We start from the raw sequence: 144,179 nt of genomic DNA on the forward strand, positions 1-144,179 counted from the left end.
TATATTCTACGTTGAGTTGTACCACTGGCATACTTCCCTGTAACTTGGTAACTACTATTTACATGAGGTATTGTAAACGCAAATCCTGTTGATAGATCTATCGGGCCTGACAACCCCAACCGGACTGGACGACCAGTATTCAACGGTTGCACAGTACTTCGTTTCGGTGACTACACTTGGTACGGTGTAGTAAGATTTCATAATAAAGGGAATATGCGACGTGATTAAATGTTAAGTATGGTTATCAAGTGCTCAACAACTTAGAATATTTTTATTAAAACGTTTATATATGAAATCTTGTGGTCTATATTCATAACGCTGCCGGCATTAAACCTATATCTCACCAACTTTATGGTGACGTTTTAAGCAGGTTTATTCTCAGGTGATAACTAAAAGCTTCCGCTGCAACATGTTGAATTTAAGCAAGATCTTGAGTATGCATATTTGTGTCAAAAATAAAACTGCATATCGGAGGATTTGTAATGTAAAATATGTTGGAGGTCATATTGTTATTATCACATGTAAAGTTTGTAAGTCTAAGATTATCGCTAAACGATAATCATTATTAAGTTGTTTAAACCTTGTATTTGTAATAAAAGCTATGGTTTGTATTGTAAAAACGAATGCAATTTTTGAAAAATGTCGCATATAGAGGTCAATACCTCGCGATGAAATGATATGTTATTGTATTCGTCCTTATGGTTAAGGTCGGGTTATGACAATACATTTACGCGCCAATTAAATATGTAAACCATTCCACAAGTTCCATTTAAAACGTACCACAATTTAAATGTTTACAAGGCACGAAGGCCATTAACTTAGTTTAATACAAGTTCGACCCTCTACAAATGATAGTTTATAATCCAAACGACACTTCAAGCATGGTTTGGGACTAAACTACCCAAATCGTTAGGCCAACTTCCACAAGCTCCAACAAAACATCATCAAAGGACAACTAGTGCCAAACAACCCCTTTTTCCCTATCCGCACCTGCATCTAAAAAGATAAACAACGAGAGGGGTAAGCTAATTGCTTAGTGAATGCAATAATTATACATGTTCATATATAATCTACTTACTTGCAATTACTTACACAATACCGCATACAAGCTAGCAATTCGATAACCGTGCAAACATCATGCATAAACTACTAACCACAATTCACAAAAGCTAGTAACAACAATAGCATATAGTTCACAATTTAATATGCTAGATATGAATTCACACAACCATGGTTAACCAATCGTACAAGGGAACGGTACTCGTAAAAGACCTTCGGAGTTCATAACATCCATTAGTGTTACTTAAACACCGCGTAATCACCAATCTCCCGGGTGATGTCTCGAACACCGCGACTAACTCACCCCCATGACAATGTGGCGTCTTGAACACCGCGGCGATTCCACATGTCAATCAAGACCATGAGTGGTGCCTTGAACACCGCGGCATCCACTCCCATGACTATGTGGTGTCTTAAACACCCCGACAATACCACATGTCAATCAAACAATGAGTAGTGTCTTGAACACCGCGACAATACTACTCGTTACTTAGAATGTGGTGTCTTGAGCACCGCGACAATTCCACATTCATACTACACAAATAAATACATTATATACGTACACGCATAATTATTCCACTCACCTTAACACAAGGATGATGATTATGCACTTCCGAACTTCAAAGCAATGTACCTAATACATTAAGTACACTTTCAATACACAAACTAGTGGAACTAGCCACATTACTTACACTTGAGCATTTAATGACCCAATTTGCATTAAATAACTCAACTACACCAAAATCGCCCTTAATTGGCCAAGACACATGTTAAATCACTAAAACTAGTGATTTAAAGTCTACTAACTTAAACCAACACAAATTTAGGGTAATTCATACCCATTTCACCCAAACTAGGTCAACATTACTAATTTGACCCATTTCAACACTTAAACTTACAAACTTGGTCAACTTAACCCATTTACAATCCTTTCAACATTTAACAAGTGTTTTAGTGCTTAGCAACACAATTAACACTTACAAATCTCATTTCATTTGACCAAAACCCTAGGTTGTAGCTATTAGGGTTTCATTACAACAATACAACCCAAATTCACCCATTTTACCCTCAAATGGGTCTTACAAGTTCCAAATGAACCAAACCCTAGCATAAACTAATTAAAACTCAAAACATGGAGTTAAGACTTACCAACACTATCCACTTATAGCAAAGAACAAGGAGAACAACTTTAATTCTTGCTCCAAGGTTTGATTCACAAATCTCCACTCTCAAATCTCACTTGAAATCAAATGGGTTTTTAAGTTTTGAGAGAAATTAGAGGAAGAAAATGAAAAAGAAATAGATAATAGAGGATAAGTGGCTGATGAAATGTCCCGTTCTTATTGATTAAAAACGTTCCATATTAATTGATTTCGTTGCCAGGTTTTGACCTCTATATGAGACGTTTTTCAAAGACTGCATTCATTTTAAAACAAACTATAACCTTTATTTCATCAATAAAGGTTTAAAAAGCTTTACGTAGATTATCAATTAATGATAATCTAAAATATCCTGTTTACACACGACTATTACATAATGGTTTACAATACAAATATGTTACAACGAAATAAGTTTCTTGAATGCAGTTTTTACACAATATCATACAAGCATGGACTCCAAATCTTGTCCTTATATAAGTATGCGACAGCGGAAGCTCTTAATAATCACCTGAGAATAAACATGCTTAAAACGTCAACAAAAATGTTGGTGAGTTATAGGTTTAACCTATATATATATATATATATCAAATCGTAACAATAGACCACAAGATTTCATATTTCAATACACATCCCATACATAGAGATAAAAATCATTCATATGGTGAACACCTAGTAACCGACATTAAAAAGATGCATATATAAGAATATCCCCATCATTCCGGGACACCCTTCGGATATGATATAAATTTTGAAGTACTAAAGCATCTGGTACTTTGGATGGGGTTTGTTAGGCCCAATAGATCTATCTTTAGGATTCGCGTCAATTAGGGTGTCTGTTCCCAAATTCTTAGATTACCAGACTTAATAAAAAGGGGCATATTCGATTTCGATAATTTAACCATAGAATGTAGTTTCACGTACTTGTGTCTATTTTGTAAATCATTTATAAAACCTGCATGTATTCTCATCCCAAAAATATTAGATTTTAAAAGTGGGACTATAACTCACTTTCACAGATTTTTACTTCGTCGGGAAGTAAGACTTGGCCACTGGTCGATTCACGAACCTATAACAAATATGTACATATATATCAAAGTATGTTCAAAATATATTTACAACACTTTTAATACATTTTGATGTTTTAAGTTTATTAAGTCAGCTGTCCTCGTTAGTAACCTACAACTAGTTGTCCACAGTTAGATGTACAGAAATAAATCGATATATATTATCTTGAATCAATCCACGACCCAGTGTATACACGTCTCAGGCTAGATCACAACTCAAAGTATATATATATTTGGAATCAACCTCAACCCTGTATAGCTAACTCCAACATTACTGCATATAGAGTGTCTATGGTTGTTCCAAATAATATATATACATGGGTCGATATGATATGTCAAAACATTTGCATACGTGTCTATGGTATCCCAAGATTACATAATATATTAGAATACATGTATAATACAATATAAGTTAGCTAGGATATGATTTGTATAGAATTGTTAATATTTCCCGTAGCTTCAAAGGATCTTGGATGGCTTGAAAGTTCTTGAAGTAGAATCATGACACGAAAACAAGTTCAAGTAAGATTTCCACTCGAAATAAGATTGTTATAGTTATAGAAATTGAATCAAAGTTTGAATATGAGTATTATCTTATATTAGAAAGATATATTACTGTAAATAAGAAAGATTTCTTGAGGTTGGATCATCACTCTACAAGATTGGAAGTAAGCTAGCAAACTTGGAAGTATTCTTGATTTTATGAAACTAGAACTTGTAGAATTTATGAAGAACACTTAGAACTTGAAGATAGAACTTGAGAGAGATCAACTAGATGAAGAAAATTGAAGAATGAAAGTGTTTGTAGGTGTTTTTGGTCATTGGTGTATGGATTAGATATAAAGGATATGTAATTTTGTTTTCATGTAAATAAGTCATGAATGATTACTCATATTTTTGTAATTTTATGAGATATTTCATGCTAGTTGCCAAATGATGGTTCCCACATGTGTTAGGTGACTCACATGGGCTGCTAAGATCTGATCATTGGAGTATATATACCAATAGTACATATATCTAAACGCTGTGTATTGTACGAGTACGAATACGGGTGCATACTAGTAGAATTGTTGATGAAACTGAACGAGGATGTAATTGTAAGAATTTTTGTTAAGTAGAAGTATTTTGATAAGTGTCTTGAAGTCTTTTAAAAGTGTATGAATACATATTAAAACACTACATGTATATACATTTTAACTGAGTCGTTAAGTCATCGTTAGTCGTTACATGTAAGTGTTGTTTTGAAACCTTTAGGTTAACGATCTTGTTAAATGTTGTTAACCCAATGTTTATAATATCAAATGAGATTTTAAATTATTATATTATCATGATATTATGATGTACGAATATCTCTTAATATGATATATATACATTAAATGTCGTTACAACGATAATCGTTACATATATGTCTCGTTTCAAAATCATTAAGTTAGTAGTCTTGTTTTTACAAATGAAGTTCATTGTTAATATACTTAATGATATGTTTACTTATCATAATATCATGTTAACTATATATATAACCATATATATGTCATCATATATTTTTTACAAGTTTTAACGTTCGTGAATCACCGGTCAACTTGGGTGGTCAATTGTCTATATGAAACCTATTTCAATTAATCAAGTCTTAACAAGTTTGATTGCTTAACATGTTGGAAACACTTAATCATGTAAATAACAATTTCATTTAATATATATATAAACATGGAAAAGTTCGGGTCACTACATTTAACAACCCGTCCTTATCCACCTGGACGAAGTCCTTAACATTTGGTCCCATTGCGATGATCGACTCCAAGTAATGTCCTTTAAATGAGCAAATGCACAGTGGAAGACTTAATTCGTACCTGAGAATAACATGCTTTAAAACGTCAACATAAAGTTGGTGAGATATATAGGTTTGATGCTAGCAGCGTAATAACTATGGAACACAAGATTTCATATATTTAAACATAATACACTCCTCGTGTATAGAAAAGACGTTGAGCACTTGGTAACCATACTTAACTAAAAGTCACAGCAGCATACTCTTAAATAAACCCTACACCGTACCAAGTGTAGTAACGAGAACGAAGTACTGTACAACCGTTAAATGCTGGTGGTCCAGCCCGGTTGGGGATGTCAGCCCGATAGATCTATCAACAGGATTCGCGTTTACGCTCCTCACGTAATTAGCAGTTACCAAGTATAAAGAGATATGCCATGGTACAACTCAACGTAGAATTTATTTTTGATCACTTGTGTCCATAACGTAAATCATTTATAGAAACAGCGCATGTATTCTCAGCCCAAAAATATTTAGAGTTTAAAAGGGAACTATATACTCACCATACTGTATTTTGTAGTAAAAATACATATAACATCATTGATCAAGTATAAGGTTGGCCTCGGATTCACGAACCTATATCATGTATATATATTAACACCTAAAATGGTAATCGAATAAATTCATATATCATATCATAATTTATATGATATATAGTCTTAAGTTGTCTATTTATATTTAATGTAATTAATATTTATATTTATATAGTTTTGTTAATGTATATATATATATGATTAGTGTTGATAAAAATCCATAATCTGTTATATTATATAGATTATATAATTAGTATTTATTTGGTAAAATAATTTTAATATTTATAACTAAAATAAAATTTGTATCTTTTTATGATAATAATAATAATAATATTAAAATTACAAGTAATGTTATTACTAATAATAATAATAATAATAATAATGATAAAAATATTAACAATGATAATTTTAATAAAAATGTTAATTTTAATAATAATGATAATAAATAATATTAATGATAATTAAATTTTAATAGTAATGATAATGATAATGATAGTAATAATAATAATTATAAAACTACCTTTAAAGGCTTAAAAATAATAAACTACCTGAGCTGGGATTCGAACCCATGACCTTCAGTTTAGCACCCCACTCCCTAATCCACTTGTCTATATCTGTTTTTCCGAAATTTATTGCGTCCCATATACATATGACCCGTAAATCAAAACAGCAGTCCAATTCCAAAAGTCCAATAACAATTAAAGGTATCTCGGCCCAAATAAAAAAATAAGATCTCGGCCTAATCACTCAGTAACCCATCAAAGAATCATAGGATTCGGTTTTAACGAAAACAAATAAAACACGGTAAGGGCAAGTTGTATACAACCACTCCCCTCATTCCCTTTTTAAATCCTCATCATTATTATTAAATCATTATCATAATTTGTCAACAGGAGCTTCAATCAGTGGAATACATATGTCGGTTTTCATGTGCCTAAGTAATCGATACAGTAGAGTAATCTTTATCTTCTTCATTCGAAAAAAAAAATTAAATAACAGAAGGTATTCGTTGGGTTTGGTTCTGGGTTTGTGGGTTTCAATCGAATCAAAAACATGCTGTAGCAACCATGGCGATCAAAGGTTGGTTGCAATTAGAAGAATAAATGAGGGTGTCGTGGTGATATTCATGGTTCTTCGGTTAAGAGTGATATGGTGAAGGATATGGGGGATTCGAATTGGGTTGTTTCACAAAGGTGACCGATGATAATGATATGGGTGATTTTCGATAGTATGGTTGATCAAGGGTGATAGTTTGTGGAGTGGAGGTGGTGACTGGAGATCATGGTGATGACAATATAATGAAGGTGGTTGCGAGGGTTTTGAAGTGGGTGACGATGATGGGTTGAAGGTGGTGTGAGGTGATTGAGTGAGGTGGTTTTGTTGAATGAATTTCGGAGTAAAATTATATATAGCAACGTAACAATAACCAAAGTTCGAATGACTGTTCATCGTCTTCAAAAAAAATGGGTTTCGTGTTGAGAGAAAAATACCATAGCAGCTAATCCGATATGTTAATGAGGAATAGCTGAAACATAAAAGGAAATAAACGGAGCAATAAAAATGGCGTTGACTTTGGTTGTGGCGATTGAGGCGGTTTGCGAAATCAGGGAATACAAAGTGGCTCATGGTGATCGAGAGGTGATTTCGAAGGTGGAGATGATAAAGTGGTGGTGATGGGTTTTACGAATTCAAACAGATGATAGGAGCTCACGAAATAAAAAAAATGGTTTCATGGTGGTGAGTGATAAGGTGGTGCTTTCTCGACTAGACAGGAACATGAAAACAGACGCAGCAGTACTTTGGTGATTTGTTGCGGTTTTGGTGATCATAGTGGTTGTTTTGAGTTCCACGATGAAGAAACAACAAGTGGTGATTGATGAGTTGTCGACGGTTGATGGTAGTCTTGTTCATGGTGGTGATATTCATGAAAGAAAAGAGAGGTTTGATGGTCTGGTGTTGTTAATTTGATCCGTCAACAGGAAGTAATTAAAATCAATATAGATAATTGAAAACCAAAGAGTTATTTTCTTCTCCATACAGAAACTGATCGATTGGTATATATGGAGAATTGTTGACACAAAGTCACGGGCAAAACAGATAAAAATATAATAATAGAACTGATGTTGATATTATACTGACTACACTTTTTATCTGCTATTTGATATCATAGTCTTGCGTAATTCTGTATTTATGTTTGTAATCAGTCCTACTATTCGTATATATCATTATTTACCTATATTTATATATTTTTATCTAAAATAACAGAACTTATTAATAAAAATTATGGTAATGTAATAGTAATACTAATAATAAGAATGATAATAATAATAATTTTATTAATGCTAACAATAATGATAAAAATAATAGTGGTCATATTTTTAAATAACATGATATTTAATAATAAGATTTATAATAATAGAAATAATAATAATATTAATGATAATTAAATAATAATAATAGTTTTATTAATGATACTAACAATAATACTAATATTAATAAGAATAATTCTATAATAACTTATATATTAAATTCGTATCTATATACTTAAAATAATATTAATAATGTTTGTAGTGATTGTTAGAACATCTATATTTATATTTAAGTTTAATATAATGGTATTACATATTATTAGTTATGCAATATAACTATATATTATATAATAACTTATACATGCCAAATTTTATATTATATATATATATATATATATATATATATATATATATATATATATATATATATATATATATATATATATATATATATATATATATATATATATATATATATATATATATATATATATATATATATATATACTTATAATTATATTTACACTTTATTTTCAAACAAGCGCTCGTGAATCGTCGGGAATAGTCAAAAGGGTAACTGATATCCGAACATAGATTTCAAACTTTCTAGACTCAATATTAGGGTTTTTGCTTATCGTGTCGGAAACATATAGAGATTAGGGTTTAAATTTGGTCGAAAATTTCCGGGTCGTTACAGTACCCACCCGTTAAAAAAATTTCGTCCCCGAAATTTGATCGAGATCGTCATGACTAACAATAAAATGTTTTTATGACGAATATGAATTGATAACTAGAGTTTTATCACCATTTAGTAATAGTGATAAAACAATTCGATTATGTGAAGCGTACGAGTAAAGCTGTCACAAGAGATTAAGATAGAGATTTAACTTTTGACATAGTCACAGTGAAATTCCGGAATTTAAGGAATTTAAAAGAAAATCTTGGAAATCAAAAAGATTTGATTCTTCGGCGAATAAGGAAATTATGATCTTCTTTGATTTAATGTAATAATCTGTTCCGATTTCTCTGTCGGATATATCGCTATAAATCCACCCCCTTCGTTCCCTTATTCTCCACACCTTCTATTCTTTCTTCCTCTACTCATTCCTTAATATGCTCCATCCAAATCCTGATTCCTATTATACTTCTAACTTTCATATCTTTCATTCTTCTCTTTCATCTGCCGCCAGAAGAATCTATTTATTTCTACTATACCCTTGTGTTCATAATGTTTCTAGTTCTCCCGTGTCTTTGTATTGCTATATGCATTGATATACACGATTTGTAAATTCTGGGAGGTTGTTGGGTTTTATATCCTTCATTATTTTTCGGAACTTCATGCTTTCGTTTTCTCTTCCCGAATTCGAGTCAAACGAGTAATGGTCCGGAATTCGTAGGTATGAAATTCAGAATGAGCATAGCTAGTGCTTTAAGAAAGAAATGGTAATAGCACGATTTTGATTTGTCAAATTACCAGAATATCCTAGAAAAGATAGAACTATCAAGATGATATGTTCCTAATATGTTTGGAGATTGGATAGAATGTAAGAGCCGTGTAACATGGCACATGATGACGGTACTGTGAATCATCACATTCCCTTAGGAACTTAACATGACTTACTGTAATATAATGAAGTTGATCAAGTTTCATTATATTATACTAATTCATGCATCAGTTCCCAAACTACTTCAGAACATTCTTATTTTAAACTCGAAGGTTTTGGAACTTAGAAACTAACACAGTTTCTTTTATTGTTGTAACGCAGATATTACGGAGAGATAAATGAACCCAGCTAAGAATAGTTGTGACAATATTTCCAGAAATATGGAGAATATATATAACAAAAGATATGAAGATATCTTATAATATCTAAGATAAGATGATGATGAAGAACATCATCTGGAAAGATTTAGAATAAAGAGTAGGGTTCTTACTAATGATTTCAGTAGGCACTGAATCTTTTGGATTCTTTGAAGTCAAACTTATTCTTTGTAATTTGTTCACAGTTTCCTTCATAGTTTCGCATAATCCACTTTTCGGTGCTAAATTTTCTATTAAGTGTTCCCATCACTTCCTTCTTTATCATCCACTTTTGACCATTAAGATCATTTACAATATGCTGCTTCGTCAGCATTCTCAAAGTTGACAATTCTGGGTCATCGGTTATCAAACTGAGGTGGTTTCAGAGGAATTGTGTTTTTAGATGATTAAACGCTGATGATAACATGATGGAATATGAAAGGTCCTCCGGTAACGATGGCGAAAGGATAACGTATATGTCGGGGTTATAATAAAAGTAATCTTACTGAGAAGTCGAAGTGGAGCTGTGACAAAATTGACTACTTGAAAAGGAGTCATAAGGTTGTTTTTGCTAATGAATGGTAAAGGATTCAACACGGGTACGTGTTAAACTAAGAATTTAGGTTCGAGAGTTTTTCAGATGTATAACTGTATGCATAAATCTTTCTTCCGCAGACGAGGTGCGGCGGGTTCAACTTCTTGATCGAGGTGTTTTCAAGAATCATGATCGGTTTGAATATGAATTGTAATTGTCGAGGTACAAATGAGATTTTAAGATAGAATCAAGTGGCAAACTTGAAGATTAGTTTAGTTTCATATGTTATAATCAATATTTTAATTCATTTTACTTGTCCATAGTTAGCAGTCTAATAGTCCGATTGTCCAATGGTCCAATTGTTCAACAGTTCAATATATTCATATATAATTTAATATACATAATTAATACGTATCGTGACCCGTGTACCGGTCTCAGTGTCGATCATAACTCAAAGTATATATATATTTTGGAATCAACTCCGACCCTGTATAGCCAACTCCCACCTTCACATATAGAGTGTCTATGGTTGTTCCAAAATATATATATAGATGGGTCAATATGATAAGTCGAAACCTTGCATACGTGTCCCATTATTTAAAGTGCGTAAAATAAATAAATATATATCATGACCCATTATACAACGTATTGTCTCAGAATAAATCCGACGTATTGTTGTACATGTGTCCCGACGGTATGTAAAGTGCAGAAATAAAATTACAAGAATGTAAATTGCAATAAATTAAATGTTAGCCGGGAACAGTTAGCTAGGAACAGTTAGCGTGGGTTCCTAACAATATTTCAATTTTGTTAATTCGTCTGTTTCTAACAAATTTTATTTTGTCTAATGTTTTCTTCTTCATGCCACTTGTTGGATTCTGATAGGTCAAAATCCAAATATGAAATTTGAACAGAAATGGTCATTTTATGGTGATCAGATATGTATATCGGTGGTTGTAAGCAGGATAGCAAACGGCCGTTGAATCAGATTCGAAGAATGTACAGTGTAACTTATTAATGTGAATTCTAAATACTCCTCGGGTACTACCCACCCGTTAAAATATTTTCATCATTAACAGTTTGTATGGAAGAGTTTTTAATTACAATCTTTATGAAAATATACTTGCATATATATTTTCTTCAGATGCAATTATGGATTTAATGAGTCAATAAGATATTACACTCATTTGATTTATCGTTAATACCAGATTACATAATTTCTAACTTTAGAAATTACATAATCGTCATATCGAACAGAGATAATTGATGTGGAATGATATGTAAAGTCAGGATAACCAATGTAGAACGTTATGTAGAACGAAAATAATGTAGATAGAACAATACGTAGAACGGTGATTATGCTTGAGGTATAGTTTGTGACGTGGAGATTTATGACGCGGTTGTGATTTGGGGATAATAAGGATACCGTTGATGTTGATGATGGTGGTGCTGATTATGCTGCTGGTGCTGCTGCTGGTGTTTGCAACATTCGCACCATATTCTCCAAAGCCGTCACACGAGCGCGTAGTTCGTTAACTTCTGCTTGTACACCGGGATGATTGGCGGTTGAAGCGAGTGAATGAACAAGATTCGAAATATGGGATAATATATAATCGTGATGAGATACTCTAGAGATAAGGGAGAAAATGGTTTCTCGAACAGGTTCGCCGGTAAGTGATTCTGGTTCATTGCCAAGAGGGCAATTTGATGAATGAGAAGGATCTTCGATGTGAAATGATTTTCGAATATAGGATGATATTCTAACTTCATAGAATATCTATGTATAATACCAAAGATTTCGTAAACTACAGAGAAATTTACGGCATATGTCAGGCAAGTCTACAGATGCGCTAGGATATGAATTTTGTCTATACACTATCGATGCACTAAATGCAGTAAGACATGTCTAGACTAAAGAATGATAAGCAGGCAATTCCCTAAGGATGATAAGCAGATAATTTCCGACTAAATGTGATAAGCAAAACTTTTGACATGTAGACATGGTCAAAGTCCAGACTAATTAATGTATCCTAACAACTACTAGTCAGACACACTAATGCAAGACCTGGTTCGCTAAGACCAACGCTCTGTTACCAACTTTAACAACCCGTCCTTATCCACCTGGACGAAGTCCTTAACATTTGGTCCCATTGCGATGATCGACTCCAAGTAATGTCCTTTAAATGAGCAAATGTACAGCGGAAGACTTAATTCGTACCTGAGAATAACATGCTTTAAAACGTCAACATAAAGTTGGTGAGATATATAGGTTTGATGCTAGCAGCGTAATAACTATGGAACACAAGATTTCATATATTTAAACATAATACACTCCTCGTGTATAGAAAAGACGTTGAGCACTTGGTAACCATACTTAACTAAAAGTCACAGCAGCATACTCTTAAATAAACCCTACACCGTACCAAGTGTAGTAACGAGAACGAAGTACTGTGCAACCGTTAAATGCTGGTCGTCCAGCCCGGTTGGGGATGTCAGCCCGATAGATCTATCAACAGGATTCGCGTTTACGCTCCTCACGTAATTAGCAGTTACCAAGTATAAAGAGATATGCCATGGTACAACTCAACGTAGAATTTATTTTTGATCACTTGTGTCCATAACGTAAATCATTTATAGAAACAGCGCATGTATTCTCAGCCCAAAAATATTTAGAGTTTAAAAGGGAACTATATACTCACCATACTGTATTTTGTAGTAAAAATACATATAACATCATTGATCAAGTATAAGGTTGGCCTCGGATTCACGAACCTATATCATGTATATATATTAACACCTAAAATGGTAATCGAATAAATTCATATATCATATCATAATTTATATGATATATAGTCTTAAGTTGTCTATTTATATTTAATGTAATTAATATTTATATTTATATAGTTTTGTTAATGTATATATATATATGATTAGTGTTGATAAAAATCCATAATCTGTTATATTATATAGATTATATAATTAGTATTTATTTGGTAAAATAATTTTAATATTTATAACTAAAATAAAATTTGTATCTTTTTATGATAATAATAATAATAATATTAAAATTACAAGTAATGTTATTACTAATAATAATAATAATAATAATAATGATAAAAATATTAACAATGATAATTTTAATAAAAATGTTAATTTTAATAATAATGATAATAAATAATATTAATGATAATTAAATTTTAATAGTAATGATAATGATAATGATAGTAATAATAATAATTATAAAACTACCTTTAAAGGCTTAAAAATAATAAACTACCTGAGCTGGGATTCGAACCCATGACCTTCAGTTTAGCACCCCACTCCCTAATCCACTTGTCTATATCTGTTTTTCCGAAATTTATTGCGTCCCATATACATATGACCCGTAAATCAAAACAGCAGTCCAATTCCAAAAGTCCAATAACAATTAAAGGTATCTCGGCCCAAATAAAAAAATAAGATCTCGGCCTAATCACTCAGTAACCCATCAAAGAATCATAGGATTCGGTTTTAACGAAAACAAATAAAACACGGTAAGGGCAAGTTGTATACAACCACTCCCCTCATTCCCTTTTTAAATCCTCATCATTATTATTAAATCATTATCATAATTTGTCAACAGGAGCTTCAATCAGTGGAATACATATGTCGGTTTTCATGTGCCTAAGTAATCGATACAGTAGAGTAATCTTTATCTTCTTCATTCGAAAAAAAAATTAAATAACAGAAGGTATTCGTTGGGTTTGGTTCTGGGTTTGTGGGTTTCAATCGAATCAAAAACATGCTGTAGCAACCATGGCGATCAAAGGTTGGTTGCAATTAGAAGAATAAATGAGGGTGTCGTGGTGATATTCATGGTTCTTCGGTTAAGAGAGAGATGGTGAAGGATATGGGGGATTCGAATTGGGTTGTTTCACAAAGGTGACCGATGATAATGATATGGGTGATTTTCGATAGTATGGTTGATCAAGGGTGATAGTTTGTGGAGTGGAGGTGGTGACTGGAGATCATGGTGATGACAATATAATGAAGGTGGTTGCGAGGGTTTTGAAGAGGGTGACGATGATGGGTTGAAGGTGGTGTGAGGTGATTGAGTGAGGTGGTTTTGTTGAATGAATTTCGGAGTAAAATTATATATAGCAACGTAACAATAACAAAAGTTCGAATGACTGTTCATCGTCTTCAAAAAAAATGGGTTTCGTGTTGAGAGAAAAATACCATAGCAGCTAATCCGATATGTTAATGAGGAATAGCTGAAACATAAAAGGAAATAAACGGAGCAATAAAAATGGCGTTGACTTTGGTTGTGGCGATTGAGGCGGTTTGCGAAATCAGGGAATACAAAGTGGCTCATGGTGATCGAGAGGTGATTTCGAAGGTGGAGATGATAAAGTGGTGGTGATGGGTTTTACGAATTCAAACAGATGATAGGAGCTCACGAAATAAAAAAAATGGTTTCATGGTGGTGAGTGATAAGGTGGTGCTTTCTCGACTGGACAGGAACATGAAAACAGACGCAGAAGTACTTTGGTGATTTGTTGCGGTTTTGGTGATCATAGTGGTTGTTTTGAGTTCCACGATGAAGAAACAACAAGTGGTAATTGATGAGTTGTCGACGGTTGATGGTAGTCTTGTTCATGGTGGTGATATTCATGAAAGAAAAGAGAGGTTTGATGGTCTGGTGTTGTTAATTTGATCCGTCAACAGGAAGTAATTAAAATCAATATAGATAATTGAAAACCAAAGAGTTATTTTCTTCTCCATACAGAAACTGATCGATTGGTATATATGGAGAATTGTTGACACAAAGTCACGGGCAAAACAGATAAAAATATAATAATAGAACTGATGTTGATATTATACTGACTACACTTTTTATCTGCTATTTGATATCATAGTCTTGCGTAATTCTGTATTTATGTTTGTAATCAGTCCTACTATTCGTATATATCATTATTTACCTATATTTATATATTTTTATCTAAAATAACAGAACTTATTAATAAAAATTATGGTAATGTAATAGTAATACTAATAATAAGAATGATAATAATAATAATTTTATTAATGCTAACAATAATGATAAAAATAATAGTGGTCATATTTTTAAATAACATGATATTTAATAATAAGATTTATAATAATAGAAATAATAATAATATTAATGATAATTAAATAATAATAATAGTTTTATTAATGATACTAACAATAATACTAATATTAATAAGAATAATTCTATAATAACTTATATATTAAATTCGTATCTATATACTTAAAATAATATTAATAATGTTTGTAGTGATTGTTAGAACATCTATATTTATATTTAAGTTTAATATAATGGTATTACATATTATTAGTTATGCAATATAACTATATATTATATAATAACTTATACATGCCAAATTTTATATTATATATATATATATATATATATATATATATATATATATATATATATACTTATAATTATATTTACACTTTATTTTCAAACAAGCGCTCGTGAATCGTCGGGAATAGTCAAAAGGGTAACTGATATCCGAACATAGATTTCAAACTTTCTAGACTCAATATTAGGGTTTTTGCTTATCGTGTCGGAAACATATAGAGATTAGGGTTTAAATTTGGTCGAAAATTTCCGGGTCGTTACACTACAGTACCTACCCGTTAAATAAATTTCGTCCCGAAATTTTAAGCAGTTGGAGGTGTTGACGTATCTTCTGGAAATAAATGCGGGTATTTCTTCTTCATCTGATCTTCTCATTCCCAGGTGAACTCGGGTCCTCTACGAGCATTCCATCGAACCTTAACAATTGGTATATTGTTTTGCTTAAGTCTTTTAACCTCACGATCCATTATTTCGACGGGTTCTTCGATGAATTAAAGTTTTTTGTTGATTTGGATTTCATCTAATGGAATAGTGAGATCTTCTTTAGCAAAACATTTCTTCAAATTCGAGACGTGGAAAGTGTTATGTACAGCCGCGAGTTGTTGAGGTAACTCAAGTCGGTAAGCTACTGGTCCGACACGATCAATAATCTTGAATGGTCCGATATACCTTGGATTTAATTTCCCTCGTTTACCAAATCGAACAACGCCTTTCCAAGGTGCAACTTTAAGCATGACCATCTCTCCAATTTCAAATTCTATATCTTTTCTTTTAATGTCAGCGTAGCTCTTTTGTCGACTTTGGGCGGTTTTCAACCGTTGTTGAATTTGGATGATCTTCTCGGTAGTTTCTTGTATTATCTTCGGACCCATAATCTGTCTATCCCCCACTTCACTCCAACAAATTGGAGACCTGCACTTTCTACAATAAAGTGCTTCAAACGGCGCCATCTCAATGCTTGAATGGTAGCTGTTGTTGTAGGAAAATTCTGCTAACGGTAGATGTCGATCCCAACTGTTTCCTAAATCAATAACACATGCTCATAGCATGTCTTCAAGCGTTTGTATCGTCCTTTCGCTCTGCCCATCAGTTTGTGGATGATAGGTAGTACTCATGTCTAGACGAGTTCCTAATGCTTGCTGTAATGTCTGCCAGAATCTTGAAATAAATCTGCCATCCCTATCAGAGATAATAGAGATTGGTATTCCATGTCTAGAGACGACTTCCTTCAAATACAGTCGTGCTAACTTCTCCATCTTGTCATCTTCTCTTATTGGCAGGAAGTGTTTTGATTTGGTGAGACGATCAACTATTACCCAAATAGTATCAAAACCACTTGCAGTCCTTGGCAATTTAGTGATGAAATCCATGGTAATGTTTTCCCATTTCCATTCCAGGATTTCGGGTTGTTGAAGTAGACCTGATGGTTTCTGATGCTCAGCTTGGACCTTAGAACACGTCAAACATTCTCCTAAGTATTTAGCAACATCGGCTTTCATACCCGGCCACCAAAAATGTTTCTTGAGATCCTTGTACATCTTCCCCATTCCAGGATGTATTGAGTATCTGGTTTTATGAGCTTCTCTAAGTACCATTTCTCTCATATCTCCAAATTTTGGTACCCAAATCCTTTCAGCCCTATACCGGGTTCCGTCTTCCCAAATATTAAGATGCTTCTCCGATCCTTTGGGTATTTCATCCTTTAAATTTCCCTCTTTTAAAACTCCTTGTTGCGCCTCCTTTATTTGAGTAGTAAGGTTATTGTGAATCATTATATTCATAGATTTTAATTGAATGGGTTCTCTGTCCTTCCTGCTCAAGGCGTCGGCTACCACATTTGCCTTCCCCGGGTGGTAACGAATCTCAAAGTCATAATCATTCAACAATTCAATCCACCTACGCTGCCTCATATTCAGTTGTTTCTGATTAAATATGTGTTGAAGACTTTTGTGGTCGGTATATATAATACTTTTGACCCCATATAAGTAGTGCCTCCAAGTCTTTAATGCAAAAACAACCGCGCCTAATTCCAAATCATGCGTCGTATAATTTTATTCGTGAATCTTCAATTGTCTAGACGCATAAGCAATCACCTTCGTTCATTGCGTTAATACACAACCGAGACCTTGCTTTGATGCGTCACAATAAATCACAAAATCATCATTCCCTTCAGGCAATGACAATATAGGTGCCGTAGTTAGCTTTTTCTTCAATAACTGAAACGGTTTCTCTTGTTCATCCTTCCATTCAAATTTCTTCCCTTTATGCGTTAATGCAGTCAAGGGTTTTGCTATTCTGGAAAAGTCTTGGATGAACCTTCTGCAGTAACCAGCTAGTCCTAAAAACTGGCGTATGTGTTTCGGAGTTTTCGAGGTTTTCCACTTTTCAACAGTTTCTATCTTTGATGGATCCACCTTAATACCTTCTTTGTTCACTATGTGACGTAGGAATTGAACTTCTTCCAACCAAAATGCACACTTTGAAAACTTAGCATACAATTCTTCCTTCCTCAATACTTCTAACACCTTTCTCAAATGTTCACCGTGTTCTTGGTCATTCTTTGAGTAAATAAGTATATCATCAATGAAAACAATGATAAACTTGTCAAAGTATGGTCCACACACTCGGTTAATAAGGTCCATGAACACAGCTGGTGCATTAGTTAAACCAAATGGCATGACCATAAACTCTTAATGACCGTAACGTGTTCTGAAAGCAGTGTTTGGAATATCATCTTCTTTCACCCGCATTTGATGATACCCGGAATGTAAGTCAATCTTTGAATAAACAGACGAGCCTTGTAGTTGATCAAATAAGTCGTCGATTCTCGGTAGTGGGTAGCGGTTCTTGATGGTAAGTTTGTTCAACTCTCGGTAGTCGATACACAACCTGAATGTACCATCTTTCTTCTTGACAAACAAAACAGGAGCTCCCCACGGTGATGTGCTTGGTCGAATGAAACCACGCTCTAAAAGTTCTTGTAATTGGCTTTGCAATTCTTTCATCTCGCTGGGTGCGAGTTTGTAAGGAGCACGAGCTATTGGTGCAGCTCCTGGTACAAGATCTATTTGAAATTCAACGGATCGATGTGGGGGTAATCCCGGTAATTCTTTCGGAAATACATCGGGAAATTCTTTTGTGACGGGAACATCATTGATGCTCTTTTCTTCAGTTTATACTTTCTCGACGTGTGCTAGAACAGCATAGCAACCTTTTCTTATTAGTTTTTGTGCCTTCTAATTACTAATAAGATGTAGCTTCGTGTTGCCCTTTTCTCCGTACACCATTAAGGGTTTTCCTTTTTCTCGTATAATGCGAATTGCATTTTTGTAACAAACGATCTCTGCTTTCACTTCTTTCAACCAGTCCATACCGATTATCACATCAAAACTCCCTAACTCTACTGGTATCAAGTCAATCTTAAATGTTTCGCTAACCAGTTTAATTTCTCGATTTCGACATATATTATTTGCTGAAATTAATTTACCATTTGCTAATTCGAGTAAAAATTTACTATCCAAAGGCGTCAATGGACAACTTAATTTAGCACAAAAATCTCTACTCATATAGCTTCTATCCGCACCCGAATCAAATAAAACGTAAGCAGATTTATTGTCAATAAGAAACGTACCCGTAACAAGCTCCGGGTCTTCCTGTGCCTCTGCCGCATTAATATTGAAAACTCTTCCGCGGCCTTGTCCATTCGTATTCTCCTGGTTCGGGCAATTTCTAATAATGTGGCCCTGTTTTCCACATTTATAACAAAATATATTGGCATAACTTGCTCCGACACTACTTGCTCCGCCATTACTCGTTCCGACACCATTTGTTCCTTTCGTTCTGTTAACCCCTGGTCCGTAGACCTCACACTTCGCCGCGCTATGACCATTTCTTTTACACTTGTTGCAAAATTTGGTGCAGAACCCCGAGTGATACTTTTCACACCTTTGGCATAGCTGCTTCTGATTGTTGTTGTTGTTGCGGTTGTTATTGTTGTTGGAATGATTGTTGTAGTTGTTGTTGTTGTTGTTGTTTTGCCATTTGTTGTAGTTGCGATTGATGTTGCGATTGTTGGGATAGTTGTTGTTGTTTTGGTGACTCTTATCACCGTTTTCCTCCCACTTTCTTTTAACTAGCTTCACGTTGGCCTCTTCGGCCGCCTGTTCTTTAATTCTTCCCTCAATCTGGTTCACTAGTTTGTGAGCCATTCTACATGCCTTTTGTATGGAGGCAGGCTCGTGTCAACTTATATCTTCTTGGATTCTCTCCGGTAACCCTTTCACAAATGCGTCGATCTTCTCTTCCTCATCTTCGAACGCTCTCGGACACAATAGGCACAATTCTGTGAATCGTCTTTCATACGAAGTAATATCGAATCCCTGTTTTCGTAATCCTCTAAGTTCTGACTTGAGCTTATTGACCTCGGTTTTAGGACGGTACTTCTCGTTCATCAAGTGCTTGAATGCTGACCACGGTAGCGCGTAAGCAGCATCTTGTCCCACTTGCTCTAGATAGGTATTCCACCATGTTAACGCAATACCTGTGAAGGTATGCGTAGCATACTTCACTTTGTCTCCTTCAGCACACTTACTTATGGCAAAGACCGATTCAACTTTCTCGGTCCACCGTTTCAATCCGATTGGTCCTTCGGTCCCATCAAATTCTGAAGGTTTGCAGGTAGTGAATTCCTTGTAGGAGCATCCTACACGATTTCTTGCGCCGTTAGCTGTATTGCAAGATTCAGAGTTATTGTTGGTATGTAGCGCGGCCTGTACTGCGGCTATGTTTGAAGCAAGAAAGGCACGAAATTCCTCTTCGCTCATATTCAAGGTGTGTCGAGTAGTCGGTGCCATTTCCTTCAAAATAGTCAAATGAAACGAGTTAATCATATATAATATCAAGAATAGTCAATAGTATTTCGTAGTGTAATATGACCTTATTTATAAAAGCTCTTTCTTCATATTAGCGTTTTATACTCTTTAATTCGGGTAGTACCTACCCGTTAAGTTCATACTTAGTAGCTAACATACCATTTCAACTACTACAATTCTATATGAAAAACTAATCACAACAAAAAAAATATATCATATTCAAACCTTTATACAATAACTTGCAAACTTACAATACCGCTATTTTACATATAGCATGAAATATAGCACATACAACTTTGATACAAAGTAGTTGCGAAGATAATTCTAGTTAATAAATAAGGCGTTCAGCAAAGGCAATAAAGACACGTAATTCATACGTCCAGAAACAAGTCATGCATTCTGGTTTTACTAATACCACTTCCCATCCTTGGTTTTGTGGAACGTAACCGTTGTGACCGATAGTAAGACAATGTGTTGTAACGTCGTCAAAAGGATGAAGGTTACGTAATGACCAATAGTCTCGTAATAACCTAAAAACCTCATTTCTTACCCCAATTACCGACTCCGTCACTTGTGGGAACGTTTTGTTTAATAGTTGTAGCCCGATGTTCTTGTTCTCACTTTAGTGAGAAGCGAACATTACTAACCCGTAAGCATAACATGCTTCTTTATGTTGCATGTTAGCCGCTTTTTCTAAATCACGAAGTCCTATATTCGGATATATTGAGTCAAAATAATTTCTTAACCCGTTGCGTAAAATAGCATTTGAGTTCCCTGCAATATATGCGTCAAAGTAAACACATCGTAACTTATGGATTTCCCAATGTGATATCCCCCATCTTTCGAACGAAAGCCTTTTATAAACCAAGGCATTCTTGGAACGTTCTTCGAATGTCTTACAAACTGATCTCGCCTTAAATAGTTGTGCCGAGGAATTCTGACCGACTCTAGAAAAGATTTCATCAATCATGTCTCCGGGTAGGTCTCTTAAAATATTGGGTTGTCTATCCATTTTGTGTTTTTATACTGTAAAATAGACAAGAGTTAGAATCATAAAAAAATACTTATTAATACAAGCAATTTTTACATATATCATAAAGCATAAGCACACTATATTACATATATTACACCACACGAATACAATTATCTTATTCTGACTCGCTCGTTTCTTCTTCTTCGGTTTTGGTTCGTTTTGCCAAGTTTCTAGGGATATATGATGTTCCCTTAATACGAGCCGTCGTTTTACACATTGGTTTAGAAAAACCTGGTGGTTTAGAGGTTCTCGGGTTATTGTCACAACTTAAGAAATACGGGTGTTGACGATACATATAAAGTTCATCGGGTTTGGAATCAAATTTCTCTATTTTTATGCCCTTTCCCTTATTGTTCTCTTTTGCCTTATTAAATTGTGTTGGGGTAATTTCTATAACATCATCGGAATCCTTGTCGGGATCCGATTCATCGGAGAATTGGTAATCCTCCCAATACTTTGCTTCCTTGGTGGATACACCATTGACCATAATTAACTTTGGTCGGTTGGTTGAGGATTTTCTTCTACTTAACCGTTTTATTATTTCCCCCACTGGTTCTATTTCTTCTTCTGGTTCCGATTCTTCTTCCGGTCCCGATTCTTCTTCCGGTTCCGACTCTTCTTCCGGTTCCTCTTCGGGAACTTGTGAATCAGTCTACGAATCATTCCAATTTACATTTGACTCTTCATTATTATTAGGTGAGTCAATGGGACTTGTTCTAGAGGTAGACATCTATCACATAATATCAAACACGTTAAGAGATTAATATATCACATAATATTCACATGTTAAAAATATATAGTTTCCAACAAAATTTGTTAAGCAATCATTTTTCAAGTAAACACGGTCGATGTCCAGACTCACTAATGCATCCTAACAAACTCGATAAGACACAATAATGCAAAATTCTGGTTCTCTAAGACCAACGCTCGGATACCAACTGAAATGTCCCGTTCTTATTGATTAAAAATGTTCCATATTAATTGATTTCGTTGCGAGGTTTTGACCTCTATATGAGACGTTTTTCAAAGACTGCATTCATTTTAAAACAAACTATAACCTTTATTTCATCAATAAAGGTTTAAAAAGCTTTACGTAGATTATCAATTAATGATAATCTAAAATATCCTGTTTACATAAGACTATTACATAATGGTTTACAATACAAATATGTTACAACGAAATAAGTTTCTTGAATGCAGTTTTTACACAATATCATACAAGCATGGACTCCAAATCTTGTCCTTATTTAAGTATGCGATAGCGGAAGCTCTTAATAATCACCTGAGAATAAACATGCTTAAAACGTCAACAAAAATGTTGGTGAGTTATAGGTTTATCCTATATATATCAAATCGTAACAATAGACCACAAGATTTCATATTTCAATGCACATCCCATACATAGAGATAAAAATCATTCATATGGTGAACACCTGGTAACCGACATTAACAAGATGCATATATAAGAATATCCCCATCATTCCAGGACACCCTTCGGATATGATATAAATTTCGAAGTACTAAAGCATCCGGTACTTTAGATGGGGTCTGTTAGGCCCAATAGATCTATGTTTAGGATTCGCGTCAATTAGGGTGTCTGTTCCCTAATTCTTAGATTACCAGACTTAATAAAAAGGGGCATATTCGATTTCGATAATTCAGCCATAGAATGTAGTTTCACGTACTTGTGTCTATTTTGTAAATCATTTATAAAACCTGCATGTATTCTCATCCCAAAAATATTAGATTTTAAAAGTGGGACTATAACTCACTTTCACAGATTTTTACTTCGTCGGGAAGTAAGACTTGGCCACTGGTCGATTCACGAACCCATAACAAATATGTACATATATATCAAAGTATGTTCAAAATATATTTACAACACTTTTAATACATTTTGATATTTTAAGTTTATTAAGTCAGCTGTCCTCGTTAGTAACCTACAATTAGTTGTCCACAGTTAGATGTACAGAAATAAATCGATATATATTATCTTGAATCAATCCACGACCCAGTGTATACACGTCTCAGGCTAGATCACAACTCAAAGTATATATATTTTTGGAATCAACCTCAACCCTGTATAGCTAACTCCAACATTACTGCATATAGAGTGTCTATGGTTGTTCCAAATAATATATACACATGGGTCGATATGATATGTCAAAACATTTGCATACGTGTCTATGGTATCCCAAGATTACATAATATATTAGAATACATGTATAATACAATATAATTTAGCTAGGATATGATTTGTATAGAATTGTTAATATTTCCCGTAGCTACAACAATCAAAAAATATCAAATCTTGTTTTACCCATAACTTCTTCGTTTTAAATCCGTTTTGAGTGAATCAAATTGATATAGTTTTATATTGAACTCTATTTTATGAATCTAAACAGAAAATGTATATGTTTATAGTTGAAAATATAAGTTACAAGTCATTTTTGTAAGAAGTAGCCATTTCAGTCGAAAGAACGACGTCTTGATGACCATTTTGAAAAACATACTTTCACTTTGAGTTTAACCATGATTTTTGGATATAGTTTCATGTTCATAAGAAAAATAATTTTCCCAGAAGAAAAACTTTTAAATCAAAGTTTATCATAGTTTTCAATTATCAAACCCAAAACAGCCCGCGGTGTTACTACGACGGCGTATGTCCGGTTTTACGGTGTTTTTCGTGTTTCCAGGTTTTAAATTATTAAGTTAGCATATCATATAGATATAGAACATGTGTTTAGTTGATTTTAAAAGTCAAGTTAGAAGGATTAACTTTTGTTTGCGAACAAGTTTAGAATTAACTAAACTATGTTTTAGTGATTTCAAGTTTAAACCTTCGAATAAGATAGCTTTATATGTATGAATCAAATGATGTTATGAACATCATTACTACCTCAAGTTTTGTGGATAAACCTACTAGAAAAGTGACAAATGGATCTAGCTTCAAAGAATCTTGGATGGCTTGAAAGTTCTTGAAGTAGAATCATGACACGAAAACAAGTTCAAGTAAGATTTCCACTCGAAATAAGATTGTTATAGTTATAGAAATTGAATCAAAGTTTGAATATGAGTATTACCTTATATTAGAAAGATATCTTACTATAAATAAGAAAGATTTCTTGAGGTTGGATGATCACTCTACAAGATTGGAAGTAAGCTAGCAAACTTGGAAGTATTCTTGATTTTATGAAACTAGAACTTGTAGAATTTATGAAGAACACTTAGAACTTGAAGATAGAACTTGAGAGAGATCAATTAGATGAAGAAAATTGAAGAATGAAAGTATTTGTAGGTGTTTTTGGTCGTTGGTGTATGGATTAGATATAAAGGATATGTAATTTTGTTTTCATGTAAATAAGTCATGAATGATTACTCATATTTTTGTAATTTTATAAGATATTTCATGCTAGTTGCCAAATGATGGTTCCCACATGTGTTAGGTGACTCACATGGGCTGCTAAGAGCTGATCATTGGAGTGTATATACCAATAGTACATACATCTAAAAGCTGTGTATTGTACGAGTACGAATACGGGTACATACGAGTAGAATTGTTGATGAAACTGAACGAGGATGTAATTGTAAGCATTTTTGTTAAGTAGAAGTATTTTGATAAGTGTCTTGAAGTCTTTCAAAAGTGTATGAATACATATTAAAACACTACATGTATATACATTTTAATTGAGTCGTTAAGTCATCGTTAGTCGTTACATGTAAGTGTTGTTTTGAAACCTTTAGGTTAACGATCTTGTTAAATGTTGTTAACCCAATGTTTATAATATCAAATGAGATTTTAAATTATTATATTATCATGATATTATGATGTACAAATATCTCTTAATATGATATATATACATTAAATGTCGTTACAATCGTTACATATATGTCTCGTTTCAAAATCATTAAGTTAGTAGTCTTGTTTTTACAAATGAAGTTCATTGTTAATATACTTAATGATATGTTTACTTATCATAATATCATGTTAACTATATATATAACCATATTTATGTCATCATATAGTTTTTACAAGTTTTAACGTTCGTGAATCACCGGTCAACTTGGGTGGTCAATTGTGTATATGAAACCTATTTCAATTAATCAAGTCTTAACAAGTTTGATTGCTTAACATGTTGGAAACACTTAATCATGTAAATAACAATTTCATTTAATATATATATATATAAACATGGAAAAGTTCGGGTCACTACAGCTGAGACTTAAAGTCTCCATCAGATCCATATGTGAAAAGACAATTATACCCTTGAACCACTTATTTTAAAACAAAAATTTGGAACCAGTTCACCCAGTGGGTCACGACGCGGCGTTTAACGTATTTTACGAGCTGTCTTAAATCATTCCTGACTCAGATTCTAGTTATTGGTCGCGGCGCGGCCTTCTTCTCTGCGGCGTGACATATAAAGGAAAACTCGACCCTTCTTATCATGCCTCCTGACTCTGGTTTGAGTTCAATGTCGCAGCGCGACGAAGGCTTCCGCGGCGCGGCAATGGCCTTCAACTGATCCATTCGACAACTTTACAAAACTTAACGATTTATTCAACTTGTACACCTTGTTTACGCTTCCTATGCACGTCTAAACTTCATCTTTTAGTCTCACATGACTTAATCATCAACAAAGACCCATGCATATACTTATACATGCATATATTCTACACACATATATATACACATACATATTCGTATATATATATATATATATATATATATATATATATATATATATATATATATATATATACACACAATAACTAGCACTTAGGTCTTTTAATCACATAAACGCACAAGTTATAAGCGTACTAATAAATAAGTTTGTACCTTTAAATATGTACGGGAAAAACGGGATGTTACATATCATAATGAAACTCTTTATGATTTACTATGTTTATTTGGTAACTTGGAGACTATCTAGGTTGTATTACACACGTATCAATATTGGGAAACCTAAAAAGACCGTACTTTGATGTAGATACTGGTAATGACTTGACATGGATTTAATGTGATGCCCCATGCAGTAGCTGTAAGAAGGTATGCTTTACATTAAATTTAAATATGCGAACAGATAGTGAGTTTTCATATGGGTGGTAAAGTGGGTGGATTTAGTAACGGGTCAAAGGTTATTTTTCTTATTTCACGGTTAGTAACGAGTCAAAGGTTCTAGATGGTTAGTAATGGATTTACATGTGGTTGATTGGAATTTGTACTTAAACACACTCCGTTGGAAACCTTAACTATTGGGACTCAGTAAGTACATTAGCTAGAGAGGTGGAATTTATACTTAACATTGCTTTCGTAGCATACATTTGTATTGAGCTTCCTCATGACCTATGCTTTTCATTTAGGAAGACTTTTTACGGATGATATAATTGATCAAGGATCGAAGAATTGTATTTTTCAGATTTGTATGTTGATGAATTTAGATTTACTTTTGAATAGTGAATAGTGATTGAAAATACTTAACAAACAACAATAGTTTGATAAACTCAATTAATATATCTATTACATTGATGTGCTCATATATAATATATTATGTTTCTAATTTTATTGACGAAACCCGCAATTCTTGCGGGTCTTAAGCTAGTAATAATAATAATAATAGTAATAACAGTAGTAATAATAATAGTAATAATAGTAATAATAGTAATAAGAATAGTAATAATAATAGTAATAATAATAATAGTAATAAGAATAATAGTAATAATAATAATAATACTAATAATAATAATAATAATAATAATAATAATAACAGTAGTAATAATTGTAATAATAATACTAGTAATAATAACAGTAATAATAATGGTAATAATAATAGTATTATTAATAATAATAATAATAATAATAATAATAATAATAATAATAATAGTATTAATAATAGTAATAATAATAATAATAGTAATAATAGTATTAATAGTAATAATAGTAATAATAGTAGTAATAATAGTAATAATAGTAATAATAATAGTAATAATAATAGTAATAATAGTAATAATAATAGTAATAATAGTAGTAATAATAGTAACAATAATAGTAACAATAATAGTAATAATAGTAGTAATAATAGTAACAATAGTAATAATAATAGTAATAATAATAGTAATAATAATAATAATAGTAATAATAATAATAATAATAATAATAATAATAATAGTAATAGTAATAATAATAATAATAATAATAATAGTAATAATAATAGTAATAATAATAATAATAGTAATAATAATAATAATAATAATAGTAATAATAGTAATAATAGTAGTAATAATAATAATAATAATAATAATAATAATAATAGTAATAATAATAGTAATAATAGTAATAATAATAGTAATAATATTAGTAATAATAGTAATAGTAATAATAGTAGTAATAATAGTAACAATAGTAGTAATAATAGTAATAATAGTAGTAATAATAGTAACAATAATAGTAACAATAATAGTAATAATAGTAGTAATAATAGTAATAATAGTAATAATAATAGTGATAATAATAGTAATAATAGTAATAATAATAATAATAATAATAATAATAATAATAGTAATAGTAATAATAATCATAATACTAATAATAATAATAGTAATAATAGTCGTAATAATAATAATAATAATAATAATAATAATAATAATAATAATAATAATAATCATAATAATAATAATATTAATAATAGTAATAATAATAATAATAATAATAATAATAATAATACTAATATACTAATAATAATAATAATAATAATAATAATAATAATAATAATAATAATAATAATGATAATAATAATAATAATAATAATAATAATAATAATAATAATAATAATAATAATAATAATAATAATAATAATAATAATAATAATAATAATACTTTTTTTTGAGTAAAGGGTTACCCCGTGAATATTATTAAAAAATAATAAAAGAATAGTTACAGTGCACGCACAATGGCAATAGGCACACCCTGAGGCCCTTTAAAAACAACCAACGGCAAAAAGCCACAAAAACCCAACACACTTAACAACCTATATAAAAGCCGCTAGACATGATCATTATCTAACCTCCACACATCTCTAATTTGTGCCACATTTGAAGAGTTCTTAAAATGAATCGTCATTAGTTTTAATCGGACATTGGAAATAATAACATCGAACACCTGTTTTTCAGTCCAAAAATGTGATGACCCGGAAAATTCTGACCAAATTTAAACTTAATCTTGTATGATTAACGTTTCTGACACGATTAACAAAGTCTATGAAGTTAAATCTCAAAATTTTGAACTGTTCAATTAACCTTCGATTGTTCTCAACGAAACGCGAACAATTATATATAGATACATATACTATAACTTGAAAATGTAACAAAGTGTTGAGGATATAATACTGTGCATTAAACTTATTGGTTTGATTATCTGATTGATATATTTAACTACAGAGTTAAAAGATTATGCCAAACGATTCAAGTAAAAGATATTTACTGAGTCTCTTAAGAATTATGATATTATTACGTGTCTCTGTTGAGAGGTCCACGTTGATTTGAGAAATCATTCATTTTAACGGTATTCAGAATAAATGGTGAATTATTTGTTTAAATAACGTAATTTGGACACATACAATAATAAGGAATATTAACTGTTAAGAATTTATTTTATGAATAACTTGCGATACGTATTTTAAAACGTGTTTATAAATATTGAGAATAGATATTAACTTGGTTATGAAACGTTTGATAAATACTATTATATTAATAAATAACGAGACAATGATTTATAGAAGTAAATGACCAAAATACTCGAAAGTTTAAAATATACTTTGGGTGGTATAATTTAGGGATAATTTAAGGCTATATTTTGACAAAGGTACGTGTCCCAGAATGAAAATTACAAGTTTTCTCAGCGTACGAAGGGACACTCGAAAAACCGGAACCGGGACATAAGTCGCGTAACAACGTACGACTTATCGGAACAAAAATTACAAGTTAACTATGCATGTGAATTTAATATAATATATAATTAATTATATAAATTAAATATATTATATATATTATTAATTATTATGTCGACAAACAAAAATACAAAAAAATGTGAGCTGGATTTTGGGGCCATGCGATCGCATGGAAAATAGGCATAAAACCCATGCGATCGCATGGGGTCAGATTTCAGGAAAGGTCTATAAATTGAATTCGTTTTTGCTCAGTTTACACACACTTATTACTCCGTATTTATTATTATTATTATTATTATTATTATTATTATTATTATTATTATTATTATTATTATTATATTATTATTATTATTAAATTATTATTAATCTTAATATTTTTAGTAATATTATACATAAAATATTACGACGAGGTTATGAGCATGTCACTTTTAAAAATGAGTTTTACGAGCGGGATAGAGCTAAGGAAATTATGGGTTATTGCCAAGGAGGTTATGGGTAATGTTCGGGGATATATTTATGAATCAAACCTAGTGTTTATCATCTCCGTTACGTGTACGTACTTTCCTACAATATTGAATCTCGATATTAATACGTTGAGATCTACGATTCTTTGATATACCGAGTTTCGGTCACATTACGATGAACAACTGTATGTGCTGCTAAGGTGAGTTTCATTGATCCCTTTTTAATTGCTTTTGCAATATATATTTTTGGACTGAGAATACATGCAATTTATTTTAAACACAATGGATACAAGTACATACTAAATTCTACACTGAGTTTGAACCAAAAATCCCTTAGCTTTGGTAACTAGTAACTGCCGATTATAAGAACTAGTGGGCGCGAGTAGTAGTATATGGATCCATAGGGCTTGAAATCCCCGCCCGAGCTAGAGCACTAGTGTAGTGACCCGAACTTTTCCATGTTTATATATATTAATTGAGATTGATATTTACATGATTAAATGTTTCCAACATGTTAAGCAATCAAACTTGTTAAGACTTGATTAATTGAAATATGTTTCATATAGACAATTGACCACCCAAGTTGACCGGCGATTCACGAACGTTAAAACTTGTAAAAATGACATGACGATATATATATGGATATACATATGGTTAACATGAGATTATGATAAGTAAGTATCTCCATAAGTATATTAACAATGAGTTATATACATATAAACAAGACTACTAACTTAAGGATTTCGAAACGAGACATATATGTAACGATTATCGTTGTAACGACATTTAAATGTATATATATCATATTAAGATATATTAATATATCATAATATCATGATAATATAATAATTTAACATCTCATTAGATATAATAAACAATGGGTTAACAACATTAATTGAGATCGTTAACTTAAAGGTTTCAAAACAACACTTACATGTAACGACTAACGATGACTTAACGACTCAGTTAAAATGTATATACATGTAGTGTATTTAGATGTATTAAAATACTTTTGGAAGACTTCAAGACATATATCAAAACACTCATACTTAACAAAAATGGTTACAGTTACTTTCCCATTCTTTTCTTTCATCAAGAATTCTAGTCGTATTCTTACCCGTATTATACACAGCTTCAAAACGTACTTACTATGGGTATATACCAATAGGAACTAGCATGGGATTCCACTCTTGATTATGTCATGTATGACTAATCAATTTTAACTTCTACCATGAGCTAGTCAACTAACTAGAACTCCTTTTAACCCCACTCACCACTCACCAATTACCACTCATCATTCACTCCATTTCACTTCCAATTCTCTTTCTAATTCTCTCTCAACACATACACACTATTATGAACGCATTTTTCCAGTAGTTAATCATCATCTTCATCAAAAATCACTTAAAGAATCAAGCTATAATCATCATAGGAAGAACACTTCAAGAACACTTCAAAAATCCCTTCAAGTTTACTAATTTACTTCCAAGCTTTCTAATCCATTCCAAGTAATCATCTAAGATCAAGAAACCTTTGTTATATACAGTAGTTTATCTTTCTTATTCAAGGTAATATTCATATTCAAACTTTGATTCAATTTCTATAACTATAAACTATCTTAATTCGAGTAAAAATCTTACTTGAACTTGTGTTTGTGTCATGATCCTACTTCAAGAACTTTCAAGCCATCCAAGATCCTTTGAAGATAGATCATTTCTTGTCACTTCCAGTAGGTTTACCTACTAAACTTGATGTAGTAATGATGTTCATAACATCATTCGATTCATATATATAAAACTATCTTATTCGAAGGTTTAAACTCGTAATCACTAGAACATAGTTTAGTTAATTCTAAACTTGTTCGCAAACAAAAGTTAATCCTTCTAACTTGAGTTTTAAAATTAACTAAACACATGTTATATATCTATATGATATTCTAACTTAATGATTTAAAACCTGGAAACACGAAAAACACCGTAAAACCGGATTTACGCCGTCGTAGTAACACCGCGGGCTGTTTTGGGTTAGTTAATTAAAAACTATGATAAACTTTGATTTAAAAGTTGTTATTCTGAGAAAATGATTTTTATTATGAACATGAAACTATATCCAAAAATTATGGTTAAACTCAAAGTGGAAGTATGTTTTCTAAAATGGTCATCTAGACGTCGTTCTTTCGACTGAAATGACTACCTTTACAAAAATGACTTGTAACTTATTTTTCCGACTATAAACCTATACTTTTTCTATTTAGATTTATAAAATAGAGTTCAATATGAAACCATAGCAATTTTATTCACTCAAAACGGATTTAAAATGAAGAAGTTATGGGTAAAACAAGATTGGATAATTTTTCTCATTTTAGCTACGTGAAAATTGGTAACAAATCTATTCCAACCATAACTTAATCAACTTGTATTGTATATTATGTAATCTTGAGATACCATAGACACGTATACAATGTTTCGACCTATCATGTCGACACATCTATATATATTTCGGAACAACCATAGACACTCTATATGTGAATGTTGGAGTTAGCTATACAGGGTTGAGGTTGATTCCAAAATATATATAGTTTGAGTTGTGATCAATACTGAGATACGTATACACTGGGTCGTGGATTGATTCAAGATAATATTTATTGATTTATTTCTGTACATCTAACTGTAGACAACTAGTTGTAGGTTATTAACGAGGACAGCTGACTTAATAAACTTAAAACATCAAAATATATTAAAAGTGTTGTAAATATATTTTGAACATACTTTGATATATATGTATATATTGTTATAGGTTCGTGAATCAACCAGTGGCCAAGTCTTACTTCCCGACGAAGTAAAAATATGTGAAAGTGAGTTATAGTCCCACTTTTAAAATCTAATATTTTTGGGATGAGAATACATGCAGGTTTTATAAATGATTTACAAAATAGACACAAGTACGTGAAACTACATTCTATGGTTGAATTATCGAAATCGAATATGCCCCTTTTTATTAAGTCCGGTAATCTAAGAATTAGGGAACAGACACCCTAATTGACGCGAATCCTAAAGATAGATCTATTGGGCCTAACAAACCCCATCCAAAGTACCGGATGCTTTAGTACTTCGAAATTTATATCATATCCGAAGGGTGTCCCGGAATGATGGGGATATTCTTATATATGCATTTTGTTAATGTCGGTTACCAGGTGTTCACCATATGAATGATTTTTATCTCTATGTATGGGATGTGTATTGAAATATGAAATCTTGTGGTCTATTGTTACGATTTGATATATATAGGTTAAACCTATAACTCACCAACATTTTTGTTGACGTTTTAAGAATTTTTATTCTCAGGTGATTATTAAGAGCTTTCGCTGTCGCATACTTAAATAAGGACGAGATTTGGAGTCCATGCTTGTATGATATTGTGTAAAAACTGCATTCAAGAAACTTATTTTGTTGTAACATATTTGTATTATAAACCATTATGTAATGGTCGTGTGTAAACAGGATATTTTAGATTATCATTATTTGATAATCTACGTAAAGCTTTTTAAACCTTTATTGATGAAATAAAGGTTATGGTTTATTTTAAAATGAATGCAGTCTTTGAAAAACGTCTCATATAGAGGTCAAAACCTCGCAACGAAATCAATTAATATGGAACGTTTTTAATCAATAAGAACGGGACATTTCAGTTGGTATCAGAGCGTTGGTCTTAGAGAACCAGAATTTTGCATTAGTATGTCTTATCGAGTTTGTTAGGATGCATTAGTGAGTCTGGACTTCGACCGTTTTTACTTGAAAAATGATTGCTTAACAAATTTTGTTGGAAACTATATATTTTTAACATGTGAATATTATGTGATATATTAATCTCTTAACGCGTTTGATATTATGTGATAGATGTCTACCTCTAGAACAAGTCCCATTGACTCACCTAATAATAATGAAGAGTCAAATGTAAATTGGAATGATTCGTGGACTGATTCACAAGTTCCCGAAGAGGAACCGGAAGAAGAGTCGGAACCAGAAGAAGATTCGGAACCGGAAGAAGAATCGGAACCGGATGAAGAAATAGAACCGGTGGGGGAAATAATAAAACGGTTGAGTAAAAGAAAATCCTCAACCAACCGACCAAGGTTAATTATGGTCAATGGTGTTTCCGCTAAGGAAGCAAAATATTGGGAGGATTACCAATTCTCCGATGAATCGGATTCTGACGAGAATTCCGATGATGTTATAGAAATTACCCCAACTGAATTTAAAAAGGCAAAAGAAAATAATAAGGGAAAGGGCATAAAAATAGAGAAATCTAATTCCAACCCCGATGAACTTTATATGTATCGTCAACCCCCGAAGTCCTTAAGTTGTAACAATGACCCGGGAACCTCTAAACCACCAGGTTTTTCTAAACCAATGTGGAAAACGACGGCTCGTATTAGGGGAACATCATATATCCCTAGAAACTTGGCAAAACGAACCAAAACCGAAGAAGAAGAAACAAGCGAGTCGGAATAAGATAGTTGTATTTGTGTGGTGTAATATATGTAATATAGTGTGCTTATGCTTTATGATATATGTAAAAATTGCTTGTATTAATAAGTATTTTTTTATGAATCTAACTCTTGTCTATTTTACAGTATAAAAACACAAAATGGATAGACAACCCAATATTTTAAGAGACCTACCCGGAGACATGATTGATGAAATCTTGTCTAGAGTCGGTCAGAATTCTTCGGCACAACTATTTAAGGCGAGATCAGTTTGTAAGACATTCGAAGAACGTTCCAAGAATGCCTTGGTTTATAAAAGGTTTTCGTTTAAAAGATGGGGGATATCACATTGGGAAATCCATAAGTTACGATGTGTTTACTTTGACGCATATATTGCGGGGAACCCAAATGCTATTTTACGCAATGGGTTAAGAAATTATTTTGACTCAATATATCCGAATATTGGACTTCGTAATTTAGAAAAAGCGGCTAACATGCAACATAAAGAAGCATGTTATGCTTACGGATTAGTAGTGTTCGCTTCTCACCAAAGTGAGAACAAGAACAACGGGCTACAACTATTTAACAAAACGTTCCCACAAGTGACGGAGTCGGTAATTGGGGTAAGAAATGAGGTTTTTAGATTGTTACGGGACTATTGGACATTACGTAACCCTCGTCCCTTTGACGATGTTACAACACGCTGTCTTATCAACGGCCATAACGGTTATGTTCCACAAGACCAAGGATGGGAAGTAATCCTAGTAAAACCAGAATGCATGACTTGTTTCTGGACGTATGAATTACGTGTCTTTAGTGCCTTTTCTGAACGACTTGTGTACTAGCTAGAATTATCTTCACAACTATCTTGTATCAAATTTATTGTGTGCTATATTTCATGCTATATGTAAAATAAGCGGTATTGTAAGTTTGTAAAATATTGTGTAAAAGTTTGAACGCGAAATATTATTATAATCAGTTTTTCATATAGAATTGTAGTAGTTGAATTGTATATTAGCTACTAAGTATGAACTTAACGGGTAGGTACTACCCGAATTTAAACTTATAAAATGCTAATATGAAGAAAAAGCTTTTATAAACGAGTTCATATTATGCTACGAAATACTATTAACTACTCTTAATATTCTGTATGATTAACTTGTTCCATTTGACTATTTTGAAGGAAATGGCACCGACTACTCGACACACCGTGAATATGAATGAAGAGGAATTCCGTACTTTTCTAGCTTCAAACATAGCCGCAGTACAGGCTGCGCTACATACCAACAATAACCTTGGATCTAGCAGTACAGGAAATCGTGTAGGATGCACCTACAAAGAATTCACTGCCTGCAAACCTTTGGAATTTGATGGAACCGAAGGACCGATCGGATTGAAACGGTGGACCGAGAAGGTCGAATCGGTGTTTGCCATAAGTAAGTGTACTGAAGAGGACAAAGTGAAGTACGCTACGCATACCTTCACAGGTTCTGCGTTAACATGGTGGAATACCTATCTAGAGCAAGTGGGACAAGACGATGCGTACGCACTACCGTGGTCAGCATTCAAGCACTTGATGAACGAGAAGTACCGTCCCAGAACCGAGGTCAATAAGCTCAAGACAGAACTTAGAGGGTTACGAACCCAAGGATTTGATATTACCACGTACGAAAGACGATTCACAGAATTGTGCCTATTGTGTCCGGGAGCATTCGAAGATGAGGAAGAGAAGATCGACGCGTTTGTGAAAGGATTACCGGAAAGAATCCAAGAAGATATAAGTTCACACGAGCCCGCCTCCATACAACAGGCATGTAGAATGGCTCACAAACTAGTGAACCAGATTGAAGAAAGAATTAAAGAACAGACTGCTGAAGAGGCCAATGTGAAGCAAGTCAAAAGAAAGTGGGAGGAAAACGGTGATAAGAATCACCAATACAACAACAACAGCAATTACAACAATAATCGCAACAATTATCCCAACAATCGCAACATCAATCGCAACTACAACAAACGGCCCAACAACAACAACAACAACAACAGTAACTACAACAATTATCCCAACAACAATAATAACCGCAACAACAACAATAATCAGAAGCAGCTATGCCAAAGGTGTGAAAAGTATCACTCGGGGTTCTGCACCAAATTTTGCAACAAGTGTAAAAGAAATGGTCATAGCGCGGCGAAGTGTGAGGTCTACGGACCAGGGGTTAATAGAACGAAAGGAACAAATGGTGTCAGAACGAGTAATGGCGGAGCAAGTAGTGTCGGAGCAAGTTATGCCAATGTAGTTTGTTATAAATGTGGAAAATCGGGCCACATTATTAGAAATTGCCCGAACCAGGAGAACATGAATGGACAAGGCCGCGGAAGAGTTTTCAATATAAATGCGGCAGAGGCACAGGAAGACCCGGAGCTTGTTAAGGGTACGTTTCTTATTGACAATAAATCTGCTTACGTTTTATTTGATTCGGGTGCGGATAGAAGCTATATGAGTAGAGATTTTTGTGCTAAATTAAGTTGTCCATTGACGCCTTTGGATAGTAAATTTTTACTCGAATTAGCAAATGGTAAATTAATTTCAGCAGATAATATATGTCGGAATCGAGAAATTAAACTGGTTAGCGAAACATTTAAGATTGATTTGATACCAGTAGAGTTAGGGAGTTTTGATGTGAAAATCGGTATGGACTGGTTGAAAGAAGTGAAAGCAGAGATCCTTTGTTACAAAAATGCAATTCGCATTATACGAGAAAAAGGAAAACCCTTAATGGTGTACGGAGAAAAGGGCAACACGAAGCTACATCTTATTAGTAATTTGAAGGCACAAAAACTAATAAGAAAAGGTTGCTATGCTGTTCTAGCACACGTCGAGAAAGTACAAACTGAAGAAAAGAGCATCAATGATGTTCCCATTGCAAAAGAATTTCCCGATGTATTTCCGAAAGAATTACCAGGATTACCCCCACATCGATCCGTTGAATTTCAAATAGATCTTGTACCAGGAGCTGCACCAATAGCTCGTGCTCCTTACAGACTCGCACCCAGCGAGATGAAAGAACTACAAAGCCAATTACAAGAACTTTTAGAGCATGGTTTCATTCGAACAAGCACATCACCGTGGGGAGCTCCTGTTTGGTTTGTCAAGAAGAAAGATGGTACATTCAGGTTGTGTATCGACTACCGAGAGTTGAACAAACTTACCATTAAGAACCGCTACCCACAACCGAGAATCGATGACTTATTTGATCAACTACAAGGCTCGTCTATTTATTCAAAGATTGACTTACGTTCCGGGTATCATCAAATGCGGGTGAAAGAAGATGATATTCCAAAGACTGCTATCAGAACACGTTACGGTCATTACGAGTTTATGGTCATGCCGTTTGGTTTAACTAATGCACCAGCTATGTTCATGGACCATATGAACCGAGTGTGTGGACCATACCTTGACAAGTTTGTCATTGTTTTCATTGATGACATACTTATTTACTCAAAGAATGACCAAGAACACGGTGAACATTTGAGAAAGGTGTTAGAAGTATTGAGGAAGGAAGAATTGTACGCTAAGTTTTCAAAGTGTGCATTTTGGTTGGAAGAAGTTCAATTCCTCGGTCACATAGTGAACAAAGAAGGTATTAAGGTGGATCCGGCAAAGATAGAAACTGTTGAAAAGTGGAAAATCCTGAAAACTCCGAAACACATACGCCAGTTTTTAGGACTAGCTGGTTACTACAGAAGGTTCATCCAAGACTTTTCCAGAATAGCAAAACCCTTGACTGCATTAACGCATAAAGGGAAGAAATTTGAATGGAATGATGAACAAGAGAAACCGTTTCAGTTATTGAAGAAAAAGCTAACTACGGCACCTATATTGTCATTGCCTAAAGGGAATGATGATTTTGTGATTTATTGTGACGCATCAAAGCAAGGTCTCGGTTGTGTATTAATGCAACGAACGAAGGTGATTGCTTATGCGTCTAGACAATTGAAGATTCACGAACAAAATTATACGACGCATGATTTGGAATTAGGCGCGGTTGTTTTTGCATTAAAGACTTGGAGGCACTACTTATATGGGGTCAAAAGTATTATATATACCGACCACAAAAGTCTTCAACACATATTTAATCAGAAACAACTGAATATGAGGCAGCGTAGGTGGATTGAATTGTTGAATGATTACGACTTTGAGATTCGTTACCACCCGGGGAAGGCAAATGTGGTAGCCGACGCCTTGAGCAGAAAGGACAGAGAACCCATTCGAGTAAAATCTATGAATATAATGATTCACACTAACCTTACTACTCAAATAAAGGAGGCGCAACAAGGAGTTTTAAAAGAGGGAAATTTAAAGGATGAAATACCCAAAGGATCGGAGAAGCATCTTAATATTTGGGAAGACGGAACCCGGTATAGGGCTGAAAGAATTTGGGTAACAAAATTTGGAGATATGAGAGAAATGGTACTTAGAGAAGCTCATAAAACCAGATACTCAATACATCCTGGAACGGGGAAGATGTACAAAGATCTCAAGAAACATTTTTGGTGGCCGGGTATGAAAGCCGATGTTGCTAAATACGTAGGAGAATGTTTGACGTGTTCTAAGGTCAAAGCTGAGCATCAGAAACCATCAGGTCTACTTCAACAACCCGAAATCCCAGAATGGAAATGGGAAAACATTACCATGGATTTCATCACAAAATTACCAAGGACTGCAAGTGGTTTTGATACTATTTGGGTAATAGTTGATCGTCTCACCAAATCAGCACACTTCCTACCAATAAGAGAAGATGACAAGATGGAGAAGTTAGCACGACTGTATTTGAAGGAAGTCGTCTCCAGACATGGAATACCAATCTCTATTATCTCTGATAGGGATGGCAGATTTATTTCAAGATTCTGACAGACATTACAGCAAGCATTAGGAACTCGTCTAGACATGAGTACTGCCTATCATCCACAAACTGATGGGCAGAGTGAAAGGACGATACAAACGCTTGAAGACATGCTACGAGCATGTGTTATTGATTTCGGAAACAGTTGGGATCGACATCTACCGTTAGCAGAATTTTCCTACAACAACAGCTACCATTCAAGCATTGAGATGGCGCCGTTTGAAGCACTTTACGGTAGAAAGTGCAGGTCTCCGATTTGTTGGAGTGAAGTGGGGGATAGACAGATTACAGGTCCGGAGATTATACAAGAAACTACCGAGAAGATCATCCAAATTCAACAACGGTTGAAAACCGCCCAAAGTCGACAAAAGAGCTACGCTGACATTAAAAGAAAAGATATAGAATTTGAAATTGGAGAGATGGTCATGCTTAAAGTTGCACCTTGGAAAGGCGTTGTTCGATTTGGTAAACGAGGGAAATTAAATCCAAGGTATATTAGACCATTCAAGATTATTGATCGTGTCGGACCAGTAGCTTACCGACTTGAGTTACCTCAACAACTCGCGGCTGTACATAACACTTTCCACGTCTCGAATTTGAAGAAATATTTTGCTAAAGAAGATCTCACTATTCCGTTAGATGAAATCCAAATCAACGAAAAACTTCAATTCATCGAAGAACCCGTCGAAATAATGGATAATGAGGTTAAAAGACTTAAGCAAAACAAGATACCAATTGTTAAGGTTCGATGGAATGCTCGTAGAGGACCCGAGTTCACCTGGGAGCGTGAAGATCAGATGAAGAAGAAATACCCGCATCTATTTCCAGAAGATTCGTCAACACCTTCAACAGCTTAAAATTTCGGGACGAAATTTATTTAACGGGTAGGTACTGTAGTGACCCGAACTTTTCCATGTTTATATATATTAATTGAGATTGATATTTACATGATTAAATGTTTCCAACATGTTAAGCAATCAAACTTGTTAAGACTTGATTAATTGAAATATGTTTCATATAGACAATTGACCACCCAAGTTGACCGGCGATTCACGAACGTTAAAACTTGTAAAAACGACATGACGATATATATATGGATATACATATGGTTAACATGAGATTATGATAAGTAAGTATCTCCATAAGTATATTAACAATGAGTTATATACATATAAACAAGACTACTAACTTAAGGATTTCGAAACGAGACATATATGTAACGATTATCGTTGTAACGACATTTAAATGTATATATATCATATTAAGATATATTAATATATCATAATATCATGATAAAATAATAATTTAACATCTCATTAGATATAATAAACAATGGGTTAACAACATTAATTGAGATCGTTAACTTAAAGGTTTCAAAACAACACTTACATGTAACGACTAACGATGACTTAACGACTCAGTTAAAATGTATATACATGTAGTTTATTTAGATGTATTAAAATACTTTTGGAAGACTTCAAGACATATATCAAAACACTCATACTTAACGAAAATGGTTACAGTTACTTTCCCATTCTTTTCTTTCATCAAGAATTCTAGTCGTATTCTTACCCGTATTATACACAGCTTCAAAACGTACTTACTATGGGTATATACCAATAGGAACTAGCATGGGATTCCACTCTTGATTATGTCATGTATGACTAATCAATTTTAACTTCTACCATGAGCTAGTCAACTAACTAGAACTCCTTTTAACCCCACTCACCACTCACCAATTACCACTCATCATTCACTCCATTTCACTTCCAATTCTCTTTCTAAGTCTCTCTCAACACACACACACACACACACACTATTATGAACGCATTTTTCCAGTAGTTAATCATCATCTTCATCAAAAATCACTTCAAGAATCAAGCTATAATCATCATAGGAAGAACACTTCAAGAACACTTCAAAAATCCCTTCAAGTTTACTAATTTACTTCCAAGCTTTCTAATCCATTCCAAGTAATCATCTAAGATCAAGAAACCTTTGTTATATATAGTAGGTTATCTTTCTTATTCAAGGTAATATTCATTTTCAAACTTTGATTCAATTTCTATAACTATAAACTATCTTAATTCGAGTAAAAATCTTACTTGAACTTGTTTTTGTGTCATGATCCTACTTCAAGAACTTTCAAGCCATCCAAGATCCTTTGAAGATAGATCATTTCTTGTCACTTCCAGTAGGTTTACCTACTAAACTTGAGGTAGTAATGATGTTCATAACATCATTCGATTCATATATATAAAACTATCTTATTCGAAGGTTTAAACTCGTAATCACTAGAACATAGTTTAGTTAATTCTAAACTTGTTCGCAAACAAAAGTTAATCCTTCTAACTTGACTTTTAAAATTAACTAAACACATGTTCTATATCTATATGATATTCTAACTTAATGATTTAAAACCTGGAAACACGAAAAACACCGTAAAACCGGATTTACGCCGTCGTAGTAACACCGCGGGCTGTTTTGGGTTAGTTAATTAAAAACTATGATAAACTTTGATTTAAAAGTTGTTATTCTGAGAAAATGATTTTTATTATGAACATGAAACTATATCCAAAAATTATGGTTAAACTCAAAGTGGAAGTATGTTTTCTAAAATGGTCATCTAGACGTCGTTCTTTCGACTGAAATGACTACCTTTACAAAAACGACTTGTAACTTATTTTTCCGACTATAAACCTATACTTTTTCTGTTTAGATTCATAAAATAGAGTTCAATATGAAACCATAGCAATTTTATTCACTCAAAACGGATTTAAAATGAAGAAGTTATGGGTAAAACAAGATTGTATAATTTTCTCATTTTAGCTACGTGAAAATTGGTAACAAATCTATTCCAACCATAACTTAATCAACTTGTATTGTATATTATGTAATCTTGAGATACCATAGACACGTATACAATGTTTCGACCTATTAAGTCGACACATCTATATATATTTCGGAACAACCATAGACACTCTATATGTGAATGTTGAAGTTAGCTATACAGGGTTGAGGTTGATTCCAAAATATATATAGTTTGAGTTGTGATCAATACTGAGATACGTATACACTGGGTCGTGGATTGATTCAAGATAATATTTATCGATTTATTTCTGTACATCTAACTGTGGACAACTAGTTGTAGGTTATTAACGAGGACAGCTGACTTAATAAACTTAAAACATCAAAATATATTAAAAGTGTTGTAAATATATTTTGAACATACTTTGATATATATGTATATATTGTTATAGGTTCGTGAATCAACCAGTGGCCAAGTCTTACTTCCCGACGAAGTAAAAATCTGTGAAAGTGAGTTATAGTCCCACTTTTAAAATCTAATATTTTTGGGATGAGAATATATGCAGGTTTTATAAATGATTTACAAAATAGACACAAGTACGTGAAACTACATTCTATGGTTGAATTATCGAAATCGAATATGCACCTTTTTATTAAGTCTGGTAATCTAAGAATTACGGAACAGACACCCTAATTGACGCGAATCCTAAAGATAGATCTATTGGGCCTAACAAACCCCATCCAAAGTACCTGATGCTTTAGTACTTCGAAATTTATATCATATCCGAAGGGTGTCCCGGAATGATGGGGATATTCTTATATATGCATCTTGTTAATGTCGGTTACCAGGTGTTCACCATATGAATGATTTTTATCTCTATGTATGGGATGTGTATTGAAATATGAAATCTTGAGGTCTATTGTTACGATTTGATATATATAGGTTAAACCTATAACTCACCAACATTTTTGTTGACGTTTTAAGCATTTTTATTCTCAGGTGATTATTAAGAGCTTCCGCTATCACATACTTAAATAAGGACGAGATTTGGAGTCCATGCTTGTATGATATTGTGTAAAAACTGCATTCAAGAAACTTATTTTGTTGTAACATATTTGTATTGTAAACCATTATGTAATGGTCGTGTGTAAACATGATATTTTAGATTATCATTATTTGATAATCTACGTAAAGCTTTTTAAACCTTTATTGATGAAATAAAGGTCATGGTTTGTTTTAAAATGAATGCAGTCTTTGAAAAACGTCTCATATAGAGGTCAAAACCTCGCAACGAAATCAATTAATATGGAACGTTTTTAATCAATAAGAACGGGACATTTCAACTAGCCTTTTAACGGACGTATGCTATTTGAGAAGCGTACACGTTGGTTTACGTGTATTATTAAGATGATTATACAAAGGGTACAAATTATATATACGTTAAGTTTAGTTACCAGGGTGCTCAATTTCGTAGAATATTTTGATAAACGTTTCTGGATGAAACAACTGAAATCTTGTGATCCATCTTTATATACAGATTATGCGAAACATACAAACTATGAACTCACCAACCTTTGTGTTGACACTTGTTAGCATGTTTATTCTCAGGTTCCCTAGAAGTCTTCCGCTGTTTGCTTATATGATAGACAAGCTATGTGCATGGAGTCTTATATGGCATATTTTTCAAGAAAACGTTGCATTCACCAATTCATCATCATGTACCTTATTTTGACTGCATTGTCAACGGAAGTACTATTGTAAACTATTATATACGGTGATTGTCTATATGTAGAAATCATCAAATGTCAAAAACCTTTGATTTAAATATTCATTTATGGTGTGCCTTTTCAAAAGAATGCAATGTTTACAAAACGTATCATATAGAGGTCAAATACCTCGCAATGAAATTAATGAATGACGTGTTCGTCCATATGGATTTGGAGTGATCGTCACAGTTGGTATCAGAGCGTTGGTCATAGCGAACCAGGTCTTGCATGAGTATGTCTAACTGATAGTTGTTAGGATGCATTAGTAAGTCTGGACTTCGACCGTGTTTGCATGTCAAAAGTTTTGCTTATCATTTTTGTCGGAAATTACCTGCTTATCATTCCTAGTCTAGACACGTTTTACTGCATTGATTGCATGAATAGTGTATAGACAAAATTCATATCTTAGCGTATCTTTTACTGTAAACTTTTCCTGACATCTTCTGAAAATTTCTCCGTGATTTATGGAATTTGGTATTATATATACATATGTAAATTATGTATTGAAGAATACCAAACTAAATTCTATAATCTAATTCATATAATAAAAAAATCATCTCCCTAATTATACAAGATGAATCCCGTATCTAGTTCAAACTCTGACAGCTATTCCGATATGGATATTCACCTGAATTCCGAAGACAATGTAACTGGAATGGATCAACCAATTAGCCATCATCTATTCTGGATGAATTGGGGATGGGTTCGTAGCCTACTTAATTATTGGAGACAAGAAGAAGGCGATCCCTTTCACCCACCACATTGCCCTCTTGGCGAAGAACCTGAAGCACTTACCGGTGAACCTGTTCGAGACACCATTTTCTCTCTCATTTCCAGAGTATCTCGTCACGATAATATACTATCTCAAATTCTGGATCTTATTCATCCACTCGTCCGAACTGCCAATCATCCTGGTGTAGTAGAAGAAGTCAACGAGCTTCGTGCTCGGGTAGTGGCTTTGGAGAATATGGTGCAAAGGTTACAAACACCAGCAGCATCACCGACATCAACAGTACCACCGACAACAACACCAACAGTACCATTACCACCACCAACAACATCCGCATCGCAAACTTCAACTTCACAATCTATTCCACGAGCATCAACGTCATACGCACCGTAGTTACCAAGAAATACCAGCAACAATAATCGATGAAGTATTAACTCATTTCCCCTGAAGAAATTTTATGTATATTTAATATATATGAATTTTGAAATCAAAATAAATATTTTCGTACTAAGCTATTACGTGTGAATCTTAACTGGTAGGTACTACTCGGTTAGTTCATATTACTAATATGCAATGATGTACATCCTTCGTTAACGGCTTAATCATCGATAACTACAATCTCTGTTTCAATTCAATGAATTTCATTTCATAATAAACCAAGTGTATTATTCAATAACATGGTTGATTTTACACTTTCATCTTCGATGCACTCGAAATTTTCTAGAAAACATCATTTGCACCTTGCGAAGTTTGCAAGAATTCCACGAATATCAACACCCTTCACCAAGGAATATCAATAAGAATAAATAATGAAGTATTGATTTCATTAGTGAAATACTCCTCGAAGATTATGTGATCTCTAATGTTTTAGAGATTATTCATTTCTAATTCAAGTTAAAAATCAAATGAGCTTAATATGATATTAACTCATTAAATATGTATTACATCTGAAGAAATATACATACGTATATTTTCATAAAGACTGTAATGAAAATTCTTTTGTACAAAATATTAATTGTGAAATCTTTAACAGGTAGGTAATACTCGGAAATATATAATTTCACAATTAATATGTTACACAGTACATTCTTCAACTTTGATTCAAAAATCATTAACTATACTCACTATCTTCACAATGATACACAATCATTCTCATATAAAATCAATTACATATTATGATATTGACAGATCAGAATCCAAGTCATAACTCTGAATCAGTGACATCATCCATAGATCTCTACATCTTTCAAAGCTATACTTTGACTTCAAAACTGTGCAAGATCCTTTAGCGTTGTTAATATCGAAAATAATCTTGCCATCCTTTTCAAAGTATCCAGTTTTATCACACTTTCAACCAGTTAACTTCGACTTTTCAGATTAACCTTATTGTAACCTTGACATATACGTTTTTGTTACCGGGGAACCTTTTATGTTCCACCACATTAGCAGTAAATTTACCAACAACTTCATTAATCCTTGACCTTCTGAAAAATCATTATACTCATTAAAACCCTATCATGTACTCATCCACATCTTGTAACAATAATTGTCATACCAACTACCGGGAATTAGCAACCAGTATTTTGAATTTTGCAGCAATTCTACGCCAACAGTTATATATATATATATATACATATAATGTCTATCTTCTAGACTTACATACTTCGAATGTGAAGTTTCTGAAAAACACCCCAAACTACGAAACTAGTTCTACTAATTTTGGAAAAATGCTGATGAAGCAGCAAAAACTATAAACGACTTTAACAGTCGAAAGTTTGATGATAAAGAGTTGTGTGTTGGAAAAGCACAGAAAAAGAGAAGGTTTGAAACTGGAAAACGGGTTGAGCAAAGTATAAAGGAAGCTGTAGACAAATCACAAGGATGAAATCTACCTTCAAAGAATCCAAATGATTCAGTGTCTGCTGAAACCATTAGTAAGAATCTCACTTCTTATTTTAAACCTTCACAGACAGATTTTCCGCATCATCCTCTGATATTAGAAATTCTAAGATATCATCATATCTTCCATTATAAATATCCTCCATATTTCTGAAGATATTTTCATAACTATTCTTATCTGAAATCATTTATCTCTTCACGCTATCTGTGTTACATCATAAAAGAAACTATTTTAGTTTCTAATTTTTGAAAATTTCGAAAAATGGATGTTTTTGAAGTAGTGTTGGGAATTGAAGCATGAGTTAGTATAATATAATGACACTTGATCAACGTGATTATATTACAGTAAGTCATGCTGAGTTTCTAATGGAACGTGATAAAGGTTCACATATCATACCCTCATCATGAACCATGTTACGTAACTCTTTCATTCTATATAATCTCTAAAAATATCAAGAAAATATTTTTCTTGATGATTCGGTCTTTTCTAGATATTATGGTAATTTGACAAATCAAATCTTGTTATTACCTTTCCTTTCTACTTTGTATATTATGATCATTCGAAACTCCATACCTACGAATTCTGGACCATTATTTGCTTGACTTGAAGTCGGGAAGAGAAAACGAAAACATGAAGCTCCGAAATATAAAGGAGAATATATGCCCAATAACAACCCCGAAATTTACAAACCGTGTATATCAATACGTAGTGCAACGTAAAGACACGGGAAAATTAATAACACTATAACACCAAGATAAAAGTAAAAGTAAATAAAATCCTCCGGTGGTAAATGAAAGAGAAGAATGACAGATATGAAGGTTAGGAGTATAGCAAGAATCAGAACTGGATGAAGCATTTCACAATCTTTTGGAAGTATGAAATGAGGAAGAAGATGTGGGAGTGGTGAAAATAATGAAACGAAAGTGGGCAATTTATAGCAAAATATCAGACATAACAATCGAGGCAGATTACACAATTAATCAAAGGAAATCTTAATTTCCTTAATTCCCGAAGAATCAAATCTTATTTAGATTATGAAGATTTTCTATTTCTTAAATTCCGAAAATCAATCGTTACTACGTCAAGAGATAAGACGCATCTCTATTCTCCATTTCACTTTATTACGACGACTTCTCTCATACGCTTCAAGTAATTGGATTGTTTTATCCATATTATTCAACGGTGATAAAACTCTATTTATCGACTCATATTCGTCATAAAAACATTTTTATTGTTAGCCATGACAACCTCACTCAAATTTCAGGACGAAATTTCTTTAACGGGTAGGTACTGTGATGACCCGGAAAATTCAGACCAAATTTAAACTTAATCTTGTATGATTAACGTTTCTGACACGATAAACAAAGTCTATGAAGTTAAATCTCAAAATTTTGAACTGTTCAATTAACCTTCGATTGTTCTCAACGAAACGCGAACAATTATATATAGATACATATACCATAACTTGAAAACGTAACAAAGTGTTGAGGATATGATACTGTGCATTAAACTTATTGGTTTGATTATCTGATTGATATATTTAACTACAGAGTTAAAAGATTATGCCAAACGATTCAAGTAAAAGATATTTACTGAGTCTCTTAAGAATTATGATATTATTACGTGTCTCTGTTGAGAGGTCCACGTTGATTTGAGAAATCATTCATTTTAACGGTATTCGGAATAAATGGTGAATTATTTGTTTAAATAACGTAATTTGGACACATACAATAATAAGGAATATTAACTGTTAAGAATTTATTTTATGAATAACTTGCGATACGTATTTTAAAACGTGTTTATAAATATTGAGAATAGATATTAACTTGGTTATGAAACGTTTGATAAATACTATTATATTAATAAATAACGAGACAATGATTTATAGAAGTAAATGACCAAAATACTCGAAAGTTTAAGATATACTTTGGGTGGTATAATTTTGGGATAATTTAAGGCTATATTTTGACAAAGGTACGTGTCCTAGAATGAAAATTACAAGTTTTCTCAGCGTACGAAGGGACACTCGAAAAACCGGAATCGGGACATAAGTCGCGTAACAACGTACGACTTATCGGAACAAAAATTACAAGTTAACTATGCATGTGAATTTAATATAATATATAATTAATTATATAAATTAAATATATTATATATATTATTAATTATTATGTCGACAAACAAAAATACAAAAAAATGTGAGCTGGATTTTGGGGCCATGCGATCGCATGGAAAATAGGCATAAAACCCATGCGATCGCATGGGGTCAGATTTCAGGAAAGGTCTATAAATTGAATTCGTTTTTGCTCAGTTTACACACACTTATTACTCCGTATTTATTTTATTTAAATTATTATTATTATTATTATTATTATTATTATTATTATTATTATTATTATTATTATTATTATTATTATTATTATATTATTAAATTATTATTAATCTTAATATTTTTAGTAATATTATACATAAAATATTACGACGAGGTTATGAGCATGTCACTTTTAAAAATGAGTTTTACGAACGGGATAGAGCTAAGGAAATTATGGGTTATTGCCAAGGAGGTTATGGGTAATGTTCGGGGATATATTTATGAATCAAACCTAGTGTTTATCATTTCCGTTACGTCTATGTACTTTCCTACAATATTGAATCTCGATATTAATACGTTGAGATCTACGATTCTTTGATATACCGAGTTTCGGTCACATTACGATGAACAACTGTATGTGCTGCTAAGGTGAGTTTCATTGATCCCTTATTAATTGCTTTTGCAATATATATTTTTGGACTGAGAATACATGCAATTTATTTTAAACACAATGGATACAAGTACATACTAAATTCTACACTGAGTTTGAACCGAAAATCCCTTAGCTTTGGTAACTAGTAACTGCCGGTTATAAGAACTGGTGGACGCGAGTAGTAGTATATGGATCCATAGGGCTTGATATCCCCGTCCGAGCTAGAGCACTAGCCTTTTAACAGACGTATGCTATTTGAGAAGCGTACACGTTGGTTTGCGTGTATTATTAAGATGATTATACAAAGGGTACAAATTATATATACGTTAAGTTTAGTTACCAGGGTGCTCAATTTCGTAGAATATTTTGATAAAAGTTTCTGGATGAAACAACTGAAATCTTGTGATCCATCTTTATATACAGATTATGCGAAACATACAAACTATGAACTCACCAACCTTTGTGTTGACACTTGTTAGCATGTTTATTCTCAGGTTCCCTAAAAGTCTTCCGCTGTTTGCTTATATGATAGACAAGCTATGTGCATGGAGTCTTATATGGCATATTTTTCAAGAAAACGTTGCATTCACCAATTCATCATCATGTACCTTATTTTGACTGCATTGTCAACGGAAGTACTATTGTAAACTATTATATACGGTGATTGTCTATATGTAGAAATCATCAAATGTCGAAAACCTTTGATTTAAATATTCATTTATGGTGTGCCTTTTCAAAAGAATGCAATGTTTACAAAACGTATCATATAGAGGTCAAATACCTCGTAATGAAATCAATGAATGACGTGTTCGTCCATATGGATTTGGAGCGATCGTCACAAAAAACCTTTTTAAAAATCCTTGAGTTACGCTCCTGCCATAAGCCATAGATCGTAGCCGCGAGACACAACTTAGAAACCACAACATGAGCTAACTTGCGATAGGCCACATGCGTGATCCTCTCCACCACAACACGTCAATCATAGTTATGGAGATCCATAGTCATCATTGATTGCGTCCTCTTCCATACGGACATAGAAAATGGGCATGAAAAAAATAAATGAACCTGAGAATCTGGGTCTCCTTTACAGAATGCACAAACTAGAGTGCTACCATCATTAGAAGAGTCTTTATTGACCAAATCATTAGAAGAGATGAATGAAGTTGAAACTTTTTACTTTGAACCCTTAAAACAACTGGTAGAAGACTCAACGTAATTCGTGTAGCGAAACCTTCAAGGAGATTAGATTTTGATTAAAAAGGAGGTTTATACATGGTCCGGTTCAAAGGAGGAGGTAAATGATACGGAAGAAACAAGGGATGGATGACCACAAGTTTGTCCTAATATCTATGATAATTCTGATAGGCGTTTCAATGATGCTCGGGAATATGTTTTCAAAACTTCCGAGGCATCCGAGGTGATTTCGGATTAATGTTTTTCAGATTATGAAGATTTACCACCACCGGATGTTATAGATCAAGAGGAAGATCTAGGTGAGATTTTGCTAGAGTTAAAATTTGTAAGTGCATCGCCATACGTAATACATGATACTCGATCATATAAGGCATTGGCGAATTCGGGAGCATCACTCCATATCATGCCTTATTCAATGTTTAAAAGAATAGTGGGTAGCGGAGAACTGGTACGTTGCAAAGTACAAAGTAAGAATCACACTTGGGAATCAATCGGTTTGTGAAGCAATAGGTATATTATGCAATATAGTGATTAATGTGAAAGGTATGTTGTTCTGGGTGAATTTTCATGTGTTGGAATGGAAGAAGATGAGGACGTTCCTTTGGTCATGGGAAGAGGTTTTCTCTGGGCAGCATGTGGTGAGTCTAACATGGCATGTGGTGCACTCACAATGGAGCATGGCAACCGAAAGGTTACTTTTGTGAATTTTCCAACTACACAATATCCAAATGCGCATATGGTTGCTCGAACTATTCTAGAAGGTTTTTGTTTAATGATAATTGATGAAGAATCAGAAGGTGTTGTGACCGATACGGGTGATCTTGATGTGGAGTTGGATGAAGATGAGAAGGAAATGTCTTTATGTATGATTCGATGCCCAAAAAGTACAAGGAATTTCGTAGGGTACAACATGATTATAAGTTGACTAACCGGATGCTATTTGGTTTGACACCGGAAGAAAGACAAGTACTCTTGAAAATAATTGAAGAAGAAAATTCGTTTAACTTTAAGCTAAAGATGCAATTAAAGAATCATAGTGATATAAGGGTAAACGAGTTTGAAAAGGGTTGAAGTGACAAAGATTGAAGAAATTCATGATTCCATAGATGAGTTGGTTCCAAAATTAGAAACTCTATTAGAACCAACGAAGGATAGTGAATCACAAGAAGATGAGGATGATAATGAATGAATGATCCTGGAAGTTGAGTGTATGGAGTCATTAACAAAGGCGAACTACAAGCCTAGACAAAGATTAAGAGATCCGGGTGCATTTGAGGTAACATGTGAGTTTGAGAATGAAATAGAATATACCGCGTTACTAGGACTACAAGCCTAGATAAAGATTAAGAGATCCGGGTGCATTTGAGGTAACATGTGAGTTTGAGAACGAAATGGAATATACTGTGTTACTAGACTCTGAGCAAGTGTGAACAACATGCCGGTTAAGGTGTGTAAAGCTTTAGGTATTAAGGAACTCGCACGGACAGGAACGGGAATTTGATATGGTAATAATTGATAAACCAATTGGGATAGCCGAGGATGTGGTTATTATTATTCATGGGTTCAGATTCGAAGAATACTTCTTTATCATCGATGTTGAACCGGATGAAAGGGCACCATTGGTCTTGGGACGAGGATTCTTGGCTATCGCGCGATTCTTAATGGATTTTGTTAAAGGAACGTTGGTAATGAAAATGGAAGAAAGTGACATTAAATCATTGTTTCAAATTGGGGAGTGATTCAGGGAAAATAGGAGTCGATGATTGCAAGGATTGATAGCTAAGGAGGAAGAGTCAAGTGCACGAATCTCAAATAAATACCGCAAACCGTTGTAAAGTTTGTAAGTTGTAGTGTAGTTTATTTTGTTTTTGTACATGCGTGAGGGGCAATGACTTCTTTTCGAGAGAGAAATTCGGATTGGATTAGTAACTATCTCTAATTTTGAGCATTGAGGACAATGCATTGCTCAAACTGGGGGGGGGGGGGGTCAGGTTTTAGTCCTGAAAATGAGTTTGTGCGTAAACGTGGAAAATCAGGAACTTAAAAAATATTTATTTTTCAGAAAACAATATCTATCGCGGCATGAGTCCTTTTGGTCGCAACGCGATGAGCTGTTGATTATAAATGCCGAGCGTTTTGGTAAAATCTGATGTCTAGAATTTGGGATTCTCGCAACGCGAGGCTCTTTTATCACGACGCGACCCGTTTTCTCGCGGCACGATCCACTTCTGTCGCGAACGCGACTGGACGTGTATTTTAAATGCCGAGAGAAATTGAAAAGTTGGAGCATTTGGAGGCCTATTGTCGCGACGCGACCATTTACCCTCGCGACGCGAGGCTCGACTGGGCCAGATGTATTTGACGGGCTGTTTAATTAAGTCAAATGGGTAGACCCGAAAAACACTTGACCCGCGACGTCTTAAACACCTTTTTAGGGTATTATGCAGCCACCAAAACACACACATAACATACATCTACTAAAAAAACTTAAAACCCTAAGTGCAATTCAAGGATTTTTCTTGCTAATTCTCCTAATCAACATCTTTATTCAAGATGAACAAGGTCCGAATTTATCAATCTTTATCTTTTTCATTCCTAATTATATCATTCTATGTGTTAATTTTTGAATTGGGTTTAAAATTGGTGTGGGGTTTCTTAATTGGACATGTTTGCTAGTTTTTGTCATGAATCTTTGTTGAATATGATTAGTATGCTATAAATTCATGAACTTTATGTGTTTAATTGCATATCTTTGATTCTAGGGTTTATGCTCATATGAAATCCGAATTTGGAGTTGTAATTGGGAATAGTTAGTTATGGGTTTATGTTTATGCTAATGAGGTATGCTTGTATGCTAGTGTGGGGTAGTGTCAATTTGGTTGGGTCATTGGTAAGGAGTATGAATTTGATGGCATGATTAGTATAATTTGTTTTTTTAAGCTTGTTCTAATTGCCATGCTTGTGAAGTTAGTGTGATGGGATGATGTTTTGAGGTTTTCATGTACTAATGTGATTGAAACAGGAATTCTAGTTATGTTGAATGTTTGGACTAGTCGATAGCATGTTTTATGATAATCAATTTTTAATTGCTATATGATGATGATGACTATGTTTCAACATGAATTAGATACTTGGTTTGAACATGAATGTGTTATGATGTAATGAGATTGCTTGGTGATTATTAATGTCGGCTTAGATTAATTCTTGTATGCCATGCGATTTTCCTGTTTGATACAACATGATGGTTATATTGCTGTTGACATTAACATGCTTGATTGAGGAGTATGAGTTATGATGTTTTGGGAATTATTTACCCTAACTCTTGTGTTTGCATTGTCCGTGTTTTCTTGTTTGTTTATGTTTACAAAGGCAAATACAACAACAAGAGCAAGCAGAAAGAGAGGCTCGAGAACGTGAAGCACGGGCTAATCCAGCTAATTGGTTAAGTTATGTTCGTGATAGTGATGACTATGTCTGCTTGTACAATTAGGGCTACTTGGTGGTTGGATTGGACCCCGTTGGTTAGAGTGGGGAGGAATCATAAAGAGGATGTGCATCAGTTGCTTTACACTTTGTGGATTGATAACAGGGCGATTAATGCATGGGAGCAAACCTTCGAATACAAGATGTTATTTATGAAGAAATAGTTATTGAGTTTTTGTCAACTCTTGGTTTTAATCTGTGAAGAAAAGCTAAAAGTAAGGCTTTTATGAGTTTCAGATTAGGGGGTGTCGAACGCGACATGAGTAGGTTTGAGCTTGTTCGTGCCCTATATTTGTACCCAAATTTGGATGATGATTAGTTAGAGCGATATTTGAATTGCAATGAATTTTATGGTGCTGATGACTTCGATGACGAGGGTTGTTGGGTTGAGCTTACTGGGAAACAGGGTTTTTCTTCAAACAACTCTAATGGTTCTGACATTAGGCTTAAGGGGGACAGGTTAATACATAAATATCTTTCAACTACGATGTTTGGCAGGGTGAATGGTAACGACAAGGTGACGAAGAGAGAATTGTGGTGTGTAAGGCAAATAAAGTTGAGCAAGTATACGGATGTGGTAGGTTTGATTGGGGAATATTTGTATGATGTTTCGATGGAGAAGCAGAGTGATCATTCGATTGTGGGAGGTCATTATGTTACGTTAATTGGTCGATTTTTGGGTATTGATTTTAGCAGGTTGACACCACTCCGAGACTCGATGAAGTCATTTGGGGTGAACTTTTATTTGTCAACAAACTATTTGGATCGTGATGCAAATAGCTATTCGGAGTACTATGTTGATCGCCCTAATGATTATGAAGCTGGGGGTAGTGGCGTAGGCCGAGATGATGATGAGGATGAGGTTGTTCTGGATGCACCGGATGTTGGTCAGACGAGTGGTGGGCAGACTTCGGCTCCATCACAGGATTCTTGGAACGGGTTGATTTATGGGGTTGGTAACATTTAGCTTGGGTATCAAATAAATTTTGATAATTTTAGGACGGAGCAACAGACTCATAATGATCGAATGTGGGTGTAGTCAGTAGCAGGTTGAGGCTAGTACTTTGCGGCAAGAGGAGATGGCTAGGGAAAATTTGTACGATCAGCAGTGGATGGCGTACGGTATAGATTGGCAGAGACATAACTCTCGTCTCTAATATAATTATCCAGATCAGTACATTGGGACACCGAGTTAGACGCCGGTTTATTATCATGATCCCATTCGTCCGTGAGTTCTCGCCCCGATTTATAATGCGCAAGAAGCCATGGAGGAGGCTCGGAGGAAGTTTGAGCAGGACTACCCAGAAGTCACGTGGCCTTACGGAAGGTCTTTCTGATGAGGGTCTGCGTACCTGATGATCGCATTGTTCTGTTGAATTCAAACTATCTTTAATCGTTGGTTATGTACTTGGATAATTTATTACGTTGAATATGTACTTTTGACTAATGAGGGGCAAGGCGTTTAGGCTACCGTGGTGGTGCCACCTTGTCCCGTTTATGTAGTTTTCTTTTTCTTTTTCTTTTGTTAAGATGGTTTATGAAACTGTTTTCCAAGACTGTCATTAAGTTCAGCACAACTGCATGATTGATGATATTTGCATGTTGATGATCGAGAATGGATGAAGTTCTTATGCTGGCATTCTGTCGAGTGCCATTTATCACTAGCATTCCACGATTTTTGGTTAAAACTCGATAAGTTTTTATATCTTTTTCTCACATTACCCTTTTGATTTTAATATTTCTTTGATTTCATGTAATGATGGCATTACATGATCTCAAGTGTGGGGTGGGGATGTAAAATCTCTCGGGTTAGTTGTTGTTTGAATTATTATCATGAGGGTTTTGAAATCTATAAGTATTGAAGTTTCACAGGTTTTGGTCGAATTTTTTATTTTTTTTGAAAAATTTAGAACAAAAACGAAAAAAATAGAAAAGTTCGTAGAAAAGAAAATAAAAAGTAGAAAAACAACCGAATTAGACCTTAACCTTATGTTATGAATTCTAGCAAGTTGTTACCTGGGAATTGACGAGTACAAAATGTCATTTCCTGTATTCTTTCCGCCCTACTCTGACACCGAGTTTAGTTGGCTCGGAAATTATACTTGTTCCGTGTCGTTTTCCAATACCAGGGAAACTGTGGGTGACACTTACCTTAAGCCCCAAGATAATTGGCCTCCCCTCGCTTTTGAACCGAAAAGTATGTTTACGGGTTGTCAATTGTCTATGTGGTTGTTTCAACAGGGAACCACTTTGAATACACAAGACTAACCGAACACGTTCATTACCATTGAATGTGAAATCCTACGAGTTCTTCGGAATTCATTTGTAGGTCACCTGCACCAAGTCGGGTGTCAACCGTATGAACGGTGATTGGATCGCATAGTCAAAACCGGGCTATGCGCTAGATCAAAAAACTTAAATAGGGTGATCCTTATTGTTTCTACTAACAAGGACAATGTTGCATCCGATCACCTTTTTATAACCCATAGGATGTATCCATTCCATCCTTAAGGAAGTCAAGTCTTCCGAACGACACACTTGCTGATTTATTTTAGAAGATGTAGTCCAGACCAGTTGTAGGGTGACGAAAAATCTTGAAAAGTCATTGCTAAAATCGACTGAAAATCTACCAGGCCTCAACATCAAACAGGAAAACTGGTAGTCAGACTTATCTCAATGAGGGAGATTTGTCTCGTTGTAATGACCCGGAAATTTCAGACCAAATTTAAACCTTAATCTTTATATGTTTCCGACACGATAAGCAAAATCTGTAATATTGAGTCTAGAAAGTTTGAAATCTATATTCGGATAATCAGTTACCCTTTTGACCAAGCCTGACGATTCACGAACATTTATGTGCATATACGATATATACTTATTAACTGATAACGGTTCGTATTTTAATAAAAAAATAAATATTTAAATAAAACGTGCTCATTAAATATATATATATTTTTTTACGAAATGACTAAATATATATTTTTGTATTTTACAAAATGATTAAAGATAATATTTAACTAAATATAAAACGTTTTGAATTTAAATACACTTTGAAAAATAACAAGACTTTGATTTATAAAAGTAAATGACCACAACGCTCAAAAGGTTTACATTTTTAGTGGGATTGTTTTCATAATTTAAATCCATTATTTTGATAAAGGTACGAGTCACTAAACATAAAGGGCTAGTTTTCTCAGCGTACGAGACTTTGTTTGGAAAACCGAAACCGGGACATTAGTCGGGTGACAACGTAAAAGTAATTTTTGTAAAAATTATATTTTTACCACGAACGTAAATATAATATAATATTTAATTAAATATATAAATTAAATAATTAAATATATAAATATAAAAAAATATGTCGGCAAGAAAGATCCAAGAGGTGAGCTGGATTTTTAGAAGCCGCGAGTAGCGGTGTTTGAAGGTAAAGGGCCCGCAAGTCGCGGGGGTCACATTTCAGGTTTAGGCTTTAAATGCTCGACGTTTCTTTCTTTTGATTCATTTCTTTTAAAACATAACACATGCACACACAATCACAATACATAATACTCCGTAAATATTTATATTTAATTTATTATTATTATTAATATTAAAAATTAATTAATCTTATTATTATTAATAAGATTAAAGATTAAGATTAATAATGTTAATCTCACGATTAGGAGTGTCATTAATATTAAATATACGTAAAATACTATGACGGGGTTCTGCCCAAATGTTCCAAAACTGGTTTCATGAGTGGGATAGCATTAAAGAGATTATGGGATATAGCTATGGAGGTTATGGGTAATGTTCGGGGGTTTTTGCTCGTGAGTCAAATTAATGTTTATCATCTCTGTGGTGTTTATATATACCTTTCCTGCAATATTGAATCTCAATATTGATACGTGAGCACTCGAAACTTGACTTTTATTTATTATTAGTGTGTCCCTAACTAGTGCTCGAGAATTTAGGATCATGCATGCTAGTATATTTAATTTTGTCAAAATATATTTTAGAATAGAATCTGAATTAGATACTTATGCGGTTGAGATAAGATATATGATATGTATGTTTTTGGAAAGGTGGCAAAAAACTATAAACTTTTCATTTAGATATCGAATGGATTCAACGGACAGATTAGAAGTTATAATCATTTGAATTTTCGTATTAATTATTAAAAATGATTATTTTAATCATTACGTTATCGTTATTTGATTATTATCATTATTTTTATTATTATTATTATTATTATTACTATAATTATTATGATTTTTATTATAAAAAAAAATGATTAGTATTTTTATTAAAAACTATTAAATCATTATTTTGATCATTATTATCATTAAAACCATCAATTTATTATCATTAACATTAAAATTATCGTTTTTACTAAAAGTATTATTTTTAATGGAAATATTATTATTATAAAATATTAACTTATCATTTTAGTAAAATTTTTATATAAAGTTTTATTTATAAATAAATGAATTATATTATTTACTTTAATGAATTTTGTAAAAATATTTTAAAATATAAAACGATGCTATTTAACTATATTTAATTATGTATAAATTTTTGGAAATCATTTTGAGTCAAATGAATTTATGTTAACTTTTGCATATTAGTCTCGAGCATTAGGATTGTGGTACACTATAAATTAACTTTAATTGTTAGACAGATATTAATCAATATATAAAAATATAATTAATTTAGGTTCGTGAATCCGAGGCCAAACTTATAATTGATCAATGGTGTTATATGTATTTTTACTACAAAATACATTAGGTGAGTTTCATTACTCCCTTTTTATATATATTTTTGGGCTGAGAATACATGCGCTAATTTATAAATGTTTTACGAAATAGGCAAAAGTACTAAAACTAATTCTACATGGGTTTAAACCAGAAATATACCCTTAGCTTGGTAACATTAAACTACTTGTCTATGTACGGTAGGCGCGAATCCTAAAGATAGATCTATTGGGCCTGACAAACCCCATCCTGACTATGGGATGCTTTAGTAATTCGAGGTTATTTTAAACACACCTGATATGGTGTACTTCAGAGGGTAAAACATGAACGTTAAGGCTTGTTACCAGGTGCCTACAATTTATAGAATACTTTTATACACTTGCGAGTGTACATGTATTTATAAATGGAAATCTTGTGGTCTATTAATATACTGAAATGATTGTAATGATAAACCTATGAACTCACCAACCTTTTGGTTGACATTTTTAAGCATGTTTATTCTCAGGTACGAATTAAGTCTTCCGCTGTGCATTTGCTCATTTTAAAGACATTATTTGGAGTCTATCATCGCAATGGGACCAGATGTTGGTGACTTCATCCAGGTAGATTAGGACGGTTCACTACAGGTGGTATCAGAGCGGTGGTCTTAGCGAACCAGGCCTTGCATTAATGTGTCTAACTAGTAGTTGTTAGGATACATTAGTGAGTCTGGACTTTGACCGTGTCTGCATGTCAAAAATTTTTGCTTATCATTTCTAGTTGGAAATTATCTGCTTATCATCTTCAGGAAATTACCTGCTTATCATTCTTAAGTCTAGACACATCTTACTGCATTTAGTGCATCAATAGTGTATAGACAAAATTCATATCTTAGCGTATCTGTTATTGTTACCTTTGGCTGGCATCTTTTCAAAGATTCTCCGTAATTTATGGGATTTTGGTATTATATATACATATGTAAATTATGTATTAAAGAATACCAAATCTAACTCCTATAATCTATTCCATACCAAAAATTCATTTCCCCGACTATACAAGATGAATTCCGCGTCCAGTTCAAATTCCTCAGACTCCGACAGCTACGCCGATATGGATTTCCATTCGGGCTCCGAAAATAGTGTCACCAGAATGGATCAACCAATTTCCCATCATCTATTCTGGATGAATTGGGGATGGGTTCGTAATATACTAAATCACTGGAGACAAGAAGAAGGTGATCCATTCCATTCACCAAATTACCCTCTTGGCGATGAACATGAAGCACTTACCGGCGAACCTGTTCGAGAAACCATTTTCTCTCTCATTTCTAGAGTATCTCGTCACGATTATATACTATCCCATATTTCAGATCTTGTTCATTCGCTCACTCCAACCGCCAATCATCCCGGTGTACTAGCAGAAATTAATGAACTTTGCGCTCGCGTGATGGCTTTGGAGAACATGGTGCGAAGGTTGCAAACACCAGCAGCAGCACCAGTAGCATAATCAGTACCACCACCATCAACGCCAATAGTACCCTTATCACCCCACCCACAACCGCGTCGTAAACCTCAACATCACAATCTGTACCTTAGATATCAACCTCACACGCCTCAATAACCCATATGTACTTCGAGTATGATCTTCGTTCTACATATCGTTCTACATCGATTATCTTCGCTTTACATATCGTTCTACCTCATTTATCTTCGTTCGATATGGCGATTATGTAATCTCTAATGTTTTAGAGATCATGTAATCTAGTACAAGCAATAAATCAAATGAGTTTAATATCCTATTGACTCATTAAATTCATAATTACATCTGAAGAAAATATATATGCAAGTATATTTTCATAAAGATTGTAATTAAAAATTCTTTCGCACAAACTATTAATGATGAAAATATTTTAACGAGTAGGTAGTACCCGAGGAATATTTAGATTTCACATTAATAAGTTACACTGTACATTCTTCGAGTCTGATTCAACGGTCATTTACTATCCTACTTACAACTACCGATGTACGTATCCGTTCACCACAGAACAACCATTTCCATTCATATTACATATTTGGATTTTGACCTATCAGAATCCATCAAGTGGCAAAACGAAGAAAACATTGGACAAAATAAAAAGTGTTAGAAACAAACGGATTAAATAATTGAAATATTGTTAAGATTCCACGCTAACTGTTCCTAGCTAACTATTCCCAGCTAACTGTTAATTTCGTATTACATTTTATCGCAATTTAAATTATTGTCATTTAATTTCTGTTATTTACTTTTATGCACTTTAAATCGGGACACATGTACACAATACGTTGGATTAATTCTGAGACAATATGTTGTACACGGGTCATGATATATATTTATTTATTTTACGCACTATAAATAACGGGACACGTATACAAGGTTTTGACCTATCATATCGACCCATCTATATATATATTTCGGAACAACCATAGACACTCTATATGTGAATGTGGGAGTTGGCTATACAGGGTTGGAGTTGATTCCAAAATATATATATGGTTTGAGTTGTGATCAATACTGAGACCGGTACACGGGTCACGATACGTATTAATTAATTTGAATATTATATATTACACTGTATATGAATCATTGGACTATTGGACCATTGGACAATTGGACTATTGGACTGCTAACTTTGGACAACTAAAATAAATTAAAATATTGATTATAACATATGAAACTAAACAATTCTTCAAGCTTGCCACTTGATTTCATCCTAAACCTCATTTGTATCTCGACGATTACAATCCGTGTACAAACCTATCAGGATTCTTGAAAATACCTCAATCGAGAAGTTGAACCAACCGCACTTCATCTACGGAAGAAAATATTTATGCACCTGACAAACTCTCGAACCCAAATTCATAGTTTAACACGTACCGCGACGAATTCTTTAGCATTTATTAGCAAAAACAACCTTACAATTTCTTTTCAAAGTAGCCAATTTTGTCACAGCTCCAGCAAGCTAACTTCGATTTTTCGTTCGAATCAACCTTATTATAACTTTGATTTATACGATTAGCTTTCCTCATCGTTACCGGAGAACCTTTTATATTCCACCATATTACCATCAACGTATAATCATCTAAAAACACAATTCTCCCGAAACCACCTTGGTTTGATAACCGATGACTCAGATCCGTTAACTTTGAAAATACTGTTGAAGCAGCATATTGTAGATGGTCTTAGTGGCCAAAAGTTGATGACAAAGAAGGAAGTGTTAGAAACACTCAATAGGAAATTTAGCACCGAAAAATGGATTATGCGAAACTATGAAGGAAACCGTGAACAAACCACAAGGAATAAGTTTGACTTCAAAGAATCTAAATGATTCAGTGCCTACTGAAATCCTTAGTACGTACCATGCTCCTTACTCTAAAACCTTTGCGGATAATATTCTTCATCATCCTCTTATCTTAAATATTCTAAGATATCATCATATCTTTCATTATAAATATCCTCAATATTTCTGAAGATATTTTTACAACTATTCTTATATGAGATCATGTATCTCTTCGTAATATCTGTGTTACAACATAAAAGAAACTGTGTTAGTTTCTAGATTCTGAAACCTCCGAATTTAAAATATGAATGTTTTGAAGTAGTGTTGGGAACTGATGCATGAATTAGTATAATATAATGACACTTGATCAACGTCATTATATTACAGTAAGTCATGTTGAGTTTCTAATGGAATGTGATGATTTACAGTACCATCATCATATGCCATGTTACACGGCTCTTACATTCTATTCAATTTCTAAAAATATTAATAAAATATTTCTTGATGATTCGGTCTTTTCCAGAACATTCTGGTAATTTGACAAATCAAAATCGTACCATTACCATTTCTTTCCAAGAACATTAGCTATGTTCATTCCAAATTTCATACCTACGAATTCCTGACTATTGCTCGCTTGACTCGAGGATGGGAAGAAGAAACGAAGGGACAAAGTCCCAAAATAGAAATTGGAGTATAAAACGCGGCAAATGGGAGAGAGCATTAACTGTGGATGACAATGATTATAGAAGACAGAAGTAGGAACATCAAAGTATAAGGGAAGATATAAAACCCAACAACCACCCAGAAATTACAAACCGTGTATATCAATACGTATTGCAACGTAAAGACACGGGAAGATTAAAAGCACTATAACCCCAAGATAATAGTAGAAGTAAATAAAATCCTCCGGTGGCAGATGAAAGAGAAGAATGACGGATGTGAAAATTAGGAGTATATCAAGAATTAGAATTGGATGGAGCATATCGACGAATGTCTTGAAGTAGAAATTAAGGAGAAAGAATAGAAGATGTAAGATATGGAAGTAAGGAAGGGAAGGAGGTGGATTTATAGTGAAATATCCGACAGAGAAATCAAAACAGATTTCCGCATTAAATCAAAGAAGATCCTGATCGTCGAAGAATCAAATCTTATTACGTAAGATTTTTTTTAATTCCTTAAATTTCGGAAGTTAATAGTAACTACGTCATCGGTTGAAACAAATATATTTATCTACTCATTTCGCTCTTTTGTGATAGCTTCACTCGTACGCTTCACATGATCGAATCGTTTTATCTATATCTCTCAATAATGATAAAACTCCATTATTACCTCATATTTGTCATGAAAACATTCCTATTGTTATCTATGACGACCTCTATCAAATTTCAGGGACAAAATTTCTTTAACGGGTAGGTACTGTAATGACCCAGAAATTTCCGACCAAATTTAAACCTTAATCTTTATATGTTTCCGACACGATAAGCAAAATCTGTAATATTGAGTCTAGAAAGTTTGAAATCTATATTCGGATAATCAGTTACCCTTTTGACCAAGCCTGACGATTCACGAACATTTATGTGCATATACGATATATACTTATTAACTGATAACGGTTCGTATTTTAATAAAAAAATAAATATTTAAATAAAACGTGCTCATTAAATATATATATATATATATTTTTTTACGAAATGACTAAATATATATTTTTGTATTTTACAAAATGATTAAAGATAATATTTAACTAAATATAAAACGTTTTGAATTTAAATACACTTTGAAAAATAACAAGACTTTGATTTATAAAAGTAAATGACCACAACGCTTAAAAGGTTAAGTTACATTTTTAGTGGGATTGTTTTCATAATTTAAATCCATTATTTTGATAAAGGTACGAGTCACTAAACATAAAGGGCTAGTTTTCTCAGCGTACGAGACTTTGTTTGGAAAACCGAAACCGGGACATTAGTCGGGTGACAACGTAAAAGTAATTTTTGTAAAAATTATATTTTTACCACGAACGTAAATATAATATAATATTTAATTAAATATATAAATTAAATAATTAAATATATAAATATAAAAAAAAATATGTCGGCATGAAAGATCCAAGAGGTGAGCTGGATTTTTGGAAGCCGCGAGTAGCGGTGTTTGAAGGTAAAGGGCCCGCAAGTCGCGGGGGCCACATTTCAGGTTTAGGCTTTAAATGCTCGACGTTTCTGTCTTTTGATTCATTTCTTTTAAAACATAACACATGCACACACAATCACAATACATAATACTCCGTAAATATTTATATTTAATTTATTATTATTATTAATATTAAAAATTAATTAATCTTATTATTATTAATAAGATTAAAGATTAAGATTAATAATGTTAATCTCACGATTAGGAGTGTCATTAATATTAAATATACGTAAAATACTATGACGGGATTCTGCCCAAATGTTCCAAAACTGGTTTCATGAGTGGGATAGCATTAAGGAGATTATGGGATATAGCTATGGAGGTTATGGGTAATGTTCGGGGGTTTTTGCTCGTGAGTCAAATTAATGTTTATCATCTCCGTGGTGTTTATATATCTTTCCTGCAATATTGAATCTCAATATTGATACGTGAGCACTCGAAACTTGACTTTTATTTATTATTAGTGTGTCCCTAACTAGTGCTCGAGAATTTAGGATCATGCATGCTAGTATATTTAATTTTGTCAAAATATATTTTAGAATAGAATCTGAATCAGATACTTATGCGGTTGAAATAAGATATATGATATGTATGTTTTTGGAAAGGTGGCAAAAAACTATAAACTTTTCATTTAGATATCGAATGGATTCGACGGACGGATTAGAAGTTATAATCATTTGAATTTTCGTATTAATTATTAAAAATGATTATTTTAATTATTACGTTATCGTTATTTGATTATTATCATTATTATTATTATTATTATTATTATTACTATAATTATTATGATTTTTATTATAAAAAAAATGATTAGTATTTTTATTAAAAACTATTAAATCATTATTTTGATCATTATTATCATTAAAACCATCAGTTTATTATCATTAACATTAAAATTATCGTTTTTACTAAAAGTATTATTTTTAATGGAAATATTATTATTATAAAATATTAACTTATCATTTTAGTAAAATTTTTATATAAAGTTTTATTTATAAATAAATGAATTATATTATTTACTTTAATGAATTTTGTAAAAATATTTTAAAATATAAAACGATGCTATTTAACTATATTTAATTATGTATAAATTTTTGGAAATCATTTTAAGTCAAATGAATTTATGTTAACTTTTGCATATTAGTCTCGAGCATTAGGATTGTGGTACACTATAAATTAACTTTAATTGTTAGACAGATATTAATCAATATATAAAAATATAATTAATTTAGGTTCGTGAATCCGAGGCCAACCTTATAATTGATCAATGGTGTTATATGTATTTTTACTACAAAATACATTAGGTGAGTTTCATTATTCCCTTTTTATATATATTTTTGGGCTGAGAATACATGCGCTAATTTATAAATGTTTTACGAAATAGGCACAAGTACTAAAACTAATTCTACGTGGGTTTAAACCAGAAATATACCTTTAGCTTGGTAACATTAAACTACTTGTCTATGTACAGAAGGCGCGAATCCTAAAGATAGATCTATTGGGCCTGACAAACCCCATCCTGACTATGGGATGCTTTAGTAATTCGAGGTTATTTTAAACACACCTGATATGGTGTACTTCAGAGGGTAAAACATGAACGTTAAGGCTTGTTACCGGGTGCCTACAATTTATAGAATACTTTTATACACTTGCGAGTGTACAGGTATTTATAAACGGAAATCTTGTGGTCTATTAATATACTGAAATGATTGTAATGATAAACCTATGAACTCACCAACCTTTTGGTTGACACTTTTAAGCATGTTTATTCTCAGGTATGAATTAAGTCTTCCGCTGTGCCTTTGCTCATTTTAAAGACATTATTTGGAGTCGATCATCGCAATGGGACCAGATGTTGGTGACTTCGTCCAGGTAGATTAGGACGGGTCACTACACTCGTCAAATGGGGAGCACACCATGATACATAAAATATCAGTGATTGATCAGATCCTCAGTTGGATAACCTCCGGAAAGGTAAAATATCAGCTTTTAAGCCTGATGAACGTCAATCTTCATGATTGATTTAACAGATTAGATGGTCACTTCATGATTATCGATGACATCTGGACGTAATGTGTATCCTCCTAAGTACATTATTTTCTAACTGACATCTCACGATGTTAGGTACTTGTGGGAGGCATTGGCTTGACCAATTGCGGGGTAGCCCGTGCGTTCTTTTAGCACACATGTTCGATTGTCATATCCTTGGTGCTCGGTTCCCACTTAATTCTCGGTTCTTTTGAAGACTCGTATTATGGTTCGAGATTCTCTACGTCATCATTATGGTACGTTATCGAGACTTACTTTGGTTACTTTTTGCATTACATTTTGCTTGAGGTTGGGAAGATGTTGATTTGGGAATGCAAGTGGGAACGATGGTTGATATCCACTCTAAAACCGTACCCACGCTAGTTTGCTTGATTGGTCTATGTTCGTTTGGTTCTACACATACTTTTGAAGATGTTATTATATGGTAGAAGATATTTTCGAGTCAGTATTTCTTGAGGACAAGAAAGACTCTAGTGTGGGGTGATTTGATATTGCATAATTCAACTACGTTTTTCATAGAAATATCCGTCATATTGTGGTCCTTTGGATACAGTTTGGAGACTATTTAGTGGTATTTGTGAAGATCCGAGTTCGAGAGTTACAAAGTTGATAAAGTTGGTTATTTAAGCATTTTGAGGTATATTTTCGTTATTCTATCATAAGGTACCAGTCTCATTTGTTCAGGAAGTATTTTCTTATGTTTATAACAAGGATCGAACTCAGTATCTGAATAACAGTAAAGTCACGGTGTGATAAAGTCGGCTCGCGACGCGATGGGAAGTTTAAAACAAAAGTCGAGCGTGTTGAATAATTGAGTAATTTTTCTAAGCATAAGATCGCAGCGCGACAGAATCATCTCGTGACACGAGTACATATATGAAATAAATGTCGAGAGATTTCGGAAGTTGAAGATTCTGTCTAAGAGTAAAGTCGTGGCGCGACAAAGTCGGCTCGCGATGCGAGGTAAAGTGAAAAAGAAATGTCGAGAGTTTGGTGAAATTGGGAACATTTTTACACTAGGTGTCGCGTCGCGACACTTGTCTCTCGCAGTGCGACGGGTTGGCGGTTCCAGTTGTTCCATGCAGCCTATAAAAGGGGTTCATTAAGCCTAAACGAAAAATACACTTCACACAGTAGTTTTTGAGAGCAAGGAAAACCCTAGCGACAACATTTTCATCATCTTTCAAGGATCAAAGGTTAGAGCTTTCAGTTTCATCATCCAATCACTATGATCATCATCACCAACATGCACGGCTAGTCTCCTTTGCATTATTCTTTCCATGAAATTTTAATGCATGGATTGTTCTTCATGTTTTTGTGCAGTTTATAATATTGTAAGACTTAAGTCGTTTGAAATATGATATTATGAAATCGTTGAATGTTGATTGATGCAAGTTTACGATTATTGATTATTATAAGTTGAAGTATTGTGATTTCACATTGTGTACTTGATCCAACAATAAAAACAACAACAATAACAACAAAACCCAATACCACATGAAATATTCCGGTACTTGATCCAACTTAGTGTTAATTTGTCTAGGGAAAGAGACAAAGTGTTTAGATCACATAGTTCAAGCCTAAGATAATTGTGATTAACAAACTCTAGAATTCTTGTCCATGAGATTTGATCAATATTTGACAACACAAGACTTGTTTGAACGGATACATGCTTAATTGAGATTGTGAAGGGATAAAGGATTTAAATCCAACTGTTTAAAACTTCTTGATATAGTTTATTGTTTATGCTTCTTGATGTCACCACCGTGGTACGGTCAAAATGGACGATTTATTTATGCGGTGTCGTTAGGCCGCAATGCTTCAGAATCGACCACAATCAAGGCGGTGATGGTGTTTTAAATTTATATTTAGCGGGGCCTAAATCTTACTACTCCTTATTATAAGTAAGGGAAGTATGACCTAGAGTCGTATTTTTGAGATATCAGTAGAATCGAACCTATATATAAAACTTAAGATAATTCTAAGGTACAGGAGTAGTGGTTGATTACCTAATTTTGGGTGTTCTAGTTTTATAAGATAAAGTAAAGTAAATACGATAAAATTTGTAATTCAGATAAAGCTAAAACAAGCGCATGCTATGATTTCATCAGTTACTTTGCCGATATTATGGAATGCTGGCTCATGGATAGGCAGTGACCTTGTATTTACTACACTAGTCCTAAACGTCCTTGTCATAAGACATGTCACTGGCTAATGCGATAGGCTTGAAGATTCTGAATAGACAGCAACGTCCCTTACCCCCGACGCCCGTGCAGTCTGACTATAGGCATACACATTCAGACGGCTCATCCAATTGAGCGACTCAGTTGGGTGATGTATTAACATTCCAAAATGGTCTAAACTTTCTTAAGTATAATAGAATACATGGTTTTCCATATCCGAGAGACATGATGTGCCTCGATGCTTTCGTTAATGCTTGGTTTAAAAGATAGTTAAGCCTTTAAAAGAGTTCAACCATAAAGAACACCATGGCCAAGTCAAGTTGACTTCCATGAATACGTTCGGTTATCCTAACGGTCCAATGCTTTATGTGTTCGAACAAACAGTTCCTTAATTAACCAAGAATCCCTCAAGCGGGGTGTAATTTGAGACCGCGTTATGGTGAAGTGTACTAGTCAATACTAACCATGTTCCATGGCCTTACTTAGCAGAGGTACAGCTTACAACAACCGTTGTGCTTCAGCGTGCACGTATGAAGTTTATATGCTTAGTGACTACACTAGCATGGTCTAGTTACGACAATGTACTAGGGGTCTAGTTAGATGTTTCACTACAAAAGAGTCCTCAGTCGGAATCCATGGCTCGATGGACTTACTACAATCGGTGTGCCTCAGTCAAACTCACGTTATATCTGATAGACTTCTCTTACCAAGGGGTGACACAGATAGTGTACTCTGAATCGGGGTTCGCGACTTCCCAATAACAGAGCCAATAACTACGTTCTATTAAATGGAAAAGCGATTGAGTTCAAAGCATGATCATAAAGTATTTTGACAACATACACAAGTCATAATATAATTTCGGCATTACAACTAACTACGTCATAACATACTCTAAAGATAACTACTCTGTAACATCCCGCCTTTTTCCGTCTACTTTTCCGTTTAACTATTTTAAACTCTGTTATATGTTTATAACATCTCCCGTTAATACGCGTTTCAAATTATCTCGTTCAGGTAATTTAACGCACCCGACTACAACTTGAGGGACTTGTTTTGCCAAAACCCCAAGATGGTGACTAGCACTTGACTAGTCAACCATCTTCCACCTCCATTTTTCATTTTCTTTTCTCTTTTCATTCTCTACTTTCATATTTTCTTTAAATTCATCAAAAAGCAAATCATCATCCATACTAAATCGATCAAGCTTCGAGCCAACCAAATTACATATTTGAACTCCTCGTGATCTCCTCTTCGATTCCATACCAATCTCATTGCATTTGGGTAACTTTCTAAAATCACTAATTTTTGTGTTCTTGAGATTTTTTGAGTTACAAGGTTGTTAATTAGTGTCTATGGCTCTAGTCTAACAAGATTATGTGTTTGAATTGCTTGATTTATTATTTGGAAGTAACTTGCATGAACTAGCAAAATGGGTGTGTTTAATCTTGAGTTTTAGATGATTAAATGTTGTTAAATGTTATAAATGCATGTATTAAATGTGTTCCTAGTGTTACTAGCTTCATTTTGATGTATAGGTTGCATGAGAAAACTCTAAGAACTTGTTTAGTGATTTTTGGTGGAATTGAGCTATGGTTTAATGAACTTGAAATGATTATTTGATGCATTGATTGCCATGATTTGTTGTTAGTAAGTTGTTAGTTGTATTGTATGCTCAATTGCCTACAAAATGGCATGTCATATGTATGCATTGAATGCCTAAATCATTAAATGTGCATTGGTAAGTTTGAAGCATTAATGTGTGCACTGAATGATCACTTGGTTTGAAAACTCGGTTGTTACAAATGAGGTTTTTAATTGATGAATTGTGTTTAGTTGCATTCTACGTCAAAAGAGCTTTCCAACGATATAAGGTGCGAGTCCTAAGTGTTAGCGGTTTGTGTTTTATGCACAAAAAGGTTTTGGATTGAGACTTGAACATTTGGGACTGGCCAGGCACCAGCACCCGGCCTTTGCCACGGCGCGGCCCTTTCCTGTCGCGGCACGACATATAAGGGGGCCAGGTTCTGACCTCCTTGTCCCAAATGTGAAAAATGTTTGGCCCGTTCTAGACCTCCAATTCACATGCAACTTGTTCTAACATGCTTATATATGAATAATTAGCATAGAAAATTTGTTCGGGACCCGACCCGAACATGTTGACTTTTTCGTTGACTTTGACCGACCAAAGTTTGACTTTTTGTCAAACTTAACCAATTGATTATGCAATCTTTCTAACTTGTTTCTATACATGTATCTTGCATGAAACTTGACTATTTGCTTCACATGCTTCATAATCGAGTCGTGTTGAGCCATAGGACTAATTGAGCAACTTTGACCCTTCGTGACTATCGTTATTGATACAACCTATTTGTTTTGGTCAAGACTAGCGTTGTCCTTTGCGCACATTACTTGTTGAAGTACTTATTTACTCTTGCAATCAAAGGTGAGATCATAGTCCCACTTTTACTCTTTTATACTTATATTTGGGATGAGAAAACATAAACGTTTCATTTTACAAAGTGAACACAAGTACGAAAACAAACATTCTACGTACGAGTTAGAACAAAAAGCCTCAATTCAATTATCATTAGTTACACTTGCAGGGTGTAAGCGAGAACTTATGTTGTGTGGCCATACGGGTTTGACAAACCCTCATTCGGACGGTTCGCTACCGTTAATCGGATGAAATATATTTTCGGGGATAAGTGTATGTTCTGGCACTATATTAATGGGGTTTCGTGATAGTTAAGCCTTGATAATTGAGTGCTCGTGATATCAACTTTTAGAATGGTTTATTATTATTTCAACGTGACAACACTTGTGGTTCAACTTACTTACTTACTAAACCTATGATTTCACCAACGTTTTCGTTGACAGATTCTCTATGTTTTTCTCAGGTCCTTGAACTTAGGTGATACATGATTCCGCTCATACTTTTGATACTTGCATTGGATGTCGAGTATACTTGCATACGTGGAGCGTCTTTTTGGCTACTTTAAACTATGTCGCACGTGTTTCATATGAACTATAACTTTTGATATGTACTTGTCTTGGGAATTACTTTTGTAAACATTGAAACATCCTTTTATGAAATGAATGCGACATATTTTCGGTCAAACTTTGTTATAAATGCTTATGACCATGTAATGGGACCATACGTAGACGACGCCGTCACTTGACGATTTGTCGGGGTCGCTACAAGTGGTATCAGAGCTTTGGTTGTAGGGATTTAGAGTTCATTGGTGTCAACCCCGAGTCATAGGGTACATTAGTGAATCTAGACTACAACCGGCATATAGACTGAAGTAGGAATTACTTGATTATTTGTGCATTATACTCGAACTCTTTTATCATATCTAACTCGTATTCGATCTTGATCTTACGTTGATAAATTTTGTTGACGCGCCACCTTGACTTTATGAAGTAATGTTAAATGCACATGTGAATCAGGGTAATATAATTTCCGGGATTATATTACGGTGATTCACATGAACGTTCCGACATTATGACATAAAGAATTTAAGGCGAGTCAAGGAAAAATTTTCTCTCTATCCTTTTTCCGTATCACGGTTAGTATTGTTGAAAATACTAATCAACGATATTCTTGTGTCATGAAGGAACAATGGCTCACCAAGGTCAACACAATACTCCTCCCGAAACTCTAAAACAAGCTCTTCAACAAATGATAGCCACCGCCGTGGGTGAGGCCGTGGCCGATCACTTTTCCAACAACAATAATCAGGGAGCCGGTAATTCAAACGAGGGGTGCTCCTACAAAAGCTTCATGAAGTACAACCCTCCCACTTTCGATGGAACCGGGGGACCAGTTGCTCTCACTCGATGGTTTGATCAAACGGAATCCGTTTTTAGCATAAGCGGTTGTCGAGACCGAGATAAGGTCAAATTCTCCACCCTCACTTTCACCGGTGTTGCTCTCTCATGGTGGAACACGTATGTACAATCGGTGGGTATCGATGAAGCCCACACACTCCCTTGGACCGAATTAAGAGAAAGAATGATCACCGAATATTTCTCGCGCGATGAGACTCGAAGGCTCGAACAGGGACTAAGAAATTTAAAAACGGTCGGGAATGACCTCGAAGCTTATAATCAACGGTTTGCCGAACTAGCCTTAGGTTGTCCGAATCTCATGACTCCCGAGTCCCTAAGAGTTGAACTTTACATGGATGGCCTCCCTAAGAGCATTCAACACGGGGTAATGACATCCAAACCCACTAACCTACAAGAGGCTTTAATGATGGCCCGCCAATCTATAAAAACGGTGAATGAAATTGAAGCGCCGACACCAACGGCTGAGGACCAACTGGGTAACAACAAAAGAAAATGGGAAGCCTCTCAATCAAGCAACCACAACAATAACAACCTCACCAAAGAGCCTTTTTCCCCCGGCGGCAAGAAGGGGTATGCCGGAAAACTACCTTTTTGTAACAAATGCCACAATCATCACGTTAGTGAATGTGGTAAGCTAATTTGCCGTCGATGCCAAGGAAGGGGTCATATGGCCAAACATTGTGGAAGTACCACCCCCGTAACTCAAAAGGAGCCCAATGTACCGAAAACGGGTGTTTGTTATAAGTGTGGCCAACCGGGTCATTTTAGAAATGCTTGTCCAAAGAATAAAGCTAAAACCAGCGCACGCCGTTGAACCTTCAACATTTACACCTAGGATGCCCGAGATGACAACTAGTCACGGGTACGTTTCTTCTCAAAATTCTCAGGTTTCATGTTTATTCGATTAGGATATCGATAAATGATTTGTATCCAAGGCTTTGGAGCCTACTATTTGCACTCCACCATTTTCCCTAGGTATTACTTACGCCATTTAAGTGACCAACGAATTTTTTTTTTTGTGTATCGATAAATTTTATCGGAGGATATACGTTAAACTTATTGGGTGGATAATTTGAATTGTGACTTGACACCTATAGAACTAAGGAGCTCAAAACCTATTCGTTAAGGAGAAATGTTTCCCTACAATTATGTATAGATCATTGGAACTAAGTAACTTTCGGTTGAAAACCGATACCCTCTTCCTCGTATCCATGACCTCATGATTATTTACATAAATCTCGCGTATATTCCAAACCAACCTCTGTTCCGATTATCATCAATTGAGGGATCATTGAGAAGATGTCTCCTAACCCGCTTTTAAAACTCGCAATAATAGTTGTAAATTTCTTTTAGTACCGTTCGATTATCTAGGCCTCCGCCCGTATTCATAGGCCTCCTGAACCGCGTTTGTAAACTTATCTAGACAAAAATCGTTACCATACTTATAATTGATGTTCTAAACCTATTCAAGTAAAGAAGAAAATGAACAACGTCTCCGTCTTACGCTCGAACTCTTGAGAAAAGAGCAACTCTATACCGAATTCTCCAAGTGAGAATTTTGGATAAACGAAGTCAAATTTCTAGACCAGGTTGATAGTGGTCAAGGCATTACAAAACATCTTGCAATTGGAACCACACGTAATCGGGAAACCCTCACGACTCTGACTTGTACTCGTAAAATCTTAGATCTCGCCGATTATTATCGCAGATTCATTTTCGACTTTTTCTCGTGTTACTCGTCCTTTTACCCCGTTAACTCCCCCAGGAAAGGACTAAACCTCTCCGTGTCCGAACTTTTAACGCGATTATTCACACCAACCTTAATAGCTAAATTCATGTAACACAATGAAATTCAAATATGGAAATATTTCTACTTGAACGCCCGAAGGGCATACTCTCTCGACTCGAAATCAAGGAAACTGAAATTCGTTATTTTTGCACGAACGATTGGAATACTTAATTATGGATCCGATCAATCTTCTCATCACCACGTACCACGTTACATAACACTGTTATTTCACTATGACCGTCTGATATTACTGGGACCCAAGATAACACATAATCTAAGGATACTTCCTTTCTCTTTGACTTATCGTCCTCATGCTCCTGATACGGACAACTACTACTCGACCCCGAACCATACAACTACGTGTTCTATCTCGTTTTCCCACCAGGTCTCAACATCTGACCACTAGATGCGCGATATGGCTACCTCAGGATGTGAGCTCATCCTATTCTAAGTTCTCATTCCACTCCTGTCCTTTCGCTTGTACTTTTGTATAAGGAAACCTTTTATATACTTTCTCAACGGAGAGAGAGACTCATCATATATTACTAGTATTCACCACGAGGGTGAATAGCCCTGGAAAACGTTCTCGGTAGCCGATAAGGAACTTGTTCCAATGAACGCTTTCAAACCTTAACTAGCTTGTTCAAACATATCTTAATTCTATTCCAACACAGTGTACCATTGTCGATTATCTCGGATCACAATACTCGTTTCACTTCTAGTATTACAAGAAGCCTTAGAGACACGTTTAAACATGAGTACCACGTATCATCCACAACCAACGGACCAAACAAACGTACAATTCAAACCTTGGAGGACATGTTACGAGCTTGCGTGGTTGATTTTGGAAAAGCTTGGGACAAGCACTTACCTCTCGCCGAGTTCTCTTACAACAATAGTTATCACGCGAGTATTAAAACTGCACCTTTTGAAGCGCTATACGGCCGAAAATGTCGTTCACCTCTTTGTTGGGCCGAGGTAGGCGACGTGCAAATCACCGGACCCGAACTCATTCATGAAACCACCGAGAAGATCGTACAAATCCGAGATAGGCTCCGGACGGCCCGGAGTCGTCAAAAGTGCTACACCGACAAAAGACGCAACGACCTCGAATTTCAAGTCGGTGACCGAGAAATGTTAAAAGTTGCACCTTGGAAAGGTGTAATCCGTTTTGGGAAATGCGGGAAGCTAAATCCGCGGTATATTGGTCCTTTCGAAATCTTGGAGCGTATTGGAAACGTTACTTATCGTTTAGATCTTCCGCCTCAATTAAACTCCGTTCATCCTACCTTCCATGTATCTAACTTGATAAAGTGTCTTGCCGAACCCGATATCGTCATCCCTCTCGAGGAACTTACTATTGATGACAAGCTTCATTTTGTGGAGGAACCGGTTGAAATTGTGGACACCTCCGTCAAGACATTGAAACAAAGCCGAATCCCTATTGTTAAAGTACGTTGGAATGCCAAAAGAGGACCCGAGTTTACTTGTGAAAGGCAAGATCAAATGCAAAAGAAATACCCTCATTTATTCCCAATTCCGGAAACGCAGGATTCCGAGGAAGGAACAACGACTACTACGCCTACTTAAATTTCGGGACGAAATTTCTTTTAAGGAGTAGGTAATGTAACATCCCGCCTTTTTCCGTCTACTTTTCCGTTTAACTATTTTAAACTCTGTTATATGTTTATAACATCTCCCGTTAATACGCGTTTCAAATTATCTCGTTCAGGTAATTTAACGCACCCGACTACAACTTGAGGGACTTGTTTTGCCAAAACCCCAAGATGGTGACTAGCACTTGACTAGTCAACCATCTTCCACCTCCATTTTTCATTTTCTTTTCTCTTTTCATTCTCTACTTTCATATTTTCTTTAAATTCATCAAAAAGCAAATGATCATCCATACTAAATCGATCAAGCTTCGAGCCAAACAAATTACATATTTGAACTCCTCGTGATCTCCTCTTCGATTCCATACCAATCTCATTGCATTTGGGTAACTTTCTAAAATCACTAATTTTTGTGTTCTTGAGATTTTTTGAGTTACAAGGTTGTTAATTAGTGTCTATGGCTCTAGTCTAACAAGATTATGTGTTTGAATTGCTTGATTTGTTGTTTGGAAGTAACTTGCATGAACTAGCAAAATGGGTGTGTTTAATCTTGAGTTTTAGATGATTAAATGTTGTTAAATGTTATAAATGCATGTATTAAATGTGTTCCTAGTGTTACTAGCTTCATTTTGATGTATAGGTTGCATGAGAAAACTCTAAGAACTTGTTTAGTGATTTTTGGTGGAATTGAGCTAGGGTTTAATGAACTTGAAATGATTATTTGATGCATTGATTGCCATGATTTGTTGTTAGTAAGTTGTTAGTTGTATTGTATGCTCAATTGCCTACAAAATGGCATGTCATATGTATGCATTGAATGCCTAAATCATTAAATGTGCATTGGTAAGTTTGAAGCATTAATGTGTGCACTGAATGATCACTTGGTTTGAAAACTCGGTTGTTACAAATGAGGTTTTTAATTGATGAATTGTGTTTAGTTGCATTCTACGTCAAAAGAGCTTTCCAACGATATAAGGTGCGAGTCCTAAGTGTTAGCGGTTTATGTTTTATGCACAAAAAGGTTTTGGATTGAGACTTGAACATTTGGGACTGGCCAGGCACCAGCACCCGGCCTTTGCCGCGGCGCGGCCCTTTCCTGTCGCGGCGCGACATATAAGGGGGCCATGTTCTGACCTCCTTGTCCCAAATGTGAAAAATGTTTGGCTCGTTCTAGACCTCCAATTCACATGCAACTTGTTCTAACATGCTTATATATGAATAATTAGCATAGAAAATTTGTTCGGGACCCGACCCGAACATGTTGACTTTTTCGTTGACTTTGACCGACCAAAGTTTGACTTTTTGTCAAACTTAACCAATTGATTATGCAATCTTTCTAACTTGTTTCTATACATGTATCTTGCATGAAACTTGACTATTTGCTTCACATGCTTCATAATCGAGTCGTGTTGAGCCATAGGACTAATTGAGCAACTTTGACCCTTCGTGACTATCGTTATTGATACAACCTATTTGTTTAGGTCGAGACTAGCGTTGTCCTTTGCGCACATTACTTGTTGAAGTACTTATTTACTCTTGCAATCAAAGGTGAGATCATAGTCCCACTTTTACTCTTTTATACTTATATTTGGGATGAGAAAACATAAACGTTTCATTTTACAAAGTGAACACAAGTACGAAAACAAACATTCTACGTACGAGTTAGAACAAAAAGCCTCAATTCAATTATCATTAGTTACACTTGCAGGGTGTAAGCGAGAACTTATGTTGTGTGGCCATACGGGTTTGACAAACCCTCATTCGGACGGTTCGCTACCGTTAATCGGATGAAATATATTTTCGGGGATAAGTGTATGTTCTGACACTATATTAATGGGGTTTCGTGATAGTTAAGCCTTGATAATTGAGTGCTCGTGATATCAACTTTTAGAATGGTTTATTATTATTTCAACGTGACAACACTTGTGGTTCAACTTACTTACTCACTTACTTACTTACTAAACCTATGATTTCACCAACGTTTTCGTTGACAGATTCTCTATGTTTTTCTCAGGTCCTTGAACTTAGGTGATACATGCTTCCGCTCATACTTTTGATACTTGCATTGGATGTCGAGTATACTTGCATACGTGGAGCGTCTTTTTGGCTACTTTAAACTATGTCGCACGTGTTTCATATGAACTATAACTTTTGATATGTACTTGTCTTGGGAATTACTTTTGTAAACATTGAAACATCCTTTTATGAAATGAATGCGACATATTTTCGGTCAAACTTTGTTATAAATGCTTATGACCATGTAATGGGACCATACGTAGACGACGCCGTCACTTGACGATTTGTCGGGGTCGCTACATACTCGCTAATCATGACAACAATATCACAAAGTATAATAATGGAAGACATTATATAAAGACAAGGGATAGAAGTACCATTAGATTAAATGAGTTCCGAATACAAAAGTGACAACTTCAAACTCCAGACCGCTCCTAATACAATCTTCGACGTTTTTCTTCGGGTACTAGGTTTCCCGCACAGAGTTGAAAGCCTTGAGAGTATGTCTAATACTGTACAAGAGAGAGAAAGAAGTGAATTGAAGTGTGTGCTTGAAATGAATGACAAAGACCCGGTAAATAAGCTTGATTTTTGCCTGTAAATGGCTGGCAGGCCGTTTGGCAGGCCGTTTGCGGGGGCCGTTTGCCAGACCAACCTGTTTGCTGAGGTTGTTTGATCTGGGCATGTGGCAGGCTATTTGTGAGCCAGGCAGGCCGTTTGGAAGGCCGTTTGGCAAGCCGTTTGGCTTGCTGATTCCCTGGATCGTAACTTAATTTCTTGTCTTTCGCCGTTTTCGCTCTAGAATCTTCATTTTAGCTCCGATTTTCTTGATTCTTTTTGCACCGTCTTCGTAATTACTTGTTCTTCAATTTTAACCTACAAATCGGGTATTTTGGCGATAAAGTTTGGAACTTTATTGTTTTTGGGCCTTAATACCGAGGTAAAAACGTGACTTTTTAGCCGATATCAAACATCCCACACTTAGACTTTGCTTGTCCTCAAGCAAACTTCTCGTTTTTACTTTAAGAAATCTTTTTAGAGTTTCTTTTCTAATAGCCTAAGCGGTTTGCTTTTTATTATAAGAGCGAAAGATAAGGTGAGTTATCTTTGTTAGGGTTGAAACTATCTCTGCAAGCATGCGAGGAGGTTACATGACTTAGACTAGCATTCACGGGTCACTCAAATCACTCAAGTGTTTAGGGTTCCCTATAGATCTAAGAAATGAATTTCACTCATAGCCAGTTATGTTGCACTCATCGTCATAGGCTTGATAAAGACTCAAATCCTTGCTACTAATGTGAAAACGGTAGTAACCATAGCTTCTAGGTCATTTGTCAATGATGGAAAGGAATTTTGAAGTGGTGGTGAAGTTGTTTAAGAGGTGAAAAGGGTAACATAGTCTTAACAGACTTTTATTTTGGAAACTTTAAGATAGATAGGATTGCTGGTATTTTTGATAAGGACATTTGAACTATTTTTCCTTTTGAAGTGATAGGCATTTATGGTCAAGTTCTTCTTCGGCATTTCTCTTTATAAGTTCTGCTCCTGTTCTCAGAACTTTGAAATATATATATATATATATATATATATATATATATATATATATATATATATATATATATATATATATATATATATATATATATATATATATATATATTTTAGAGATTTAATCTCGAAAAATTTTTGCCAGTAAACTTTTTCAAGACCTTTGCCGTGATACTTGAGAAGTTTATAACATCGGGTTTACAGAAGGAATCTCATTTTCTGGGTTTTAGAGTGATGTGGATGAGGTGCTGTGGTAGAAATAGCGGAGGTGTGAGAGGGTTGTTTGACAAATGGCTAGCTCTTCTGATTATAACCGAATCACATTTTGTTACTTGGAAATGTAGATCTAAATCAAGTTCTGATTCCGAGCACAGACATTGGCACTCTCAACGGAAAATAGTGGAGCATTAAAGATGAATGCTGGTCTTATTTGGGTGCCTCACCATAATCAATTTAGGTCGATAATGCCTAGTCATGCAATGCTCTTTTAGAGATTCGGTTTGTCCTAACAAGATTTCCACCTTATTTAAGCCTTATTTTTATTTACAAACGTTTCAGGTTTTCAACAATACTTTTTCGAAAAGGATTTATTTTGTTAAAATGTTTTAAATTTGGCCTAAGAACTTGGAATCTTTGTAATGGGTTATTTTAATACAGCATAAAAAGATTATACCAACATCCCACACTTAGACGAACATTGTCCTCAATGTTCCTAGTGTATTCCACACTTAGGAGTATTAGTTGAATATTTGGGATTATTCGTTTAGTGTTTATTTGGGTTGGAATCCCACACTCAGTGATAAGCTTAGGATGCGACATAATTATAAAATTTGAGCTAGTAGCTGGAAGAAAGGAGTACCTCTAGCAGACGTGGTTATTTGTAGAAGCTGGTTGGCTTGGAAGTCTCGTCCTTTATTTATCGGCTCACTTGCCATCCTTTATTCTTCTACTCTACTTTATTGCATGGGTTGCCTCCCGAGAAGCGCTTTTGTTTAAGGTCATTGGCTCGACCATAATGATGTTTAGAGAGTAGTCATTTCCCTCTGGTAGTTGTGATCTTGGTCTTCTCGAGGGAATGTGAGTCTTGGTGGATAAATTATGAGAAAGTGTCGGACCAAAAGTGGTAACAGATCCGGTACTTCTCTTGAAGATCTTTTAAAAGAAAGATAATGCGCAGTTTCGGCTCGTGACAAATCTTGAAGTTCGATATGAATATGATCCACTACTCTGTTGATTGATCCATGAATGTCAATCATTAAGGCAGTGTTGGTGGTGATTATTTCTCTGATAGGATGTTCATTTCGGAAATCTTCAAATAGTGTCAGAAATTGTATCTTTAGTATCTCAAAATCTTTTGATCGGTGGTCTCCACAATAGGAGTCTGTAGCTTTGCACAGAGTAGTCAAAAGGCGAAGCTGAAAAGAAGTGAAGAGCTGCCTTGATCCAAGAATTAGTGTCACCGTCTTTGAGTATATCTCCCGACATCCGGCTTTGAGTGTGAAAATGGGATCCGTGGATTCTTGGAAGATACGTGCTATCTGTTTCGTAACGTAGGTGGCAATGTTGACTTGGTCTGGTTCAAGATGAGAAAACGGATTGTTGCGTCTTACTTCCTCTGTGACTGCGTCTTGTAACTCTTTGAAAATTAGATCAGACTGGTAATCAATTGTTACGTAAATCACTATCCTCTCTGGTGTGCTTTCAAAATTATCTCTTTCTAAGAGAGCGAAAAAGCTGTGAATATCCTCGATCATTTGCAAATCAGAGTGATAAGTCGGGTGTCCGGTGGAAAGATCCATATGCTTCCGGATGAGAGTTAGCAGTGCTCGTTGATTTGCTGAGAACGGAAGTGCAGATCCGGCTAAGGCGTTGTAGACCTTACAGTAAATGATCTTCTGATCTCGACAGAATCTTGTCTCTAGAATAGTGCGAACTACTGAATCGTGCTCTCGTTGCCTTTCTTCGCGGTAAATATGATCGTGAAGGGTATTGATAAAGTCTTGAATGTGTTCTTCTAGGATTCCAGCATTATTGTCTTCTCTCTGTAGATAAAGGGTATATTCGTCTTTGATAGCCATGATTCTTTCGGTTAAGCGTAGTGTGTAATCAATTGCTGATTTAAGGATGGCTTCGAGAATATCTTCAAATTCATCGGTGTCATTGATGAAGGTTATCATGTTGTCGTGAGTAGATATAATCGGAATCCTATCTGAAGAAGAGTTCGGCTCCTCCTGATCTGGTTCGGATGGAGAATATGAGTTATCCAGAATGTCTTCATGTTGCTCTTCCTCGTTATCATCGGTAGAATAGTCGTCTGAAGATTCGTCTGATGAACGAGTTTCTTCAGTATTCTGGTTCTTCACTTTGACATTTGCGGGATCAATTTCTATGTCCTTAACTTCAACCTTATCAGTCTTCTTCTTGAAGCAAATGATTAAACTGTGATCTTTAGTCTCAAGCCTCATTAATTCTTCGTGACGTTTCGGGCTTGAAGATGGTATTATCGCAGTTTCTTTTACGTCTTCCATTTCCTCTTCCTTCTCAGATTCTTCCTCTTCCTCTATTTCTTCACTGGGATCCTCTTCTTCCATTTCTGGCTCGTCAACAGACTATGACTCGACACCCATCTCGTTATCTTCGGCTGGTGGTGAGGTCTCATTATCGGAAGTGATCTGTCTGGTGGAAATAGCAAACATCTCTGCCTGTCTAGAAAGATCGGTAGGTCGGTCAATTTTGAAGGTAACGCTCTCCCCATGTGATCGTAAGATCAGGGTTTGATTGTACACATCAATGACAGTCCTAGCCGTATTCATGAAAGGTCTTCCTAACACTATTGGTGTTTGTAGGTCTTCCTGAATGTCCACCACTACGAAATCCGTAGGGTACAAGAATTTATCGACTTTCACCAAGACGTTCTCAACTATGCCCTTTGGATATCGAATTGTGTGATCGGAAATTTGGATTGTCATTTTAGTTGGTGACAAGTCTCCTAACTCTAATATCTTGTAGAGAGAGTAGGGGATTAGGTTGATACTTGCTCCTAAATCTGCTAGCGCATGAATGGTTCCAGATTGGTAGATGGAACACGGGAAAATGAATCGGCCCTTATCTCCTAGCTTCTGCGGTAGAGAGTTTCTGAGTACTGCTGAGCAGTCTTCACTCAGCGGAATTTTAGTAGAATCTGGTATCTTTTCCTTTGTAAAGAGAAGCCTTCGAATATATCTCTTTTGATTAGGCACTTTGGACACGGTGTCCAGGAATCTTCCATCAATTTTGAAGGAATCAAGCTTGGATGGATCCTCCTGCAACCTTCCAGGGTAAGGTACATGAACCGGAGTTGCGGTGGACATGAAGCAACCCGTCCCAATCCATAAAGACTAATACAATAGCATATGGTATATTGCGAGGTATTTGACCTCTATAAGATACATTTTACAAACATTGCATTCATTTTTAAAAGACAACTTTCATTACAATGATAGTTGACAATATGCATACCATTTCCCAATATATCCAAACTATAAATGACTTAATAATAATCTTGATGACTTCAACGACTCGAATGCAACGTCTTTTGAAATATGCCATGAATGACTCCAAGTAATATCTTTAAAATGAGCAAACGCACATCGGAAGGTTTCTTTAATACCTAAGAATAAACATGCTTAAAAGTGTCAACCAAAAGGTTGTTGAGTTCATTAGTTTATCGTAATCAATCATTTCCATCATTTTAATAGACCACAAGATTTCATTTTCATAGTTAACTGCAGGAACACTCATCTGCAAAAATCATTCATATGATGAACACCTGGTAACCGACATTAACAAATGCATCTAGAATATCCCCAAATATACAGGTACACTCATCTGTATATAAAATCGAAGTACTAAAGCATCCATAACCTGGATGGGATGTGTCAAAGTCCATAGATCTATCTTCAGGCTTCGCGTCAATTTGGGGGTTTGTTCCCAAATTCTTAGGCTACCAAACTAAAAAGGGTGATATCCGGTATAATAATCCAACCATAGAATGTAGTTTCAAGTACTTGTGTCTATTTCGTAATATAGTTATAAAAGCAGTGCATGTATTCCCAGTCCCAAAATATATATTGCAAAAGCATTTAAAAAGGGAGCAAATGAAACTCACAATACTTTATTTTGTAGCAATAATGCAAATGACGGCACTGAACAAGTGCAGGGTTGGCCTCAGATTCACGAACCTATATTAAGTATATATATTTATATGTTGATCAATATCTGTCTAACAATTTAGGTCAAGTCGTAGTGTATCACAATCCTAATGCTCGAGATTATAATGCAAAAGTCAACAAAAGTCAACTTGACCCAAAATGGCTTCCAAAACCTATACATGTTTATTATATAATTTAAATATAGTTCGTTATATGTATTTACATATATTTATCAGATTTTATTAGAGTAAATAATACAAGTCATATATTAATAAATAAAAATTTATAATAAAATTTATATATGATAAAAATATACTTTTATATATCTCGAGTAATAAAATTTATATAGTTCACTCAAAATCATAAAAATATAATGGTATGTATTATTAATGTAATTATATTACGTGTGGTAAAATATCTTTGTATCACATATTTATTTGATAAAATAATATTGATAATTATAATAATAAGTAAAAGTTGTATTATTTTGTAATAATAATAATAATTATTATTATTCTACTACTAATACAAATAACAATATTTATTTATTAATGATAATTTTAATTATAATAAATGATAATTCTAATCATGACAATTTTAATAATAATGATACTTTTTAATATTAATTTTAATAAAAATAATATGTTATATAAAATAATAATTCTATTCAAAATGATAATTTTTAATAATAATAATACTAAAATGATAATAATAATGATATTTTATAATAACAATAATATTTCTATGATAATTTTGATAAAATGATAGTTTTAATATTAACGATACTTTTAATAACAATAATAATAATAATAATAATAATAATAATAATAATAATAATAATAATAATAATATTAATAATAACCTTAATGATAATAACGATAGTAATAATAATAATAATAAAAATAATTTTAAGGATAATACTTATATTAATAACGATAATGATAATAATAATAATAATAATAATAATAATAATAATAATAATAATAATAATTTTTAGATAATAATAATAATAATAATAACGACTATAATAACGACGATAGTAATAATAATCATTTTAACAATAATAATACTAAAATTAATATTAATTCAATTGACCATATCTTTTAATACGTTCATCGAAATCACACGATTCCTAAATGAAAAGTTATTAATTTTTCGTCAGCTTTCCAATGACATGTAAATCATATACCTTATCTCAGTAGCATATGTATCAAATTTGTGATTCATCCTAAACTATCTAATGAAGAAATTTAGCATACAAGCATGCATGATCATATATACTCGAGCACTAATCAGGGATACACTATTAATATATAAAAGATAAGATATGAATGCTCACGTGTCAATATTGTGATTCAATATTGCAAGAAATTACGTAGAAGCAACGGAGATGATAAACCATGAGCTATACCCCCGAATCATACCCATAACCTCCATAGCTATAACCCATAATTTCCTTAGCTCTATCCCGCTCGAAAAACTAGTTTTGAAATAAATCACTCATGACCTCTTCGTAGTATTTTATGTTTAACACTAATAATAATACTAATACTACCAATAATAAGAATAAGACTAATATTAATAATATTAATCTTTATAATATATATATATATATATATATATATATATATATATATATATATATATATATATATATATATATATATATATATATATATACTTATGCGGAGTGTTTGATGAAAGAAAACTGAATTCACAAACCAATTTTTGTTCGACTTATAAAGACATGGTTGCCACCAACCTCCCTCATGCACTCGCATGAGTTTGTGAGAGGGATCTCATGCAAGTGCATGAGTCCCAATTACAACTCACATGTGTCCTAAAGTCTTGCCGATGGGTTTTTATATAATTATTTAATATATAATATATTTAATTTATATAATTAAATATATATTATATAATATTTACGTGCATAGTTGACTTATAATTTTTGTTCCAATGACTTGTACGTTGACACTCGACTAATGTCTCAGTTTCGGTTTTTCGAACGACGTTTTGTACGCTTAGAAAACTAGCATTTTACGTTTCGCGATGTGTACCTTTATCAAAAATTAGACTTAATCATCGATAAATTATATTATAAGAAATGTAACTTATATATTTGAGTGTTGTGGTCATTTGCTTCTTTAATTCATCGTCTCGTTATATATACATATACATCAAAATGTTTTATAACTAAGTTATTATTTGATGTTATGCGAGGTGTATATGAAATAGCTTATATTTTACTAGGAAAAACTATTAAATACGTTACAATTTTATACAAGATATTTATTATTTATTTACAGATGGGATATACCTAAACCTTGCTACAACACTATAGGCAGTGTACCTAATCGTAGAGTAGTATAGTTTTTAGTAAGTCCGGTTCGTTCCACAGGGAGACGACTTATTTTACACTATATTTTAAACAACTATATTTGTACAAAATATTTATAATTATATATAATAATATATAAAAGGGGGTTTACCGTTTAATGACCGGTTTGTCGATTTTAAAACTTTAGTCGCAGTTAAAACCTAATGTAAAATATTAAAAATAAATACAACTTAATTTAAAGCGTAAAGTAAATAACGATAATGAAATTGCGATAAATAAAAGTGCGATGAAATAAAATACGATAATTAAAAAGTGCGTTGATTAGAAGTGCAATTAAATATGAAAATAAAAGAATTATGCTTATTTAAACTTCCGTAATCATGATGTTTGACGTGTTGATTTTTAATTTTATGCCCATGGGTTAATTGTTCTTTATCCTGGATTATTTAATATGTCCGTCTGGTTTTTGTCCATAACAGTCCATCAGTCATAAATATAAAATGCGAGTGTCCTCGTCAAATTATCCTTATACCCGAAGTCAAATATTCAACTAATTGGGGACTTAAACTGTAACAAGGTCTTAATACTTTGTTTAATAATTACACCAGGATATTGACTGCGTGTAACCCAAGGTTTTAATACTTTGTTAACAATTTTTAATAAGTCCATAGACTATTAATCCATTCCCGTGTCCGGTTAAATGAACTATTATTCGTACATATAAATACCCCGCCCATCGTGTCCGATTTGAGTGTATATGGTTATTTATAGGTACGTCCAATTGTAAATCTTTATATTAAAATTAACAAACTATCATTTAGTTAAACAAATATAAAGCCCATTAATAGCCCATAGTCTAATTTCCACAAGTGTCGTTCTTTTGTCCAAACCCCAATTATGGCACAAAGCCCAATTACCCAATTTTAATTATTTTTAGTCCAACATCATGATTACTTCGTCTTAAATAAGCATAATAATAACTTAGTTACAAGACATTAATTTAAAAAGGAGTACATAACTTACATTGAGTATTTATCGCGTAGCTTTACACGGACAGAATTTCGACTTTAAAACCCGTAAAATAACTTTTACATAACCCAAACTAACTAATATAAAACTACCCTATACTATATATATTTTATATATATATATATATATATATATATATATATATATATATATATATATATTTATTATTATTACAGAGGAGTATGATATATATATATATATTTTTTTACTCGTGAAATTCGTTGGTTATTTATAGATGTGGCCAGGATTTTGGCCCCATGCGATCGCATGGCTTTTTGCCTTCCAGGCCATGCGATCGCATGGCCAGCTGGATCCAGCCACATTTGCTTGTTTTCTTCTTTGTCGACATAATATATAATATATATAATATATATATATAATTTATATAATTATATATATATATTATATTATATTCTTGTGCATAGTAGACTCATAATTTTTGGTCCGTTGAGTCGGGCGTTGATAGTTGGCTCGGGTACCGATTCCGGATTTTCGAACGTCCTTTCGTATAATTTAATATCTTGTACTTTGCATTTCGCGATTTGTAATTTTGCACAAAAATTATTTTCCTTAACTTCCAAAATCCGTGCGAGTCTTTTACTCACTTTTTAGTGGCACTTTTGAGTGCACTATGGCTTTAGTGGCACTTTTCCAGCTTTAGTGGCACTTTTTCTCCAATTCTTTAATCTTCATGCTTTTCGTTTCGTAACTTGTACTCTTGTTAATTTTAGACGTTTCTTATCATTAAATTGAACCGCTTGGATTGTATCTTGTACATTTAGCTTTTTGGACATTTGCGTCTTCAATTCTTCATTTTCGCCTTTTGTCTTCGCACTTATTTAATATAAACGATTACAACTTAAAATAGGACAATTACAACTAAATAATTTACATATTGGGAGGATATTGCTACTAAATATATGTTTATTTGGAGCACTATCATTATTATATCTTATTATATTGAAAAATATATATATATTTTCATTTTGAAATATAAATTTGAAATATCTATTTAATAATATAATATTTAGTTTTTCAAAACTAATTATATTCAAAGCTTATAATATATTTTGAAATCGTTTAAATAATAGAAAGTATTATTTCATAATGTTTGCATTTTAAAGCTTAAAATTGATATAACTCATTTATGCACAAACGTTTTTAAAAACATTTTAATAATCAAATTATATTATTTTATTAAAAAGGTTATAATAGTAGAAGTTTTTATATCATAAAACATTTTAGAAAAGTAAGATTAAATATACTCATAATAGGTTTCAAGTTTTTAAATTACCGTTTGTTGGTAAAGCGTGGGATGAGGTTCAAAAGTTAAATAAACGTATGAAATCATCTTAATGTAAAATGTCGATTTACTTAACTTGTCGATATCCATTTTCTAAGTTATCCATATTCCACAATTTTACTTTCACATTAAATAATATGAAAGTTAAATAGTTATCTTATCAAAAGTCACGAGGCAATTATTGTAAAGCATGTATTGGAAATCAAACAAGAATCTCCACTAACTTTTGTCTAACTCTCGTTAAGTGACACTTTGTTTTAACTTGTAATTTACTTTACCATTTTCCGAATATTGTTAAAAAGGAAAGGTTTCCTAAATCAAAGTGGACCTCTCATCAAAGACTCGTAATCATATCACAATGTATCAGATAAATCAATCGTTTGATATTATCTTCTAATTCCATCGATAATCATATTGAAACAAATATGTTCATGTAAAGTATTATACATTTAATACTTTGTTAACATTTTCAAGTTATAATATATATATATATATATATATATATATATATATATATATATATATATATATATATATATATATATATATATATATATATATATATATATATATATATATATATATATATATATATATATATATATATAATCATATCCTATAATGGTTCGTGAATCGTCGGAATTTGATCAAGGTTAAATGAATGTATGAACACAGTTTAAAATTCTTGAGATTTAACTTAACAAACTTTGCTTATCGTGTCAGAATAATATAAAGATAAAGTTTAAATTTGGTCAAAAATTTCTGGGTTGTCACAGTACCTACCTGTTAAAGAAATTTTGTCCCGAAATTTGATTGGGATGGTCATGGCTAACAATAAGTATGTTTTCATGATGCATATGAGCTGAAAATTAGAGTTTTTATCATCAGTGAGTAATATGGATAAAACAATTTGATTATGTGAAGAGTACGAGTGAAGCTATCACAAAGGAGTGAAATAAGAAAATAAAGTTTCGTCATATCTTTTGACATAGATAGGGTTGATTTCCGGAGTTCAAGGGATTTAGGGAAAATCTCCTTAATAAAATTTGATTCTTCAGAAATTAAGGAAATCATGATCTTCTTTGGTTCAATGCGATGATCTATCTCGATTGCTCTGTTGGATATTTCACTATAAATTCATTCCCTTCGTTTCCTTATTTTCATAGCTTACACCTTCTATTCTTTCTCCTCAATTCATACTTTAAAGCATTCGTCAATATGCTCCATCCAGTTCTGATTCTTGATATACTCATAACTTTCATATCTGTCATTATTCTTTTTCATCTGCAGCTGGAAGAATCTATTCACTTCTACTATACTCTTGGTTTTATAGTGTTTTTAGTTCTCCCGTATCTTTATATTGCTATACGCATCGATATACACGGTTTGTAATTTCTGGGTTGTTATTGGGGTTTATATTTTCCCTTGTATTTCAGAGTCCCTGCTTCTGTCTTTCTATTGATATCCACAGTTAATGCTCTCTCCTATTTGTTGTGATTTATACTCCCATTTCTATTTAGGAGCTTCATTCTTTTGTTTTCTCTTATTGCTATTAAGCACCGCATGTAATGATCCAGAATTCGTAGATATGAATTTCGGAATGAACATGGTTAATGTTCTACGAAGGAAATTGTAATGGCACGATCTTGATTTGTCAAATTACCAGAATACCTTGGAAAAGGCCGAATCATCAAGAAAAATTATTTTCTTGATATGTTTAGAGGTTAAGTAGAATACAAGAGTCGTGTATCATGGCACATGATGACGTTATGATCTGTGAATTATCACGTTCCATTTAGAAACTCAGCATGACTTACTGTAATATAATCACGTTGATCAAGTATCATTATATTATACTAACTCATGCTTCAGTTCCCAACACTACTTCAAAAACATTCATATTTTAAATTTTGAATTTTTCAGATTTTAGAAACTAAAACAGTTTCCTTTATGATGTAACGCAGATAGCATAAAGACATATATAATTTCAGATAAGAATATCTTCAGAAATATCGAGGATATTTATAATAAAGATACGATGATATCTTAGAATTTCTAATATCGAAGGATGATGAAGACGATTTGTTCGTAAAGATTTAAAGTCAGGAGTAAGGTATTCGTTAATGACTTTAGCAGACACTGAATTATTTGGATTCTTTGAAGATAGATTTTGTCTTTGTGATTTGTCCACAGCCTCCTTCATGGTTTACTCAATCCATTTTCCTGTTCCAAACCTTCTCTTTTTCTGAGTTTTGCCAATACACTATTCTTTATCATCAAACTTTTGGCTGTTAAGGTCATTTACATTTTTTTTTTGCTGCTTCATCAGCATTTTTCAAAATTTCGAGAACTAGTTCGCAGTTTAGAGTGTTTTTCAGAAACTTCACATTAGAAGTATGTAAGTCTTGGAAATAGACGTTATATGTTGATATTGCTATAAACATACATATATTTCGACACAATATCATTTATATTTCATATTCTTTTATCATTTACAAGGACATTAGATTCACATTTTACTAGAAAAGCGACGAAAGTAATACACATGTTAAATTTGGAAGAAAAGACGATAAACGACGAATTAAACCAATTATATATCGAGAAAACGTTTATCCGAAATCAAGAATAAAAGACGAAAAATATGCAAGTTCAAGATGATCGAAGAAAAAGAGTTTAAATGAAAGTTCCAAGTCAATATACGTCAACAAACGATCAACCGAGAACAAAAGACGAAAAACTGCAAATTTACACATACGCGGATCGCGTAGGATATCACACGAAAGGTGTAAACTTTAGATCCACGCGGAACTCGTAGGATATATGCGAAACGCGTAATTCTATTACCAAGATTCAGATTCAACTTTTACATGATGGGACGGTGGCTTTTATGTTTAATACTATTTCTTTTTCAGTCTTTACAGCAGAAAGTAGATCACCAGCTAGTCCAAGTCTACCTACTACTTCAAGTGATATAATTTAAATACGGAGTACTATTAAAAAGGCATGTGAAGAAGACTATTGAGCACAAGTTAAAAAGCTAGTTAGTCAACAACACAATATATATATATATATATATATATATATATATATATATATATATATATATATATATATATATATATATATATATATATATATATATATACTCCGTAGGTTAGCAAGTAATAGGAGAGTAGTTAGGATAGAGGCTAACAAGTAGGCAGTAGGCAACAACCATAGAAAAATTATAGATATCTACTGTCTAAATTTATTTCCCATATACTCCGTACCAATTTAATCTTCAGTTTATATTTCGGTACCAATATTAATTTCGAGTTCAAGATTTGATAGTTTCATTTTTAAGGGTATTATTGTTCGTGTGCACGGGTGCTATCATTTTCATTTCTTACCATTTGCAATCAATAAATTGAAGTCTTTTGTAAGTTGTTCTATCCAATTTATTCATTATTGTTATTATCATTTTTATTATCATTGTTATTATTGTTATCATGGTTGTTAATGTATATTTATATTTTTACTTCCGTCCTCTTATTATGATTAGCTAGTTTACTCCCGTGTGTTTGCTTAGATGTAGAACCCCTCGATTATGGATTGTTATCATTTAGAATATTAATATGTAACTTGAGTATTTTTAACATTATGCCTAGCTAAAAGAACCATTGTTATACGATTAGATATTTAATCCTTATCACTTAATTTGTTAGATATAAATAGCGAAGGTTATTTATATTAATATAGATTAAGCTTTAACACTAAAAGTGGTTTAGACGAATTTATGGATAAATTATTAACACTAATTTAAAAATAGGATTCAGTGGTTTGGATAATATTATAGTTCATATAATCGTGAAATTGTAAAAGGGAAACCGTTATGATTTAAGTTTTGGCGAAAGTCAAAACTAGGCTAGGTCTCAATTTAAATAATCGGGGTATAGTTTGACTCGCTAAAATAAGATTTAACGAAAGTTAGATTTAATTTTAGTTAGTTAAGATTTTATATAAATTCGAAAGAAAAATATATAAATTAAACATTTTAAGAATTACAATTGTTATTTTAGTCATTTTAGATATTGTGTTCAATCAAAAGATCCATTATTATATAAATTTAATACTTAATCCCCGTCACATAGTTTATTGAATCGTTTAGCGAAAGTTAAATTGGTGATATATAAACTATGCTTCAACACTATTTGTGATCTAGACAAAACGTAGGATTATATTCCTGACAAAAATATAAGAATACGGATTTGGTGATTTGGTGGTATAAAGATTTATATAGTCATGAAATTATAAGAAGGGGAACCATTTTAGTTTAAGTTTTAATGAAATTTAAAACTAGGTTGAATCACAATTCGAATGATCGGGTATAGTTTGCTTTGTTAAGAAGAGATTAACGAAAGTTAAGTTGAATCTTAGTAAATCAAGACTTTATGAAATTGAGAGGTTATCACGAAGTTATATACTATATAATATTGTAATCGGACTTAACAACAATCCATAGTATATTGATTATGAATTGTCTATGATTCATATCAACGAGGGGGACGAAATTTAAGTAAATACGCTTTCTTGTATTTTTATTTATTGTAATTTTTATTATTATTTTAGTTAATTAAATCCGAAACCAAAAACCAATTAAAACCCACTTAAAAGTATAATTAATTGTCATTATATTCTTGAATACGCTTCTCCCTGTGGAACGAATATGACTTGCCAGTATCTATTGCTGCACGATCGGGACCAGTTGCTCGTAGTGTGATAATATTTATTAGTTAGTTTAGTTGTAAAATTTAAAGGTCGGTTTTATCACATCAACTTTTTGGCGCTGCTGCCGGGGAGAAATTGTTCATTCAGGAATTTAATTACTTTTAGTTATTTGATCCTTTCATCGGGATTTATTTTCCTACGGAAGTTCTGTTTTATTTTTCTCTTTGTTCTTTTTAAATTTCAACTAGGTTCCAGTCATACTGTAATATAGATGATTTTGAGAATATGACCATGGAAAATCTTTTTAATGCCCAACAATTTAATCAATACTCTCAAACAAGTTTTGATGATAATTGGTGTGATTCATCTATGTTTAATAGGGTTGAAACTACATATATTTGTGAAAGTTGTGGAGGTTACCATTTGACTTGGGAATGTGATTATCATATTTCCATGGATCAAATGGAGAGTTATGAACCCATGAACTATATATGGAATGAATATCAAGAGAATAACTCGAATCCAGATTTTTATTATCCAAACCAACCTTATTACGATTCCCCACAAAATTATCAACAATACCAATTTTCTAACCAAATGCCACAAAATTTTCAACAAACTCAAAATGAAGAAAATTACTCGTATGATTTTCAAAATATTATGATGAGTTTTATTGAAAGTCAAACCGAAACTAGGGAATTACTAAATCAACAATGGCAACAAAATCAAACATCTATTCAAAATCTAGAAAGGGGAATGGAGCGTTTGTTTACTATTCTTTCGGAAAGACAATCGGATGATTCGTCGGTTGAGTCTTCATATTGTTATCCTAACCCTATTTTACAGGTTTCAAATGAACAAACAGTTAAACAGGAGGACAAGGTGCAAATTGAAATTGTAAAAATAAATTCACAGGAACCTCTTGAATTAAAAGAATATGAAACCTCTATGAAATATATAAATAGGATAAGTCAAAATGAATATGTAGTTAATGGAAAGAATAATGATGAGGATTCTAATTCCGAGGTCGAAGTGGTAGAACCGGTTATTCATACACCCAAGAACTTTTCAGTTTATAATAATTCACTCGGGTATAATTGTGATAATGAGGAGGTCGAGTTGATGAAATCATCAGGGATCATTGAGGATGAGGAGTTTAATATATTAAAATCACTTGAGGAGTCACCTTCTCATGTTGAATTCGTATATCCTCAAGAGGTTAACACTTGGAATACCTTGAAAGATGATCCATTTGGGCAGGATCCACCTATGAGAATAAAATTTTTATTGCAAGCCACACTTAGAGAAGAGTTGTGCGTTGACTCTCGGGTTAAGTCATCTTTTTTCGATCAACTAAAAAAGGATTTATCTGATATATTATATACCACCCGAGATGTAAATGAATGGCTAACTCTTCTAATTCGTGGAACTTTCTCCACTGATTTTACATGTCGTTCGATAAATATAGAGAAATTTGACCCCGCTAGGCAATAAATTATGGGGTCGAGTCGAGAAAACGACTTGTTAAAAAATCATGTTTAGAGTGCCTTTTTAATCATTATGTGATTTATAAAATTAAAGTCTAAAAATATATATATATATATTAAAGTGTGTTTATTTCTCAAAAATATAAAAACTTTAACTTTTAATAAATTAAATTTTATAAATTTGAATTTTAAAATTTATAAACGGATAAAGACTAGGTTTTACAACCGAACGTTCCGTTATAAGAAATATAAATTTTATAAATGATATTTTAAAATTTTAATTAGTTACTAAGTTGAAAAAAAAATATATAAAAAAATAAAAAAATAAAAAATAATAATTGTGTTTTTAGTTTATTATATTTTTGTTTGTTTATATATGTACCTAAAATTTAAGTGTGGGGTAAAAATTTTGGTACTATTTAAGTATAGCCCCATCTTTTGTGTGATAAATATGTTTGTTGACAGATGCTTACGATGATGCATTCGACTTAACAAAACACCAAACTAATACTAAATTATGATAAAAGGAGTGGATATGTTCATACGATAAGCATTTTACGGTCTCCAATTTTTAACCAAGGAAGTTCTAACAACCTTTACACTTTTTGTCCTCTCAAATTTATATTTTTTTATCTGATTTTTTGTAATGAGGGCATTACAAAATCTTAAGTGTGGGGTGAGGATATAAATTCTCGAGAACTTAGAAATTGGTCATTTTTACGAAAATTTTTGAAAAATTTTAAACAAATATACATAAGTTATTTGATTAAAACATCTAAAAAGAAAATCAAGTATAACAGAATTTATAAACCCATATGTTTAGAACCATTTATCAGGTGTTTCTATGAAGTTTATTGCAAATATCATTGCTTCGGAATGTATAAACCTGATTATCCCATTGATGCGAATAATAAAGGATGATCAAGTCCATCCTTAAAGGAAGTAAAGTCTTTCGAATGTCGTTTCACTTGGTATAGCATAGTTCCTAAACTATATCATTTCATACTAATATCATATCACGATATAAAGTTACCGTGGGAAGAGAAAGTCTTGAACTTTAAAACCCGAAAATAAACTTGGTAGGGTAAATCCAAGTCGCTATCCAGTGCAAGACCGATTACGGTGTATAAGCTGGAGCAGGATCTGTCCCACGCGATAGCTTAGTTTTCGCAGTTTTAACCCTTGAATTGAAATGTACAAATTATCATAAAAGACTGATAGAAATATCGCGTCAGGGGGCGCCCGGTAAAGAGTTCCATGATACTACAATCATGGAGGCGAATAGCTTGCTAATCGCGGACTGAGACTACGGTTTTCAGTTGCCCTCAACAGGAATTTGAGGTTAAAACCGGAAAACGTGTCTAGTGTAAAAACTAGCATGACATTTAAAAAAAAAAAAAAATCATAAAACGTTTTCACAAGGTCCAATTTCCCCTAAGGATCCAAATTTATAATTTTTTGTGAGACTTTAATCACGATATTCAGCTTTGTTTCTGTTGCCAGAATTTCATTTCGTGTGGTGTGTGTGTGATCAAATAAATATCGTGTGGTGTTTTCAGTTCACTTCATAAAGCGTGTGTTTTCATTTCGTGTGATGTGTGTGTGTGTGATGAATGATTGATATGGAAAATTATGTAGTATTCCGAGTCTGTTAAAAATATGTTATTGCTTGAGGACAAGCAACGTTCAAGTGTGAGGTATTTTGATATTGCTATAAACATACATATATTTCGACGCAATATCATTTATATTTCATATTCTTTTATCGTTTACAAGGACATTAGAATCACATTTTACGAGAAAAGCGACGAAAGTAATACACATGTTAAACTTGGAAGAAAAGACGATAAACGACGAATTAAACCAATTATATATCGAGAAAACGTTTATCCGAAATCAAGAATAAAAGACGAAAAATATGCAAGTTCAAGATGATCGAAGAAAAAGAGTTTAAATGAAAGTTCCAAGTCAATATACGTCAACAAACAATCAACCGAGAACAAAAGACGAAAAACTGCAAATTTACACATACGCGGATCGCGTAGGATATCACACGAAAGGTGTAAACTTCAGATCCACGCGGAACTCGTAGGATATACGCGAAACGCGTAATTCTATTACCAAGATTCAGATTCAACTTTTACATGATGGGACGGTGGCTTTTATATTTAATACTATTTCTTTTTCAGTCTTTAAAGCAGAAAGTAGATCACCAGCTAGTCCAAGTCTACCTACTACTTCAAGTGATATAATTTAAATACGGAGTACCATTAAAAAGGCATGCGAAGAAGACTATTGAGCACAAGTTAAAAAGCTAGTTAGTCAACAACACAATATATATATATATATATATATATATATATATATATATATATATATATATATATATATATATATGTATATATATATATATATATGTATATATATATATATATATATGTATATATATACTCCGTAGGTTAGCAAGTAATAGGAGAGTACTTAGGACAGAGGCTAACAAGTAGGCAGTAGGCAACAACCATAGAAAAATTATAGATATCTACTGTCTAAATTTATTTCCCATATACTCCGTACCAATTTAATCTTCAGTTTATATTTCGGTACCAATATTAATTTCGAGTTCAAGATTTGATAGTTTCATTTTTAAGGGTATTATTGTTCGTGTGCACGGGTGCTATCATTTTCATTTCTTACCATTTGCAATCAATAAATTGAAGTCTTTTGTAAGTTGTTCTATCCAATTTATTCATTATTGTTATTATCATTTTTATTATCATTGTTATTATTGTTATCATGGTTGTTAATGTATATTTATATTTTTACTCCCGTCCTCTTGTTATGATTAGCTAGTTTACTCCCGTGTGTTTGCTTAGATGTAGAACCCCTCGATTATGGATTGTTATAATTTAGAATATTAAAATGTAACTTGAGTATTTTTAACATTGTGCCTAGCTAAAAGAACCATTGTTATACGATTAGATATTTAATCCTTATCACTTAATTTGTTAGATATAAATAGCGAAGGTTATTTATATTAATATAGATTAAGCTTTAACACTAAAAGTGGTTTAGACGAACTTATGGATAAATTATTAACACTAATTTAAAAATAGGATTCGGTGGTTTGGATAATATTATAGTTCATATAATCGTGAAATTGTAAAAGGGAAACCGTTATGATTTAAGTTTTGGCGAAAGTGAAAACTAGGCTAGGTCTCAATTTAAATAATCGGGGTATAGTTTGACTCGCTAAAATAAGATTTAACGAAAGTTAGATTAAATTTTAGTTAGTTAAGATTTTATATAAATTCGAAAGAAAAATATATAAAGTAAACATTTTAAGAATTACAATTGTTATTTCAGTCATTTTAGATATTGTGTTCAATCAAAAGATCCATTATTATGTAAATTTAATACTTAATCCCCTCACATAGTTTATTGAATCGTTTAGCGAAAGTTAAATTGGTGATATATAAAATATGCTTCAACACTATTTGTGATCTAGACAAAACGTAGGATTATATTCCTGACAAAAATATAAGAATACGGATTTGGTGATTTGGTGGTATTAAGATTTATATAGTCATGAAATTATAAGAAGGGAAACCATTTTAGTTTAAGTTTTAATGAAATTTAAAACTAGGTTGAATCACAATTCGAATGATCGGGTATAGTTTGCTTTGTTAAGACGAGATTATCGAAAGTTAAGTTGAATCTTAGTAAATCAAGACTTTATGAAATCGAGAGGTTATCACGAAGTTATATACTATATAATATTGTAATCGGACTTAACAACAATCCATAGTATATTGATTATGAATTGTCTATGATTCATATCAACGAGGGGGATGAAATCTAAGTAAATACGCTTTCTTGTATTTTTATTTATTGTAATTTTTATTATTATTTTAGTTAATTAAATCCAAAACCAAAAACCAATTAAAACCCACTTAAAAGTATAATTAATTGTCATTAAATTCTTGAATACGCTTCTCCCTGTAGAACGAACTTGACTTGCCAGTATCTATTGCTGCACGATCGGGACCAGTTGCCCGTAGTGTGATAATATTTATTAGTTAGTTTAGTTGTAAAATTTAAAGTTCGGTTTTATCACATCATATGTATATATATAACTGTTGGCGTAGAATTGCTGCGAAATTTGAGAATAATAATTCAAGCTTTTTGGTATGGCAACTACCATTACAAGATATAGATGAGTACATGATAGGGTTTCAATGAATAAATATAGTGATTTATCGGAGAGGCTTAAAGTTCAATGAAGTTGTTGGTAAGTTTACTGCTACTGTGGCGAGATATAAAGGGTTCCTCGGTAACAATGATGAAGGGGTAATCGTTATATTAAGGCTTATTCGAATGAACCATTTAAGTTGATTTACTGGAGCTGTGACAAAACTGTCTACTTTGAAAAGGGATTGAAAAGTTATTTATGCTAATAAATGCCAAAGGGTCTGACACAGATATGTGTTAAGCTGTTATTTTGGTTTCGAGAGTTTTCAGGTGTATCGCTATACGCGAAAATCCTCCTTTCTGTTGATAACGTGCGATTGGTTGATTCTCTTGATTGTTCTTTAGTTAAGGTATTTTAAAGAATTTGAAGGGTTTAAATGCAGGTTGTCATCGTCAATATCCGTATGATGCAATCGTCGTGATTCTTGAATGATTCGAATATCTTTATATGTTTTATGAATAAAAGAGATGTTCTAGCACAGTTTTGAAGTCAAAGTATAGCTTTGAAAGCTGTAGGGATCTAATAGTGATGATATCGGTTGTATCTCGACTTAGCTTCTGATATGTTAAAATCAGAATATGAAATTTGAATTTGAATGAGTATGGTTGTTTTGATTTCTATAAAAGAATGTATACCGTTGTGAAGGTAGTGAGTATAGTTAATGATTACTGAATCAGAATCGAAGAATGTACAGTGTAACATATTAATGTGAAATTTAAACATTTCTAGGGTATTACCTACCCGTTAAAAAAAATTTCACAAGTAATATTTTTGTACAATGAATTTTATTACAGTCTTTATGAATATATATATATATATATATATATATATATATATATATATATATATATATATATATATATATATATATATATTTTTTTTTTTTTTTTTTTCAGATGTAACACAGACTTAATGAGTTAATATAATATTAAACTTATTAAATTTTTGGCTAAAACTAGAAATGAATAATTCCTAAAACTTTAAAAATTACGTAATCTTCGCGGATTATTTCTTCAATGTAAATGAAATTATGAATCAATACTTCATTATTTGTCGATGAATGATGTTGATGCTTGCGGAATTCTTGTGAACTTCGTAAGGTACGAATGATGTTTTCTAGAAAGTTTCGAGTACATCGAAAATGAAAGTGTGAAATCAAACTTGTATTTGAGTAATACTCTTGAGTTATTATGAAATGGAATCTATTAAGTTGCAGCAGAGATTACAGTTAACGATTGTTAAATTGTTAACGAAGGATGTACATCATAGCACATTAGTAAGATTAATTAACCGAGTAGTATTTTTTAGTTAAGATTCACACGTAATAGCTTAGTACGAAAGGATTTATTATGGTTTCAAAATTTATATATATATAAGATATACATATAAATTCTTCTGAGGGAATGAGTTAATACTTCATAACTCGTTGATACAATATGCTTGTTGTTGATTTGTGATTATGTCTGTGATTATGGAACTGACGGAACTTGTGATGTTGTAGATGTTGCTGGTGCTGTTGATGCTGTTGGTACTGCTGGTGCTGGTGATGCTGTTGATACTGCTAGTGCTGCTTGTATAACAAATCTATAACGCGCGCACCATTCTTGTCAGGGTTTCTATTCTCCCCCTTACCATTTCTATTCATCCACTCATCTTGATTTACGGTTTTTATTAGAATAAATAATTTCTAATTTTTTTTAGAAACTACATATTCTCTGTCTAATATTTCTTCAATGAAGTTATGAATCAATATTTCATCGTTTGTTGTTGTTGGCACTCCTTGGTATCTATGGTGCTTATGACGTTGATGCTCGTGGGACAATTTGTGATGTGGATGTTGTTGTTAGTGGTGGTAATGGTACCATTGATGTTGATGATGGTGATACCGTTGATGCCAGTGATGCTGCTGGTGTTTGTGGTATTGAGGCTTGCGATGTGGATGTTGTTGGTGGTACTGATGTGGTTGATGGTGCTTGTAATCTTTGCACCATATTCTCCAAAGCCAATACTCGAGCGCGAAGCTCGTTGACTTCTTCTATTACACCGGGATAATCGGTGGTTCGGACGAGCGGGTGAATAAGATCTAGAATTTGAGATAGTATATAATCATGACGAGATACTCTGGAAATGAGAGAGAAAATGGTGTCGCGAACAGGTTCGCCGGTAAGTGCTTCAGGTTCTTCGCCAAGGGGAAAATGTGGTAGATGGAAGGGATCGCCTTCTTCTTGTCTCCAATGATTTAGTAAACTACGAACCCATCCCCAATTTATCCAGAATAGATGATGGCTAATTGGTTGATCTATTCCGGTCACACTGCTTTCGGAGCTTGAGTGAAACTCCATATCGGAATCCGAGGAACTTGAACTAGTTAAGGGGTTCATCTCGTACAATCAGGGAAATGAATTAGATTATAGGACTTAGTTTGGTATTCTTCATTACATATTTTACATATGTATATATAATACCAAGATCCCATAATTTACGGAGAAATTTTCGAGAGATATCAGACAGAGTTTACTGTAATAGATATGTAAAGATATGATCTAGCAGATACGCTAAGATATGAATTTTGTCTATATACTATTCATGCAATCAATGCAGTAAGATGTGTCTAGACTAAGATGATAAGCAGGTAATTTTCCGACAAAAATGATAAGCAAAACTTTTGACATGCAGACACGGTCGAAGTCCAGACTCACTAATGTAGTGACCCGAACTTTTCCATGTTTATATATATTAAATGAATTGGTTATTTACATGATTAAGTGTTTCCAACATGTTAAACAATCAAACTTGTTAAGACTTGATTAATTGAAATAGGTTTCATATAGTCAATTGACCACCCAAGTTGACCGGTGATTCACGAACGTTAAAACTTGTAAAAACTATATGATGACATATATATAGATATATATATATATAGTTAACATGATATTATGATAAGTAAGTATCTCATTAGGTATTTTAACAATGAGTTATATACATAAAAATGAGACTATTGAATCAAGAAACTTGAAAGCGATATATATAACGATTATCGTTATAACAACGTTTTACTAATTACATATGAATCATTTTAAGATATTGTTACACTATATATAAACATGATAATGATAAGTAAACATATCATTAAGTATATTAACAATGAACTACATATGTAAAAACAAGATTACTAACTTAATGATTTCGAAACGAGGCATATATGTAACGATTATCGTTGTAACGACATTTAAATGTATATATATATATATATAAATATATCATATTAAGATATATTAATATATCATAATATCATGATAATATAATAATTTAACATCTCATTAGATATAATAAACATTGGGTTAACAACATTTAACAAGATCGTTAACCTAAAGGTTTCAAATCAACATTTACATGTAACGACTAACGATGACTTAACGACTCAGTTAAAATGTATATACATGTAATGTTTTAATATGTATTCATACACTTTTTAAAGACTTCAATACACTTATCAAAATACTTCTAATTAACAAAAATGCTTACAATTACATCCTCGTTCAGTTTCATCAACAATTCTACTTGTATGCACCCGTATTTGTACTCGTACAATACACAGCTTTTAGATGTATGTACTATTGGTATATACACTCCAATGATCAGCTCTTAGCAGCCCATGTGAGTCACCTAACACATGTGGGAACCATCATTTGGCAACTAGCATGAAATATCTCATAAAATTATAAAAATATTAGTAATCATTCATGACTTATTTACATGTAAACAAAATTACACATCCTTTATATCTAATCCATATACCAATGACCAAAAACACCTACAAACACTTTCATTCTTCAATTTTCTTCATCTAATTGATCTCTCTCAAGTTCTATCTTCAAGTTCTAAGTGTTCTTCATAAATTCTATAAGTTCTAGTTTCATAAAATCAAGAATACTTCCAAGTTTGCTAGCTTACTTCCAATCTTGTAAAGTGATCATCCAACCTCAAGAAATCTTTCTTATTTATAGTAAGATATATTTATAATACAAGGTAATACTCATATTCAAACTTTGATTCAATTTCTATAACTATAACAATCTTATTTCGAGTGGAAATCTTACTTGAACTTGTTTTTGTGTCATGATTCTGCTTCAAGAACTTTCAAGCCATCCAAGGATCCTTTGAAGCTAGATCTATTTTTCTCATTTCTAGTAGGTTTATCCATAAAACCTGAGGTAGTAATGATATTCATAACTGATAATGCTAAAAATGAACATATATTTCATAGCATTATTCCTCAAGAAAGACAAGCTTTTAGTTGCAATTGTTCTATTTAAAAGTGATATTCGTTTAAATAATAAAAGGTGAAGACAAAAGACAGATTCGACGAATTGAAGACGCAAACGACCAAAAAGCTCAAAAGTACAAAAGACAATCAAAGAGGTTCCAATTATTGATAAGAAACGTCTCGAAATTACAAGAGTACAAGATTCAAAACGCAAAGTACAAGATATTAAATTGTACGCAAGGACGTTCGAAAAACCGGAACCGGGACCAGAGTCAACTCTCAACGCTCGACGCAACGGACTAAAAATTACAAGTCAACTATGCACATAAATATAATATAATATTTAAATAATTCTTATAATTATTTAATATATTATATTTATTTAAAACCGTCGGTAAACAAGGAGCCAAACTTCTCTGAGCTGTAATTGCAAACTCCGCGACTCGCGGAGTTTGAAGGCAAAAATGCCGCGAGTCGCGGAGCCCCAAAAGTCAAAAATCCCTATAAAAGCAACCGAATTCTGATCGCAAATCATCATCTTTTTTCTTCTTCTCCTCATACGTAAAATATATATATATATTTATAATTTATATTTTAATTTTAATTATAATACTAATAATAAGGGTATGTTAGCGAATGTTGTAAGGGTGTAAGTCGAAATTCTGTCCGTGTAACGCTACGCTATTTTTAATCATTGTAAGTTATGTTCAACCTTTTTATATTAATGTCTCGTAGCTAAGTTATTATTATGCTTATTTAAAACGAAGTAATCATGATGTTGGGCTAATTACTAAAATTGGGTAATTGGGCTTTGTACCATAATTGGGGTTTGGACAAAAGAACGACACTTGTGGAAATTAGACTATGAGCTATTAATGGGCTTTATATTTGTTTAACTAAATGATAGTTTGTTAATGTTAATATAAAGATTTACAATTGGGCGTCCCTATAAATTACCATATACACTCAATCGAACACGATGGGCGGGGTATTTATATGTATGAATAATTGTTCATTTAACCGGACACGGGAATGGATTAATAGCCACTAGAATAATTAAAACAGGGGTGAAATTATGTACAAAGGACACTTGGTATAATTGATAACAAAATATTAAAACCTTGGGTTACACTCAGTCGACAACCTAGTGTAATTATTAAACAAAGTATTAAAATCTTGTTACAGTTTAAATCCCCAATTAGTTGGAATATTTAACTTCGGGTATAAGAATAATTTGACGAGGACACTCGCACTTTATATTTATGACTGATGGACTGTTATGGACAAAAACCAGACGGACATATTAAATAATCCAGGACAAAGGACAATTAACCCATGGGCATAAAACTAAAATCAACACGTCAAACATCATGATTACGGAAGTTTAAATAAGCATAATTCTTTTATTTCATATTTAATTTCCTTTATTTTATATTTAATTGCACTTCTAATTATCGCACTTTTATTTATTGTTATTTAATTGCACTTTTAATTATCGTCCTTTTTAATTATCGCAAGTTTATTTTATCGCACTTTTATTATTCGCAATTTCATTATCGTTATTTACTTTACGCTTAAAATTAAGTCTTGTATTTATTTATTATTTTACATTTGGTTTTAACTGCGACTAAAGTTTTAAAATCGACAAACCGGTCATTAAACGGTAAAAACCCCCCTTTATAATAATAATATTACTTATATATATGTTTGTATTTTTATAAAAGTAAACTAATATAGCGTTGAGCTTTGTTTAAAAAAGATTCCCTGTGGAACGAACCGGACTTACTAAAAACTACACTACTGTACGATTAGGTACACTGCCTATAAGTGTTGTAGCAAGGTTTAAGTATATCCATTCTATAAATAAATAAATATCTTGTGTAAAATTGTATCGTATTTAATAGTATTTCCTGCAAAAATTTAATAGTATTTTATACCCCTTAGCTTTGACATCAAGTATTTTTGGCGCCGCTGCCGGGGAATATCTTAAAAGCCGGAAGCGCAACGCTAATATAAAAAAAAAAAAGATTTTTTGTTTACTTTTATTAAAATTCGCTTTTGTAAAAATACGTTTTGAATATTCGAAAATATAAAAAGAAAAACAAAAATTTATATATTTTTAAGAGTTTGTTAAAAGTTTTATAAGTTTCTTTATTTTTATTTTAGTTTATAAAAATATAAGTTTTATTTAAATATCTTTTATTTATATTAAAACAGAAAATTAGAAAACATAAAAAAAAAACGCGTAAATTTTCTGTTCCAGGGTTGAATTTTGGAACCCCGCGACTCGCGAGGTTTGATGTTTGAAATACCGCGACTCGAGGAGCTTTTTCTGACACGCCTGCCAGAAACCCTAACTGCATTTATTACGGAGTAATAATTATTATTATTAATTAATTAAGATTTAGGTTTTAATTAAATTAATATTTAATTTTAATTATTTAGTTATATTAAGTTTTAATTAGTTTTATTTATATATTTAAATTAATACTTTTATAAAATAATATAAAAATAATATTTTTATAAAAATTGTAATTTTTACAACTTTTTGTATATTTTTATATTTTGTCCCTTTTTAATCGTTTTAGCGTAACTTTTGTATTTCTAGCTCATATTTAGTTTTAAACTTAGTTTTTGCCATAGTTATTTTTACTTCTAGATTTTTAGGCTTTGCCGTAGAATTCCTTAAGTGCTTTTTCTTTAGACTAAGATTTAGGTACTTTAGAATTTTGTGACGCTTTTTTAAGTTTTAGTTTCTTTTTATGTTAATTCCATTTGGGATTTAGTTTTTCTTGTAAGCTTTAATATTTTTAGACGACTTTTACCTATGTATCAATTATCATTCCAATTAGTAATCTCAATTTGCGATTATAATTTTAAGTTAGTTGTAGTAATAAGGTTAGGTTAGTCAAGTATTTTTAAGTTTTTATAAGTTTCTTTTATTTTTCCGTCACCTTTTATTTTTCAACCATTTTTCTTTTTCAACCTTTTTCCGACGAACTCTTTTTCTTTCTTATTTCTCGCTATTCTAGTTTTAGGACATAGATTTTTATTCTACTTCTTATCTAAATTTCTTAAAATTACGAAAAATTTATTTTAAGTGGTTAAATTAATAGACATCAAAATTTTCTGGTTCGTAGTAATAGTTGGATTTGTACGTGGACCGGGTTATTGGAGCCAAACAGTCCTCAATTATATTGAGACCAAACGAATCCTGCCCCTCTGCTGCATCTTTTGGCTATTCGAAACGTGGGCAAAATCAGAAAAGTCTATTGGTTGGATAACTTATTATAATTTTTCTTTCCTTTTAAAAACTAATAGGATATTCAGTGAATGCACCGAGCAAGACGTTCACCACCTTTTGTACATTCACCACCTGTAACTAGATCAAGACATTTAGCAAATATAACCGCCGTTGATTTTTCTTTAGAATCGTCATCCAGTCGACCAAGTACTTCAGTTCAAATTTCCGATAATCCATTTTTTGAACCCGACCTCACAATTGAGAATCCGGATAATATTCAGGAACGATTCGTAGATCCCGAACCACTAAGCTTTCCTCCGGAGCCACCAATCATTCAAACAGAGATTGTTGAGGAACGAACCATTAAATCAGAATCCTCTAGTGATTCCGATTCAACAAATTCAATTATGGAGAATCTGGAACCTTTAAGTATGGAAGACCGAATGAGAGCTAAACGCACTGGCCAAGGTCACGCAATTACTCATCCAGACATTAATGCACCAGATTATGAAATCAAAGGACAAATTCTACACATGGTGACTAATCAATGCCAATTTAGTGGTGCGCCGAAGGAAGATCCAAATGAACATCTACGTACCTTTAATAGGATCTGCACACTATTTAAAATCCGAGAAGTGGAGGATGAACAGATATATCTCATGTTATTTCCCTGGACTTTAAAGGGAGAAGCCAAAGATTGGTTAGAATCGTTACCTGAAGGGGCGATCGATACATGGGACGTTTTAGTTGACAAATTTCTTAAACAATTCTTTCCGGCATCTAAAGCCGTAAGACTTCAAGCAGAAATTGTTACGTTCACACAGAAACCAAATGAAACTCTATATGAGGCATGGACAAGATATGGAAAGTTGTTAAGAGGATGTCCGCAACATGGTTTAGACACCTGTCAAATAGTACAAATATTCTACCAAGGATGCGACATCACTACAAGAAAAGACATAGATATAGCAGCTGGTGGTTCTATTATGAAGAAAACCGAAACTGATGCTTACAAAATTATTGATAACACTGCTTCCCACTCACATGAGTGGCACCAAGAAAAAGATATCGTTAGATCATCTAAAGCAGCTAGAGCCGATTCAAGCCATGACTTAGATTCCATTTCCGCAAAGATAGATGCTGTGGAGAGACGAATGGAAAAGATGACTAAAGATATTCACTCAATACGAATTAGTTGTGAGCAGTGTGGAGGACCACATTTGACAAAAGATTGTCTCAGTATTGAATTAACAATGGAACAAAGAGAGAATATTTCATACATAAACCAAAGGCCTGGAAATAATTATCAAAATAATTATCAACCGCCAAGACCAATTTACAATCAAAACCAGAATTATAACCGAAATATTCCATACAACAACCAACAAGGTCCTAGCAATCAACAAGTATCCAATAATACTTACAATCAGCAAAGACCTAATTTTCAAAACAAGCCACCACAACAAACCGATGATAAAAAGCCGAATTTAGAAGATATGATGACGAAGCTAGTTGAAACTCAAACGTAGTTTTTCACATCTCAGAAACAAACTAATGAACAAAATGCGCAAGCATTTATAAATCAACAAGCTTCTATTCAAAATCTGGAACAAGAAGTGAGTAACCTAGCAAGGTTAATAGGTGAAAGAAAACCAGGAAGTCTACCTAGTGATACAAATGCTAACCCCCGGAATGAAACAGCTAAAGCTATTACCACAAGAAGTGGTACAACACTTAAACCACCTGAAATACCTGTAACTTCTGATGAAGCTATTCCTACTCCACAAGAACCACAACCTGATCAAGATAAGGAAAAAGAACCGGTAGTTGAAAAGGTTAATGAAGATAATACAGTTAAGGATAAACCTTATGTTAAACCATACCAACCACCACTTCCTTACCCGAGTAAAATGAAGAAAGAAAAACTTGAAGCCGAGCAATCCAAATTCTTGGATATGTTTAAACAGATAAATGTAAATCTTCCTTTCATTGATGTGATTTCAGGAATGCCTAGATATGCTAAATTCTTGAAAGATCTAATCTCAAATAGAAAGAAAATGGAAGAACTCTCGGCTGTTACTATGAATGTTAATTGTTCAGCAGTGCTGTTGAATAAGATACCAGAAAAACTATCTGATCCAGGAAGTTTCACAATTCCATGTTTTCTGGGTAGTCTTAGTTCAATAGAAGCATTGGCAGACTTAGGTGCTAGTATAAATCTAATGCCGTATTCACTATACACTAAACTAGACCTTGGAGAATTGAAACCAACCAGAATAAGCATACAACTAGCCGATAGATCAATAAAATATCCTAGAGGGATAATGGAGAACATGCTAGTTAAAGTTGGTACTTTAGTATTTCCAGTAGATTTTGTTGTTCTGGACATGGAAGAAGATTCTCAAGTTCCTCTCATATTAGGAAGACCATTCTTAAACACGGCTAAAGCAATGATAGACGTGTTCGGTAAGAAACTGACCCTAAGTATAGAGGATGAGAGTGTTACCTTTTCAGTTGATAGAGCAATGCAACAACCACAATCTGCAGATGATACATGTTATTATATTCAAACTATAGATGCACATGCAGAATTATTAGAAGAATTTCTAGAATTACAAGGAACATGAGAATGTTCTTTAGGAGAAGGTAATGAACCAATTGATAAAGCTGAAATGTTAGCTACACTTATAGCTAATGGATATGAACCAACAACAGAAGAAATTCAAATGCTAAAAGAAGAAGACAGATATCGATACAAATCATCGATAGAAGAACCTCCGAAATTAGAGTTAAAGCCACTTCCAAACCATTTGGAATACGCTTATTTACATGGTGAATCTGAATTACCTGTAATAATATCGTCTTCTCTTACTAAAAATGAGAAATCACAACTCATTTCTGTGTTGAAAGCTCATAAACCAGCCATTGCATGGAAGATTCATGATATTAAAGGAATAAGTCCTTCGTATTGCACACATAAAATCCTTATGGAAGAAGGCCATAAAACGTATGTGCAACGCTAACGAAGACTAAATCCTAATATGCAAGATGTAGTTAAGAAAGAGATTATTAAACTGCTAGATGCAGGTTTGATATATCCAATTTCTGATAGTCCATGGGTAAGCCCAGTTCAATGCGTGCCTAAGAAGGGTGGCATGACTGTCATTACAAATGAAAAAAATGAGCTTATTCCTACTAGAACTGTAACATGATGGCGTGTGTGTATTGATTATAGAAAATTAAATGACGCCACCAGAAAAGATCACTTTCCCTTACCTTTCATAGATCAAATGTTGGAAAGATTAGCCGGAAATAGTTACTATTGTTTTCTAGATGGATTTTCTGGATATTTTCAAATTCCAATAGTACCTGAGGACCAAGAGAAAACCACATTCACGTGCCCTTATGGTACTTTTGCTTACAAACGCATGCCATTTGGACTTTGTAACGCCCCTGCAACCTTTCAAAGGTGTATGATGGCGATTTTTCACGACATGATAGAAGAATGCATGGAAGTATTCATGGATGACTTTTCAGTCTTCGGTGATACATTTGAATCATGTCTAGTTAATCTGGAACGAATGCTCCTTAGAAGCGAACAATCAAACCTAGTTCTTAATTGGGAGAAATGTCATTTCATGGTTAAAGATGTTGGGATTTAACAAGTTTCATAATACTTAAAACCTTTTAAGAATCATTCAAAGCGGAAGCATGTAAAATTACCAATTGAAACTTGTATATCTTTAACCATATAAAAGTTAAATCCCAAGAAAAGGATCAAGTTGAGAAATAAGCTTACAAACTACAAGCAAGAATAAGATGTTATACCTATTCCAAGCTAGTTGAAAGTGATGAAGATGATGATGTTGAATGGAGCTTCAAATGGATGAAACCTCAAGAGATTATACCCCAAACTTGTAACCAACACCTTGTACTTTGGTTAGGTTTTGTTGACACTTGAATTTGGCTTCCAAAAACCAAATTATGAAACCCTTTTTGTGCACAAAAGGCCACGGCCAGAACAGCTCTTTGAGAGAGCTTTTTTTTGCAGTTTTTTTCTTGCTAGTTTGAATGTTTAGTTGCATGTGAGAGTCAAGGTTACTTGGTAGAAGTGTGTGGTCTTGCACTTGAGGAATTGTGCATATAGAAAGTAACAAAAGGCAAGCATGGGTGGTCTCCTAGGAGTCCCAAAATCTGCACTCTTCTTATATTAATAACAATGTTTTAATATATAAAACATGTTACATATATATAAAACATGTAATTGTTTTTGTTACTTTTATATTTTATAAAACCTTTTATAAAATATAACACAATATAATCATTTAAACCTATAAACAATTATATATAAATTATCCAAATAATTTATCTCAAGTAATAATATTTTAGAAACCCGATTTTCTAAAATTCAAGTGTCGCGTATTTGTTTAATGATCCAATCGTTAAGATCAAATACGTATAAGGTGTTGGTAAGTTTGTTATTGGGTATGACCCGACTTGGATCATAACATATTAGCCACATTACTTTAATATGTCTCTCGGGCACACGAAATACCTTCAATCTCCCACTTGCACGAGAAACATAAGAAATTAATGCAAGTGATGGATACAGCCTAACACACCGTCCATCACCCCTAATATGTTATGACTTTGTGCCATTCAATAACATCATCCCTTTCGAGCTCCCTACTCGAACTGATATATGTAGGTGAATCTTTCATTATATCCTTTCGTCCTAGATGTCATGTTAAATCCAAGAGATACAGAGTGATCACTCTCTTATAGATTTAACTTTTCAGGCCTTAGACATCTTACTCTCAACAAATAAGAGGGACAAATTCCATCTTGACTACATACGTCCTAGATATACACTTTGTAATATACCTGAGTTTTTCCTTATGTACTACCATGTTTCAGAATAGCGAAGAAAAGAATCAAGGCACAGTACTAGGTGAATATCCGAACCCAATATGTATCTCAGGTCAGAGGATACAATGATATTCGCCTTTACTCAAGATTACATGTGATCAACCACAAAGGCTCTATACAGTAATTCTTGAGAGCGGGTCTTCCAATATTTGTTTCCCACAAATATCTATGAACCTTGGTTGCAACCTTGCCCCACATTCAACCTATGAATGTATACCAATCCGAGTTCATAATAGTCTAAACCTCACACTTGTTCCCACAAATGTGATCAACTACGGAATTTAGAATAATAGTTTATTCATGGATGAAATATGCTAAATTGGAACATGACTCATAATTAAATTAATACCATAATTATATTAATGAGTTTGAACTAATTCGTTCCGTTACAATACATAAAGTAGATCAATTCCAATCACTAGAATATCGAAGCCCTAACGCACAAACATGTCCCTCATGTTTTGGCCCATGTAAAAGCTTCGTGAGTGGATCCGCAACATTATGATCTGTGTGAACTTTGTGAATACATATCTTTCCCTTTTCAACCTCATCCCTGATGTAGTTGAATCTCCGCTCAATGTGACGAGTCTTTTGATGAGCACGAGGTTCCTTGATTTGAGCAATCGCACCCTCGTTGTCACAAAAGATCTCAAGAGGGTCCTGAATGGAAGGGACCACTCCTAAGTCGTCGATGAATTTCTTCATCCATGCAGCTTCCTGAGCTGCCAGTGAGGCGGCAATGTACTCCGACTCTGTAGTGGATAACGCAACAACCTCCTGTTTCGAACTCTTCCAAGAGACCGCACCACCATTTAACATGAAGACATAACCGGATTGTGATCGAGAGTCATCTCGATCAGTTTGGAAACTCGCGTCCACGTAACCTTTTACGGCGAGTTCCTCCTCACCAGACCCATATATTAGAAACATATCCTTAGTCCTCCTAAGGTATTTCAATATGCTTTTAACAGCAATCCAATGACTGTTTCCTGGGTTATTCTGGTATCTACTTGTCAAGCTTAGAGCGCATGACACATCCGGTCTAGTACATATCATCGCATACATGATAGACCCAATGGCAGATGCGTATGGGACTTTCTTCATTCTCTCTTGTTCATCTTTCGTGGTAGGACACTGAGATGAATTGAGAACGGTTCCTCTTTGAATAGGTACCAAACCTTTCTTAGAGTTTTCCATCTTGAACCTTTTCAAGATTTTATCAATGTATGTACTTTGACTTAAACCTATCAATCTCTTGGATCTATTCCTATAGATCCCTATCCCCAATATGTATTGTGCGTCTCCAAGATCCTTAATGGAGAAGCAACTCTTTAGCCAAGTTTTGACTCCTTGCATTGTGGTAATATCATTCCCAAATAATAATATATCATCCACATATAGCACAAGGAACATTATAGAGCTCCCACTAGCCTTCTTGTACACACAAGCTTCATCACCATTTTTAATGAAGCCAAATTTCTTTGCCTCTTCATTAAAGCGATGATTCCACATTCTAGATGCTTGTTTCAATCCGTAGATTGATTTCTTCAACTTGCATACCTTTTTAGGATTTTTCGGATCAACAAAACCTTCGGGCTGTACCATATAGACATCTTCCTCAAGATATCCATTTAGGAAAGCGGTTTTGACATCCATTTGCCATATTTCATAGTCATAGTGAGCAGCAATGGCAAATAATATCCTAATAGACTTTAGCATTGCCACTGGCGAGAAAGTTTCATCATAATCAACCCCTTGAGTTTGAGTGAAACCTTTTGCTACAAGTCTAGCTTTGTATGTATCCAAGTTTCCATGTATGTCGGTTTTCTTCTTGAAAAGCCATTTGCAATCAACTAGCTTGGAGCTAGGAGGTTGCACAACAAGTTCCCAAACTTGGTTTTCATACATGGATTGCATCTCGGCGTTCATGGCTTCCTGCCATTTATCTTTATCAATTCTTGATAAAGCATCTTTGTAGTTTGTTGGTTCATCCAAATCAACCGTATAGCAACCTTCCACGAGAAACCCATATCTCTCGGGAGGATTACTAATCCTACTAGATCTTCGAACGTCTTGTGTACCTTGATCATCCACTTGATCATTTTCAACATCCTCATGTTGAGTACTAGTGTTAACCAATTGTGTATCATCGGCTTGATCTTGTACCTCTACAAGATCTATCTTCCTTTCACCATCACCTTCCATAAGGAACTTGGTTTCAAGGAATTCCGCTTTCCGAGCAACAAATACGGTTTGCTCGGATGGATCATAGAAGTAATATCCCATGTCATCTTTGGGATATCCTATGAAGATACACTTTGTGGATCGAGCATGTAGCTTATTTGCTACATAACGCTTAGGATAAGCTTCACATCCCCATACTTTCAAGTATGAAAGAGAAGGAGGTTTTCCAAACCACATCTCATGAGGAGTTCGTTCCACCTTCTTGGTTGGGGCCATATTTAAAATACGAGCCGCGGAGCTTAGACAATAACCCCAAAATGATAGAGGCAACGAGCTTCTTGCCATCATAGATCGAACCATATCCATTAGGGTTCGGTTCCTCCTTTCGGAAACTCCATTAAGTTGGGGTGTTCCGGGTGGAGTAAGTTGTGAGATAATCCCACAACTCCTAAGATGATCTTGGAAGGCATCGCTTAGGTATTCACCTCCTCTATCGGTACGTAGTACCTTAATTGTCTTATTGAGTTGATTTTGTACTTCGTTTTGATATTCTTTGAATGCTTCAAACGTTTCGTCCTTGTGTCTTAATAAGTAGACATATCCGAAACGACTAAAGTCATCAATGAAAGTAACAAAGTATCTTTCACCTTTCCTAGTCATGGGTTTAAAGGGTCCACATACATCCGAATGTATTAATCCCAATAAATCTTTAGCCCTTTCATAGGTCCCTTTGAAAGGTGCTTTAGTCATCTTGCCTTGTAAACAAGATTCACTTACATCAAACGAATCCATTTCATTTGATTTCAAAAGTCCATTCTTTTGAAGTGTATGCATTCGGTTCTTGTTTATGTGACCAAGGCGACAATGCCATAAATAGGAATCACTCAAATCTCTTTTGAGTTTCTTGGTGCTTGTATGGTACATTGAGCTACTAGATGATGTGTCATCATGAACCAATTCATAAATTCCATTTGAAGGCGAAGCCTTGAAATAGAATACATTATCTTTAGAAACATGAATATCATCATCAATAAAATTAACAACGTAACCACATTGTTTTAAGCGAGAAATAGAAATAATGTTTCTACACAAATCCGGAGCATACAAAACATTTTCTAAAATAAGTTCCAATCCGCTTGGAAGCTTCAAAATAAAATCTCCTTGAGCTTTAACATGCACCTTTGCACCATTGCCCATATAGAGACTTGATGTTCCCGCCTTATGATCACTTCTTTTGAACCCCTGCAAAGAATTGCAAATATGAGTTCCACATCCAGTGTCTAATACCCATGTATTAGAAGAAGTAATACTTAGCTCTATATATACCATATATATATTACCTGAGGTTTGCCCTGCATCCCTCTTGTCCTTCAACTCCTTAAGATAGACCGGACAGTTTCGTTTCCAATGACCCATCTCACCGCAACCGAAACATGGGTCTTCCTTGGGGTTTGCCTTCTCGGCTACCTTTTGCTTCTTAGCCTTGTTGATGGTTGGGGTAACCATCTTCCCCTTCCCTTTGCCTTGATAGGCGGGTCCTTTTCTCTTAGCCACCTTTGGCTTAGAGGTCTTACCTTTGGACCCACCTTGATCGATTGCTAACACGGGTAAAGCCCTTTTACCCATGCTAGTTTCCGCCGTTCTAAGAATACCGTGAAGCTCACCTATGCTCTTATCCATCCCATTCATATTGTAATTAATTACAAATTGATCAAACCTTTTTGATAGGGAATTAAGGATAAGATCGGTGGCTAACTCATTTGATATGTTTAGGTTAAGACGGTTAGCACGATCAATAAGGCTCTTCATTTTGAGGACATAAGAGGAGACGGATTGGGTGTCATCCATACGACATGCATGTAGCGCTCGAACCGTTTCGAAGCGCTCGACACGTGCTTGTTGAAGGAACATCTCCTTCAATTGCGTAATCATGTCATATGCACTATGATGTTCGAAATCCTTTTGGAGTTCGGGTATCATAGTCCCAAGCATTAGACAAGCGACTTGCACCGAATCGGCGCAATACTTGTCATAATAAGTCATGCCCTCTATATCTTCCTCATCCGGTTGGTCGGGAATAGGGTCCTCCAACACATACGCTTTGTCCTCAAGTTTGAGGACAATCCTAAGATTACGGAACCAATCCATAAAGTTCGTATGGTTGAGTTTGTCTTTCTCGAGGAGAGACCTTAATGATAGGTTGTTTAGGTTAAGTGGTGCATTTTGCATGTTGTTGTTATTTGCGGCCATCTACAAAATTAACAAAGTTCGTTTAAGTATCGATTTTTAATTTAACATTCAATACCCTTTTAAATTTTAATTGACTTTATTAAATATTAGAATCCAACGGTAAATCAAATTTCGGTTAGGTGACCTTTATCCCGTTATTTGATTTAGCTAGGTAGTCATTATATGACAATTGCAATCCTTTTGCAACTTCTAAGTTATGGCATCATGCAATCCTTTTGCATGGCATATTTATCCCATCAACGCCTATTTGTTCATCATGCTTCGGTGACCCTAAGTTCATGATTCCCAAATCAAGTCGTCCTACTTGTGTAAACATGTAGACTTAACATACAAGTGGTTAGGTGACCTTTATCCCACATGTATGCGAAGTGTACCTTATTCATATTAGTTCACTCATGACGGTTAGGTGACCTTTATCCCATCAAGAGATTCCTAATATGTCTAAGTGTTTCCACAAAAGGATGGCGTTTAACTTGTTTATCTTGTTTTAGTTAAGGGATTTTAAGTTTTCATAAATTCTAGTTTAAGAAAACATTTATACCATACACCAACATGCATTTGGTGTATAGTTCTTTATGAAAAGCCAATTTCATGTCTATAAACCATTTTATATGTATGATCCTAATCATGATCTTAATAACCGTTTATTAATGTCCTTTTAGCCATTTTTAATTCAACCAATTAAATTGTCATTTTGCATGTCGTTAATTAATGTATAATTTAACCAATTAAATTTCCATTTTGTTTGTTGTTAACTTGTGTGATTAACTTGTAGCATACAAACATACAATCCACAATCATACAATAAACAACCATGCATGCAAAACAAATATGTTCACAATCAAGCCATTTTGGTAGACATTTGTTTAGCCGAAAACAAATGCCACCGGATAAGGGGTAATTACACAAAGTAGGAGATTTCAAATCTCCCACTTAACCTTGCATCCAAATGCTTCTTCATGTGTTCTTCAAGTCTTCATCATTCTTCATCATTTTACAAAATATATCCTAATACATTTTGTCTAAAAAAAATGAAATTACAACCTAATCTATTTTACATACCAAATATAAAATAAATTACATAACCAAATGAAATTATTACATGCCAAATGAATAAATATTATTACAAACCAATTGAATAAATATCAATCAACCATGCATGCAACCAAACACAAGGTCAAGGCTTAGATTGTGAACATCATCAACATAAGTGATAGGCAATACAGAATCACAAGTGATTGGAAACACAGAATCACAAGTGATCTGCAACACAGAATCACAAGTGATCGGCAACACAGAATCACAAGTGATTGGCAGTACAGAATCACAAGTGATTGGCAGTACAGAATCACAAGTGATTGGCAGTACAGAATGCAGAATCACAAGTGATTTTGGCCAAAATGACAACCACCCAAAACCGAAAATTTTACATTCTACTTCATGCATGTTCATAGAATGCAAAATTATAGTGGGTTTAATAACCATCTCGAAGCATATTTCAACAACTTCGGCTCTAGATACCATTGTTGAGATTTAACAAGTTTCATAATACTTAAAACCTTTTAAGAATCATTCAAAGCGGAAGCATGTAAAATTACCAATTGAAACTTGTATATCTTTAACCATATAAAAGTTAAATCCCAAGAAAAGGATCAAGTTGAGAAATAAGCTTACAAACTACAAGCAAGAATAAGATGTTATACCTATTCCAAGCTAGTTGAAAGTGATGAAGATGATGATGTTGAATGGAGCTTCAAATGGATGAAACCTCAAGAGATTATACCCCAAACTTGTAACCAACACCTTGTACTTTGGTTAGGTTTTGTTGACACTTGAATTTGGCTTCCAAAAACCAAATTATGAAACCCTTTTTGTGCACAAAAGGCCACGGCCAGAACAGCTCTTTGAGAGAGCTTTTTTTTGCAGTTTTTTTCTTGCTAGTTTGAATGTTTAGTTGCATGTGAGAGTCAAGGTTACTTGGTAGAAGTGTGTGGTCTTGCACTTGAGGAATTGTGCATATAGAAAGTAACAAAAGGCAAGCATGGGTGGTCTCCTAGGAGTCCCAAAATCTGCACTCTTCTTATATTAATAACAATGTTTTAATATATAAAACATGTTACATATATATAAAACATGTAATTGTTTTTGTTACTTTTATATTTTATAAAACCTTTTATAAAATATAACACAATATAATCATTTAAACCTATAAACAATTATATATAAATTATCCAAATAATTTATCTCAAGTAATAATATTTTAGAAACCCGATTTTCTAAAATTCAAGTGTCGCGTATTTGTTTAATGATCCAATCGTTAAGATCAAATACGTATAAGGTGTTGGTAAGTTTGTTATTGGGTATGACCCGACTTGGATCATAACATATTAGCCACATTACTTTAATATGTCTCTCGGGCACACGAAATACCTTCAAAAGAAGGCATCGTTCTTGGACATAAAATTTCAAAAGAAGGAATTGAAGTGGATAGAGCTAAAGTAGATGTAATTGCTAAAATTCCACATCCCACCAATGTTAGAGGAGTTAAGAGTTTTCTAGGGCATGCCGGTTTTTACCGACGTTTCATAAAAGATTTTTCTAAAATTGCCACTCCTATGAATAAACTCCTAGAAAAGGATGCTCCATTCATCTTTTCAGATGAGTGTATCAAATCTTTTAATATTCTTAAAGAGAAACTCACTAATGCACCGATCATGATAACACCAAATTGGAATCTACCATTTGAACTAATGTGCGATGCAAGTGATTTTGCAATGGGAGTCGTTTTAGGACAAAGGATTGAAAAACGATTTCAACCTATATATTATGCTAGTAAGATGTTACAAGGAGCACAAACGAACTATACAACTACTGAAAAAGAACTCCTTGCTATTGTCTTTGCTTTTGACAAATTTCGATCATATCTCGTTCTAGCAAAAACAGTGGTCTATACCGACCATTCTGCTCTTAGATACTTATTTTCAAAACAAGATGCTAAACCAAGATTAATCCGTTGGATCTTACTCTTACAAGAATTTGATATTGAAATCCGAGATAAAAGAGGAGCAGAAAATCTCGCCGCTGATCATCTTTCTCATCTTGAAAATCCCGATTTAGAAGTTCTAAATGAATCGACCATTCAAGATAACTTTCCCAATGAATATCTATTGAAGATAGATTATAGTGAAATTCCATGGTTTGCTGACTTTGCAAACTACTTAGTATGTGGATTCCTTGAAAAAGGGTTGTCGTACCAAAAACGAAAGAAATTCTTTAGTGATATAAAACACTATTTTTGGGAAGATCCACATTTGTTTAAAAGATGTCCCGATGGAATAATACGCCGATGCGTATTCGGAGAAGAAGCCAATCAAATCTTAAACCATTGTCACACAGGACCAACAGGAGGGCATTATGGGCCTCAACTCACTGCAAGGAAAGTCTACGATGCTGGATTCTATTGGCCTACAATTTTCAAAGATGCACATCTTCTTTGCAAATCCTGTGATGCATGTCAAAGGGCCGGAAAAATAAGTCAACGTGATGAAATGCCACAAAATGTCATTCAAGTATGTGAAGTATTTGACATTTGGGGTATTGACTTTATGGGTCCATTTCCAAAATCTCATAATAATCTATATATACTCGTAGCCATTGATTATGTATCGAAATGGGCGGAAGCACAAGCTCTCCCAACTAACGATGCACGAGTTGTAGTCAACTTTTTAAAACGTCTTTTTGCAAGGTTTGGAACACCGAAAGCTTTAATAAGTGATCGGGGTACTCATTTCTGTAATAATCAACTTGAGAAAGTTCTTAAAAGATATGGAGTAACTCATAAAATCTCCACCGCATATCATCCACAAACAAGTGGACAAGTTGAAAATACCAACCGAGCTTTAAAACGTATTCTAGAAAAAACCATAGGATCAAATCCGAAGGAATGGTCCATTAAATTGGAGGATGCACTCTGGGCTTTTAGAACAGCCTACAAAACTCCAATTGGAACCACACCTTTTAGACTTGTTTATGGAAAAGCATGTCATCTTCCAGTAGAAATTGAACACAAAGCATTTTGGGCTTTGAAGACATGTAATCTTGATTTACATGAAGCCGGACGTCTACGATTAAGTCAACTAAACGAATTAGAAGAATTAAGACATGAAGCATACGATAATTCGTTAATCTATAAAGAAAGAACGAAGAAATGGCATGATAAAAGAATCAGAAGGTCAAAAGAATTTAAAGAAGGAGACAGAGTTCTTCTTTTCAATTCACGATTCAAGCTATTTCCTGGAAAATTGAAATCAAGATGGTCTGGACCATTCATAGTCAAAAGAGTTTTCTCATACGGAACGATAGAATTGATAAATTCAAATGGGATTGAATTTAAAGTTAATGGTCACAGAGTTAAACATTACATACATGGTCCGATGGAAGTCGACAACGAAGTTAATCACAATTTCGACACCACAGCTAACTAAGTGTGGGGAGAATCAAGTCTTTAAAGGATAATATGTATTTCTGTTAGAGTTAGATTGTGTGTTTTCGTGTAGTTCTTGAAAATGGAACCCGAATGGTCTTTCCCTAGCAGACCCTAAAGAACTAGTCTTCTCCCCCCATTCTGAATTTTTATTTTTTTTAGGTTTTTACGAAATGAAGACTGCCTGTGAACTAAACCATGGTCTAATGCTACACGCTTTGATCACTAAACGTAATAATGACATACTACCGAGTGAATTAGTATCAGTAATCAGAGAAAGAATGGACGGAGTTAGAAAAGAATCCAGATGCGAAGATAATAAGTTACAATTTGGTAAAGGAAAATCAAAATCCGCAGCGAAAAGAAGAGCATGACACCTAGAAAGATGTCACAAATGCGGAAAATGGTCACATAGAGGTAAATGTTCAAATAATCAAACCTATTCAAACACTGAATTTGTTACTTTATGCAGAGACGAACCGTTCATATGTTTAGAAGAAAAGACACTGAATGCTCGAGGTTACGCCTATGTAGCCATGGAAAACCAATTAAACCGACTATCTTATGAATGGGATAGATCATATAACTAAGAAATCTATTTCACAGGTATGTCTGTACAGTTTTTATTTTTATTTTTATTTTTAACCTTTTGATAATAAACGCTAATTTGTTCGCTAAAAAGTATTAAATTGGTATTGAATAAAATTAGGTTTGGCGACCGAAATTATTGATATCATACAAAAATTTATTACATCACTGCGAAATTTAACGTTTATTCTTAAGGTATAAATATCTTTAAACAATCAACACAAAATATTTCAAAAATTCGTCATGAGTTAAATTAGGTTTTGGAACCGAAATTACTTTACCGAAAAGAGGGGCGCATATTTTTGATAATATTTGATTGATTAAAGTGGGATAAAAAGCTAAAAAGATTTTTAATTTTATTTTTACCATGTTTTTAAATTTAATATTTAAATCTTAAATTAATATTGTAAACTTTATAAAAACAATATATTTAAAATTATAAATATTTGAACCATAATATAAGTTTGGTATGAATTTATAATATGAATTTTTAAATTAAGTTTGGTGTGAATTTTTAATTTTTAAAATATGAATTTTTAATTTTATGCATTTCAAATTTTAAGTTTGGTGTGAATTTTTAATATTAATTTTGAATTTTATATTTAAGTTGTGTGAATTTAAAAACAAAAATTTACAATATCTCATTAAGTTAAAAATATGATTTTTAAAATTCATCGTAAGTTGAAGACTAGGTCTTTAAACCGAAATTGCTTTACCTGAGGGAGGGACGAGAACTTTTATTATCATTATTTTTAATCTTATTGAATTAAAGTATACCAAAAACATTAAAAAACCAAAAATCTTAGCTTTTAAAACAATCGCTACAAAAAGATAAATTTTAAAATTTTGTCGAGGGACGGACTAGGACATCGATCCGAAACGACCTCGTCCTAAATAACAAGGGAAACAAAATTTTAAAATTAATTACTTAATTGTTTTATAAGTTAAAGATTATAAAAAAAAAAAAAAATATACCAAACTCCGCGACTCGCGGAGTTTGGAGGTTTAATCCCCGCGAGTCGCGGGAGGACCGGATTACAGAAAAAAAATAAAGAGCTGCAACAGCTCAGTTTCACTCCCCACAACAGAAAAAAACTGCGAATATCCATCGAAAAAACCCAAAAAATACACCCCAAAATCACAATTTTTAACCGTTAATCACCAAATCTTTTACTAAAATCATGTTGAGAAGGATGCTATCTAGGAATTACTCAAAAAAAACGGTAAATTTCTACACCTAAACACCATTTAATCCGAAATTAGTGTTCTTGAGCCATTTTTTTCCCCAATTTGATTTTGATGCTTTTTAGTGTAATTATGCTTAAATTGTTTATGTATTATGCTTGTATAACCTAGATTGATGCTGTTTAACATGATTAGAAGCCTTAAACTTCAAATTTTGAGTAATCTAGGGTTTGTGTTCTTGAGCAAATTTGGTACTTTTTGATATAAACAGGTTATGGCCGATTTTTGTCATGAATTGTTGCTAAATTGAGTAGTGTAACATGTCTAGGTAGTTAAATGATCCAAACTTTGAGCCTAAACATGATTTTGAGAATTAAAGTGGACTTTTTCAAGTCTAAAATTCATGAACTTGATTTTTGAAAGATAATGCCATTTGAGACTTGTTTAATTGCTAGTAATGATTATTTTGACATGTTATTTGAGTTGAATGCTTATGAACTTGGCGAACATTTTCGTATATGCTTATTTGAAAAAGTGTAGATTTGATAAAAATGTGAAAATAAGCTTAAGTTTAATATAAGTTGATAATGCCATTGTAATTATTTTGATTGATGATTTTGCTGACACTAATGCATATTTGGATGCACAAAAATTTGTGTTTGATGTGTTTTGCAGACTGAAAGGGGTGAATCTTCATCCCAAGCCCGCAATGCTCCTGCTGAGAATGCGGAACAACAGGAGGTGGATAACTACTACAAGCAGGATATACCTCATCCAGTCATGACCTTTTCTGATATGCACTTGGAAGAGTTGCACCCGAACCTGAGATTTGACAGACTCTGGATAGATTATCCAAAATACCAAAGGGGTTTGCATACTCTTCATTCTAAGGTTGTTGAGGTACCGAGGGTCATAGAATGGGGACCCTTAGAAGCTGTAGAATTGGCCGGGCCAATTAGGGAATTACTTGTATAGAGGTATGGTAATTCTACTTTTAATGACTGGGTACGTTTATTCACCATGCGTAGACCTGTATATAAAGTATGGTGTGAAAAATTGTTGTGTAGTATAGAGTTGAATGATCGGGTAGCTAGTTTAACCGATCGTTCTTTTATTAGATTTTTGTTAGGCGGTTCGATGCGCCACATGTCTTTACTAGACATGGCTCAGGCTTTACGTATATATACGCCTGAGGAGTTAGCATCTTCCGATTGTAGAGGGTTGATACTAAACGGTAGAAAGATAGATGAAAATTTTGATACACACGGTGTGTGGAGTCAAATGACAAGCCATCACCGTTTCAAAGGTGGAAATTACTCTTATTTGGATATAGATAGAGCCGAATTAAGAGTGATTCATAGGTTTTTAGCCAATTCGATTACACAAAGGGGTAAGAACAAGGAAAAAGTAAATGAACAGGATTTGTTTTACCATATGTGTATTCGAGACCCACAAAGCGCTGTAAGTATACCGTATTGTGTGGGTTATTATTTATCAGCTATGGTTCGGGGGATGCGACCGCATAGCATAATAGGAGGTGGTATTTTTATTACTTTGATTGGTGAATATCTCGGTGTGGATATAAGTCGGGGGGGATTATTAGTAGAAGAACCGGAACCCCGCGATACTATAGGTTTAAATGTATACCATGGTGCGAAAGTTTTGAAGAGGCGAAATAACGCCGCAGTACCATACCATGGTAGACATCTACAGGTTGAGAGAAACCAACAGCAAGGTAATGTAGGAGGGGGGAATGAGATGCAAGAAATGCAAAGGTTTATAGCTTCTCAGGAATACGAAAATGCTAGACAGAGAGCATTTGAAGATTGGCAAGTTCATCAGAACCAAATCATAGCTCATTGCCAACATATAGGTAGAAACTATATTCCTACACCGAAACCCATCTTCCCTCCCTGGTCTATAGAGATGCAGCCACCATATCCTACGTATAACCCTGCCGAAGCATTCTATAGCACCTATGGTTATGCTTGGAACCCCTATTGGTACCAGTATCATCCCTAGTATACTTATTTTTTTTTTGTAATTTGTAATTATTGATACGTTTAATACTTTTGTTAATATTGTAATAGTTTTTATAATTGTCTAACTTTTATTCTTAGATTTTAATAATTTTTGAATATGGGGTAATATACCAAACTTCAAAAATATGTATATATGTTTGCAGTTTATCTTATGTACACAACAGGGTAAAACAACGCATTTTCAAAGACTGGCATTAAGTTCAGCAAAAGCAACTAATTTTGACGACAAGATGCAAAATATATGTGAAATAACAACAAGACGGAATGAACAAATGATGTGCACCATTTATCATTCAGCAAACAAACGCCAATATATTTAGAAACTTTGGTAAAAATTTAATCATTTTCACACAAATCACCCTCAATAATTTAAATTGTTACTGATTTCTTGCAAATGAGGGCATTTGATGTGGTAGCGGAGTGGTATAAAATACTATTAAATTTTTGCAGGAAATACTATTAAATACGATACAATTTTACACAAGATATTTATTTATTTAGAGAACAGATATACTTAAACCTTGCTACAACACTTATAGGCAGTGTACCTAATCGTACAGTAGTGTAGTTTTTAGTAAGTCCGGTTCGTTCCACAGGGAATCTTTTTTAAACAAAGCTCAACGCTATATTAGTTTACTTTTATAAAAATACAAACATATATATAAGTAATATTATTATTATAAAGGGGGTTTTTACCGTTTAATGACCGGTTTGTCGATTTTAAAACTTTAGTCGCAGTTAAAACCAAATGTAAAATAATAAATAAATACAAGACTTAATTTTAAGCGTAAAGTAAATAACGATAATGAAATTGCGAATAATAAAAGTGCGATAAAATAAACTTGCGATAATTAAAAAGGACGATAATTAAAAGTGCAATAACAATAAATAAAAGTGCGATAATTAGAAGTGCAATTAAATATAAAATAAAGGAAATTAAATATGAAATAAAAGAATTATGCTTATTTAAACTTCCGTAATCATGATGTTTGACGTGTTGATTTTAGTTTTATGCCCATGGGTTAATTGTCCTTTGTCCTGGATTATTTAATATGTCCGTCTGGTTTTTGTCCATAACAGTCCATCAGTCATAAATATAAAGTGCGAGTGTCCTCGTCAAATTATTCTTATACCCGAAGTTAAATATTCCAACTAATTGGGGATTTAAACTGTAACAAGATTTTAATACTTTGTTTAATAATTACACCAGGTTGTCGACTGAGTGTAACCCAAGGTTTTAATATTTTGTTATCAATTATACCAAGTGTCCTTTGTACATAATTTCACCCCTGTTTTAATTATTCTAGTGGCTATTAATCCATTCCCGTGTCCGGTTAAATGAACGATTATTCGTACATATAAATACCCCGCCCATCGTGTCCGATTGAGTGTATATGGTAATTTATAGGGACGCCCAATTGTAAATCTTTATATTAACATTAACAAACTATCATTTAGTTAAACAAATATAAAGCCCATTAATAGCTCATAGTCTAATTTCCACAAGTGTCGTTCTTTTGTCCAAACCCCAATTATGGTACAAAGCCCAATTACCCAATTTTAGTAATTAGCCCAACATCATGATTACTTCGTTTTAAATAAGCATAATAATAACTTAGCTACGAGACATTAATATAAAAAGGTTGAACATAACTTACAATGATTAAAAATAGCGTAGCGTTACACGGACAGAATTTCGACTTACACCCTTACAACATTCGCTAACATACCCTTATTATTAGAATTATAATTAAAATTAAAATATAAATTATAAATATATATATATATATATATATATATATATATATATATATATATATATATATATATATATATATATATATATATATATATATATATATATAATTTACGTATGAGGAGAAGAAGAAAAAGATTATTATTTACGATCAGAATTCGGTTGCTTTTATAGGGAGTTTCTGAAATTGGGGCTCCGCGACTCGCGGCATTTTTGCCTTCAAACTCCGCGAGTCGCGGAGAATGAAATTACAGCTCACAACTTTGGAGTCTTTCTCTGCCGACGCTTTTTATTTATAAATATAATATATATATAATTAATATAATTAATTATATATTATATTATATTTATATACATAGTTAACTTGTAATTTTTAGTCCGTTGAGTCGAGCGTTAAGAGTTGACTCTGGTTCCGGTTCCGGATTTTCGAACGTCCTTGCGTACAATTTAATATCTTGTACTTTGCGTTTTGAATCTTGTACTCTTGTAATTTCGAGACGTTTCTTATCAATAATTGGAACCTCTTTGATTGTCTTTTGTACTTTTGAGCTTTTTGGTCGTTTGCGTCTTCAATTCGTCGAATCTGTCTTTTGTCTTCACCTTTTATTATTTAAACGAATATCACTTGTAAATAGAACAATTGCAACTAAAAGCTTGTCTTTCTTGAGGAATAATGCTATGAAATATATGTTCGTTTTTAGCATTATCAAATATTCCCACACTTGAGCGTTGCTTGTCCTCAAGCAATATCGTCTTAAAATACTAGAATCACTTCTTTATTCTTCACACTTTGTACATCAGTGATTTTCTATACGGCGGTATAAACAATGGTAGTAACGATATGGTTTACAGTCCCACATGACTATAAAAATTTAGATCCATTAAGGAAATTGGATCTTTATGAAAACATTTGATCTTTTGAAAATTAAATCTAGTTTTTACCCTAGATAAGTTTTCCGGGATAACCCTTTACCGGTGTTTGCAAAATATATTTTTTTTTTGTGGGTTTGGTGGGTTTCAGATTTGAAAATTTTAGCTCAAAACTTGCGGTTTTGTGTCACCCACTTGCTAACCTTGTATTTGGAAAGCAACACGTCCAGTTTACTTGTCCCGTATATTACCTTTCGGTAAACTACCGTCCGGTTGAAAGGAAAGCGTTGAACAAGCAACTGTTAAGGCAATGTCCCCTGACATGCTTTTAATTATGGTCTATAACGTGTCGGACGCAATTACTATCCTTGGTAGGAGCAATAGTAAAGCTCACCCTTATAATTTTTCGGTATGGCACAAGGTCCTGTCTTTGACCACTATGCAATCACCGTTCTTACGGTTGACACCCGTTTTAGTTCAGGTGACCTAATGAATTCCAGGTGAATTCCTAGGATTTTACGTTCAATGGTAATGAACGCATTGAAAATAGGGTTTTCAGAAAACAAATCGGTTTGTAATTTTGATCAAAATATTTTCTCGTTCAAGCTCGAGTTTAGATATCATTGAATTCCATGAGTTTGAATTCTCAATCTTTAAGGTCAATCTCTAGGATTGAGTAATATCAGTCTTAAAAGCTGATTTTTAATCTTTAAGGAGATTATCCTTTCTGGGGATCTGATTCATTAGTCTTATCCAGCTAATTTGCATGGTGCCCCCCATTGTACGAGATAAATCCTTCTCATGGTTAGGATAAATCTGACCACTTGGCGACCCTGTTTAATGCTGAGGTCCGTGGATTTCATGCTGATTTTAGTGATGACTTTTCTGGATTTTTCGTCAACCTACAGCTGGCCTGGACGACAACTTCATGACCTAAATCAAGAAGCGCGTTTCTTTTTTGGAAGACTTTACTTCCTTTTAATGATGGAATTGATTCATCGTGTAGATCCATCTCTTCTTTTCTTTCATCGGGTAAAACAGTTTAGTTTAGTCCAAAGCAAAAGTATTTTCAGTTATTTGTTACAGATATATGTGACATATGTTTAAGATAACTTGGTAAATTTTCCCACACTTGGCTTTTATTTTCCTTTTTATCGTCCTCTATTCCATTTTAAATGAATTTTAACATTTTAGTTTGTTTCTCAATTTATGTCCTTTCCGAGGTAACAATAATTTCGGTGTTAAAACCTAGTTTTATCGTTCATAAATATGTATAAACATGATTTTGAGTTCATTTAATTGAAAAATTTTACTAGAATTGGGTAGTTAGTATATAAGACTAGGGCTGTTCTTTTTTATCAGAGAGCACTAGATTCTAATACAACTACTGCTTTACTAGTATTTTTAATGGTAACCAAGTGTATAAAGTAAAAAAATTTTAAAATCCGAAAGAATTTAACCCCTTCCCACACTTAAGATCTTGCAATGCCCTCATTTGCAAGAAATCAGGAATAATTTAAATTATTGAGGGTGATTTGTGTGAAAATGATTAAATTTTTACCAAAGTTTCCAAATTATTGGCGTTTGTTTGCTGAATGATAAATGGTGCACATCATTTGTTCATTCCGTCTTGTTGTTATTTCACATATATTTTGCATCTTGTCGTCAAAATTAGTTGCTTTTGCTGAACTTAATGCCAGTCTTTGAAAATGCGTTGTTTTACCCTGTTGTGTACATAAGATAAACTGCAACCATATATACATATTTTTGAAGTTTGGTATATTACCCCACATTCAAAAATTATTAAAATCTAAGAATAAAAGTTAGATAATTATAAAAATGATTACAATATTAACAAAAGTATTAAACGTATCAATAATTACAAATTACAAAAAAAAAAAAAAAATAAGTATACTAGGGATGATACTGGTACCAATAGGGGTTCCAGGCATAACCATAGGTGCTATAGAATGCTTCGGCAGGGTTATACGTAGGATATGGTGGCTGCATCTCTATAGACCAGGGAGGGAAGATGGGTTTCGGTGTAGGAATATAGTTTCTACCTATATGTTGGCAATGAGCTATGATTTGGTTCTGATGAACTTGCCAATCCTCAAATGCTCTCTGTCTAGCATTTTTGTACTCCTGAGAAGCTATAAACCTCTGCATTTCTTGCATCTCATTCCCCCCTCCTACATTACCTTGCTGTTGGTTTCTCTCAACCTGTGGATGTCTACCATGGTATGGTACTGCGGCGTTATTTCGCCTCTTCAAAACTTTCGCACCATGGTATACATTTAAACCTATAGTATCGCGGGGTTCTGGTTCTTCTACTAATAATCCCCCCCCCCCCCCCCCGACTTATATCCACACCGAGATATTCACCAATCAAAGTAATAAAAATACCACCTCCTATTATGCTATGCGGTCGCATCCCCCGAACCATAGCTGATAAATAATAACCCACACAATACGGTATACTTACAGCGCTTTGTGGGTCTCGAATACACATATGGTAAAACAAATCCTGTTCATTTACCTTTTCCTTGTTTTTACCCCTTTGTGTAATCGAATTAGCTAAAAACCTATGAATCACTCTTAATTCGGCTCTATCTATATCCAAATAAGAGTAATTTCCCCCTTTGAAACGGTGATGGCTTGTCATTTGACTCCACACACCGTGTGTATCAAAATTTTCATCTATCTTTCTACCGTTTAGTATCAACCCTCTACAATCGGCAGATGCTAACTCCTCAGGCGTATATATACGTAAAGCCTGAGCCATGTCTAATAAAGACATGTGGTGCATCGAACCGCCTAACAAAAATCTAATAAAAGAACGATCGGTTAAACTAGCTACCCGATCATTCAACTCTATACTACATAACAATTCTTCACACCATACTTTATATACAGGTCTACGCATGGTGAATAAACGTACCCAGTCATTAAAAGTGGAATTACCATACCTCTGTACAAGTAATTCTCTAATTGGCCCGGCCAATTCTACAGCTTCTAAGGGTCCCCATTCTATGACCCTCGGTACCTCAACAACCTTAGAATTAAGAGTATGCAAACCCCTTTGATATTTTGGATAATCTATTCAAAGTCTGTCAAATCTCAGGTTCGGGTGCAACTCTTCTAAGTGCATATCAGAAAAGGTCATGACTGGATGAGGTATATCCTTCTTGTAGTAGTTATCCACCTCCTGTTGTTCCGCATTCTCAGCAGGAGCATTGCGGGCTTGGGATGAAGATTCACCCCTTTCAGTCTGCAAAACACATCAAACACAAATTTTGTGCATCCAAATATGCATTAGTGTCAGCAAAATCATCAATCAAAATAATTACAATGACATTATCAATTTATATCAAACTTAAGCTCATTTTCATATTTTCATCAAATCTACACTTTTTCAAATAAGCATATACGAAAATGTTTGCCAAGTTCATAAGCATTCAACTTAAATAACATGTCAAAATAATCATTACTAGCAATTAAACAAGTCTCAAATGGCATTATCTTTCAAAAATCAAGTTCATGAATTTTAGACTTGAAAAAGTCCACTTTAATTCTCAAAATCATGTTTAGGCTCAAAGTTTGGATCATTTAACTACCTAGACATGTTACACTACTCAATTTAGCAACAATTCATGACAAAAATCGGCCATAACCTGTTTATATCAAAAAGCCCCAAATTTGCTCAAGAACACAAACCCTAGATTACTCAAAATTTGAAGTTTAAGGCTTCTAATCATGTTAAACAGCATCAATCTATATTATACAAGCATAATACATAAACAATTTAAGCATAATTACACTAAAAAGCATCAAAATCAAATTGGGGAAAAAATGGCTCAAGAACACTAATTTCGGATTAAATGGTGTTTAGGTGTAGAAATTTACCGTTTTTCTTGAGTAATTCCTAGATAGCATCCTTCTCAACATGATTTTAGTAAAAGATTTGGTGATTAACGGTTAAAAATTGTGATTTTGGGGTGTATTTTTCGGGTTTTTGTGGAGTATGTTCGCAGTTATTTTGCTGTTGTGGGGAGTGAACTGATCAGTTGCAGCTCTTTATTTTTTTTCTGTAATCCGGTACTCCCGCGACTCGCGGCATTTAAGCCTTCAAACTCCGCGAGTCGCGGAGTTTGCTAAATTTTTTTTTTTAATCATTAACTTATGAAACAATTAAGTACTTAATTTTAAAATTTTGTTTCCCTTGTTATTTAAGACGAGGTCGTTTCGGATCGATGTCCTAGTCCGTCCCTCGACAAAATTTTAAAATTTGTCTTTTTGTAGCGATTGTTTTAAAAGCTAAGATTTTTGGGTTTTTTCAATGTTTTTGGCATACTTTAATTCAATAAGATTAAAAATAATGATAATAAAAGTTCTCGTCCCTCTCTCGGGTAAAGCAATTTCGGTTCAAAGACATAGTCTTCAACTTACGACGAATTTTAAAAATCATATTTTTAACTTAATGAGATAAAGTAAATTTTTGTTTTTAAATTCACACAACTTAAATATAAAATTCAAAATTTATATTAAAAATTCACACCAAACTTAAAATTTGAAATGCATAAAATTAAAAATTCACACCAAACTTAATTTAAAAATTCATATTATAAATTCACACCAAGCTTATATTAATTTTTCAAATATTTACAATTTTAAATATATTGATTTTACAAAGTTTACAATATTTATAAAGGGTTCAAATATTAATTTTAAAAACATGGTAAAAATAAAATTAAAAATCTTTTTGTCTTTTTATCCCACTTTAATCAATCAAATATTATCAAAAATATGCGCCCCTCTTTTCGGTAAAGTAATTTTGGTTCCAAGACCTAATTTAACTCATGACGAATTTTTGAAATATTTTGGGTTGATTGATTAAAGATATTTATACCTTAAGAATAAACGTTAAATTTCGCAGTGATGTAATAAATTTTTGAATGATATCAATAATTTCGGTCGCCAAACCTAATTTTATTCAATACCAATTTAATACTTTTTAGCGAACAAATTAGCGTTTATTATCAAAAGGTTAAAAATAAAAATAAAAATAAAAACTGTACAGACATACCTGTGAAATAGATTTCTTAGTTATATGATCTATCCCATTCATAAGATAGTCGGTTTAATTGGTTTTCCATGGCTACATAGGCGTAACCTCGAGCATTCAGTGTCTTTTCTTCTAAACATATGAACGGTCAGTCTCTGCATAAAGTAACAAATTCAGTGTTTGAATAGGTTTGATTATTTGAACATTTACCTCCATGTGACCATTTTCCGCATTTGTGACATCTTTCTAGGTGTCGTGCTCTTCTTTTCGCTGATTACTGATACTAATTCACTCGGGAATATGTCATTATTACGTTTAGTGATCAAAGCGTTTAGCATTAGACCATGGTTTAGTTCACAGGCAGTCTTCATTTCGTAAAAACCTAAAAAAAATAAAAATTCAGAATGGGGGGAGAAGACTAGTTCTTTAGGGTCTGCTAGGGAAAGACCATTCGGGTTCTATTTTCGAGAACTACACGAAAACAGACAATCTAACTCTAACAGAAATACATATTATCCTTTAAGGACTTGATTCTCCCCACACTTAGTTAGCTATGGTGTCGAAATTGTGATTAACTTCGTTGTCGACTTCCATCGGACCATGTATGTAATGTTTAACTCTGTGACCATTAACTTTAAATTCAATCCCATTTGAATTTATTAATTCTATCGTTCCGTATGGGAAAACTCTTTTGACTATGAATGGTCCAGACCATCTTGATTTCAAATTTCCAGGAAATAGCTTGAATCGTGAATTGAAAAGAAGAACTCTGTCTCCTTCTTTAAATTCTTTTGAACTTCTGATTCTTTTATCATGCCATTTCTTCGTTCTTTCTTTATAGATTAACGAATTATCGTATGCTTCATGTCTTAATTCTTCTAATTCGTTTAGTTGACTTAATCGTAGACGTCCGGCTTCATGTAAATCAAGATTACATGTCTTCAAAGCCCAAAATGCTTTGTGTTCAATTTCTACTGGAAGATGACATGCTTTTCCATAAACAAGTCTAAAAGGTGTGGTTCCAATTGGAGTTTTGTAGGCTGTTCTAAAAGCCCAGAGTGCATCCTCCAATTTAATGGACCATTCCTTCGGATTTGATCCTACGGTTTTCTCTAGAATACGTTTTAAAGCTCGGTTGGTATTTTCAACTTGTCCACTTGTTTGTGGATGATATGCGGTGGAGATTTTATAAGTTACTCCATATCTTTTAAGAACTTTCTCAAGTTGATTATTACAGAAATGAGTACCCCGATCACTTATCAAAGCTTTCGGTGTTCCAAACCTTGCAAAAAGACGTTTTAAAAAGTTGACTACAACTCGTGCATCGTTAGTTGGGAGAGCTTGTGCTTCCACCCATTTAGATACATAATCAATGGCTACGAGTATATATAGATTATTATGAGATTTTGGAAATGGACCCATAAAGTCAATACCCCAAATGTCAAATACTTCACATACTTGGATGACATTTTGTGGCATTTCATCACGTTGACTTATTTTTCCGGCCCTTCGACATGCATCACAGGATTTGCAAAGAAGGTGTGCGTCTTTGTAAATTGTAGGCCAATAGAATCCAGCTTCATAAACTTTTCTTGCTGTTAGTTGAGGCCCATAATGCCCTCCTGTTGGTCCTGTGTGACAATGGTTTAAAATTTTACTAGCTTCATCTCCAAATACACATCGGCGTATTATTCCATCGGGACAACTTTTAAACAGATGTGGATCTTCCCAGAAATAGTGTTTTATATCACTGAAGAATTTCTTTCGTCTTTGGTACGATAATCCTTTTTTAAGGAATCCACATACTAAATAATTTGCATAGTCTGCAAACCATGGGATTTCTTTATAATCTATCTTCAATAGATATTCATCAGGAAAGTTGTCTTGTATGGCTGATTCCTTTAGAACTTCCAATTCGGGATTTTCAAGACGAGAAAGATGATCAGCGGCGAGATTTTCTGCTCCTCTTTTATCTCGGATTTCAATATCAAATTCTTGTAAGAGTAAGATCCAACGGATTAATCTTGGTTTAGCATCTTGTTTCGAAAATAGGTATCTAAGAGCAGAATGGTCGGTATAGACCACCGTTTTTGCTAGAACGAGATATGATCGAAATTTGTCAAAAGCAAAGACAATAGCAAGGAGTTCTTTTTCAGTAGTTGTATAGTTCGTTTATGCTCCTTGTAACGTCTTACTAGCATAATATATGGGTTGAAATCGTTTTTCAATCCTTTGTCCTAAAACGGCTCCCATTGCAAAATCACTTGCATCGCACATTAGTTCAAATGGTAGATTCCAATTTGGTGTTATCATGATCGGCACATTAGTGAGTTTCTCTTTAAGAATATTAAAAGATTTGATACACTCATCTGAAAAGATGAATGGAGCATCCTTTTCTAGGAGTTTATTCATAGGAGTGGCAATTTTAGAAAAATCTTTTATGAAACGTCGGTAAAAACCGCATGCCTTAGAAAACTCCTAATTCCTCTAACATTGGTGGGATGTGGAAGTTTAGCAATTACATCTACTTTAGCTCTATCCACTTCAATTCCTTCTTTTGAAATTTTATGTCCAAGAACGATGCCTTCTTTAACCATGAAATGGCATTTCTCCCAATTAAGTACTAGATTTGATTGTTCGCATCTAATGAGCATTCGTTCAAGATTAACTAGACATGATTCAAATGTATCACCGAAGACTGAAAAGTCATCCATGAAAACTTCCATGCATTCTTCTATCATGTCATGAAAAATCGCCATCATACACCTTTGAAAGGTTGCAGGGGCGTTACAAAGTCCAAATGGCATGCGTTTGTAAGCAAAAGTACCATAAGGGCACGTGAATGTGGTTTTTTCTTGGTCCTCGGGTGCTATTGGAATTTGAAAATATCCGAAAAATCCATCTAGAAAACAATAGTAACTATTTCCGGCTAATCTTTCCAACATTTGATCTATGAAAGGTAAGGGAAAGTGATCTTTTCTGGTGGCGTCATTTAATTTTCTATAATCAATACACACACGCCATCCTGTTACAGTCCTAGTAGGAATAAGCTCATTTTTCTCATTTGTAATGACAGTCATGCCACCCTTCTTAGGCACGCATTGAACTGGGCTTACCCATGGACTATCAGAAATTGGATATATCAAACCTGCATCTAGCAGTTTAATAATCTCTTTCTTAACTACATCTTGCATATTAGGATTTAGTCTTCGTTGGCGTTGCACATACATTTTATGACCTTCTTCCATAAGGATTTTATGTGTGCAATACGAAGGACTTATTCCTTTAATATCATGAATCTTCCATGCAATGGCTGGTTTATGAGCTTTCAACACAGAAATGAGTTGTGATTTCTCATTTTCAGTAAGAGAAGACGATATTATTACAGGTAATTCAGATTCACCATGTAAATAAGCGTATTCCAAATGGTTTGGAAGTGGCTTTAACTCTAATTTCGGAGGTTCTTCTATCGATGATTTTATCGATATCTGTCTTCTTCTTTTAGCATTTGAATTTCTTCTGTTGTTGGTTCATATCCATTAGCTATAAGTGTAGCTAACATTTCAGCTTCATCAATTGGTTCATTACCTTCTCCTAAAGAACATTCTCCTGTTCCTTGTAATTCTGGAAATTCTTCTAATAATTCTGCATGTGCATCTATAGTTTGAATATAATAACATGTATCATCTGCAGATTGTGGTTGTTGCATTGCTCTATCAACTGAAAAGGTAACACTCTCATCCTCTATACTTAGGGTTAGTTTCTTACCGAACACGTCTATCATTGCTTTAGCCGTGTTTAAGAATGGTCTTCCTAATATGAGAGGAACTTGAGAATCTTCTTCCATGTCCAGAACAACAAAATCTACTGGAAATACTAAAGTACCAACTTTAACTAGCATGTTCTCCATTATCCCTCTAGGATATTTTATTGATCTATCGGCTAGTTGTATGCTTATTCTAGTTGGTTTCAATTCTCCAAGGTCTAGTTTAGTGTATAGTGAATACGGCATTAGATTTATACTAGCACCTAAGTCTGCCAATGCTTCTATTGAACTAAGACTACCCAGAAAACATGGAATTGTGAAACTTCCTGGATCAGATAGTTTTTCTGGTATCTTATTCAACAGCACTGCTGAACAATTAGCATTCATAGTAACAGCCGAGAGTTCTTCCATTTTCTTTCTATTTGAGATTAGATCTTTCAAGAATTTAGCATATCTAGGCATTCCTGAAATCACATCAATGAAAGGAAGATTTACATTTATCTGTTTAAACATATCCAAGAATTTGGATTGCTCGGCTTCAAGTTTCTCTTTCTTCATTTTACTCGAGTAAGGAAGTGGTGGTTGGTATGGTTTAACATAAGGTTTATCCTTAACTGTGTTATCTTCATTAACCTTTTCAACTACCGGTTCTTTTTCCTTATCTTGATCAGGTTGTGGTTCTTGTGGAGTAGGAATAGCTTCATCAGAAGTTACAGGTATTTCCGGTGGTTTAAGTGTTGTACCACTTCTTGTGGTAATAGCTTTAGCTGTTTCATTCCGGGGGTTAGCATTTGTATCACTAGGTAGACTTCCTGGTTTTCTTTCACCTATTAACCTTGCTAGGTTACTTACTTCTTATTCCAGATTTTGAATAGAAGCTTGTTGATTTCTAAATGCTTGAGCATTTTGTTCATTGGTTTGTTTCTGAGAGGTGAAAAACTGCGTTTGAGTTTCAACTAGCTTTGTCATCATATCTTCTAAATTCGGCTTTTTATCATCGGTTTGTTGTGGTGGCTTGTTTTGAAAATTAGGTCTTTGCTGATTGTAAGTATTATTGGATACTTGTTGATTGCTAGGACCTTATTGGTTGTTGTATGGAATATTTCTGTTATAATTCTGGTTTTGATTGTAAATCGGTCTTGGCGGTTGATAATTATTCTGATAATTATTTCCGGGCCTTTGGTTTATGTATGAAATATTCTCTCTTTGTTCCATTGTTAATTCAATACTGAGACAATCTTTTGTCAAATGTGGTCCTCCACACTGCTCACAACTAATTCGTATTGAGTGAATATCCTTAGTCATCTTTTCCATTCGTCTTTCCACAGCATCTATCTTTGCGGAAATGGAATCTAAGTCATGGCTAGAATCGGCTCTAGCTGCTTTAGATGATATAACGATATCTTTTCTTGGTGCCACTCATGTGAGTGGGAAGCAGTGTTATCAATAATTTTATAAGCATCAGTTTCGGTTTTCTTCATAATAGAACCACCAGCTGCTATGTCTATGTCTTTCCTTGTAGTGATGTCGCATCCTTGGTAGAATATTTGTACTATTTGACAGGTGTCTAAACCATGTTGCGGACATCCTCTTAACAACTTTCCATATCTTTTCCATGCCTCATATAGAGTTTCATTTGGTTTCTGTGTGAACGTAACAATTTCTGCTTGAAGTCTTACGGCTTTAGATGCCGGAAAGAATTGTTTAAGAAATTTGTCAACTAAAACGTCCCATGTATCGATCGCCCCTTCAAGTAACGATTCTAACCAATCTTTGGCTTCTCCCTTTAAAGTCCAGGGAAATGACATGAGATATATCTGTTCATCCTCCACTTCTCGGATTTTAAATAGTGTGCAGATCCTATTAAAGGTACGTAAATGTTCATTTGGATCTTCCTTCGGCGCACCACTAAATTGGCATTGATTAGTCACCATGTGTAGAATTTGTCCTTTGATTTCATAATCTGGCGCATTTATGTCTGGATGAGTAATTGCGTGTCCTTGGTCAGTGCGTTTAGCTCTCATTCGGTCTTCCATACTTAAAGGTTTCAGATTCTCCATAATTGAATTTGTTGAATCGGTATCACTAGATGATTCTGATTTAATGGTTCGTTCCTCAACAATCTCTGTTTGAATGATTGGTGGTTCCGGAGGAAAGTTTAATGGTTCAGGATCTACGAACCGTTCCTGAATATTCTCCGGATTCTCAATTGTGAGGTCGGGTTCAAAAAATGGATTATCGAAAATTTGTACTGAAGTACTTGGTCGACTGGATGACGATTCTAAAGAAAAATCAACGGCAGTTATATTTGCTAAATGTCTTGATCTAGTTACAGGTGGTGAACGTACAAAAGGTGGTGATCGTCTTGCTCGGTGCATTCACTGAATATCCTATTAGTTTTTAAAAGGAAAGAAAAATTATAATAAGTTATCCAATTAATAGACTTTTTTGATTTTGCCCACGTTTCGAATAGCCAAAAAATGCAGCAGAGGGGCAGGATTCATTTGGTCTCAATATAATTGAGGACTGTTTGGCTCCAATAACCCGGTCCACGTACAAATCCAACTATTACTACGAACCAGAAAATTTTGATGTCTATCAATTTAACCACTTAAAATAAATTTTCGTAATTTTAAGAAATTTAGATAAGAAGTAGAATAAAAATCTATGTCCTAAAACTAGAATAGCGAGAAATAAGAAAGAAAAAGAGTTCGTCGGAAAAAGGTTGAAAAAGAAAAATGGTTGAAAAATAAAAGGTGACGGAAAAATAAAAGAAACTTATAAAAACTTAAAATACTTGACTAACCTAACCTTATTACTACAACTAACTTAAAATTATAATCGCAAATTGAGATTACTAATTGGAATGATAATTGATACATAGGTAAAAGGTGTCTAAAAATATTAAACCTTACAAGAAAAACTAAATCCCAAATGGAAATAACTTAAAAAGAAACTAAAACTTAAAAAGGCGTCGCAAAATTCTAAAGTACCTAAATCTTAGTCTAAAGAAAAAGCACTTAAGGAATTCTACGGCAAAGCCTAAAAATCTAGGAGTAAAAATGACTATGGCAAAAACTAAGTTTAAAATTAAATATGAGCGAAAAATACAAATATTATGCTAAAATGATTAAAAAGGGACAAAATATAAAAATATACAAAAAGTTGTAAAAAGTACAATTTTTATAAAAATATTATTTTTATATTATTTATTTAATAAAACTACTAATTTTACAATTTAATTAAACTAATTAAACTAAATAAAACAAATTAAATAAAAAGAAATTTTAAAATAAAACTTAATTTTAATAATAATTGATAATTAGGGTTTTATATTAATAATTATTATAATTACCCGTAATTAATGCTTGATTAGGGTTCTGGTCAGCTGTGTCAGATGGTCTCCGCGACTTGCGGTACTCAAAGCTTCAAACCCCGCGACTCGCGGGGTTCCAAAATTCAGCTGACAGGTTATTTAAATTCGACGCGTTTTTCTTTATTTATTTTTTTTTTTTTTGGTTTTAATTTTTCTGTTAAAAAAAAATATGTGTATAAAAACTTATATTTTAAAAACTTAAATAAAATAGAACTACTTTATAATTTTAATAAATAAAATGCTTAAAGCTAGATTTATATATATATATTTTTTTATGTTTTTAAATAAAAACAAAATACTTAAATAAAACTTATGTTTTTATAAAATAAAAATAAAGAAACTTTATAAAACTTAAATATTTAACAAAATCTTAAAAATACACAAATTTTTGTTTTTTTTTCTTTTTATATTTTCGAATATTTAAAACGTATTTTTATAAAAGCGACTTTTAATAGAAGTAAACTAAAAATCTCTTTTTTTTTTATATATATATTAGCGTTGCGCTTCCGGCTTTTAAGAGAGTTCCCCGGCAGCGGCACCAAAAATACTTGATGTGGTAGCGGAGTGGTATAAAATACTATTAAATTTTTGCAGGAAATACTATTAAATACGATACAATTTTACACAAGATATTTATTTATTTAGAGAACAGATATACTTAAACCTTGCTACAACACTTATAGGCAGTGTACCTAATCGTACAGTAGTGTAGTTTTTAGTAAGTCCGGTTCGTTCCACAGGGAATCTTTTTTAAACAAAGCTCAACGCTATATTAGTTTACTTTTATAAAAATACAAACATATATATAAGTAATATTATTATTATAAAGGGGGGTTTTTACCGTTTAATGACCGGTTTGTCGATTTTAAAACTTTAGTCGCAGTTAAAACCAAATGTAAAATAATAAATAAATACAAGACTTAATTTTAAGCGTAAAGTAAATAACGATAATGAAATTGCGAATAATAAAAGTGCGATAAAATAAACTTGCGATAATTAAAAAGGACGATAATTAAAAGTGCAATTAAATAACAATAAATAAAAGTGCGATAATTAGAAGTGCAATTAAATATAAAATAAAGGAAATTAAATATGAAATAAAAGAATTATGCTTATTTAAACTTCCGTAATCATGATGTTTGACGTGTTGATTTTAGTTTTATGCCCATGGGTTAATTGTCCTTTGTCCTGGATTATTTAATATGTCCGTCTGGTTTTTGTCCATAACAGTCCATCAGTCATAAATATAAAGTGCGAGTGTCCTCATCAAATTATTCTTATACCCGAAGTTAAATATTCCAACTAATTGGGGATTTAAACTGTAACAAGATTTTAATACTTTGTTTAATAATTACACCAGGTTGTCGACTGAGTGTAACCCAAGGTTTTAATATTTTGTTATCAATTATACCAAGTGTCCTTTGTACATAATTTCACCCCTGTTTTAATTATTCTAGTGGCTATTAATCCATTCCCGTGTCCGGTTAAATGAACGATTATTCGTACATATAAATACCCCGCCCATCGTGTCCGATTGAGTGTATATGGTAATTTATAGGGACGCCCAATTGTAAATCTTTATATTAACATTAACAAACTATCATTTAGTTAAACAAATATAAAGCCCATTAATAGCTCATAGTCTAATTTCCACAAGTGTCGTTCTTTTGTCCAAACCCCAATTATGGTACAAAGCCCAATTACCCAATTTTAGTAATTAGCCCAACATCATGATTACTTCGTTTTAAATAAGCATAATAATAACTTAGCTACGAGACATTAATATAAAAAGGTTGAACATAACTTACAATGATTAAAAATAGCGTAGCGTTACACGGACAGAATTTCGACTTACACCCTTATAACATTCGCTAACATACCCTTATTATTAGAATTATAATTAAAATTAAAATATAAATTATAAATATATATATATAATTTACGTATGAGGAGAAGAAGAAAAAGATGATTATTTGCGATCAGAATTCGGTTGCTTTTATAGGGAGTTTCTGAAATTGGGGCTCCGCGACTCGCGGCATTTTTGCCTTCAAACTCCGTGAGTCGCGGAGAATGAAATTACAGCTCACAACTTTGGAGTCTTTCTCTGCCGACGGTTTTTATTTATAAATATAATATATATATAATTAATATAATTAATTATATATTATATTATATTTATATACATAGTTAACTTGTAATTTTTAGTCCGTTGCGTCGAGCGTTAAGAGTTGACTCTGGTTCCGGTTTCGGATTTTCGAACGTCCTTGCGTACAATTTAATATCTTGTACTTTGCATTTTGAATCTTGTACTCTTGTAATTTCGAGACGTTTCTTATCAATAATTGGAACCTCTTTGATTGTCTTTTGTACTTTTGAGCTTTTTGGTCGTTTGCGTCTTCAATTCGTCGAATCTGTCTTTTGTCTTCACCTTTTATTATTTAAACGAATATCACTTGTAAATAGAACAATTGCAACTAAAAGCTTGTCTTTCTTGAGGAATAATGCTATGAAATATATGTTCGTTTTTAGCATTATCAGCATTGCAAGATCTTAAGTGTGGGAAGGGGTTAAATTCTTTCGGATTTTAAAATTTTTATCTTAAACACTTGGTTACCATTAAAAATACTAGTATAGCAGTAGTTGTATTAGAATCTAGTGCTCTCTGATAATAAAGAACAGCCCTAGTCTTATATACTGATTACCCAATTCTAGTAAAATTTTTAAAATTTTTCAATTAAATGAACTCAAATTCATGTTTATACATATTTATGAACGATAAAACTAGGTGTTAACACCGAAATTATTGTTACCTCGGAAAGGACATAAATTGAGAAACAAACTAAAAATGTTAAAATTCATTTAAAATGGAATAGAGGACGATAAAAAGGAAAATAAAAGCCAAGTGTGGGAAAATTTACCAAGTTATCTTAAACATATGTCACATATATCTGTAACAAATAACTGAAAATACTTTTACTTTGGACTAAACTAAACTGTTTTACCCGATGAAAGAAAAGAAGAGATGGATCTACACGATGAATCAATTCCATCATTAAAAGGAAGTAAAGTCTTCCGAAAAAGAAACGCGCTTCTTGATTTAGGTCATGAAGTTGTCGTCCAGACCAGCTGTAGGTTGACGAAAAATCTAGAAAAGTCATCACTAAAATCAGCAGGAAATCCACAGACCTCAGCATTAAATAGGGTCGCCAAGTGGTCAGACTTATCCTAACCATGAGAGGATCTGTCTCGTAAAATGGGGAGGGCGCCGTGCAAATTAGCTTGATAAGACTAATGAATCAGACCCCCAGAAAGGATAATCTCCTTTTAAAGATTAAAAATCAGCTTTTAAAGACTGATATTACTCAATCCTAGAGATTGACCTTAAAGATTGAGAATTACAAACTCATGGAATTCAATGATATCTAAACTCGAGCTTGAACGAGAAAATATTTTGATCAAAATTACAAACCGATTTGTTTTCTGAAAACCCTATTTTCAATGCGTTCATTACCATTGAACGTAAAATCCTAGGAATTCACCTGGAATTCATTAGGTCACCTGAACCAAATCAGGTGTCAACCGTAAGAACGGTGGTTTCATAGTGGTCAAAGACAGGACCTTTTGCCAGACCGAAAAATTATAAGGGTGAGCTTTACTATTGCTCCTACCTAGGATAGTAATTGCGTCCGACACGTTATAGACCATAATTAAAAGCATGTCAGGGGACATTGCCTTAACAGTTGCTTGTTCAACGCTTTCCTTTACAACCGGACGGTAGTTTACCGAAAGGTAATATACGGGACAAGTAAACTGGACGTGTTGCTTTCCAAATACAAGGTTAGCAAGTGGGTGACACAAAACCGCAAGTTTTGAGCTAAAATTTTTAAATCTGAAACCCACCAAACCCACAAAAATATTTTGCAAACACCGGTAAAGGGTTATCCCGGAAAACTTATCTAGGGTAAAAACTAGATTTAATTTTCAAAAGATCAAATGTTTTCATAAAGATCCAATTTCCTTAATGGATCTAAATTTTTATAGTCATGTGGGACTGTAAACCATATCGTTACTACCATTGTTTATACCGCCGTATAGAAAATCACTGATGTACAAAGTATGAAGAATAAAGAAGTGATTCTAGTATTTCAAGATGATATTGCTTGAGGACAAGCAACGCTCCAGTGTGGGAATATTTGATAATGCTAAAAATGAACATATATTTCATAGCATTATTCCTCAAGAAAAACAAGCTTTTATTTGCAATTGTTCTATTTAAAAGTGATATTCGTTTAAATAATAAAAGGTGAAGACAAAAGACAGATTCGACGAATTGAAGACGCAAACGACCAAAAAGCTCAAAAGTACAAAAGACAATCAAAGAGGTTCCAATTATTGATAAGAAACGTCTCGAAATTACAAGAGTACAAGATTCAAAACGCAAAGTACAAGATATTAAATTGTACGCAAGGACGTTCGAAAAACCGGAACCGGGACCAGAGTCAACTCTCAACGCTCGACGCAACGGACTAAAAATTACAAGTCAACTATGCACATAAATATAATATAATATTTAAATAATTCTTATAATTATTTAATATATTATATTTATTTAAAACCGTCGGTAAACAAGGATCCAAACTTCTCTGAGCTGTAATTGCAAACTCCGCGACTCGCGGAGTTTGAAGGCAAAAATGCCACGAGTCGCGGAGCCCCAAAAGTCAAAAATCCCTATAAAAGCAACCGAATTCTGATCGCAAATCATCATCTTTTTTCTTCTTCTCCTCATAAGTAAAATATATATATATATTTATAATTTATATTTTAATTTTAATTATAATTCTAATAATAAGGGTATGTTAGCGAATGTTGTAAGGGTGTAAGTCGAAATTCTGTTCGTGTAACGCTACGCTATTTTTAATCATTGTAAGTTATGTTCAACCTTTTTATATTAATGTCTCGTAGCTAAGTTATTATTATGCTTATTTAAAACGAAGTAATCATGATGTTGGGCTAATTACTAAAATTGGGTAATTGGGCTTTGTACCATAATTGGGGTTTGGACAAAAGAACGACACTTGTGGAAATTAGACTATGAGCTATTAATGGGCTTTATATGTGTTTAACTAAATTATAGTTTGTTAATGTTAATATAAAGATTTACAATTGGGCATCCCTATAAATTACCATATACACTCAATCGGACACGATGGGCGGGGTATTTATATGTACGAATAATCGTTCATTTAACCGGACACGGGAATGGATTAATAGCCACTAGAATAATTAAAACAGGGGTGAAATTATGTACAAAGGACACTTGGTATAATTGATAACAAAATATTAAAACCTTGGGTTACACTCAGTCGAAAACCTGGTGTAATTATTAAACAAAGTATTAAAATCTTGTTACAGTTTAAATCCCCAATTAGTTGGAATATTTAACTTCGGGTATAAGAATAATTTGACGAGGACACTATCACTTTATATTTATGACTGATGGACTGTTATGGACAAAAACCAGACGGACATATTAAATAATCCAGGACAAAGGACAATTAACCCATGGGCATAAAACTAAAATCAACACGTCAAACATCA

The sequence above is a fragment of the Rutidosis leptorrhynchoides genome, chromosome 8 (assembly GCF_046630445.1).
Source record: "Rutidosis leptorrhynchoides isolate AG116_Rl617_1_P2 chromosome 8, CSIRO_AGI_Rlap_v1, whole genome shotgun sequence".
Classification (NCBI taxonomy): Eukaryota; Viridiplantae; Streptophyta; class Magnoliopsida; order Asterales; family Asteraceae; genus Rutidosis; species Rutidosis leptorrhynchoides.